General features: G+C 40.6%; 7 protein-coding genes across 16 annotated transcripts; 2 read left to right on the forward strand and 5 right to left on the reverse strand.

Annotated features, from left to right (window-relative positions):
• Window positions 1-19,455: 19,455 nt before the first annotated feature.
• Window positions 19,456-21,361, reverse strand: LOC117412784 (neurogenin-1-like). The gene is made up of 2 exons (XM_058996594.1): window positions 21,146-21,361; window positions 19,456-21,019 (listed from the first exon to the last, which is right to left on the reverse strand). The coding sequence occupies exon 2, from the start codon at window positions 21,007-21,009 to the stop codon at window positions 20,347-20,349; it is 663 nt and encodes a 220-aa protein (XP_058852577.1). The 5' UTR covers window positions 21,010-21,019; window positions 21,146-21,361; the 3' UTR covers window positions 19,456-20,346.
• A 9,341-nt stretch (window positions 21,362-30,702) lies between these two features.
• LOC117431181 (polyadenylate-binding protein-interacting protein 2) lies at window positions 30,703-35,026 on the reverse strand. Of its 2 annotated transcripts, none has more exons than XM_034051878.3 (4): window positions 34,750-35,026; window positions 32,913-33,059; window positions 32,619-32,798; window positions 30,703-32,286 (listed from the first exon to the last, which is right to left on the reverse strand). In XM_034051878.3, the coding sequence occupies exons 2-4, from the start codon at window positions 33,048-33,050 to the stop codon at window positions 32,230-32,232; spliced, it is 375 nt and encodes a 124-aa protein (XP_033907769.1). In that variant the 5' UTR covers window positions 33,051-33,059; window positions 34,750-35,026; the 3' UTR covers window positions 30,703-32,229. The 2 variants fall into 2 exon arrangements, with proteins under 2 accessions (XP_033907769.1, XP_033907768.1); XM_034051877.3 differs by having other exon boundaries at window positions 34,723-35,016.
• Window positions 35,027-36,058: 1,032 nt separating this feature from the next.
• On the reverse strand, window positions 36,059-49,151 carry LOC131699483 (matrin-3-like). Of its 3 annotated transcripts, none has more exons than XM_058996385.1 (21): window positions 49,026-49,151; window positions 46,576-47,400; window positions 46,005-46,066; window positions 45,602-45,640; window positions 45,012-45,115; window positions 44,708-44,757; window positions 44,040-44,156; window positions 43,456-43,581; window positions 42,824-42,979; window positions 42,495-42,619; window positions 41,422-42,094; window positions 41,039-41,159; window positions 40,764-40,786; window positions 40,209-40,331; window positions 39,625-39,732; window positions 39,342-39,473; window positions 38,967-39,094; window positions 38,533-38,842; window positions 37,948-38,269; window positions 37,640-37,755; window positions 36,059-37,404 (listed from the first exon to the last, which is right to left on the reverse strand). In XM_058996385.1, the coding sequence occupies exons 2-21, from the start codon at window positions 47,191-47,193 to the stop codon at window positions 37,357-37,359; spliced, it is 3,501 nt and encodes a 1,166-aa protein (XP_058852368.1). In that variant the 5' UTR covers window positions 47,194-47,400; window positions 49,026-49,151; the 3' UTR covers window positions 36,059-37,356. The 3 variants fall into 3 exon arrangements, with proteins under 3 accessions (XP_058852368.1, XP_058852366.1, XP_058852367.1); XM_058996383.1 differs by having other exon boundaries at window positions 45,012-45,118; XM_058996384.1 differs by lacking the exon at window positions 49,026-49,151 and adding an exon at window positions 48,662-48,969 and having other exon boundaries at window positions 45,012-45,118.
• A 1,260-nt stretch (window positions 49,152-50,411) lies between these two features.
• LOC131699484 (matrin-3-like) lies at window positions 50,412-62,975 on the reverse strand. Of its 3 annotated transcripts, none has more exons than XM_058996388.1 (21): window positions 62,830-62,975; window positions 59,378-60,206; window positions 58,330-58,391; window positions 58,180-58,218; window positions 57,967-58,088; window positions 57,785-57,834; window positions 57,278-57,397; window positions 56,957-57,082; window positions 56,510-56,692; window positions 55,990-56,117; window positions 55,037-55,556; window positions 54,573-54,690; window positions 54,420-54,442; window positions 54,070-54,192; window positions 53,471-53,596; window positions 52,888-53,022; window positions 52,293-52,423; window positions 51,752-52,085; window positions 51,233-51,458; window positions 50,927-51,048; window positions 50,412-50,782 (listed from the first exon to the last, which is right to left on the reverse strand). In XM_058996388.1, the coding sequence occupies exons 2-21, from the start codon at window positions 60,098-60,100 to the stop codon at window positions 50,744-50,746; spliced, it is 3,450 nt and encodes a 1,149-aa protein (XP_058852371.1). In that variant the 5' UTR covers window positions 60,101-60,206; window positions 62,830-62,975; the 3' UTR covers window positions 50,412-50,743. The 3 variants fall into 3 exon arrangements, with proteins under 3 accessions (XP_058852371.1, XP_058852370.1, XP_058852369.1); XM_058996387.1 differs by having other exon boundaries at window positions 59,378-60,389; XM_058996386.1 differs by lacking the exon at window positions 62,830-62,975 and adding an exon at window positions 61,732-62,790.
• Window positions 62,976-65,364: 2,389 nt separating this feature from the next.
• Window positions 65,365-73,436, reverse strand: LOC117431208 (uncharacterized). 4 transcript variants are annotated; one of them, XM_058996390.1, is made up of 17 exons: window positions 73,361-73,436; window positions 71,965-72,693; window positions 71,687-71,745; window positions 71,325-71,446; window positions 71,179-71,240; window positions 70,687-70,809; window positions 70,305-70,435; window positions 69,629-70,184; window positions 69,129-69,251; window positions 68,718-68,834; window positions 68,402-68,521; window positions 68,030-68,167; window positions 67,381-67,502; window positions 66,973-67,271; window positions 66,257-66,375; window positions 66,048-66,092; window positions 65,365-65,722 (listed from the first exon to the last, which is right to left on the reverse strand). In XM_058996390.1, the coding sequence occupies exons 2-17, from the start codon at window positions 72,592-72,594 to the stop codon at window positions 65,702-65,704; spliced, it is 2,787 nt and encodes a 928-aa protein (XP_058852373.1). In that variant the 5' UTR covers window positions 72,595-72,693; window positions 73,361-73,436; the 3' UTR covers window positions 65,365-65,701. The 4 variants fall into 4 exon arrangements, with proteins under 4 accessions (XP_058852373.1, XP_058852374.1, XP_058852375.1 ...); XM_058996391.1 differs by having other exon boundaries at window positions 73,344-73,365; XM_058996392.1 differs by lacking the exon at window positions 73,361-73,436 and adding an exon at window positions 73,133-73,337 and having other exon boundaries at window positions 65,365-65,719.
• A 638-nt stretch (window positions 73,437-74,074) lies between these two features.
• On the forward strand, window positions 74,075-99,254 carry LOC117431344 (shootin-1-like). 2 transcript variants are annotated; one of them, XM_034052164.3, is made up of 17 exons: window positions 74,075-74,624; window positions 78,092-78,152; window positions 86,584-86,678; window positions 87,260-87,422; window positions 88,086-88,183; window positions 88,568-88,649; window positions 91,215-91,309; window positions 91,855-92,001; window positions 95,217-95,370; window positions 95,572-95,731; window positions 95,915-95,994; window positions 96,472-96,575; window positions 97,101-97,118; window positions 97,838-97,912; window positions 98,093-98,213; window positions 98,347-98,512; window positions 98,717-99,254. In XM_034052164.3, exons 1-17 carry the CDS (start codon window positions 74,541-74,543, stop codon window positions 98,871-98,873), a joined length of 1,860 nt encoding a protein of 619 aa, XP_033908055.2. In that variant the 5' UTR covers window positions 74,075-74,540; the 3' UTR covers window positions 98,874-99,254. The 2 variants fall into 2 exon arrangements, with proteins under 2 accessions (XP_033908055.2, XP_033908056.2); XM_034052165.3 differs by having other exon boundaries at window positions 97,841-97,912.
• A 1,862-nt stretch (window positions 99,255-101,116) lies between these two features.
• Window positions 101,117-104,987, forward strand: LOC117413126 (THO complex subunit 3). Its single transcript, XM_034908697.2, has 6 exons — window positions 101,117-101,335; window positions 101,510-101,666; window positions 102,366-102,570; window positions 103,220-103,381; window positions 103,873-103,973; window positions 104,222-104,987. Exons 1-6 carry the CDS (start codon window positions 101,156-101,158, stop codon window positions 104,383-104,385), a joined length of 969 nt encoding a protein of 322 aa, XP_034764588.2. The 5' UTR covers window positions 101,117-101,155; the 3' UTR covers window positions 104,386-104,987.
• Window positions 104,988-121,221: the final 16,234 nt, after the last annotated feature.

Consider the following 121,221-nt stretch of genomic DNA (forward strand, 5'->3'; position numbering starts at 1 on the left):
AATGTGTAGTCCATGACTGACCCAGCATCCTAGTTGAGAATGAGTTATCAATGTGCTTCTCCTGGAGATCCTCTGCACAGTCCTCAAGCTCATGGTCATGCTCTTTACCCAATTCAATAACAGTTTGTTCTCAATTAGATTGTATTGTAAAACCCTGAATGGCTTTTGTAAATTCTCCTGTGCCATCTGGGGAGTTCTTTCACACGCAGAAAAAAGGGCTTCCACGCTATACCGCGGGTGTCTAGCCTCATTCGCAGTTTCTTTACACTTGTCATTGATGTGTAATGTTCAAAAAAAGAAAAAAACAAGTCAGTCCTAAGAGGGGTCCTTGCTGTAGTTCAGAGGTCTATCAGTCAACATCTCGAAAGCTGATGTTAAAGTGTGGCTTCTATTCTTTCACAGTGTATTCAAGAAGCATTTCAGACTTTCTTCTGAGCCTTAACTAGAGACATTATTTACTTTGAGGTCTATAACAAATGTGTGGATGTTATCGGTTGATGCTTTCAAATTCAATACCTGTGTAGATATTTTCGTTAAATAGAAAAGAAAGGTGCTAGATACAGTAGATCCTATAACCTTATAATCCTCTTCACAGCTGAGCTGACCAAATGCAAAACTATCTCAAATAATTTGCAATGTACTCTGCATTACTCTCTGTCGCAAGCTTTCAGCACGAGTTGCACGTGATGATTGATGTCCCAGTTTCGAGTCTCTGTTAATCTGTCCAGCAGGTGGCACTGTTTAGTGCAGCAAAACAAAAACAAAAACAAACAAAAAAAAAAACCCACGGATTTAAGAGAGAGGCTGTATTGAAACAAACAGTTTTCGGTGAATAGAATATCCTCACTAGTAAATACAATATGAATATAAAAGCATGCACGAAGGAAGAGGAATCTGTGCTGTGAGTGGCCGCTTATACATTACCGACAGTTCCAGTTGGCTCAGTCTAATCAATCCATAATGGAGCCATACCATGAGACAAACCACACCACTGGAGAATCTCTGTACAGTATATAGTGTGTTTATTATGGACATTTAAAAAGGAAGAGCTTGAGGCTTGAGTCAAAGTCATAAGATGACCAGTAGGCTACTACTAGTACAAAAAAAGAAACCTGTTTAGAAAATTAGAAAAGTTTCATTTCTGACAAAAATGGCATTTGAAAGTCTTCTCATTGAAATGTGTCTAAGTTTCTTTCCAGCGCTGCCGATTGCTTTGTGGTCGCCTGTGACACTGTGCTCTGGAAACACTGGACTCCTGCTGTTCAATTACACATGTCAAGCACCTCCTTTGTTTTGGAGCTGCTGTTTACCTTGCATCTCTGAGTGTCAATGGAGAACAATGATTGGAAGGTAAACAGCCCATTCACTCACTGACCACCCCATCCCCTCACTATGTTGTGGGCAGGGAGGCTAGGAAGGTAAGAGATCAGGAACACAGCCTCCTATAAGGACCGCATCACCAATTCCTCTGCGTTCGGACGCATGTGAAAACAATACATTATATTTTTTCCTATGGATCAGAGTTGTCTGATGTCCATGTGCTGTTCCTATGGTCTTCCATTCAAAGTCACACGAACTTGCTGCCATTACTGGTTGCATTTCATTGTTAATCATTTACTCACACGACAGAGAGCAATGTCTGCCACATTAAGGTCTTGTGGATACTGTGTGAACAGAGGCTGAACATTACCAGTTACCAACTTTCTGAAGACTAAGTGTTCCCAGCTTACTGTTCAAAATGTGGATATTAGTGTTTGATGGTGCAGCAGGACTGTAGGGACCCCTGCTATAAATAACGACATGATCACACACAGAAAGCACCTGAACACAAACTGGCCATCTTCTGACTTTTTTGTTTCCATTTAGTTCCGCCACTGTACACCTGCAGGGATCAACAAAGGTTAAGCAAGCGCACTGGAGCCCAGCTGCGCTTGTGGGAATATGTCTGTCTGCTCAGCCAGCCCGGGTGACACCGCAACAAGGATTTCATAAACTGGGGTACATTCTGACCTTGCATATGTTCTGTGTCGGGAACAACATTATAACTCACACCAAGAAATTGACGGTGTTTAGATATTGTAAGGAAAACAATTTGGAAGCACAGTTAACAAAGTTTGCTTCACACACACACAGTTAGGCAGGATATATAAGACAGGCACTCATTAGTCCGAGTGAGACAAACTTACCTGAATCATCTCCGTGTGACAGACCATCTCCGTACCCGAGCTATCTCCCAGAGAATTAGGCAGCTAAGAATGATCTGATTTTTGTTTCAGACTAGGTGCCACATTTGTTGTGTCTAACGATAAATGCTTACACTACAGATGTGTAACTTTTGAATCCTGAAATCAGTAAATGAAAACTTACTAACATAGCCACTGGTATTGTGTGGACTCATCTGTAGATAAATGAGTTTCCTTACATACCTGTACATGCACAGGTGTAGAGATAGAAAAATTGATCTACAGGTTTAATAACTGGCATCTACAGTATTAAGGCACAGCAATCACGTCTATTATTGTCTCTCGTTTTCTGCATGCCTGTGTGCTTTATCACAGGTAATGTAATCTGCAGCGAATCAGGCGGTCTTATTATATCTGTCCGATTCAAAGCCTGCACAAAAGAAACCTCCAGGATTTAAATGGGTGGCACAAAACCTATACAATGAGGCTCAGGTAAGACGAGGCTTGCTTTTTTTTTAATATCAGTCGTTAATGAGACAGCCTAAACCAGCATCAAGGTGGCCTGGCATTGGGGTTGGGGTTGTGGGTGTGAGACAGGACGGACACAACCAGCTGCGTTGCTGAAAGACAATAGATGAAAGCACGTCGCACTGGGTGGCAGAGACACCAGGTGACTCCCAGTACCTGACAGCTTTAAACAGGGCAGTCTTTAAGGCAGGGAACCCTTCCAGTAAAGAGCAAGGGGGTTCTTTTTCTTTCCTACGCTGCCTTCTTCTTAATAGTAACCACATAATCTGCGCTTCTGAGGCAGAACAATGAGCCTGGGGTTGGGGGTGGCACCAGATCGCTCTGCCATAACAAGAGGGAGAAAATGCACGGTCTAAATCACACATATCAGGTGGCACGTGAGAAAATGTGTACGCTCGGGGGGGGGGGGGGGGGGGGGGGGGGGGGAGGTGGAAGGGCTGCTTTTCAAATCCAGGAACCACACATATTCCCCACGTCGCTCTGCATCATCATGGCCTCAGCTGGTTTAGCCACCTCCCAACCAGGGGGAGAAACACGACCAGATTGAAATAAGACCATACAGCATGGTGAAAAGGGTAGCTTACTTTCTCTAATCCCCATCAAAGCTGAAAATGCAATATTCATGGGCATCACAACATCATTGACCAGGTCTTACTCTTCCAGCATTGTGTTTGCTGTTTACTGGTGCCTTGCTGAGCATGTCTGTGGGGGCAGTGCACACACTGGATGGAACCAGCCTCTTGCGGCTACCCAGCGGTGTGTGTGTGGGTGCTGCACTGTTCAAGGATAATCATCCCATGCTCAATCTACCAGTTCCTGATCAGTTCCTATTTCCTGCTGTAGCATGCTGGCGTGTGTAGGTGATACAATGCTTGAGGATAACTAGTACATAATCCATCTTGTACTGTTTAACTCACCCGAACCTAGCTGTCAGCACACTAAGTCGCGTGCCCTGTTTAAATAGATCATGTTGATTCATTTTGCTTTGTGTTTTGTAAGTGCCAGAAAATAATGTTATGCTGACTATTACAAATCAATTAATCAATCAATCAATGGAGAGAGTGCTGACATATTTGCAAGGCAAGTTGCTCACTGGGCGCCAGCCCCTAACCTGTGCCATTAGCATCTGCATAGAGGAGATGTTTACAAGCCCTGAAGATATTGACAGGCTTGTTAATCATTTGCTCATCTCTTAATCAGATAGCCCGGCCCAAGCTAAGCCACGGTATTCATCGACAGGGCTGCGTGATGGATGCCCCCTGTACCCAACACCACTGGGGAACGATCCGTTTCTATGTGAATGAGCTCATCCGCTCCATGCATAATGAAAAAGGAAACCATTGCATTCAAAAGGGTGTTAGTCTTTCCTGAAGAAGAATAAAGTACCTTTAAAACAGAAGCAGACCTCTGTGTTGATAGCCCTGCCTGAGTCTGTGCTCTCTGTGCCTCTTCAATCAGCCTGGAATAGCTACAGTGAAAGAGCTGTACTGTGCTTCAGTACACACACCTGTGTAGTTTAATTACAGGTATACAGGCTCCCTTTCAATGCAATGTTTGATCGGGCAGTCCCTAGCGTACAATGACTAGATTTCAGAGTGTTCACTTTCTGCAGTCATTGTTACAATGATTCTAAACCATTCTAAAAGATTCTAAACTTTAGAGACAGTGATTATCCAATTTTGAATAATATCTGGCTCTGTGTGTGGTTAATTTTTGTTTTAAAAAAAATATAAGACTCCAAATAAATTCTTAAGTACTATAAGTTGGAAAGAATCTATCTGTATCTTCATAGATTGTATTGTAAAACTTAAAAGTAACTAAGTTGAGTAGAATAGCGCTTCAGCCATCTACTTGATCAGGGGTCAGAATCTTATCCCTGTCTATTGAACAGTACTTTAATTTGCTGCAATACAGTCATACGATAGAGTGCACTTTGATACTGTAGCTCCTGTGCAGTGTTGAAAGCCTGTGTGTTAGACTGTAAAATGGTCCAATAAAAGGCTTAAAAATTCTAAAGGATCAGAAAGAAAAAAAAACACCAGTGGTACCCATCAGTTTCTAAGCTTGTGACTGATCCCAAAATCTATTTCCACCTTCCATCTATCTGTGCCCCCCCCCCACCCCACGCTCCTCACCATCACAGCCTGGTAATTATTACAGACTTGCAGCCTGCCCTGGAACTAATGTGATAGAATCAAGGGAAAGACAAGGTGCACAAAGAGAGAGAGATGTTGCTTCAGGGAGCACGGCTGTCTGAGGTCTAAGCCAGGGCAGGCTGCGGGTCTCAAAGGGGTGTAATGGGATTTTCTGGGGCTCACAGTGCTCTTATTCTGAGCTGTAGCCATTCACAGTCAGCTGGCACACTTCAGCCCCTGTCTGCCCCGCCCTGCAGTGGAGGCTGCCTTCTCCTAAAGAGCCTCCCCAGGTCCTCAATGAATCAACTCAGGTGAGGCTGCTCTATAATGAAGATACATCTTTCCAGGACTTATAAAAAGGGAGTCAGTCCTCACAAACTGTGCTGCGTTTGAGTTCCTCGTATTAAACAAACTCAAAATGTGTTCAAGCTCTTCGGGTTGATAAGCAGGTGGGGAGGGCGATATTAACAAGCGGTGGGGGTGGTGACGGGAATGTTTCCCCTATTCCAGACAGCTTTTAATCAAAAAAGGAAGAGACAGGCATGAAGGCTGGAGGATTTGCATATTGAAGTCATGCATGTTGAGCACTGCGGGAGTCGTAATGCTTTCTTGTTAAATTCCTGGACAGGCCGCTCCTGGACTGGAAGTCCATCATGCAAATCGGTCACAGGCAGGAGATGCAGGACAGGGGGCTGAGTCTGCAGGGTCTCTGGAGTCTAGTAGCAATGGGCATTAATGTTTCATCCATGCAGTTCAAATAAATCTGATCCGACTGTGAGGCATATCCTTTGTATAAGAACCACTCATGGAAAACTTCCAGTACATTTCATTTCAGCCAGGGCCAGGCAGCGAAGTTCAAAGAAGGACCAACTAAGATTCACTGAAGCGTGTTTTAAACAATTGTGTTTGTCCATTTAATTTTTTTGCACAATGTTAAATGTGACATTTCTTGATTATTACATTTTGTCCATCACAACACAATTGTGTTGATTAGATCAAAATGAATGGCAACTTCTCACAACTGGTTATTCAACACTTCTTAAAATATTATCAGCAGTTCTGCCATATTTTAATGGTCCTGGCAAATCTTGCTGAGCAACCTATGTCATGTTGTAAAGAACTACAGAATTAGCCATAAAGTATTTGTTTGTGTTAGGTTTCTTTGAGTTCTTTTTGGTTTGTAAGATGGTCTTGAAAAAAAGATAGTGATTGTAATCTAATAGTGAGTTTTTACTTGGGAAATAATATTATTGTTATTATTATTATTATTATTATTATTATTATTATTATTATTATTATTATTATTAGTGCGCTCCATTGCTAGGGAAGAACAGCTTGGTATGAAATTGAAGTAAATCTTTGTGAAAAGGAAGACCTAGGTAGACCCTCCCCCCATCCCCCCTCCAATCAGAAATAGGGACAGGAGGCTCTATTTGCCTGTCATGCAGAGAATGATGGCAAGAGGATTTATTTTCTGTGAGTGAGTATTGCTAATAATGGCCATTGAAGCACCCCGGGGCTTGAAGGGATCTCAGCCCCCATTGACAGCAAAGTCAACACTAGCAGCTCTTGCAGGGCTGTGGACCCTGGCCCTGCTTTCAAGGTATTGTTATCCACTCTGGGCTGCCCTCGTTGACCTCAGTGTGTGCTGCTCGGGCTCTGAGGAAATGGAGAGGGCTCTGGTATTTTTTTATTCTGTTCAAACGAACAGAACGCCCTGTATTCCCAAAGGATGCACATACAGAGCGTTGCCAAAAGGTGAACAAGAGAAGAACTTGTAGCTCCTTTGAATGACTAAAGAGGCAGACTTATATTGATCTCTGCCTCTTTAGTCTTTCAATGTCTATATTATGTGTGTAGTACCTTTAATTGCAAAATATGTAAAGTACCTTTAATTGCTAAATATGTATTGAACCTTTAATTGTAAAATATGCATTGCAAAAAAGCACAATGTGTCACAGAAGCACTTGACGCAATTGCTTGCAATTCACTGCAGCCCACATATTATTTTATATATTTACTGTCTATTTAGTCTGCCCCTCCGTCTGCCTGCCTGTTCTACACTGCTTTATTCTCCGAGGCTATTATATTCTGATATAAAGCTCGAATGTTCTTTAATGTGCTCCTGTTTCATCTCCTCAGGCTGTCAGTTCAGATACCAGTCTACAGTACAGTCTGATGTACTGGGAAGGCAATTGTCCTACAGTAATTTATGACCGTACTCTGCCTTGCAAATTTCTCTGACAAAAGGCACATTCTACCCTCAACTTTTCAATCGGAGCCACTATATTCTCTGGTTCACTCTAAGCATCTGAGCTCCAGCACTTTCACTGGTAAGAGGGTAGAGCTTTAATCCACCCTTGCTCTAAGGCTCTCTGCTCTAATGCCATAGAGATATAAGGCCGCTATTCAACCTACTTATCCTAAGTCTTTGTGTTCTAATAGTCCATGGTATTAGGCCGCTATACAATGCGGTCCCTTTCTAAGACAACGTGGTTGTGATTAAGCATTCTACCAATTTCACCTTAATGCTTCTTAAACACTGGAACTGTCTTTGATAGAAGGCAGCCATTCACTTCAATCCAAATCTGTATGCTAAAGCACAGTGCCTGACATGAGAATGCTTTTGAACCCTATAACATTCATCTGAGATTTATATTACAGCTGAAAAACAAAGTAAGATTATGATTAACATTCAAATCCCCTGTTGATATTTAATTGAAATTGTACCAGAGTTTTACATGACCCCCAGTGTTGTGCGGTAAAATTGCATTTTAATTGCTTCGACACATTTTAATTCGGCCAGTACAAAATAAAAAAACACACACACACAACACGTTTTGACACATAGCGTGTCTTCATCAGGTTAGGTAAACCATCATGAGTAAAAGAATGTAACCAGAGCTACCAGGAGATGCAAATGGTAACGTTAGCATAACTGGGATTTTTGTTGCTCTTTCTTTGAATGGCCTCTCAATGCTATTATTTTTAGCCTCACAAACAGATGCCAATTCCTCTGCAGACTGTACATTATGCAATGCAGCTCTTTTATGAGATAGGATGAATAGCCCTTGGAAGGAAGCCTAATTAATCTAAGTACGCAGGCACTGGCCCCACTTGGATTTTGTTCACTCTTTTCTTTAACAAAAAAGGATGAACCTCCCCCTTTTCTAAAATGAGAAGGGTCAGACTGCAAAGGCATTTGTGTTAACATTAACAACCGATAGAGTGAAGAAATCAATCAACCTATCTTTTTTTTGGTTAAATATATATATATATATATATATATATATATATATAATCTCACTTCTTTTGGCCTACCCGTTTTGAAGAAGCAAAAGGAGCCTGGTGCTGGAGTTGTCAGGTGCTGGGGAGGCTGGAAGAACAATGGGAAAGAAGAAGCAGAAGGCAAGAGATGAATGCGGTGGGTAAATCAGTAATAGAGCTAAAGGGCATATGCCTGTGGGGAATTTGGTGGCTTATAAAAGAGCTTTAAGAGGCCTCCATTCATATGGGCCCAAAGAGATTTGAATTGCCCCCTTCACAATCACTTGAAAGGCTGAGCTTGGGGTGTCCCGAAACAAAGTGGAAATCGCGCTGCCTTTGAATGGCTCCAATAAGCTTTTAACTATTTTACATTATGGCGTTACCCCTCGTCCTCTCTGCCTCTTTTTATTGTTTTGCAGGCTGCGCGGCGGGCCAACTTAAATGTGTGATTTATACTTTCCGTCATGGTGACTTAAAAACAGCAGAAATCAAAGGCTTGGATTCAGTCTTTTTATAAGGTAGAGAAATGGGCAACAATGGACACTGTCCCTGGCTAACATGGCAGCTTACTGTTCAATGGAGCTGGAAGAATGCAAGATCAAATATATATTGAATTATTATAATTATATATTTTCTTTCTTTCTTTCTTTCTTTCTTTCTTTCTTTCTTTCTCTTCTGTTTATAAATACCAACATATAGTTAAGCCTTATACAATTTTACCATAGTAAAAGTATAGCAAAGTGTAATAAAGTGAATAAAGCATAGTAAAGCATGGTAAATCATAGAAGTGAGGTATGGTAAAGCATATTATTAAACATGGCAAACCAGGGTAAACTATGGTACATGCATAGTATAAGCAAGGGAAAAGCATGGTAGAACTGCAAAAATATTGTGCAAAAATACTGAGGTAAACTTTTATAAAGGAACTTACATGTACCCATGGTTTTTTATCAATCAAATCTAGGGAATAAAAATGTAGTAACTACAATGTTGGTTACCAAACTGCTATTACTGAAGTACACACTGTAACATAATGCAGCACCAATCATTTATTTTAAAACAAATCCACTGTGTTTTTTTAGCAACAGTCAGCTAACCTGACCATTTCAGTTATTCTAGGCAACGAAACCGTGCAAGCTAGGAGCATGGTTGTGTCTCAGTGAATGGCACATTTAGAAGGTCACAGGTTCAGCCCTTTCCTGGCTATAAATTAAACTGCCCCGTTTACTGACACACTGGTGTGGTGTGGAGAGGGGGGCACATCGCTCTGTCGGTTGGCCGTCCTTTGCATGACACTAAGTTTGAGGTCCCGTCCGCTTTGTGGACATTAAGAATTTCATGGCAATTGTTGGAGACTAGCAGGGGGCTTGACCTCCGGAGCCCTGATTAAGTTCTCATCAGAAAACCTCACTGCTCCATCGCGGGGACGGATTAGAGCAGCAAATGAAATATTGTCTTGTTAGTTCAGAGACAGGAATACTATATGTTTTGAGACACTTTGTAATGAGACCGAGCCCGGTTTTCAATCGCACCACTGCAAACTTCTCCCGAATAATGCTAACTTTATCAAAGTAGCTGGAACAACAAAAACAATGTGAAATACATCAATCACCAGGGAGCATTGTGCTTTCTTACTGTTAATGTGAATTTCAGTTAAAGGGACATCACATCCCTGCTGTTTCATGGCACTTTGAATTGCTTTGCCGTTGAGCAACAAACTTAAGGAGAATAACTTCCGCAAACAAATATGTAACTGTATCTACAAGAGAACTCTGTGTGCAATCAGTCAGATAATTTGCACAAACAAACAACTGACTTACTTGTTGGAATGGATGTTGATATTGGGATATTATTGGCTTGCCCAGATAAATAATAATATTTTTTGGAAATACCATGGGAGACAATTTTGCCATGAAAATAAATAACAAGACTTGTAGTGTAGTTTATATAACACACATATTCATAAGAGCTGTTACTATTATTGTTTCCTGGCAGCTCAAGCAGCACCAGTTCCACTGTGCTCCTCATTGCTGCAATGACATCCCCTTCTCTCAGTTTGGAACCAGCGAAGCCATAGGGCAGGTGCAGCAGGGATGGCATAGGTTATCTTGTACTGCTTCAAGAGAAGAAAATCACATCTGTTTATCTGGAGTGTCAGACGGGATAGGGTTTCCTTGATTTGTATCTCTGCTCTCCTAGGACTCCCTGTTCAAAATGAAAAAGTGGCATCTATTTCCAGAGGGCCGGTATGAATGCACACAGCTGCCTGGCTGCCTCTTTGATTGACGCGTTCCTGTGGCTCGGTTATGCTTCTGTGAGTATCTAAGCATCTGTACAAGTGGTGGGCTATCCCACCTCTGAGGTGAAAGGAAGGGGGTGCTTGGGCAGGGGGATAACGTACGTGATGATGGCCCATATCCAGAGAGGTAGGTTTCCTCCCCTCCACCCCCCTTCTAACCACTCAGGCCTAATTGGACACCACTTGACTTGCTTAAGGGGGCTGATCATTTCCAAAGGATACCGGCTCAGGGTTAAAGTATCAAGCGTGCATGGTTTGGATCCCAGTTCAGATGTTGGCTTATCTTGGGTCAAACAGGGATCTTAGGGTTGATTAGCACTTTTAAATGAAAATAATGAAACAAAGACTACCAAGCGAGAGATGGTTTCACTTTCTTTTATTAAAATGTTGCACAGACGTGGAATTGGCAAAAGTATTTTATTTGTGTTTGTTAGAGAGAGTCTACTGTTTTGTTTGTTGGAGGGTCCACTGAATAGCTTTTGTTTAAAAAAAAATTAGAAACACTCAAATATACTTAAGCATTTTAAATTCTGAATGGACTGTGTTTCTATTGGTATTTCTAAATGTATTACTATTAGATTTTTAATAATTAACAGTGGTTATTAATGGCTTCTGATTTATGCCGATAGACACTCACTCTGAGAGAAGGATGTTAATTGATATACCTGAACAATGCATGTCAAGCTATGACTTCTCTAGGTGCACAAACCTGTATGTGTGTGTTTGCTAGCTTTCTGTAACAAATGGAGACATGCAATTCTTCCAAATGAAAGCAAGCAGTCTGCACCGGGAGCCCTGGGGATGTGCTCTTAGCTTTCGTTACTTCCGAATCAAAGTGAGTGTTGGAGGCACAGAGATCGAAGGTGAGGCCCTGGGTTAGGTTATAGGTCAGGTAGAGTCTTCTTCTCTACCATATGGAGCACAGCCCTGTAAACAGACAGGAACGCAGTTGCAACGTAACTGCACTAGAGCTGCTAATTAATATCTCTATAAATATCATTAGAATACACAACCGTTACTTGCAGCCTGGTCAACACAAAAAAAGGTCATCAAGTACTGTTCTGACATCACAAAGTCAAAATTCAATTGTCAGAACAGTCCCTTTCCTGTCACATGACGCCCTCAACCCTTGTAAAAGTTTCCTACAGTAAAAGCTCAACAGAGTGTAGTAAAGCACAGTGAAAGCATGGACGATATGAAGCATACTAAAAAAAAAAATCATAACAAATCATAGTACACTATGGTAAATGCACAGTACAACCACACAGGAAAAGCATGGGACAACTTTGTTTTAGGTATTTTCCTGTACTTATATATGAAAATGTGAGAAAACCTAATCCGTTTACAAGTCAGAAATTAATAATCCATGTATTTGGCTGAAGAGGGACAATGGAGGACTGCTATCCTTTGAATATGCAGTTATCATGCTGGAATCTGTTCACTAGGTACTAAGACAGTAGTGGTAGTCTTCAAAGACACCTTAAAGACAACTTTAATTCTTGTATTTTCCATGCACTTCTGGAAGGCATATAACAGGGGTCTGTTTCTTGACATCTGTCACACTTTGGGTAGCTGTGCTACTGAGGCTAGCCCTAAGTAGTCTGTGATACTAATAAGCCTAATTAGCTCCAGCAGATTGAAAATAATCCCCTATTTACGCAACAAATCATTAGCAGACCAAATAACCCTCTACTGCTTTCAGGTGTCTTCTGAGAGGCTCCTGGCAAGATCAAGGTGTGAAGGCTTCATTTTGAGGTACGTGGAATGGGAGGAATGTGATAAGCTGAAAGAGGCTTGAGTGGAGGTGGGCAGGGTACGGAGCTGTCAGCAAGACCTCGCTAATCCTCATTTGGGATGTGTACACAAACATCATCTGCACACAAAGCCAGGCTTCAAGAAGCTGCCAAAGTGCCCCAAACAAGCAATCAGGAGGGTGGCAAAAAACAACAGTGATCGACAACAACATATCAACACTCAGGCTGAGCAAAGGAGCAGCAATTCACAGGAAAGCAGAAGAATGGATAGAAGCAATATTGAGCGCTGTAGAATAGGTGCCCAGGAACTGTACTATACTTCACAAAGCCTTACAGAATAGCCCGCACAGGTACTACGTTTGCAAAGGATTTTCTTGTGGCTGCCTGGGGCTGTTTTCAAGTAGTGACGCTGTCTGGCAAAATATATATATATTTGCAAGACAGTCATTTATGTCTGTTTACTGGAAACAGGGAGTTGCGATTGGGCAGCAGTGTGGAGTAGTGGTTAGGGCTCTGGACTCTTGACCAGGGGGTTGTGGGTTCAATCCCCAGTGGGGGACACTGCTGTTGTACCCTTGAGCAAGGTATTTTACCTAGATTGCTCCAGTAAAAACCCAACTGTATAAATTGGTAATTGTATGTAAAAATAATGTGATATCTTTATAATGTGAAATCTTGTAACAATTGTAAGTCACCCTGGATAAGGGCGTCTGCTAAGAAATAAATAATAATAATAATAATAATAAAAATCCTTGAGCAAATCAAGTTATGGAAGCAATGTTGTACCCATCAGGTTCTGGAGGAGGGGCTGTTCCCTCTGAGCCAGAACTCAACAACATCTCTCTGTATATAATGTCTGTTACAGAGCGGAGGCTGGAGGTGAACCGGAGAGCCTGCACACCGCTAGCGAGCATCTTAACCACTATACAAAAGAGCTAGGCTCGTCTACATTCATTAGAGTTTCAATCCATAACGGCAGTGTATCACACAACACTGCCCTTTCCATGTGCCTCAATCCTTACCCTTAAGAAAGTTCTCTAGAACAAAATGCTGGACCTCAGTGTCTCTGTCTTGGTAAAATATATTCAGTGATACATGGGTCAATGAAGTGTGTTTTAAATCTGGCAGAGTGAAGGAGACTAAGGGCTTTCTGTTTCATGTAACCTGCCTATAAAGGGTTTAGAGTGCCATTTAGGAGTTGATTTCTTTCTTTCCTGGTGTGCAGCTGATGTCTTCTATTGCAACACTGCAGAGCGGTCACATCCCCTGAAGGCTGGAGTGAGGAGTCGGTTTGTATACCTGCTGTCTCACCAGCCTTCCCCAATCAATGTTTAATGGTCTCCAGAAACCAGCAGCTCTTGTAAAAAAGACATAAACCCAGTTATTTTCCATCCTGTTTCTTTCTCCTTTTTATTTTTTTTTTACAGCTGAAGTACACATTTCATCATAATAAATAGAGGCCTACAGAGACAAAACACAGTGCGGTTATTGCAGTCAAAATGTAATTGGACACAACCAAGAGGAAGTGCACTTTGTATCATTGAACCAGTATTATTACAAAGTGATTACTGTCTGCATTCCTGTCATCGTGGGATAATACTGGAATGATGAGTTGGTACTCCAATAAGCTAGCAATCTATATGCATACATTGGATATAATGCTCTCCCTTAAGTGGCAATAACTAAATTTAAACCACAAAGTTTGCCAATACATATGAAATAAAATGTGTAGCTATGTAGAAAATGTGTGTGTGTGTGTGAGTGTGTGTGTGTGTGTGTGTGTGTGTGTGTGCGTAGATAGATGGACACAAAGGTAGACACACACACGTTTTATTTTATATGTAATAACAAACTTTGTGGTTTAAATTTAAAGTTATTGACACTTGATAGACCATTATATCCATTGTATACATATAGATTGCTATATATATATATATATATATATATATATATATATATATATATATATATATATATATTGATTGACAGAATAAACAGATAGAGACAAACTCCATACATACATAGGATATACCTAGAATACCTCATACATACATACATACGTACATACATACATACATACAAAAGAAAAATGTGGACAAAATTTGGACTTTATTCACATTGAAGTCATTTTGCTTCAATGTAAAAGTCAAGGGTTTGGGGTGTTTTAATATACAAACCCATAATCTCAGGCCACTTTCAATGGCTCAGTTCCAACCTAATGACATCTCTGGGAGCCCCTGTCTGTGCATGACAGACTTGGTGAGTGTCTGAAGAGGCTGTTTTGATGTTTTAGTTACTGTTTGACTGGGAGGCTGGGTCTCCTGGGGGGGGGCAGGGGTCTCACTCCCCAGTGGTTCGAGATGACCTTTCGTGTCCACGGCCAGAGCTGGGTTTCAGCCCTGGGGGGCGATTCCACACAAAACCGCTGTGCTCTTCAGGGCAGGTGCAAGCTACTTTATCAGAAATCCATAGAAATGGATTTGTCTAGAGCTGAGGAATAGTGTTACACATATTTAAGAGGTTGATTCTGCACACAATGCACACTCAAAACCCCCGAGTGTAAGTTATTCAGTTGCATTATTTTACTGCTATTTGATAAAGCCTACAGTAAGTATATATATATATATATATATATATATATATATATATATATATATATATATATATATATTGGCAAAAGTGCTTAAGAGAGAGCCTTACGAAACTAGATATAACTTTTTGGATCTTTATATTTAATAAATTAGCATTTAGACTTTTAATATAAACTATTTTATAAATGATTAAAATTAATATATATATATATATATATATATATATATATATATATATATATATATATATATATATATATATACAGCTCTGGAAAAAAGAGACCACTGCAAAATTATCAGTTTCTCTGGTTTTACTATTTACGGGTATGTGTTTGGGTAAAATGAACATTTTTGTTTTATTCTATAAACTACTGACAACATTTCTCCCAAATTCCAAATAAAAATATTGTCATTTAGAGCATTTATTTGCAGAAAATGACAACTGGTCAAAATAACAAAAAAGATGCAGTGTTGTCAGACCTCGAATAATGCAAAGAAAATAAGTTCATATTCATTTTTAAACAACACAATACTAATGTTTTAACTTAGGAAGAGTTCAGAAATCAATATTTGGTGGAATAACCCTGATTTTCAAGCACAGCTTTCATGCGTCTTGGCATGCTCTCCACCAGTCTTTCACATTGATGTTGGGTGACTTTATGCCACTCCTGGCGCAAAAATTCAAGCAGCTCGGCTTTGTTTGATGGCTTGTGACCATCCATCTTCCTCTTGATCATATTCCAGAGGTTTTCAATGGGGTTCAGGTCTGGAGATTGGGCTGGCCATGACAGGGTCTTGATCTGGTGGTCCTCCATCCACACCTTGATTGACCTGGCTGTGTGGCATGGAGCATTGTCCTGCTGGAAAAACCAATCCTTAGAGTTGGGGAACATTGTCAGAGCAGAAGGAAGCAAGTTTTCTTCCAGGACAACCTTGTACTTGGCTTGATTCATGCCAAAGCTGCCCGATTCCAGCCTTGCTGAAGCACCCCCAGATCATCACCGATCCTCCACCACATTTCACAGTGGGTGCGAGACACTGTGGCTTGTAGGCCTCTCCAGGTCTCCGTCTAACCATTAGACGACCAGGTGTTGGGCAAAGCTGAAAATTGGACTCATCTGGGGGTGCTTCAGCAAGGCTGGAATCAGGCAGATTTGTCTTTGTGAAGGACGCATGAATCAAGCCACAAGGTTGTCCTGGAAGAAAACTTGCTTCCAACATCAATGTGAAAGACTGGTGGAGAGCATGCCAAGATGCATGAAAGCTGTGCTTGAAAATCAGGGTTATTCCACAAAATATTGATTTCTGAACTCTTCCTAAGTTAAAACATTAGTACTGTGTTGTTTAAAAATGAATATGAACTTATTTTCTTTGCATTATTCGAGGTCTGACAACACTGCATCTTTTTTGTTATTTTGACCAGTTGTCATTTTCTGCAAATAAATGCTCTAAATGACAATATTTTTATTTGGAATTTGGGAGAAATGTTGTCAGTAGTTTATAGAATAAAACAAAAATGTTCATTTTACCCAAACACATACCCATAAATAGTAAAACCAGAGAAACTGATAATTTTGCAGTGGTCTCTTAATTTTTTCCAGAGCTGTATATGTATATATATATATATATATATATATATATATATATATATATATATATATATATATATATATATATATATATTTAAATAACTGCATTGCAAAATGTTGACGTGAAAGCAATTCGGTGAAACGATGATCCGGAGAACAGTTTGTTGTGTTTCCATCCTTTGAAACCAGAGACTCGATCTAACAGATGCTACCAAATTCCACGAATCCAACAAACTCTATAAATCACCCCATGACAAGTTTTGTCTCCATTCAAGCTAAATTAAGGACACGCGATAGTACAACAACTAATTGCCAAGCCTCCAAACAATTTGTTCTTCTCCAGTTCAGGTCCACGAAGAGAGGTCCGTGTCATTTGCTTAACAATGCAGACCCAACAAACTGTGACAATATCAGATACCGGTATTGTCTTGGCAAAGGCATTCACGAGTTAACTGCATTTTCCTCGTCCAAATGAACCTTAAAAAAAAAAAAAAAAAAGATTGCTCGAACTATCTCTCCTGTGGCAAAGCTTAGAACAACAGTAATTTTCAAAACCGAGGAAGAAGTTGCTTCTTCAGAAAATAAAGTTTATTAAAGTTCTTGTCATTTTGTTTCACTGCAAATGTCTGCAGGCTACCACAAAAACCGTAGAGCTGTCAATCACACTGAAGAAACGCCGTTAATAGGCTTCCTGACCTTTAAACCCTATTATGCTTATCAAATAGTTACCAGTAATACACTATATATTACGGAATAGTCCAAAACAGTGTGAAACGCGATTAATATTTACTGCGATTGGTTTACACGCATGCGTATAGTATTTGAAAGCGTGTTTTAAACTCAACCTCCACGATCAAATGAAATACAGCATTACAAATATCTGTTTACAGTCCATCCCGGTTTATCAAACATCGCATTAACAAACCCTTCCAGACATCACTTTCAAAGTGAAGGATCACTGCCTGGTACTCACTGACTTGGTATGGTAGAATCTGGGCTGGCATGCCCTATACCGCGATACAGTATATACCCGGCAGTGTCATGGTGCCTCTTTGGACAGATTCATACAGTGCAGCCTATGCAGTTATAGTGCAATTGCAGTACTGTTACGAATACTGTACACACACATTTGGGCTATGTGGCATTGTGTTGCTAACATATTTTACACACGTGCCAATTTTGTTGGAAGCGCTCCATCCTAAAACAGATTACTCTATACTTTTTGGATTAAACCCGACGCGGCTGTGTTCCACGGATTAGTCCGGCTGGATTTTAGGTTTTTTTTTCTTCTTCAATGAGAGTTAGCATGTGTTTCTCCTGGGGGCTTTCTGCTGTCCTCGACACGTGCAGATACAAGGGGCTCGGGTGGGCCTCACGCTGGACTCGCAAATAGAGGGTTTAACCCGAGCCCTTTAGAAATAAAATGATCCCGAGATCACAAAGCGGGCCACATCAAAACCTCTTCAAAGCCGTATCAAAGTGAAAGAGCGAATTCAGGATTAGTGCCTTCACTCGCAGCACTGAAATAACCCCACACCGGACCCGTTCCCCCGTGCGCGCTGAAAGGCGTTTCATTCATTGAACTAGAAAGGGAAACTTGGGTGACACATGAAAATGGCCCACCCGAAAATTCTGGAAAACTGCCTGTGGCAACTGAATCTACAGAAATCGGGCTGGGGTAGTCCTTTACTTTTATACGTGCAACCTGCACCCCTTAAAAACGAGTTTATTTTGAAAAATTATAAACAACGTTTCAAAGTTGTTGTTTTTTTGTTGTTATTTCTAATAGAGAAAGTAGAACAGAAAGCCGAGTTAAAATGATGTCAACATTGTAAACTATTCTATACCATGGGGCATCGATCTTTGTTTGCCCAAGTGGAATCGGGGGTTGAAATAATTCAGTCAATGTTCATTAAAGAAAAGGGGGCAATAGCCTATGTTAAAGCAATTCAGTGCAAAAGCAAACAGAATAAAACAATGGTACTAAACTATCAAAAAACAAAAAAAGGAGTTTCCTAAAACAGTTTGTGATGAACAACGCCATACTGGTGTTAAAGAACAACAAAAGCTGTGTTGAATGTTTGTTTTTTTCGTTAAGGAACAGTGAACTCAGTTTTAATTCGACACGTGTATTAATTACAGGCTATACTTCTCAGTAAATATTTGTTTAATTTCAGTAAATATCGATTTTAATTAATTCTGGTATATCGATTCGCGCTTTGGAAATTGACTTGAGATGCCGGTATTGGTTCTGGAATATGATTTTAATAGAACGAATATTCGAATATAATAGCCTATGTATCGTATTCTATTCTAAACAATACCGTTATTTGAATGTAGTGTGTGTGTGTGTGTGTGTGTGTGTGTGTGTGTGTGTGTGTGTGTGTGTGTGTGTGTGTGTGTGCGTGTGCGTGCGTGCGTGTGTGTGTGTGTGTGTTAGATTAAACCAAGCTTCGTCTAAGATAATTCTCTTTAATGCCCAGTGTTGAAAGATGTTGGGCTGTACGGTATAGAGTCTTATAGTAAACTTATATCGAAATAAAATAATTGTTTTCAGGATATTAATTGCAAAGTATGTATTATACAATTGTTTTATTTAGCTATAGAGCGTAACATTCACAAAACTTAGACGTTATGCAAACTAAACTAAAACGTGAGCTTTAATATACACAACACACAGCCTGCATGAATGCGTCAAGCCAGCAGAGATAAGGCTTAACTACAAGCCAAAAGACTGTCATTTGCTAAAGCGATGCACAGAAGCAATGTCCCGTTTTCACACTAACAAGTGCTCCCACCTGTCACCGTCACTTCTATTGATGTCTCTTTGTTCCCCACCAAATACACAGATATCAAATAAATGTGTTATTATTAGCATCATCAGTAGTAGTGATTTCAAATCAAAGCATTGACTACAAGGAATCATAATAACAAAGTGCATGCTGTCTGGCATTATTGACAGTCTATCGAAATAAATACATCTAAACAAGTTGTTTGCAATTGTGTGGTGTTTCGTCTGAAAAGTGGAAAGATTTCGTTTTAGAAGGGCCTCCTTCAAACCGCAGTAGTCAGAAGAAAAGGGAAGTACACAAAAGTTGTTTTTAAAAAAACGTTATAGTTTTATTTGTACAAAAACAAAAAAAATGATGTTTGGGTACACCAGCATTAAAATTTAAAGTAAATACATAATAGAATAAATCTCTTTATATACAATAAAAAAATGACATCTTCATATGAATGCAACACGTTGAATAAATTAACAAATAACTTGCAAAAGTTGACCAAAAAGCCTTAGGACTGAGTGCTTCTGGCAGCAGGACAGCAGTGTTCTGGAGGTCAGAATGCATAATTCATAAGACGAGATCCGTGTGCTTTCTATTGAAACCTATTCAGTCTATTGTCAGAGCGTTCAAACCGAATTTCCACGCTCGTTTTTTCTTCATTATCATTCTACAAATTGTAAAATTGACTTTTCACCTCGCCCGCAGAAGCAAATCTGTCTTTTCTCTTTTTGAATTCTAATTTTATTTTAATGGAGGTTGGGGTCAGGATTTGAAGCAGGGTGGAGAGGAGTTTTTTTTTTTTTTTAGTGATGAGTAGAGTGAGATAAAAAAAAAGAGAGAACATGGGAAAAGAAAAGGACCCCCCCGGCACCCCCTCCCGTTACAATAAACTTTTATTTTATCAAAAGATCCCATCTGCAAGTTACAAGAAAATTAATCTGCGAGATAAAAATAAGAACGGTATCTAATACAAAACAAGTTCAGTTTCAGCAAATTGTAAAACAGAACTGAGAGAATAGATAAGGCAAACAGTGAATAGAGTCTGCATAACGTGCCCCTCTTACTTACTTTTTGTCAAATGCATGAGCTGAGTAAATGTAGTGAATATATTCTGCACACCCATGTCCATGCATGCAGTAATTATAAGGAGTGTCACATTAGCTTGAGCAACATTGTCATTTTTAATAAAAAAAATACTATTATTATTATTGTCGGTACTAATTCTGGCAGTAGATGCCTGTTACGAAGTTGTGGTAGTTGTGGTAGACGCTGTCCGCCTGTACAAATCCATAGTCCTCGGATGTAGCGGGGCTGCTGGGGTTAGAGAGGCCGTAGGATGGAGATGACGAGGAAGAGCCACTGGACATCCACGAGCAGGCATCGCTGCCCGGGCTGGGGGCATCTGCAACCCGGCTCAGCCCTGCAGGGAGCATCGTGGACGCCTCGCCTGTTCTCTCCAGGTCCGCTATTCTAATGGTCTCTGACAGCGCCCAGATGTAGTTGTGTGCAAAGCGCAGGGTCTCAATCTTAGTGAGCTTGGTATCGTCCGGGAAGGCGGGGAGAACGCACCTGAGGCTGTCTAGTGCGTCGTTCAGACTGTGCATCCTGTTTCTCTCCCGGTCGTTCGCCTTCACCCGTCTGTTCTTCTTGACGGTGTGCAGGGCGCCATCGCCCTTACCGCGGCCCCTTCGTCTCTTCTTCTGCTGCTCCGGGACGGCTGTCTCCTGGCTCACCGCCGGAGAGCAAGGCTGGCCAAGGGATGAGGAAGGGGAGGCGGTGATCATGCTGCAGCGGGAGTCTTCATCGTCTGTGATGGAAAAGGACTGGTCGTAGCTAGAGCTGTCCAAGTCGGAGTAGATGCCTTCCATGGTGGAGCACATTGTGTTTAATCTATTAAAAGAAAAAAAAGCAAGATACAAAGTTAATTAAAAGGGCGATTTCAGAGCCTAGAATACATCTGCACATGAAGCAACTAAAGCTGAAGACGTTCATCTGAAGCGCATAAGCAATGCATACCTGGGAAGCAAGTCGCAAACACGTGGATGGAAATGTGTAAGTTCCTTCAAAGGAAGCAAAGTCCAAAAAACTTCAAAAGTTGAGGAAGAGGCACGCGTCTTGTCTTGATTTTTCTGAAATCAGCTCGTGTGAGCAAGTGAGCTTGGCACACGACTGGCCTCAGCCCCTTTATATACCCCGCTGAAACAATAGGCAGCCCCCACCGACCCCCCGAAACTCAACCCTTTGGCATTTTTGTAAAGGATGAATGAATAGGTTGCATCAGGTCTGCCCCGTGCCACACTGCCAGCTCATTAGCATAATGTATGCCCCGTCGTTTATTCACTCTCCGGAGCGTGCCTGTAATCACCGCTGTCCAATCGGAGATGAGGATTGCACCCCAGCCACGCGAGTGAACTGCACTGTTGCTATCTGTGCTCCCAAGACCATGCCCACTCAAGATTACTACTCAAGAGGAAAACGAAAAGATAAGCAGACAAAAGAAAAGAACAGAAGTGACTAGCCCCGGAGGCAAAGGCACACTCCACAAGATTCTGGGGCAGTCTCGTTATGTTTCTTGGCGTCCCTTCCTTGGTAACCTAGCTGGGGGTTTCAAGAACACCTATGCTTGTTTTTTTGTCATACATTTACTATGCAGATCGACTGTAACGAGCACCTTTTGTGGATTCACACACACATAGCATGCAAAAGTAGCCCTGTCATATTTAGAAAGATACATATTATTGCTATTCATGTAAAATACAGTTTCACAGAGAGAGAAAAAAGTTTGTATATATGAATCCATGAATTGGATGTCAATTGGATCTCTGGTACCGTTAGATTAGCAAACTCAGAACGTTACACGTTTCCAATGACATTTCACACCAATACTCCGACTCAGGGCGTACCTGTGTCTATTGTCGCACATTAGGCTGCTAAAGCATTTCGTTTTGCTACATTAACCCCTGAAAATGTAACAGTACCCCACTAAATACATTCACGCCTAACAATACTGATCTAATGATTCTTAAATTATTTTAAGATGCTGTTAACTGCAACCGTTTCTCTCCTGTTTTTGTGGATATTTGCGTGTTATCACTTTTAATAAATCAAAGCCTTTCTTTATTTACGAATTTAAAGAAACATTTTAACAGATTCTGAACACACGGTGGTGTTTTAGATCATAATTTAAACATTATGGTCTAAAGCATGTAAATATTGAAAATGTGTTTGTAATCTGTTGTGTAAGATTGTTGTTTACTTTTTAAACAATTGAATATCGTTTTTTCTCAGTAGCTTTCAAATAAATGGATTTATTTATTGATTGAACAGATACTATTAATAATAATAATAATAATAATAATAATAATAATAATAATAATAATAATAATAATAATAATAATAACAACAACAACAATAATAATAACAATAACAATAATAATAATAATAATAATAATAATAATAATAATAATAATAATAATAATAATAATAATAATAATAATAATAATAATAACAGGCCGATTAAATGAACATATCTTATTAATAAACTTTTTTACTGAGGTATTTTCAGTGTCTTCAAAATAGACTTCTAGTCCAAACGTTTGTCATTAAATGTTTTACGTTTATTTATTGTTTACCCAAGACGTAATAATAATGATGATAAAAATAACAATACTAATAATATTTCATTCCTATAATCTTTTTTAAAATTAAAATATGTGAGAAATATATTTGGTAAAGTAGCAACCTGTAATATTAACCTATACCAAACTAAACACATATTTTCTAAATACATATTATGTTATCTTCCTTGGAAGTTAGATAGTGCTTGCATTTTGTTTTTTAAATGAACAGTTTGTTAACTACATGAGTTATGTTGCCCAGTTCCTTTGAAATTCAAATCATGCAAGTAAAAAAAAAGTTCTTACGAACTCAAAAGCATGAGTTAGTGTAAGACTCACAATACGCAATTTCATTACGTTCATTTAAAGACATTTTTATGAGATAGCCATGCGATTCCCCATTAATTATTCCATTTCTTCCATTTCAGCACCTCTGTCTTCTTTTGAAAGCAATAAAGGGCGGAGAGGCTATTTAGAAATAGTTTGGAGAGGAACCTGTAGTTTCTTTCTCTATGTGGCATAATAGTGAGAGTGGGGGGAGAGTCATTTATAAATAATTACACAATGTTTGGAGTCTCGAGGCATGTATAATATATCAAAGCGATTAGTATGTGAATTGTTCCATTGTAAACGTCTCCCCTCTATCTTTTCAGTTCTGCTCGCCTTGTCCGCTGTCTAAACTCGCTCCGCCGAGCTTTTGTGCTTCTCGTTCTTTTCTGCTTGTTTCAGTCCAATGGCATTATTCTTATTCAAATACTCACAGCTTGAGCAAAACGCAACGCTTCTGTCGCATGTTGGGTATTCGCGCCGTGTATGGTGGGTTTTATGTATTTATATGGGCTATGTATCTCTAGAAAGTGAAATATGAGGAAGAAACATACGAAATACTCGAGGTTAAGTCAATTAGACATGCAGTTCGGCTGTAGGGCCTTCATTAGTGTCCTATGAGTTATAACACACTGGATAAGGAATAGAAGGTAATTTTTGCAGTAACACAAATACAAGTGTAATCACAATAAAGACGCAGAGGCTATAGCACATTTCAAGCCAGGCAATATACCTCTTTGGGTTGCATGTGCTCATCATTTGCCATTGTAATTTTGCAAGGCAGTCATTTTATTGAACCACCTGCCATTTACATTATCTCTCGACGTGTTTCCAAAGCGCGTTTTGCATCACTTAAGGCTGAATTCGTTAAGAGTTCAATTAGGCATTTGTTTCAGACACGCCGGATAAGCGTTTAAATATTCTAAAGGAAGGCTTTTAAAAATAAAGAGCGGATTTGGTTGAAGGAGAAGAAGATCGATTTTATGAGTGCAGCACCGGCCTGTTAGTAAAAAGATCAAAGCGCGGCCTCGTGGTTGCTGATTTTCTTATTGGTTTGGACATTAGAAACTCTTCTCACAAGGCACGCTTATTGGCCTTATAAAGTGATAAAGGTAACAATTTCACAAGATTGCCAGAGTTCAATTACAAGGGCTGTGGGTGGACCGGTGGAAATGCGTCTTGCGGTAGAAGAGTGTGTATGTTTAAGATTCCTGGGGGGGGGGGGGGGGGGGGGGGAGGGAGAACACAAGTGGATTGCTGCTCGCGTGGTCCTCTCTTGAGAGGAGTTGCCAAGGAGATCCGCTGATAGGATTAGACACAAGTGCACGAGATGTGATTGCATTTCAATACAGAAACACGTGAGAAAAATAAACAATCGACTTGCTCTGAGAAGGAACTAATCCTTGTTATACGATTTATGCAAAAAAACAAAAAACAAACTTGGTACAAGTTTTTAATATCCTATAGCTAAGTTCCATAGTAGCTAGTTTTGCCAAAGCCTTTTCTTTCTTTCTTTCACGTAGGCTATTATTGTGTATTAGCCTATTCACTTTTTGTAGGCTGTTTCATACGAATGTATGTTTACATGTTTTCTGTGTCAGGTGCTTTATAACGCTGGATGAATGACTAAGAAATAATAATAATAATAATAATAATAATAATAATAATAATAATAATAATAATAATTTTCACATGAGCTTGAGCTTTATCCAAAAAAAAAAAAAAAAATCATTTAATTTAAAATTCACTTTTGCATTCGGCAAATCAATTAATCCTACGACATTAATGCGATTACCGGCAGCAAAACATCTTTGAGTCAGACAGTCTGATCAGAGTTTTCAGATGTTAATCCCCAGAATAATCCCTTCCCTCCGTGTTGCAGCCACAAGACTGTTTTTATTCTCTTTATTTATTCTTTTAAAAAAACCCACTTCAAGCAGGGCAGAATAGGATCGTTACTCCTGAATGGTAATCAATTCCTTACCTAGTGCCTCATTGTGTTCGGTACAGCTCTCCACACTCAAAAAGCAGAACCCCCTCCTCAAAGTGAGGCTATGAGAAAGAGAAAACACACAGTTCATGCTTTCAACATATAACAGCTATGCAAAACAAGCCTGTGTCGCTGTTTAGGATTACGTGTGTCTTGGGTATCCATTTTATTATTATTATTATTATTATTATTATTATTATTATTATTATTATTATTATTATTATTATTATTATTATTTATTTCTTAGCAGACGCCCTTATCCAGGGCGACTTACAATCGTAAGCAAATACATTTCATTTATACGCTTTCACTTGTGTTTGCCTAATAAAAATAGGCCTAATTTAAAAAGAGAGATGTGCGTATTGGAGCTTAAAGTAAACAACGCCTTTTCTATATGTGCAATATTTGCTGGTCTAAAAAGTGGTTCTTTTGAAAACTTTAGAGGCACTTTAACATCGAAACAGGTGTTATGTCACTGTCTTCGGAAGATGCTACAGATGTTTGCAGCATGACTGTATGGGGCTCTGATTTCCCACAATGAAAATTGCAAAGACAATAGGTGAAAATGAACTATCAAAGCCCAGGCTTGGAGACCTGGTGCTCACAATGCCTACCAAAGCTAGACATTATCTACTTAGATCCCTTGACATTTTTTGTTTAAGATATCAATTACAGCATTTGTTTTTGTTCAATATCAAGGGCAGTTTATTCTCCCTCAAGCATTTCATGGCCAAGATGCCCCCTCTGGGAGTTGGCATAACCGGCTATTAAAATACTTGAGGTTTCTGAGATGGCATCGCTTATGGAAGAACAAATGAGCCATATGGTTTGGAGTGCAATAACTTGAATCAGTGGCAAACAATAGAGACATTGAGAAGGGGAAGGGGGTCAGAGCTTGACTCGACGAGGCTGCAAAAACTTCTCCTTTCACTCTGATGAAGCTGTTGTCTGGAGAGGTGCGTGTGGAGGGAGGGGGACTGGGATGTGATTGGTCAAACAATTGGAATCTTTAAGAGGGCAGGGGAAGACCTCCTCCCCATATGTCTACTTATTTAGCATCTGAAAGGTAGAGGTTGCAGGGGGAGGAGAGAGAGGACTTGTTTTAGGGGAACAGAAATGCATTTTTCTAGGTTCTGTTTCCAAAGGGAAGGATTTCAGGATTAGAAAAAAGTGATATACATTCCAGATTCAGTCATAGGTCTAGATTGTCAAAGCTTCTTACTCCAGATCTTATTTAGCACAGTTTTTTTTTCTTCCTGAAAGGGAAATGCACCCCACTGATATTACCATATGTAGACATTTAGCGGTATGTAAGTAGTCTTTAGAATTGTAATTGTTAGTAGAACCAATGAAGCTGAGCATTGAGAGAGAGGTAAGTAAAGAAATGCTCAATTCTTCAGGGCTACTTAAAACAGGAATTAGAATGGACTTCTTAAATTCCAGCCCGAATTCTGAATTATATTTGTGGTAGACAACGGGCCGATTGTAAAATGAATCTATTTTTGTATGGACATCCAGTATAAAACCAGTTGTATTTCAGTAGTATAATTTTACTGAATACAAGTAGGCAGTTTATATTTTTATAAGTGCCTCCAAAGTCTTGGAACAGCTTTTAAATAAATCAAACCAGAACCTTGCCATTAAAAGGTCAATAGTGAAGAAACTGTTCTTTCATTCTAAACTATAAAGCTAGCTATCTGGCTGTATTACTCATATTTGATAGAGTAATGCTAGATTGAAGATCTAATCATGGGGTCATTATTGCAATTAAAGAAAACAGCTATATAGAGCTATATCAGTGTCCACAGAACACACAGTATCTGCTGTAACAGAGGCCAGGAAATAATAATTAACAATAAAGTAAACTGCAATATAAACGTGAGCCAGAGAACAGTGATTCAGGTTCTCAGGTTTAGGGAGCTACCAGTCCAAGGAGAAATAGAAGAGAAGGGAACGACAGATTCCACTAGTTAATCAAAGGACAAAGCACTAAATGACGTGCGTGTCCGCCTCACTCTCCATTCTTAGGAATGGAAGTACTGATCAGCATTCCACCAAGGATCAGCCCATTGGGTGGCGTCGGTTAGGAAGAACGTTCTAAAACATACTGCCAAGGTACGTTCCGCTAGGAATTCCTCTGGACTTTCTTTTTTATTTTGTACAATTTGAGGAATAGCACGGATATCTTAACCAACTTCCTAAACTAACATAGGGGCAATTGTGCAAAATCAGGGTAAGAACGGAACATTTCACCACAAAGCTTTGTACTCCAGGTCAGAACAGCAGCATTAAGTAAAATAGAAATTGTAAGAACAAGAGTTCCTCCCTGGTATTAAACAACCCCCTTACACAAACTACAACACTTGAAAGAATGTGACACCACAAAGCCAGTGTGGAAACAATGACAGGGTACTCACATTAGGTATCCCTTGTAAAAGCAGGACCCCCAGTAATGAAATGGCTCTGCAACTGCATTCATATCAAGACAAAAGCAGGACTATACCAGCACTCACCAAATCTATCCAGCAGCAGCCTGGTAAAATAGCTAGAAACCTCCTGCAATAGGACCAACATCGAGCTGAACAGGACTGATGGGACATTCTTCTTATGACTGTGCACTGTGACTGCCACCAAAGCACGTGCCATAGCAGCAGCAATCATAGGAATCACCAGACAAGCGGTTCATACAACACGAATTGTTGCATTAATATTTATAATTCTTGTAATCGATGCAAAACAAGTAATCTCTGTCTTTCTAATATTCTTGGTGATAACAGTTATCTGATTGCATTAGGAAGTACAGACACACTAAGATGCCGGGGTAGGAGGGCTTATTATTAGTTTTTTTTTTTTAATGAATATACAGAGTTTGACCTATACTGATGTTGTTCTATTTGGAGCATTTCTTTGATTGAAGTGTCAAGGGATATTTGATGTCCACAGAGTAGTTTAATCTTACCTGTAGCTGGGCACCTCCAGCAGCACAATGCCTCAACCTCCATGCTGGGGCACATGTTGAGCTCAAGCCAAGAAGGGCGTGTGCCCCCTACTGAGCCATCAAGAGCACTTCCTACTGCACAGCTGGGGCTCTTTGGAGGTCTGCCATCCAAATACTGACCAGGCCAAGCCCGGCTTAGCCTGTGAGGTCTAATGAGATCAGAATCCAGGGTGGTGTGGCTACAGGCTTCAACAACAAACAAATACAAAGAAACATGTTTTCACAACACTTCCTGTGTAAAGGGGGTGTAGTTAGCAAAATCCTTCCCTAAATCGTACCTGTTGTGCTCTGCCATCCTCCGTGTAGGTCTCAAATGGGTACTTTCAACAACAACAACAAACGTTAAGAGTAAACATGTATTTAATTTTAAAACATGCAGTAGATGACACTGGGTCAAATAAATCTCCAGCTTTTCTTTCAGGCTGTCTTACACTTCCTTTGTCATTTCACATGGCAAGTTAAATTGCCCCTCCCTCTTCAACACCTGCCTTCCTGTCAGTCACCTGAACGACTAGAATGATTTGCAGCCATGTAGATGTTATGTAGATGTAACTGGATTTTGCTATGTAGATGTAACTGGATTTTGCTATGTAGATGTAACTGGATTTTGCTATGTAGATGTAACTGGATTTTGCTATGTAGATGTAACTGGATTTTGCTATGTAGATGTAACTGGATTTTGCTATGTAGATGTAACTGGATTTTGCTATGTAGATGTAACTGGATTTTGCTATGTAGATGTAACTGGATTTTGCTATGTAGATGTAACTGGATTTCGCTATGTAGATGTAACAGGATTTTGCTATGTAGATGTAACTGGATTTTGCTATGTAGATGTAACTGGATTTCGCTATGTAGATGTAACAGGATTTTGCTATGTAGATGTAACTGGATTTCGCTATGTAGATGTAACTGGATTTCGCTATGTAGATGTAACTGGATTTCGCTATGTAGATGTAACTGGATTTCGCTATGTAGATGTAACTGGATTTTGCTATGTAGATGTAACTGGATTTTGCTATGTAGATGTAACTGGATTTCGCTATGTAGATGTAACTGGATTTCGCTATGTAGATGTAACTGGATTTCGCTATGTAGATGTAACTGGATTTCGCTATGTAGATGTAACTGGATTTTGCTATGTAGATGTAACTGGATTTTGCTATGTAGATGTAACTGGATTTTGCTATGTAGATGTAACTGGATTTCGCTATGTAGATGTAACTGGATTTCGCTATGTAGATGTAACTGGATTTGGCTATGTAGATGTAACAGGATTTTGCTATGTAGATGTAATTCAGTGGGGACATCTGCATGTTTTGTTTTTTTACCCCGCCAGTATAAGGGTTAATAAGATGAGTCTCTGTTCCTCTCTCAGAATGTGACCTCCTCCCTGCCTGCTCCTCGGAAGAATTCCTTCAATACCGGGGCTGCCCTGGACAGCTGCCCGGCTCATCAGCATGCAGACCTCAGTCTGGGGGTATCTGACCTGTGGAGGCAACAATGGAGAGGCAGTCTGATCCATTGCATACTGCCACTGCTGCTTCACTGGAGTCAAAGGAACAAGCACTCTGATCCAGGCTTCAAAGAGCATGCTTTAGAAGCCCTTTCAGAGATGCTGCCCCACCACTGGCACTCTCTGCCATGAGCACGGACCCAGGAGACTGGATCATTGTATGCTTTGTTTAAACGCACCTATTGTTTTTATTAACAATAACATGACTGCTCTAATAATTCTACATGTTTGCCTAGGATTCTCCAATCATAGGCAATAGTATTCTTTAAATACGCTTAAAACATATTTATCCAGTATTACAGCGTAGCAGGGATTATATTTTTTTGTCGTATTAGCAGCGGTAATGGGGTGTAAAACCACACGTTAATGGAAGAATGTACATCGGAGTTCAATGTCGCATTCTTGCAGGTAGGCAGATTGCACGCTGGTGAACAACAGGACTAGCTAGCCTCCCAAACACTCCCTACCCACAGCGCCCTCTGGTGGACAGAAATAAAACAGCATTAATCAAGGAGTTTAAAATAAAGATATTAAATTCTTAAATGAAGCACTCGCTAGAAGAATTTAAAAATAAAACACTGCGCATTCAAATTTCTTAAAGAAAACAGTTTCTGTTGCCAACAAATTAGGACAAATTTATACTATAGTACCACGATTAAAATCCCAAGGCAGTTCTCCCAGCGGTAGTTGAAGATTGATGTTGAATCCAAATTGAGATGACCAAACCTACTTGATACCCCATCAAGAGGAATACATATCAAGACAAAAGCACTAAAGCACTTAATAGGAACACTTACTTTCTTGACATCTCACCAGCAGACACAAAGTACTTGATTGCAGTGACCAATACATGGCAAGGAACATGCCAGCTTCCTCTTGCTCACTTAGGAGATTGAGGTCTTCTGCTACCAATTTGACCTCAAAAGGGAAAAGGAATCGATTTGAAAAAGGAATTGGAATTGTAGTTCTGGAACTGACTCCAGCCCTGGTTTGTAAAACATGGCTTGAGTATGTGCAATGGCCCTGTAGCTACAGCTTCTGAACTGAGTGCAACACTTCTACAGGAAATCCAGACACAAAGTGGAACAGGAGACAACCTTGAAGTTACAGAGACACACACCAAAATCCATTCCACTAATATTTATTTATTATTTTTTTTTTAAATATTTTTGAAAAAATATATGTATTTTTTTTTTACATTTTTTTTTCTTTAATACTATTAACATTCAACATACTGTATGTGGCAGTATAAAACTACCAGGTTATGAATTTTTTTTTTCCTTTTTCTGTGCTGGAGACTTTTAATGTAGTGTTTTTGTTAAGAAAAAAAAAAAGTCAGAGGCACCATTCAAGTTAAACAGAAAATAAATCACGTCTACCTCTCAACACTGATGTATTATATTAAGAGATCTTTTTCTCTTTAGATTGACCTACTTGGTGGACGCTGCTTTAACAAGGACTATCCTGTAATTCAATTCTTTAGCAGAGGGAATAGTTTGTAGAAAGCAGTCCTTCAGATAACACACCAGTTACATGTAACAGTTGTCAAAACGGCAGTTTGGCAAAACACAGGACACAAAGTAAATATAAACTAAAACAAAAAACTTGCGTTTATCAGAGTTGCTATTATTGCTGGTTGTGTTGTTGTCTAAACCTCTTGTAAATATAGGAGTTGCTTCAAAATAAAAGTAGATTCATTCTGCAAAAGTGCATAAAATGTAAAATCTCAAGTGCAAAAAAAAAAAAAAAAAAAGCCAGTAGATACTACAGGCAGACCCCAATCTAACATTGTGCATGTAACTAAACTGATGTGTTTATATAGCAAATATATATATATTTTTCACCCCTCCCACACACACAAAAAAAAAAGCAATTAAGCATTGCTTGAATCTATAGAACAGCAAACATGCACTATGATATGAATTCATTTGTTTTGTATGTAACATATGCATGGATTAATGAATTTAAATTGGATAATAAAATAGGTTAAAAAAAATAAAAGAAAGAAACCTCTAGCATTCTGGCACTGATTTTTATATATATTTTGAAAAAAAAAAAAAAAAAAAAAAAAGGGGGAGAATGGCTCCACCTACTGACCACACAAGAATGCAGCACCTGTGTGACAACCACCCCACCACCACCCACTGCGGGGAAAACATAAATATATACAAAAATAACAAAGGGCTTGCAGGTTGGTTTTCTTTACGGAGATACCTTCATAAGCAATACAAATCTGCATGGTGTATTCACTAATAAAATAAAAGTACATACATTTAAATGAACATCTATGAAATACTTATACAAAACAAACATTATGCGTTGAAGTGAAATGTTTTACATTAAGGCAACACACTATAAAGAGCTTCATAGATTGCACAAGTACCACAGTTATTGACTGGTGCCTCTTACTCACTGGTCTCATAATACGCAAAAATCAGACATATCTGCTAATAAAAGCTTTTTTTTTTTTTTTTTTTTTTTTTTTAATAACAGTCTCAGCACTTTAAGCATGCAAGACTAACTGAAAACTTTGGCAATGCATTAAATGTAACACAGTGACAAAAGAGAAGCTTTCACAATGAATCATCTAATACTGGCTTCACAGTGTGGAGGTTGAGCTACATCCACTAAGAGAGGCCTGTTTTCTGATATTCAGTACTTGACCCCAGGAACAAACTCTTTCGCATTCGGGTTTAAGTTACTGTGGACCTAAAAGAGAAAAACAAATAAATACATCTAATTAACATCTGACAGCAAGGACAATATGGGATTTTAAAAGATTAAAAAAAAAAAAAAAGTCAGCCCAAGTATTATTGGACCTTTATTTTACCGTTACTTTTACTCTGCAAAACTGGATACAAATCCCTAACCATCCCCACCATCAACCCGTAGCTATAAATGCTGTACAAGTACACCACAGAACAGTCCAAGACGTGGTGTCAAGCGTGTCTGATCTTCACTCTGATGGGTTATATCTTGGATCAGCACAGCCTAACCTATAGTACCTGTACAAGGAGTTTACTAAGCAAAAGTGGACTGACCACAAGGCTTTCCAACACACTGCAGTCACCGATGACCAGCCCATTGAGTTGGCCCTGAAGCTGGTTGATGGTCTGTGGCAGGTCCCTTGCTGGAATGAACCACTCATGTTCTTCTTCTTCTTCCAACATTTCCTGAAAGCATCGCTCAATAAACTCCTCCTCCCACAGCTCCTCTTCAATCTGAAAAAACACAGAGCGCTCGTCAGCCACCGCAACACACGCAAGCTGCATTCTGTATCCCGCAGAACCAGCTGTTCTCCCGAATCGGTACAACTTAAAATCACACGAGCATACCTGTCTGTTAAACTCCTCTTCATTCTCCATCCACATGTACTCAGCGAAAGGGTTGTCCTCATCGTGGGACTGTCCATTGACAATCAGGTCATCACTGATGATGCTGGGTGTGGTGCTGCTACGGCTGGGGTCTTTCATTTTTGCCCTCTGAGATAAGAAAGTCAGTTTTTCAGCTGGACTGAAATACTAGGACTAAATAAATAACTATCGCATACATTTTAATGCTTAGATGACTTACTGGGTGTGTGAAGTAACTGAGTGGCTAGGAGCAAGAATATTTCCGCTCACTCGGATGACAGATTAAATCTGTTCTGTAGCGCTCGGAGCTGCTCAGTTGGAGCAGGACTCTGCATGCTGTTAAGTGGGTTCTTTCATCAAGCTGCTCAGTTACTTAACACACCCATTGTGTCAAGTATGAATTAAGTGAATCTAATACATCTGACAATTCTGAGAAAACAGTATTTCAGATTGTCAATTTTTCTGTTCTAAAAATACGGTGCAATTTGTTTAATAGTTCTTTGTCAATGGCAAAATGTACTGTATAGCTTTTAGTTAAATTACACAAAACAGTTTATGGGACCAATGCATACTCTACACTTTCACTTCTGCTGGATTAGAGCAATGTACAATAGAGTAATCACTACTGTAATTACACTAAAAGCTTTCTATTCTTTTGCAACACAGATAACCATTGCTTAATCTTCCTATTTTCACATGTCAGAAAACAAACATCTGCATTCTTGCAGTGTCCATCCTTTGTTCACACAGTATGTTCCAATCTCATACTCTAATTTACTGGGTTCTATAGTTGGTTTCAATGCCAGCAATCTGTAATTGTAAAATATTACTTTCTACTTGATATAAAAGAAAAAAAATACACTACTATAAAGAGCAGAAACTGCTTCCATGAAAAAGAAAATCCTTGGGACTGAAGATACTGCAAAATTGTTTTTTTTTTTAGATTCAAAATCAATTACAATATTTAATACTAGTGCCCTGTAATTAAAGTTTGTGTGAAAACATTGCCAACTTTAACAAACAACAAGAAACGCCAAATAAACCGTCGTTTCTCAGCTTTCAAACACATTCATTCTTAAAGCGTGTAGTTTAAATTCACCCCAAGGCAAACAGGAGGCCTTACACCACCAAGGCATGGGAGCAAAACTGGTATGCAATTGTGTTATTTATAGTCTTCGTGGTGCAAAAGGTGCTGGCACACATGCAGAATTCAGTTACACCTTGGGTTATTGTTCTGTGGCAACGGTGACACCATTCGTGTATGTAACATTGCACCTGGAATCCTACTAGTTATTATTAGTATGGATGCATTTTATTGCGAAATATATAAGGCCTAGTAGTACAAAGTTACTTTTGTTAAAGAAAAGTGCACACCACAGCACCCAGCTCCTGGCATCTACCTTATTAAACTGCGCCTGACATTATCCGTTAAATATGTTAAATAAAATTAACTAAGTAAACTAAATACAACCAAATGATGCAGGTGGGTGGATGCAGATTCCCGGATGTTTACAAGCCCAACAACACAAACAAAATACGACATTAAACACATTTCTTAGGTCGAAATACAGCCATGCACCAATACAATTACTGAATACCGACCGTGGTCAACAAAAGAAATGCTGTCTAAGCAGGGAATTTACAAACAAAAGTCATGGTTTTGCTGTCGCCAAACCTCCTCCACGCTTTCGCCGTGTCTGCCATCTTGAGGATTCCTTGTGAAGGAAGCACAAAACTGATTTTAACCCGTCAACTGGCTGGAAAGAAAGAAGAGACAGAAAACGTGTCCTACCGAGACGCGTGTGTGTGTTGGGGGTACCTAAGTCTGAGGTGTGGAAATGGCTGCGGACGCCCGAAGCTCCCTGGCTGAATGATATTTTTCTAATATGGCCGCTCCGAGTCCTCTGCTTCTTTGTTTTGGTAACACCGATGCACATACGTCAGACGCGTCTGGTACCGCCTTCCTCTTTATGAGCTCACACAACTGTTATCGCCTGTCATGTGCTGCAAATCTGATAAGATTTGTTTACAATCGTTTCTTTTTAGAATGCCGAGTTTTAATTACAGACACCATAATACATGCTGCTGTAAAAATACGTCTTATATTAGCTACACATTCATTTCCTTTTAAAAATGATATGCATGAATATAACAGATATATGTCATGTCTATTGTTCGTAATCTGTGAATAATTAATATTATACAGGTGATTATAATAAAGGGCATGCTATCTTTATAACATGTTCTCAATCACTCATTAGCACATTGTTTAATACAAACCCCTTTTCTGTTGATTTTATGGTTTTCCAGTTTATTCTCACACTAAGCTGAGGCGAGGCTCATTGTTCTCCCACCCATTCCAAGTGCAGTGAATTACAGTGTAAGACGCCACATACTGTAAAAACGTTATTCTATGATGATAAACTACGTGTTTGTGATGTCCAGTGGTGATTTGCTTAAGAATAGAAAACATGATGTGTACAGATTATTATAGACTCTAATCATTCAGTCATATTCACATAACTTGTTTAGGAGTGTGTGTATATATGTTTTCATCTTTATGACAACTAAACCTTTTCACAGCCTCCAATGAAAGGAGTGCACACAAGCCCCCAGTGGATGAACATTATAAATGCTTCTTTTTTTTACACCCATGCAAGAGCACAACTTCCCAAAACATCTTTGCCAGTGTACCTTAATCCTGAGCTTAATGGAGACCCCTGTATCCATGGCCACTACGCAGTAGATTGTGTGGTGGGTGTATGATATGTGAACAACAGACAAAGCTGAGTTTCACTAAAATTAGTTCACTAGCAATCCAAATCAGGCCAGGGCAGGAAATATTAGTATATTCACTGCCACTGTACTTTTATCAAATGGACTGCATAACTGGTAATCATGACATTGTTTTGCACATATTAATTTATACAGTACAGCAAAACAATGTTCAGTTTGACACAAGGGTCTACAGTCTTTTAGCACCAAGTACCTTTACATCCAAAACTGATCTATAGGAATAGCCAGCTCCAGTTAACTGTTGTGCTGTGTTGCATGCTGTTAGATTTTCACAGCCAGACTGTTATGGTCTAATGTGTCAAATGAAAACAAGGAAGCCACAAAACCCAAACCAAAATGAAAGTCACTTTAATACTGAAGCATGTGTAACACAAATGCGTGTCTTTAAACATGTGAACTATATTTACACTTCGTCAAACAATTACAGGGGATGTCTGGTCTGGTACACATAAGTGTGTGACTAAGGGGGGTATTTTCAATGCTGGGTAAAATGTTGAGTAAATCTCTGTTTTTACGAAGCTCTGGAACTAAAAAAGCAAATCATATTTACAGAAACAACATCACTTAAACTGAGCTCAACAGAGCATACAATGAAGTTAAAATACAAGAAGCTGAGCCAGTTTATCCTTGTGTACTCCAATCACATTTGGAAATCCCCCCTCAGTGTGTGAGGTTTGCTTAAGTACACTCTCAGAATAGTCAGTCCTTAGTGTTTAAACATCAATTCAAGTATGAGGAAACTTACTCCATTTACAACCAAAAATGAAATAAAAAGAAGTTCTCCAAAATTGAAACCTTGGTTCACTCAGATGTGAAACACTTTTGTTCAACAGTTTTTTTGTTAAAATTATTGAAATTCATTTTTCTTAAGGATGTGCATTTTATTCTGTCATTTATTGATATCACTAAATTACCAGAACATGTCATTTTCCTTGCTCCAGGTGTGAGAGGTTGATTTTATTTATACAAGGTACAGTAAAACACAGTAAAAATGTAAATGCAGCAATATTTTTTTTGCATGGGTTAAGGGTATTAGCGACAATGATACTGAACTTGAAAAGCTTTTGCAACATGTTTAGGTTCCAATTTGTCAGTTAATGAATTGAAATCAAAACATGCCTTTGTAACAAAAAAAAAATCTCCCTCTCTTTCTCTGTGTGTGTGTAGGAAGTAGACTTCTAGAATATTGATGTTTATTAAAGTTATAGTACCTAGCTTTTGTGTTTTTCATTTCCACCCAATACTCTGAACTACAATGTAAAAAAAAAAATAATAAAAAAAAAAATAAACACCTGCATAGAAACTGCACCTTCTACACTTAACAAATTGAACTGATCAGAAAACTCCCTTGGTCTGTTTCTTTCATTTCCACGATTTGCAGAGCAGGGTTTGTAACGGCACCTCCTATTCATTCTTGTTTGGCCGTAACTAGATGAGATCTCCAGGAACAGTAAAATACAACAACAAAACAGTAAGTCAGTCAGTCACAACTGGATATTAAACAAGGAGGACCTATGTACAGGACAGTAAGTTTTCCTTTTACCCATACAGCAGCTTTAATAATTCAGATGTGAATTATTTTAAAAAGACAGGCTGAACCCAAGGTCTGGTGGACTGAAACCCTTCTCCTTCAGCTTGATGATCTTTCTGCTGCTGTATTCTCTTTATTTAGCATTTCCTGGAGGAAAAAAAAGAAACTATTTTACAGCAGAATTGTGAGCCATTGTACAGACACCACCAATCATTCCTTTCAACACTATGACTGCTCAAGCACTTCATTGAACAGGTCTTCAAAAGACATCACCTTGTTCAATCATGGAAAACAACGGCAAATAGGATTGAGAAAACGAGAAAGAAAATACAGATCTTCTACAGAAAAGGGTGACCGTGTGGCAATAGCTGCAATATTTTACCTGCAGTTTCTGATAATGGGCCAGGCTGCTGCAGTGGGAGACTTTCGCTTCTTCTTCACTGGTGTAGAACAGGCTGCAGAGACCGCAATAGAAACCAGCCTTCACATGCTCCACACCTGTAATATAGCACAACACGTGTGGGGTTTGCATTCTTTACATGTGTGTTTACAATCAGCAAACCACAAGGACTGGAGCATTAAGATTCTGGGTTCCCACGCAATGACCAATAAAGTCACAGCCCTTGCTTGATGCTACAAGCTGCATTACTGTAGTGAACACTGAAAGCCTCACCCAGAATGTTCTCTTACCGATGGGATTATTCAGCTGGTATGGTCCCAGGGTGGTAGGTGTGGGCTCAGGCTTGATGCTGTGCACAGTCTTCTCATCAGTACCAGTGTGCTGCTCATTCGCAGAGTCACATGCACCTCCTTTATTAACAATCTCAGTCTCCATGGGCTCCGTTTCAACTGTCATCGGCAGGGTCTCTTCTGTGCTTTCACTCTTATCCCCTTGTTTATGAGGGGCCTGGCTGCTTACTTTGTTAGATGCAGAAGCCCCAGCTCCTAGACCCTCTGGAAGACCTGCTTCATCACTTACATCAACATCTGTTGTGAATGGAACGCCAGCCTCCTGAAACACACACATCTTCATATCAAGAACAGCTGCATTAATTTTTTTTTTTTTTTTTTGTTATAATCCATAATGAAAGGATCCAACAAAATCAGGTTGTTTTACAAAATAGGCGTTTCTGTTCTGAATATGCAAAGTGTTTGTTTCCCATTTCTCACAAGACTATAGTAACGTCGCTATAAAATAAATCGGAAGGCTATGACTACAAAGATGCTCACGGCTGCCATGCAGTCCCCCAGACAGACATATTGGCTGCTGCTTACCCCTTCACTGAGGCTGGGCTCCCCAGCTGTCTCTTTTTCTTGTTGGCTGCCTGCAGCCTCCTTATCCAACAGCACCTTGTCCTTGGTTTGTTTCTGCTCCCCCTCCCTGGTCTTCACCGGAGACTCTCCTTGCTCCCCTGTCTCCTGGCTGCGGCCCCTTTTCTGCAGGGGCCCCTCCTCCTCCTCCCTTTCTTTGGTTCTGGATTTAGAGCTGCTGGACGTCACATCCTCTCTCTTGCTCCTCTCCGGCCGCTCCCTCTTGGATCTTTTAGGAGGTTCAGGGGAAGGGGAACAGGAAGGGGCTCTCCTCCTGCAAAAATTTCAAAGCACCAGGGAAAAGAAGAAAAAAAAAAATCATACAGCTGCAGAATTTACAGGACATTAGAACATACAGAATGTATTTATCATCATAATAAAACCCTACCAGTACCTACCCTTTCATGAGTTTGTCCTTCCAGGACAGGTAAACTGACAACATTTTGCCGTTTAATGTTGGAGGGTTCTTCTTGTACTCCCGGCACATTTCCAAGGCAGAGCGAGAGGTTTCCATTTCAATAAAAGCCTGAAAGAGATATCCATTCTGTTAGATTCAGATCATACCAAGATTTACTGTGCTAAACCAAGGCGCCTAAATGAATTCTACATACATATAACTCGAAATTAGCTAAAAAATAAGCACTTTAAAATGAAATGAATAAAAACAGAAGCCCTATGTATAATCTGACAGAGCACACATACACGTGCATAAACATAATCAAGCAGCATTACATCTGCTACACTGATGTATTCCAGAAGAAGCTTTTCAGTACCTCGTTGCGGACCCAGATCAACACATAGTACTTCACTTTCCCAAACCGTCTGGCAAGCTTTAAGAGAGAGTGGATCGGAAAGTACGAGGAAGGCAGCTGGTGGAAGTAGACGACTCGTCCGCCATGAAAATTCTGAAACAAACGTTGCAATAGATTTAAGACTATAATCTGCTACAACTTGAACGCCAATTCTTAATAGAATCTTTTAAACATGTCTGCTTTATTCCTTGCTACATCACAATAGATATGTGGTTCCTTACATCCGTGTATATTTCAAACTTACCTTTAACAAAGTGATTTTAACACTGGCTCTATAAAGCATAGCTGGCTTGATTTTGTAGAAATCCACCATTTGTCTCGCTTCCTCCATTGTTGACATTTCTAAAATTGCCTATCATTGGAGGGGGAAAAAAATAAATAAATTATCCACGGTTACAGAAAATTCATTTTTAGTATTGTGTGTGTGCTTTCTCCCCAATTCAGAACGTTCCATCTCTACACCAACTGCCCACAACAGCTCATGAGAAGTAAATGTCAGTGCTCATCCCGATCCCAGTGCCACTGCCAATCCCACTGGTCCTAGGAACTGGACAGCGGATGATGCCGAGCTCCTGGTCCCTGAAGACAGGTGTGCACTCAAGCTGCTAGTAAGGACCGCTGCAGTCCCTGCCTCTCCAGCAGGATTGCCAGGGCTAATGCGGCATTCCCTGAGTAATCCCCAGGCCTAGCTCATGCTTTATAAGGGATCGCATTTGAAAATGGGGCTGTTGTGATGGTGGCAGATCAACAAAGCTATACTGCAATGGGAATTTCTTCCAGTAAATTCTCTTAGCCTTCCAGTGCTTGTACATTCATGCAAATATGTACCTCATTCCTTTGTTCCAATATTTTGTAGTACACCACTTTCCCAAATGGTTCAGCCAGACGGAGAATTTCCTTGACCAAGTTGTAACCTTTCTTAGAGAAACTAACATTGACCATCTTCAACCCCTGTGAAACAAAAAACATTTCTTCTAAATTTAACTACAACAAATAAGCATTTAACAAATGTCTTATTTTTGTACCATGCACAAGTCTGTATTTTGTGTACGAGCCTGACGTGTTTTGTTTATATATGTTCATTACAGTGTGCAACGACTTTAATTTACTGTATTGGTATATCTTTATTATAAACGAATACTCCCTGAACGTCTTTGATTGCCCAAAGATGTCATGGGATTCACTGTGTACAAACAGGCTGTTTACTGAAAGAACAGGTTGGTCTCCATCTGTAGTATAACAGCTTAATATTAAAGTTAGGATTTTTGAATACTGAAATGCATTACCTTGAACAGAGGCAACAGACCATTAGCAAGACATACCAACTGATCTGTTATATCTAGACACATTGACCTTTTCAATATAAACAGTTTTTCAACCAACCTCTTTCTCTTTTTGTGCACTACCTGCAACAGAAAAAAAAGCATGATTACTAACAAAGATACACATTCTGTCTTCTACTTCAGTGTCATAGGGAAGCTTAATGACTGTGGTTTTGGTAATGATTGAATTACACATGGCATGCATGCCATTCACATAATAAAAGGAAAATTGACATTTGTGGCAATATATATTTTGGTAGAGAAGCTAAAATGGTTAGTTTACTGTGAACCGAGGGCTTCCTTTAAAACATTAGCCTCTTAATGAGGCATGCTTACTGGAAGACGAAGCAGCCGTTTCCAAATCCAGCCTTGTCATTTCTGCCTCCTCCTCGTCTCCCACCTCATCTAAAGTAACCAAATCCTCCAAGTTATCAGGGAACTCTGGGGTTCCTTCCTCCTGCAAGACAAAAATACAGGCTAGTCAAGCGGACTTCCAATCATGCTTATTCCAAAACATTTCTAAAGAGTAGTTATGCATGGTAATAAAAACATATCCCTGTCCAACACCCTTCAGATTATTTTATACAGGACAGCTTTTCATATGGGCTTTAAATGCTCTTCTTAAAGCAACAGCCATGCCTTACAGTATAACCCGACTGCTACAAAACACACACATACACCAGAGGTTTTCTGACGCCTGCATGAACTGTGCTTCTTACCTCCTCAGGAAAACTGGCCTCCGCTGCCTTCTCGTCTGCTGGCTGACTGTCTTCCTCCCCTGAGGCCTCCCTTTGGGTCTCGGATCTCTCCAGAGATGTATCTGCCGTTTCCAATTCCCGAGTCTCCAAATCCTCTGGGGCTTTAACTGGCGGTTCTACTCCTTGGGTTCCTGGACCTTCTGGCGGTTTTTCTGCCGTTTCCTCCTCCTGAGTTTCTAAACTTTCAAAGGATTTTTCTGCCGGCTGCTCCACTTGGGTTTCTAAACTTTCCAGGCATTCCTTTTCTGCTTGCTCCCCTTGGGTTGCTGAAGTTTCCAAGGACGCCTCCACTTGCCCTTCTTCCTGGGTCTCTGAACTCTCCAGGGATTGTTCCTTTGGTTCCTCCCCTTCAGTACAGTCCAGAAATGGGTCAGGCTCCTCTGGATCTTCCTCTTCCCCAAGCTCCACCCCCTCCTCCTCCTCCGAGGCATTGCTCTCCATATCCATCACCTCTGATCCCTGGTCTCCAGGCTCCTCCTGTTCCTCCTTCCCCGAGGACCCCCCCTCCTCTTTGGCTGTGGAAGCTCTCTCCCTGGATCTGGACCGCTTGCTTCTTCCGGATGTTTCATTCGTCCGCCTGCTGCTGCCGCCGCTGCTATCCTTCCCTCTATGTGAAGCGGTGCCAGGTTTCAACCTATCATACAGAATCAGAAATCACCCCGGTTAGGTTACATGTAAACCACGCAGACACCAAGCAGTCATTTGAAGATCTGTATCAATGCACTAACGTGGTACAAAACAGACATGAAGCTAGAGTCTAGATGGTAAATACTAGGGCAGAATAAATCACTGGACAACTGTTTGAGCAGTGTGTTCTTCTTCCTCTACTGTCCTCAGCAGTGTATTAGGAACAGAACCCATTTCTGTTATTTCTAACTATGTGCATGCCAGGGACAAACTACTACTCTGAGATATATATATATATATATATATATATATATATATATATATAAATTCTTTTTTGGAGCAGGGTAAAATAGCTATTGTTGAATTGTTAAAATAATATGCAATTGCAGTATGAATAATTTCCTTACTTGAGTCTCCTGTACTTCTTGCAAGTGATTATCTTGATTTTTTTGCCATTCAGTTTTGGAGGATGTATTGTATAATACTTCACCATCATCTCTGCATCCCTAGGGTTTACCATTTCCACAAATGCCTAGGAAAAACAAAAGGAAGACAAACAGATTCACATCCCTTCCTGCACAGCATTGTGCATTAATCCACTCTATCACCAAGCCCATTTAAATGCATAAACTACATTTACAATGGTTTCTTTGGTCACAAAACAGTTACATGTATAGTCTGGAATAACTTAGCATGCAAACTTTAAATCAAACAGTTCCTAAAAATGCTATCCTACCTCGTGCTTTAAAATTAGAGAGTTCCACACAGGACCAAACCGCTTAGCCAATTCTATCAGCTCGGAGTCTTTAAAATCAGGAGGCAGGTTACAGATATAGACCACTGCATAGCCAGAGTCCTGGCTTTGCGTTGGGGCTCGGATGCGCCCATGTGTCTGAAAGAGGGGTAAATCTATGAAAATCCTACTAAACAAAAACAAACAGCCACTCAAAAGAAACATGTAAACCACTGGTAATTATATTAATTAATAACTACATAACAAGAAGCAAGCTAGATGGATTAGCTTATTAGATTTCCAGCAGTAACTGGTTGTAAATAGAAAACTTCACTTATAGATTTAGTTTGTGCATCATAACTCTAAACACTGAATCCTAACACATACAGTAGTACAACACACTTTACTGTATCATGGATTTCATAAATAACCAGGTTATTGTGTGTGGGTCTACAAACACGACATTTGCATATCTAAATAAAGCTCCCACACACAGATACTGCGTGTTGCAATTTAAGTATTGAAACAGAATTTTTTTGTTTTACTCAGAAAACATGGATCGTCTATCCTTGCACACATACAAAAGCGCAGCAAATCAGCTACATTGTTTCTGTAAAAGTAAAAAAAAACAATACCTGAATAGTTTTAATTGCAGAAGACAAATACACTTGGATTGCGTGGCCACGGACCATGGGAGTTGTACGCTGGTAGTATTTCACCATAGAAGCTGCTTCTTCAGGTGTCAGCATTTCCAGGAAGGTCTGAAGGACATATACCATTATGCTTATTTTAATCATGTTGAAAGTATTTCTTAATGATCATGTCATTTACACACGTCACACTGCAAGCTGTTAGCAGTAGTTCTTTCAGGAGAGCAGCACAGCAACAATTCAATTTCCAATTCCTTTTTAAAATCAATTCCCAATTCCAAATCCCTTGTTATCAATTCCAACACATTGCTGATAAATTACAATTGGCGGTTATTCTGTTAAAATTAGCTTCTCATAGTGGCAACAAATTACTTACATTGAAGTCACTGTTAGTCAATTAAATAGGTTTCAAATGAAAGCAGTTGAACAGTCACAACAATTATTACGTCTTTAAAATATCAATTCCTTTGAAGGAATTGATGGTTTCCTGCCTTAAACTGTGGTGATCAAGCATACCTTCAATTAGGCGCCTCCTTGTAAATGCTAATATTGAATACAGCGTTGCGTACCTTGTTCACTACCACCAGGTGATTAGCTACAGTTCCAAAAGGCTCCGCCAGCTCCAGCAGATCCTCCAGGTAACACGTGCCATTCAGATACTTTGCAACCACCACTTTTCCTCCTCCCTGTTAGTGGAAGATTCATTATTTTATACCTGAAGTGCAAAAATACAAACTGCATGTAGCCTCTTTATCCTAGCTAAATTAGGAGTTAAACTAGTAAGTTAATCGTCAGTGAGCAACACCATGATTGCACCTTCAGTTTTCTGTAAACACTGCAAGGCAGTCATCAGCAAACAGCTCTGAAATTCCCCGTTTCAATTTTCACCGCTGCAAATTAAATCTCCACAGCCCTGAGACCAGGTTTGTTAAGAGCAAACTAAATTTGGCCATGGAACGCATTATTTGTGTTACATGAGACATACCAAATATGAGATCAATATCTGGGATCCCGAAATAGCGCGGGCAATTTCAAATGAACAAAAGTTTCAAGGAAGTTAAGGGAGGGGGGTGTCTTTTAAAAAAACATAAGTGAAATCTAAGGGTTACCTATCCCCAAAACCACTAGTAAATGAAAAGCAATCAAAGTCAAGATGGGTCAAGCAAACCATCTTAAATGTGCCCTATTGGCAATCTCAATTCTCCTCATATTTCAGCTGATAACGAGTCACACTTACTTGTGCTTTCATGGAATACCGTCTCTTATCTTGGCTTGAAATCTCTCCACCTTGAAAACAAATTGGGGAGAAAATACAATTTGCGATTCCAAATTAAAAATAAATAAATAAAATAGACGAATATGCTACGATTCGGTGAAATCAAATCAGCATAATTAACGAGCAAACAGTCAAGTCAGTAGCTATGCTTTAATGTACGAGTTGCCTACTTCAATACTGATTGACTATTGTCTTGAAACAACAGTCAAGTTTATTTCCAAAACAAAATGCACTGGGTTTTGAACTGCAATAAATCAACTATTACCCTTGCTCCAATCAGAGCTTACTCCTCTCCGCTGATGCCCAACTGGACTGGTATCAATGAACCCATCTTCTCCATTGGTAGCTTCCTCCTCAAGAGGATCCTGCCTGCTGGAAAGAACAAGCAGTGCATCCCTATTCTAGCACAGTGTTTTTCACTCGAAACAGTAGCAAAATCCATCAATGCACCTCATTTCCCAGGAGCGCCAGACCATAAATATCCAGACAAACATACATTGAACTACATTACAAATTGTGTTCCTCAGATGTAGCAAATGCAAATTTCATATGTTATTACACTGACACAACCTGTTTCATACCATTACTATAGACCACAGAAAGGGAAGGCAGAGTTGAACAGCCAGTGCACCATGGGATTTCATTGGAATAAGGAACTGCTAAAAAGGAGTCGGCAACTAGGATTCTACAGGCTCAGGCAATGCAGGTGATTTCTGAAGCAGAGGAAAACTTTTGGAACAACAGAATTCAGAATGATTGCAACTCACAAAAAAGGAAAGGGGAAGGTGAAAACATAATAAAATAAAAAGGCGAAGTAGCTAATATTCTTGCTTTCACACATGGCAAGCTACTCACTCTCTGCTCGGCATACTCTTGGGAATCCATTCTGGATACCTGCAAATCAAAATAAACAGTTAAAGTAATGTAGCAAATGTGTTTCTTTAAAAAAATAATAATAAATAAACCTTGGGATAGCTCACACACACACACCACACTAATAAAATGCCAGGAAGGAATAAATATAAAAGTTGCCTGTACAGGGCACTGGTCACTAGTCATTGTTCACTCTTTGAATAAATGAATGCCAATATGCAGGATGGAAAGGGTTAAGCTTGGGTTGGAATAGGTGGAAATGCCACTAGGAAGCAGAATCAAGCCATCACAAGGTTTTTTATTCAATCCTATTTCAATGAAACCGTACTAACAACTTAGCAAATGAATTTGGCACAAACACAAAATATAAATAAATCATTCTTACTGGTCCAGGAGGAGCTGCTGACTATGTGCATGTAGTGACCCGTCGATATGACGACTCCAGGACTGAAAAAAGGAAACACCGCACATAAAACACATTCGTTTCAAACACTGCTGGGGAGCAGGCCCAGGGTGATGGAACGACAATATAGGAAGCACTGGCCTGTGTTTCTTCTGCTAGCTTACATAAAATACCACCTTGAAGCAGAGGCTCTAAAATCCTACCATACAGATAGGATTGGTTCCTCCAAAGCCTATTAAAAAAATAAAAATAACTGATTCTACCTCTACGATTGTGGAAACTTATTAAACCTTCTAGCTTAAAATAAATCATTTAATCAAACTAATGTAACATAGAAGTTTTAAAAATATATTTATATAAAAAAAACCCTGTTCATTCACTTGCCTTACTAGCATGCACATAGAAGTCGTAAAGGGTGCACACGATGTGACCATGGAGTTTGGATGAAATCATTGAACATCCTCTTTCTTTAACCGATAAAAGCCAGGACAGTTTGCTGGAAAGGATTTATGTTAAACAGAGCGTGGACATTAAAAACCTGAAAGATACTGACCTTGACCGAATGCACATCAAAGTCACAAAGGGTGCACACATGTGGAAAGATCTTGGGCAGAATTCCATGGTAATCCTCAATCTTGCTGAGAGACGGGGACCCTGTCCTCCTCTCCATAAATGATCTTTCAGGCACAGGAGCGGGGCCCCTCCTGTCGTATTCTGACTCATAGTGACCACGGGACGGTTCAGGATACCGGTCACTGCCGCCTCCCTTCCCCTCATCGTAGTCAAGCCTCTCGTAGCTGCGAGAGGAACCCTTTCTTAGCTGCCCATATTTCCCGACGCCGGAAGGTTTACTGGCAGCTCTGTTCGGTTGTTCTCGTGAAGAGGAGCGATCCTCCCTAGAGCGCTTTGATGCGGTGCCCCCTTCCTCGGCTCTCTTCGCCTTCAACTGCATGATAATCTTCGGCAGCGTCTCCACGGTGAGCTGATCCTCAGGAATGTGCGTCAGCGAATCCAAGTCTTCTGGCGAGAGGCCGAGGGTGGTGAAAAGGTTCATGGCCTTGTCTACATTTCGGCGACTTTGTGAACCACAGGCATCCTGGCCTTGCATGCTTGCGTCTGAACTTGTTCCAAGATCAAAGCTGTCCACCTTGTCGCTGCTCTGGTCCGTCATACCAGGGCTGCCAGAGCGGATCAAAGGCTGTGCAGTGGCAAGGATACGGGATCCTGCTGGAAATCCCTCCACAAACCAGCTTTTTAATACAGAAGTCTGTATTATCCCCCCAGCGACAAAGACAGTTAGCTGGGTGTCAATGAAGAGTTTAAAAGAGAATGAACGCAGCGATGGCAGTTTCCTCTTCTGAGATTCTAGCAAAGTGTTCTGTAAAAATACAATTGGTACAAATTATAAACACCACACAACTTGTTTTGTTTGGTCAAGTAAAGTCAGCATGAGATTACTTTTCAGTTTTTCATCAAACTGACGGTCATAATTGCTGTGTTGGATCACAATAAGCAGCAGATGTTTATACTGTAGAATACTACAAATGCTTACATAACAGGTGTTCCTCTTATGCAACCAGGAACTGATAGAAAAATGTCTGATAATTACTGGTTGGGAGTCTTAAGTTTTAATGCAACCTCACAGTGCCCAGGAAGTGGGTCTAGCTAAATACAGCTTGTGCAAAGTTCAGAACAGAGAAAGAAAGAGCCCACCAAGAGCATTTGAATCTCTCCAAACCATGCTCACTGACTAACAGTTGAGTATTGATAAAGTTCTGCTTTTTTATTTATTTATTTTTTTTTTACCTATCTTTATAGTAGTGGAATTGCATTAGTTTGAATGAAGTGCAGTTAAAAGTAGGCTTTAATACTTGCGTCACACACCAGTTTTCTACAGACACTGCTTATTCAAACTTTATAATGTCAACAGCCACATAGCTCGAATTCGCAGGGGCTGAAAAATCTGTCCCCTCACATTCCACTAATCTTTAGTGTTTGTTGTGCAGAAAGGGGCATGAAGAAATCAAAAAAGCTTAAAATTAGGCCCGCCTCAAAAAAAAAAACACAAAAAAAGATAAACTATCATTTTAAGCACGAGAAGGGTAATAAACTACGCAAACAAAGAGAAAGAATGTGCAAAAGTAGTTTAACCCGTTTAGTCTTATCTTAGTAGCGACTTTTAAGTACTGACGGATCTTTCAAGTTCCATTTACCAAATGTATAAATATATTTTTTGTTCTGTTGTCACGTACGTACACACAATAGAGTTTATTTTTGAATTCTATAACTTAATTTCGCATTCTTCACCTCGAAAAAAATAATTCACGAATGAAATCATTAAACATTCAAGGAATGTGGTGGTTTTATTTAGTTTTGCATTATTCAGATTTATTTCCGAATTTACCAGTTTGTTTATCGACATAGCTGTATCAACTAGGACGGGGCAGGTTTACCAAAAGCTTAACCGGAGCTAAGGAATCGACAAAAACGAGTCTACCGGGATGAAAAATAAAAACAGACGATAGACTGTGGTCGTGTGGGGCTTTAGTGTGCTTTCCTGAGCAATGCAAATCAACAATTTCAATTTGTAACCAACCCTCGCCTCTCGTAACAAAAACAGTGCGCACTTGCACACTAACCTGGACAGGGGAGTCGGCCTGCACAGCCTATCTTCAGATATGTAATGCCGTGCCGGGGCAGTAAATTAATTGCACGAATAGACTTTAGAACATAAAAAAGACAAGCTGCAAACATTCTAGAACCCGTCTTCTTAATAAATATTGCACCGCTTACAAAACGTAAAAAAAACCGAGAGCTCAAACAACAGAAGTAATCTGCAAGAAAACAAAACACATTCAAATATAGTACAGAAAGCGAAACACAACAGGATGCAAGGTCCCGTTTCTGGAACCTGACCGACTGACAGAATTCAAAAGAATAATTCAAGCTACAGCAATGTTGTACATAATAACAATAACATCATTTTTAAATCTATTACCGTACCACGCTTTTTGTTTAATATGTTCTTTCGTAGCGACCGTGACACCGCTTCCTGCGGATCCAGGCGTCCTCCTAGACCACAATCCACTTCGGCAACTTCCGCACCAGTGTTTATTAAAATAAAAAAAATAACAGTGACAGAACCAAAGGTGTTGTTAGTGGCATAATAGATTATTGATTGTGTTGGACTTTTTATTTGGAAAATGACTCAACACAACGGTAACACTTATATTTGCGTATTTGTGAACATATTCCTTGGCGCTTAATTAGTTAAACGTTGTTTTTTGCATGATACCTCATTGTTACTGTTAAATATTACTTGCATTGTCTCTGGGATCATATATCTATATATATATATATATATATATATATATATATATATACACCTACCCATAGAGATTGTATAAGCCTACAAAAGCGAGGTGTCAAAGTAATGTCATGGCAATACTTCAAGATTAATATTTGTTGCATTATTAATATACACCCATCATGAGTGGTGGGGCTGCAATCTTACCCCCAATGTAGCCATTACCTGTGTGCAAATAATCATTGCTTTGCAAAAACACTGAGTTCAATCCTGTGTGTATGTACATTGGAACCTCCCAGCCTGTCGGGAATGAGAACAGGTATGCACCCAACCCATATTCCCTGAGGAGCTGAATTATCTTTACAATGCACTCCAGCCATACCACATGCACATAGATTACAATAACTTCTACAACAATAATCCAGTGTGCTCAATGGCACTAGAAGTGTTCTGGGTGGGGATGGGTTCACTACAGTGGCCCATTCACACAATGTAAACTGCATCTAGATTCTGTGTACAGGATATCCTTTCAGTAATTAATTCAGCAGCGTCTGCTGGCTCATGCCATGTTATTGTCTGAATGCACATGACCCTCCAGGTGACATGACCCAGGAAGTGCAAGGCAGTCTGAAAGCATGGCTTGCAAACAGAGTTATTTAACTTCGTGAAGCAGGGATGGAAGTAAGACTCCAGTTACATAGCAGTTTGATAAATTCCTGATTCTACTATGTTTAGTAAGACACACCTGAGCTTGTTACCTAGACACTGTGGCTAATCAAGCTTGTAATAAAAACTGAAATGGGTGAATCTGCTATATAGGATTTTATTTCCAACCCTGGTGAAGTACCAGATATGTTTTTAAATACTAAAAAAAAAAAAAAAAAAGTGCGCTAAATCATGCATTTCTTCCAAATATTTATATCTGAATGTATGGAACTAGTTCACTTTAAATAAAAGCTACACTAGTATGCATTCACTGGAAATAATGGGTTTCCACTGACATTACCAGGATAAAATAAGAACCAAGTATAGGTTTAATAATCTTTATATAGAATTATATAAATAAAACTCAGTTAGACACATTTTAAAAATACAGACTCGATTTTATTGTTTCAGGACTCAAACACATGTCAGTCAATATCCAGCTACTGCATACATAATCTAAACCAAAAAAAAAAAGCAGCGATGGCTTCAACTTGATAAGATCTCAAACACAGACTATCCCGTAATGTTGAGTCTGTTGGAATGTACACTAACTGAAAACACAACACTAAAACAAATAAAAACAAAGAAATGTATAGGGTCAAAGCTATCTACTGTATAACAGACTTTCATAAAGAGTTTGTTTCTCTTTTACGATAAGGATAAACTGAAGATCAAATGAACACAACAGCAGAAAACTTCCAACTTGACTTCATATGCTCGTCTTAGTTTTCTCTTTATCCAACACGTTCTGTAAAACATACAAAAAAAGAAATGATTAAATAAATAAAATAAAAAAATCAACCAAGATCATGTAAACTTAGTTGGGAATGTTTTATCTAAAAATGGTCTATGGAATCGTTTCCTACATAAATAAACCAAACAGAAGTTGTACCTTCAGTTTCTGATAATGGGCCAGGCTGCTGCAGTGAGTGTTCTTTGCTGTAGATTCACTGGTGTAGAACAGACTGCAGAGTTTGCAATAGTAACCAACCTTGGGGACCACATATTCCACACCTACAAATAGAGCCGATAACATTGTAAAAGTATTATGAAAAACTGGCAAAGGGTGAAACTGCCAAAGTCATCCTGGCACAGTGTGACCATGGCTGTCCGTATCTTGCCAAGAATAAGGACACAACTGCAGAAGTGAATTAAGCAGGGCGATCTGGCCGAAGCCTCACCCAGAACGTTCTCTTACCGACGGGATTATTCGGCTGGTATGGTCCCAGGGTGGTAGGTGTGGGCTCAGGCTTGATGCTGTGCACAGTCTTCTCATCAGTACCAGTGTGCTGCTCATTCGCAGAGTCACATGCACCTCCTTTATGAACAATCTCAGTCTCCATGGGCTCCGTTTTAAGTGTCTTCGGGAGGGTCTCTTCTGTGTGCTCACCCTTATTGGTTTCTGCTGGTTTATCTACAGCCTCCTGAAATACGAAACACGGTTACTAACTTAGGGCAAAGAGAGATATGCAATATTATAGACCAATGTTTATGTATATTCTACTCTATAGTTGAGATTCCACTCTGCCTTAATTTAGTGGCGGTAGAGGGTATTATTTTACTTCAGAAATATTCCTCTACTGTAATACAATGTTATTTCATAAATTTCCTTCAGCTAACTGCAATTACATATCAGAATTCCTAAAAGATTACAATTGTCAGATAACATTCAAAGCTATTAAAAAGGTATTGTAACACAATGTTCCTGGCTGCTTACTCTTTCATCTAGACTGGGATTTGCTTCTGTATCCTCTTTTGTTGGTGGTATAACTTTCTCTGCTGGCTCCTCCAAGCTCTCCAGGGTTTCATGGGTCTCTATGGTGTCTGAAACTTCCTTCGCTTCAGAGACAGCACTTTCATTAAGATCTGAAACCTCTTGCTGGATTTCTTTCTGCTGTTCCTCGCGGACTCTCTTCTGTGGTGGCCCCTCCTCCTGCTCTTCTTTGGTTTTGGATTTAGAACTGCTGGAGGTTTCATCCTCACTCTTGCTCTGCTCTGCTCGTTCCCTCTTGGATCTCTTAGGAGACTCTTCAGGGACAGGGGGTCTCTTTCTGCAAAATTCATAATTTAAATGTATGTAGCACAGTGATAAGGACTCAAACATGACTAAGCCAGCAGCAAGACAGTCAGTCAAATTAGTTAACCCTTTGTGGTCAGCATATACAAGTCAGGGATATGTAGTACAAACTTACATTAAGAGCTGTCCTGACTAAAAGAATGCTATCTTTATTGGAATTTGTACTCAAACAGCAACATACCCTTGAGTGACTTTCTTGTACTTCCAGGACAGACGAACTAGCAACCTTTTACCATGAAACAAGGGGGGATTTTTCATGTACTGCCGGCACATTTCCTCTGCTTCATTAGGGTTTTCCATTTCAATAAAAGCCTGAAAAACAATTGTTTAACAAATGAGAACAGAGTTGCAACATTCTCTTCCGATGGAGATTACATTAACCAAGTCACACTGTTGGACCAATTCCGCCACAAAAGGTTAATTAAGATAAACCTGAATAAAGGAATAAAATAAGACATTGAAAGCAACATTGATATACTAAAACTTCTGTGTTAGCAGTATATCCTGCAGGATGCGGCATGTTAGCTAAAACTAAAACTTTACCACATACACAAAAGGCAATGTAGAGGACAAAGACAATTACATAGCAGTGTAGGCAACACTCACACAATACATAATATATGTAAAGTTTATTAGAAGGACAAAAAATTGACAGGATCTCCAGTTCTCTGAAGAATGGACAACTCAATTTATTGTGAAATATATATTTTCATTTAATATATGAAAATTACTATCCATTTGTGATTTTTACAAAAAATTGAGAACACCATCAGTACCTCATTGCGGACCCGTTGTATGTTGTAGCACTTCACTTTCCCAAAAGGCTCTGCGAGCTTTAAGAGAGCCTCATCCGAGTGCCTTGAAGGCAGGTTGCACACGGAGACAACTCGTCCTTTTTCAGATGTATTAGTCTAGCATTGAAAAAAAAAAAAGTAAAGGCAGAATTCAGTTCATAAGTGCGATGACACCAGTCATAATTCAAATCCAATTAAAGTATTGCAAGATGGTTTTTAAACAACTTCCTCTCATAGGGAGAAACAAACTCAAAAAAGTTTCACGCTACACTTACCTACAATGGACCTAAACTAATCCCTCTAGCCAGAAAGACTAAAAAGATCCAGTGTATTAATGTATAACTGAATGCATACCATTTTTAAAAAGCCAATATTTTAGCAGGTAACCTAACCATTGATAATTAGTGTAGTATTTACATTTTTTTTTAAAGAATAAAATAATGAATAGAATAAGGAAACCTAGTAACTTTTGCCATCTTGCTAGGGCCTAAAGAAGATTCAAACCTTAAATGGTGAATTCCTGGTTAAGTATTAAAATAAACACCACATATAATTTCAGACATACCTTAATTGTTTTATATGTTACAGACAGACGGACTTTCACATCGACGCCACACACCACACCTGTATTGGCAGTGTAGAATTCAGCCATAGCAATAGCTTCTTCAGTGGTTGACAGCTCCAAAAATGCCTTAAATTTACATGACAAAGAATGTGAAATCAGGAAAGGTATGAAAAGATTATAGAAAAACACCAACAATTTTATTAAGGCAACAAATGCCAAATGCTCAGCTCAGTTATTGCAAATATACATTTTCTGCTGCTGTAGATTATAAAACATAGAAATACAAGAAACTGAACGCAATACACTTTATGAAAACCAATGTGCAGTATCAGCTGAATACATGTACATTTTATCTAGACCAAGGCTCTCTAAAGCTCTTTTGAAGTACCCATTATGGGTGTTCTGCAGGGGCAATCTGAAGTCTTACAAGTACTGTACAGTCAAAATGCAGCATACTTGTCTTGTGTTTTAATCATGCAACATGTCTGATGAGCAGAAAACTACTACAGCAGAGTTTGTGTAGTTTATTGAGATTACCAATTGTGTGATCTGAATACCTCCTACCCGCCCACCAAGGCTGGATCTGTTGAAAGACTCACCTCATTCCTTTGGTTTAATATCAGCTTGTTCACCACTTTACCAAACGGTTCAGCCAGCCGTAGAATCTCCTTCTCGAAATTGTAACCTCTCCTAAAGGCAGAAACAGTAACCACCTTTCCACCCTGCAAGAAGACCACCATTTACTTACCAAAAAAAAGAATGCATTTTATAATTCTATTTAGCCGAAATTGTGGATTATTTAAGTTGGGTTCAAACTAACGTATGCAACATTATAGCTACATCCATAACTTAATCATAAGGTAAAAAAAGAAATAAATCAAGTAGAAAAATGTTTAGGCTAGTGCTACTTTAATTAGTTTTAAATTCCACATACAAATTTTTTACCAACCTGTTTACGCCACCGTTGACCATCTGCAATAGAAACAAAATCGTTGAATAAATTAATTAAAAGAATCATACTTAAAGTATACAGTAGTATAAAAATAAAACTTGGTTATCAAAGTTAACGCCTCTTAAGATGCAGTGAAATTGAAAGTCTTACTGGAAGATGTTGCATCTGATTCCGATTCCAGTCCTAACATTTCTTCCTCATCTCCCACCTCATCTAAAGTTACAAAATCCTCCATACTATCAGGGAAATCTGGCTCGAGGGACTCTTGCTGCAAGTAAAATATGTAAATTAAACAAACTGGACAATATACTAGTAAGTGCCTAAGTTAGACCTACTTCCTTTAACCAGATTTACTTGAACACAGTTGGTAAGTTTGCACTGGATCATTGGTTTCACAAAGGACTCTACCTGTACAACAACCTCCAGGATTAGTTTGCGAGATACGTAGCAGGAACAGATGCAAAGCATTATTTTAGTATACAGAGCTCACTTTGACAGTGGAGAAATTACGCTGACAAATGTTAATACAAAATGTTATATTGCTATTATAAATGCAAAAATAAACAGATATACACCAGTAGTTTCATGACCTGTCGTTGCACAGTGCTCCTTACCTCTTCACAGAAACTGGTCTCTGCTGGCTCCGATTCATCCAAGGATTTCTCGACTGGCTCATCCTTTTGGCTCTCTGAACTTTTCAAGGACTGCTCTGCTGGTTCCTCACACATGGTCTCCTCTCTTTCTAGGGGTTTATTTTCCATGTCCTCTGTTTCTAGGGATTTATTTTCCATGTCCCCTCTTTCTAGGGATTTATCATCTGGTCCTTTTTCTTGAATTTGTGAGCTAACTGTGCTTTTATCTGCTGGTTCCTCCGCTTGGGTTTCTGGATTTTCCAGAGATTTTTGCACGCATTCTTCTTTGGGGGTCTCTAAACCCTCGAGTGATTGGTGGAGCTCTTCAGGGTCTTCCTCGTCCCCCAGGTTCATCCTCTCCCCTTCCTCTACCTCTGCTGCATTGCTCTCCTTCACCACCTCCGGCTCACCTTCCACACTGGATGAAACGGTCTTGGATTTCAAACTAGTTATTTTCTTTTCCAACTCCTTCTTGCCGATATTTTTCCCCTTTGGCGTGTTCCTATCATACAAAATAATGCATCACCGCAATCAGTCTAAACAGTGTAATACTAGCAATGGTCTTTTCTTTTTGGGGGGGGGGGGGGCATTCTTGTGTGGCGTAATATAAAGGGAATGGAATATCTGATTAAATGGTTTGTAGAGACAAAGTAAAATGAATAAAAGAAAAGTAAGAACTGCATCATTGATATGGCCAGAGGTTGAAACATCGTGGCTATGAAACTGATTATTTTTACTGACACCGTACTGGAACTAGAAAACTGAAAGAATGGATAGTATTTGATACACTGCTGTTCTATCACAATAACTCATTGCACATTGTCATGTATAACTGAAGTCATTAAACAAGAGATTAAGATTAACTGTCAGACCATTGGTGGTAAAAACAATAAATAAACCTAATCTTCCAAAATGTTGGCTACTTTAGTGCTTACTTTGTCAGCCTCCTGTACTTCCTGCAGATGTTAAGTCTGACTTTGTAGCCCTTAATCTTGAGTTGGTTTACTGTGTAGTACTTCACCATCATCTCTGCATCTGCAGGGTTCACCATTTCAACAAACGCCTTGGAAAAAGAAAAGCAGCTTTAATGCAAATTCCACTATTTTTATAAAAAAAATGTTCCAGGTTACACTGTTGGAATAACATAAAAGCAAACAATTTACAAAATCAAAATGGTTGTAAATTACAATGTAGTAGAGGGAAGATGTCACGCTCTCTCAAGTTCTATATAAACAAACGTTAACTATGGAGCTGGAGGACTGTGGGGCTAATAATTTAAATAGTAATTAGAAGCAGACAAGCAGCTATAGCAATAACACAATGGCTGGTATTACCACTGGTGCTTCAAGAAGTCAAAACGTTCTTTGATTTAGACTGATGGGATTTATTTAGCACTTCAAGAGAACAAACACTGTTCATCAGCAGGACTCCCCTCTTACATCAGTGATTGCATACCTGTTTTGTTAAAACTAGAGAGTTCTTCACTGCACCAAAGCGCTTAGCCAATTCCAACAACTCTGACTCCAAGTCTTTTGCAACAGGCAGGTTAGCAAAATAGATCACGGCATATCCAGAGTCAGTGGCCTGTGGTGGTGTTCGGGGCTGGGTCTGTGTTTGGGTTCGTGTCGGTCCATTATTCTGAAAACATGCAATAATAATAATAATAATAATAATAATAATAATAATAATAATAATAATAATAATAATAATAATAATAATAATAATAATAATAATAATAATAATAATAATAATAAACAGAAAGTCAAACATTTAAAAGAGACCTAATTGTGTTAATATTAGAATAAAGTTATGTAAACATATGCAAAATGCCTGCTTGGATTATGAATAAAATTCAATACACCCTTGTGGAAAAACAAACCTAAATTCTTCACAATTACACACCTGAATAGTCTTAATTGCAGTAGACAAATACACCTGCAGCGCTTGGCCCCGGATGACAGCTTGTGTGCGCTGGTAGTATTTCACCATAGCAGCTGCTTCTTCATGAGTACGCATTTCCAGGAAGGCCTGAAGAGAATTGTTTTGTTACGTAAAGGAACGATAGTACTGGCAGTAAATCTTTAAATACATATGTATTTATTAAAAAAAAAAAAAAAAAAAATTATATACCATTGACTGTTTTACGACTACCAACCAAAACCACACCTGCAAGAACAGGAATAGCTAGGACTTCGCTCCTTGGAAATATTAGGCATGTCTTACCTTTTTCAGCAATACCAGGTGGTTATTTACAGTGCCAAAAGGTTCAGCCAGCTTAACCAAATCCTTTTGGTAACATTTCCCTTTGGCAAACTGTATTACCACCACTTTGCTGTCAGTAATCTGGAAGTGAAAGAATATTCATTACGGACACAAAAACACAAAACCACAGTGCTAAACAAAAAGCCTACAAAAATCCTGATTAATTGATCAATGAATGCATTCGACACAAAATGGAACTTCTAGCATGCCACACATCCACCAAATAAAAGCGTCAGAACTGAAGGGTCAGTGAATAAACACATTCCCTGTTTCAGTGCAATCCATGTTTCTTCCTGGAAGCAGGGCTGGGGTCAACGCCTGTTTTAAAAGCATTGGAATTGGAATTGAGAAACAGTAATTGACCACAACCCTGCCTGTAAAGATGTACTTTTTACCCTGAAGTACAGTCAATTCAGAGCAATACAAAAGTTAAAACTTATGGATTTTTTTCAGATAAGGAACCCTTACCCGTGCTTTCATGGGATCAACTTTCTGGCCTTGCTTTGAAATTCCTCCTCCTTAAAACCAACATAATTGAAAATTAAATCAGGATTGTAATGACTTCAATAACAACAACAAAGTTACTGTTTTAATATATATAGGATGCAACTGAAATTCCAATTCAAATACTGCAATAACTCATCCATTACCCATGCCCCAAGTAGAGCCGACTCCTCTCTTTGGAAGCCCAATGGGAAGAGAAACCAATGGGACTGGTCCCAGTATCCCAGCTGCTGGATTGGAAGTCCCCAACCCCAGAGGAGTTTGCCTACTGCAAACAACAAGTAGTACATGACATTATACAACCAAGAACTTGCAACAGAGAAACAGTAATGTCACAGACATACAACTGAACTACTCACATTCTGTTTGGCAGAACCTTTGGGATCCATTCTGGATACCTGCAAATAAAAACAATGTTAGCAAAAAAAAAAAAAAAAAAAAAAAAAAAAGGCAAAGCCCACAGAAATTAAATTCAACTCTTATGACACAAACATATATACAATTCTTACAGGTCCAGAAGTATCTGTCGATTCTCTGTGTGGCGCTCTCCATCATTATGCTGAATCCAATGCTACACAAAATAAAACACAAAAAAAGTCAAATGTTTTTAAACACTAGCTCTTTCAAGAGCTTCAATGCACACATATTGTTGCAGTATGCACTGATCTATTTCTTCCACTTGCCTCTGCAGAATATAATACTATAACACCATCTCTATTTTACATCTCTGCTTCCAAAATATGTAGCGTGACAAACGTTCGTCATTTGCTTAATGTTAAAAGCACTCGGTTTTCTTAAGTTAAACAAAATAGTTTAACTGTCTATATGTTCAATAACTCCTTACTTGTGTGCATTGAATAGAAATGTATTTAAAAAAAAATAAACTACAAGCTACTGTAAACATTTCGCTTACCGACCATGAAGACAATCCTTCTACTTAAGACAGACATTAATGATAATGTGCACAGCAGAGTTAAGACCTTAAACAGTGATTCTAATCTGGATCATAGAAAAGTCAAATTAGTTCACACGACCAGACGTAACTGATGCAAAGTCTTTTCAATGTCATAGATGGTGGGTTTTGGCCCAGAAGTAGTGATGCTGCAGATTATTCCACCACAGAAAGAGAAAGGTAAGCATGGATGCTGTGGTACCTTTTGAACTCAAGATGTGAATGCAGATGAAAACGTACAGAAGCAGTTGCCTTATTAGACCTATGCCCTCCTGGACAAGTTGGTACTGGGAAAACACAGAACCCTAAACTTGTCAATCTGGGCGCAGAACATGTTTATTCAGATGTATTATAGTGTTGAATTAGAAGAACTGGAGAAGGTATGGAAGAAAATCAGATAAGGACTAATTTGTTGAAATCCTCCTAAGGCCAGAACAGCAAGATGACAGGCCATAACTCTGCTTCTAGTAGTCACGATGTGACCATAGAGTTTGGATGAAATCATTGAACAGCCTCTTTCTTTAACCAATAAAAGCCAGGACAGTTTGCTGGAAAGGATTTATGTTAAACAGAGCATGGACATTAAAAACCTGAAAGATACTGACCTTGATAGAATGCACATCAAAGTCGCAAAGGGTGCACACATGTGGAAAGGTACTGGGCAGAATTCCATGGTAATCCTCAATCTTGCTGAGAGACGGGAACCCTGTCCTCCTCTCCATAAATGACCTTTCAGGCACAGGAGCGGGGCCCCTCCGATCATATTCTGACTCATAGTGACCACGGGACGGTTCAGGATACCGGTCACTGCCTCCCATTCTCTCCTCATAGTCTAGCCTCTCGTAACTTCTAGAGGGACCCTCTCTCTGCTGCCCGTAATTATAGTTAAATACACGAGGAACGGCATTAGATTCTTTTTTACTATCTGGCCTACTACACGCAGCCTCATCCCAGTCATCCCTGACAGGTCTATATGGTTGTTCCCGTGGGGGAGAGAGATTGTCTCTAGGCCGACTGGGGAGACCTCTTTCTTCAGCTCTCTGCGATTTCAGCTGCATGATAAGCCGAGGCAGCGTCTCCACATTGAGTTTTTCATCAGGAACGTTTGACAGTACTTCAAATTCTTCAGCCGAGAGACCAAGACTGGCAAAAAGGCTCCTGGCTTTGTCTAAGGGACTGCGACCCTGCGAGGCATAAGCATCCTGGCCTTTACTTTGATCATCAAAAGAGGCAGCCATGCCATGGGAGGAACCAGTAGAGGGAGAGTAGTGACTGCGAGAGCCTTGCATGTTTAAGCCGGAACCGGTTCCAAAATCAAAGTGTTCCATCCTGGCACCGCTTTGGCTTGCTCTTCCAGGACCGACAGAGGAATTTAAAGCCTGTGCAGCAGCGAGGAGTCCGTATCCTGCTGCAACGCCTTTTGGATCTCGTGAGCTATCCCGGGACATTGCAAAAGATACAAACTTGGATTACAACTCAGTTAAAAAAGGTAAAAGCTTAGAACAAAGACTACTGTGTCTTATCGAAGAGACTGGGTGACATGTCAAGCGAGAATGTAAAAGGAGAATGAATGCTGCGATTGCAGATTTCCTCTTCTGGAGATGATATCAGACTGCTCTGTAGAAACACAAAATCAGTAAAAATTAAAACGCCAAATTAGCATCTCTTCAGGAGACACACATATACTGAAAGAATTGTTTAAATGATCCTCTAAAAGAGGGTTGGTAAAGGCTCACAGGTGGATCACCGATTTTCTTCTAACTGTACAGTTCTATTAAAAAATATCTATTATGTGAAAGATTAAAAACAGGCATTACTGTTGCTAGAAACCGACTTTTCAGCTTTAACAAATAACCCAATGGGTAATTTTGCTGACACTGCAAAGAACTGTGAAGCAGTAGGAGACAACAACAATAATGTTGGGGAAAATATTACATTGTTTGTTGTATGCGGTCTTAAGCACAATGTCCATACCAGACAAAGACGTGCAGATGTAAATTGCTTAGCCAAAAATAATTAACTGGCCATACCCAGTTACACACTCAAACTGGAGTACCACCTTGTAAATTCCAAGGGTTAACCATGCCATAGGGAGCATAACGGTTTTAGCATGAGGGCTACTGTACAATGAAGTGATCTAAAAGCCAAAGAGGCCATGTGAAGTCTCTAAGAATTGAAGCTGTAATACTACGTCTCAAAGCATCCTACTAAAAGCAGAAGAGTTGTTGACATAGGAATACACAGAATGCCACAACACTAAGCCAGCGCCAACAGAATTAAGATGGTCAATAATACCACAATGGGGATCAAATTAAGCTGAAGCATCCCTTAGAAAATGGATGAAGGTGGGTCCCACTGCAGTATCTGGTATTCGTTACGATTATGAAGACAGAATTAGTCTCATCGCTGATTAACACTAACACAGAAATTCAGTTTAGCGTTACAGGGCTTTTTGGTGTTATAAGCCATTGGCGTCTGTAACGCAAAAAATGCTGCATCTCCCTTATAGAACGTGTGCGTAATGACGTCATACTGAAAATTAAAAAATATAATAAATAAAATGCATATCACATGTTTCAAACTTAAGTGCAATAAAGACGGGAACAATCTGATCCAATACAAATGCCTGCAAGTCCAGAACTGCTAAAAAGAACAGAAAATGGAATAGGGCAACCCCAGTGTCATGCAGCAGAAATGAAGGTGGCCATTTGCATTCAAGAAAACGATAAGAAGCATAAAACAAACAAAAAAAACACATAACAATTAATAATGAAGGGCTGAAATGCAGAAAAAAGGCCAATAACATGAATTTAAACCGCGAATAAAAAGGTTATCGTACCAAGCTATAAATAAAAGGTTATGTTTGAGAAAGCCAATAAAACAATGTTTTCTTTCGCTAGTTGCATCTTCTTTAGCAGCCGCATCTATACCAGATATAATGGATTTGGTTAGTGCTGACCGTAAGGAGTTTGACGACATTTTTAATTGTGCAGCAACTTCCCTAAGCAGATGAGCTGCTCTCTTCAGCCAAAAAAGAAGCCACAGCAATCCAAGACGAACGAAAAACAGTAAACGCATCAGGAGTTTTGTACCAAAACTGGGTCAACTTTTGCAAGGAAAGGATAGACATATGGGCTGTAATTAGGAAGATGTAGACCTTCTCATACACCGACAGCCAGAACAATGTGCGACTGAAGTAACTGCTGAGAAAAAAAATACATTTGGGGAATTAAATGAATGCAGCTGACTTGATTGCAGTAGAAACCCTGCCCTTCACTGCTAACGAAAAAACAATGGTTAGGAAATAATAAAAATACACTGCAATGTTCTTGATAAAGACCTAAAGCACCGTTTTCATTATAGTCATCAGCTACAAATATTAACCATTAATTAAAATGAAGCAACCAATAATTAAGCTCGTACAAACTAAACTACCGTTTAGTATCGGTCTAGTTTCATAATATGTTTTTTGTTGCAGTTAAATATGTTGCATTTGATTTGGCGTTACATTTTTGGGGCCTTGTGAGCCATTGGCTCCGGCTAAGGCAAAACGTTTGTCTACAGCGCTGTCTTATACCTAGAGTTAACAAAAGTGCATCACCGATTAAAACCAAAAACAGCGGTTTACGAAGTAAATTGAGTCTGCCTGCTTAATATGATATATTGTGCAATATTACTACGTCTAAACGTTACTATTACTAACCACCCCAACCAAAAATGCATTGTTTACACACATGCCGAAGTCGTACACACACCCAGAGCGCAGAATACTTATACTTTAGGCTTTACTTTATAATGAAGAACAATAGCATAAGTAAACAAACGTGTCATTTAAACTGTGCAGTAACGAGATTAAAAAAACGTAACGCATTCAACACATCGCAATTAGAATTTAAAAAGAAAACACAACTAGTACGAACAAAATGGAGGCGACGAAAACAAAACGCAAGAGCCCCGTTTTAACCTGCGGGATTTATGTGAATACTGTAAGACCTATTCAATCTGCTGCATTTTCTATTAACAATAACTACTTTGATAATTATATTCAAATCGTTACCGTAACACGTTGTTATTACTGTTAAGGATTTTATTTCGCTTCCACCACAGCACTAGTATACAGCAGCACGCCAGTAGTCCACAATCCGCCCCCTTTCGTTAGACCCAAGAAGCAATTTACGCATAACGGAAATGGTTGGTGTGTGGAACTTTCTGGGAAGAGAACATGTGTTTGTTAATTTAAATGCCCTAATTGTAGCGTTTATTGAGAGATTACACTCTCATGCTGATCGAGAGCCATTAGTGAACAAGCCCAAAAAGCAACGCTCAGGCATCGGTCGGCATGTGAAACAGCTGTCCGCAGAGGTTCAAGAAGCTAGGAAAGAGGGAAGAAAGCCCTATTCAAGGGTCCATATACAGACGTGCTCAAATTTGTTGGTACCCTTACAGCTCATTGAAATAATGCTTCATTCCTCCTGAAAAGTGATGACATTAAAAGCTATTTTATCATGTATACTTGCATGCCTTTGGTATGTCATAGAATAAAGCAAAGAAGCTGTGAAAAGAGATGAATTATTGCTTATTCTACAAAGATATTCTAAAATGGCCTGGACACATTTGTTGGTACCCCTTAGAAAGGATAATACATAATTGGATTATAGTGATATTTCAAACTAATTAGTTTCTTTAATTAGTATCACACATGTCTCCAATCTTGTAATCAGTCATTCAGCCTATTTAAATGGAGAAAAGTAGTCACTGTGCTGTTTGGTATCATTGTGTGCACCACACTGAACATGGACCAGAGAAAGCAAAGGAGAGAGTTATCTGAGGAGATCAGAAAGAAAATAATAGACAAGCATGGTAAAGGTAAAGGCTACAAGACCATCTCCAAGCAGCTTGATGTTCCTGTGACAACAGTTGCAAATATTATTAAGAAGTTTAAGGTCCATGGAACTGTAGCCAACCTCCCTGGGCGTGGCCGCAAGAGTAAAATCGACCCCAGAGTGAACAGAAGGATAGTGCGAATGGTAGAAAAAGAACCAAGGATAACTGCCAAAGAGATACAAGCTGAACTCACGTCAGTTTCTGATCGCACCATCCGTCTCTTTTTGAGCGAAAGTGGGCTCCATGGAAGAAGACCCTGGAGGACTCCACTTTTGAAAGAAACATAAAAAAGCCAGACTGGAATTTGCTAAAATGCATATTGACAAGCCACAATCCTTCTGGGAGAATGTCCTTTGGACAGATGAGTCAAAACTGGAGCTTTTTGGCAAGTCACATCAGCTCTATGTTCACAGACGAAAAAATGAAGCTTTCAAAGAAAAGAACACCATACCAACAGTGAAACATGGAGGAGGCTCGGTTATGTTTTGGGGCTGCTTTGCTGCACCTGGCACAGGGTGCCTTGAATCTGTGCAGGGCACAATGAAATCTCAAGACTATCAAGGCATTCTGGAGCGAAAAGTACTGCCCAGTGTCAGAAAGCTCTGTCTCAGTCGCAGGTCATGGGTCCTCCAACAGGATAATGACCCAAAACACACAGCTAAAAGCACCCAAGAATGGATAAGAACAAAACATTGGACTATTCTGAAGTGGCCTTCTATGAGTCCTGATCTGAATCCTATCGAACATCTATGGAAAGAGCTGAAACTTGCAGTCTGGAGAAGGCACCCATCAAACCTGAGACAGCTGGAGCAGTTTGCTCAGGAAGAGTGGGCCAAACTACCTGTTAACAGGTGCAGAAGTCTCATTGAGAGCTACAGAAAACGTTTGATTGCAGTGATTGCCTCTAAAGGTTGTGCAACAAAATATTAGGTTAGCGGTCCCATCATTTTTGTCCATGCCATTTTCATTTGTTTTATTATTTACAATATTATGTTGAATAAAAAATCAAAAGCAAAGTCTGATTTCTATTAAATATGGAATAAACAATGGTGGATGCCAATTACTTTTGTCAGTTTCAAGTTATTTCAGAGAAAATTGTGCATTCTTTGTTTTTTGTGCAGGGGTACCAACAAATTTGAGCACGTCTGTAAATATCTACACCGACAGGCAGATGGTCACAGTAGATAAACAAGAAATAATACGTTTGAAAAAGTAAATGAATGCAGAAATACACTTTGAGTGGTGTGCTACTGTCTTTTTGTGTTCGTTTGTTTATTTTAACAATTCAATGTACAATTGGTTTTTATGTTTGACTAGATAAAAAAAAAAAATGTAACTGTTGTAAATAGATTGTTAAAAATCTTCCATTCTCATTCATCCACTAAAGGCATTTGCCCTACTGTGATGTTAAGAGCCCTTCACTGTTAACCCATGAAACAAAGCCACGAATTTTTGGTTCAGAAAAGGGAGCGACCCCAGTTATTTCAAGTGAAGGAGTTAGACAGGCAACAGCCCAACAAGTTCCAATACATCCTTACAGGTACTGTTATAACGTACATGAATGTGATTCTGGCTTTATAAATATTTACATTTTATTATTATTATTCAAAGGGAAAAGCTAACTATTATTGTTACAAAATCATAATTTGTGTTATTTCCCATCATTTTGTATTTTATTAGGATTCTAGAACATAGGTATATTCCAAGATCAGTGTGAAAATACTGATTTTATTGAATGTACAGTGAAGGTTTATTTGTCTAGATCACACTCATATGAAGGACACAACAGAATTTTAAACACCAGGCTGTGGTCTCAAGCATCACTTCTGGGTTGTGAGGGAAGAACAACTTCAGGGAAGGTTATTGCAAAACAAATGGCATTATCTATCAATGGTTAACCATTTGCTTATCATTTTACAAAATAATCCCAAGGTAAATATATATACAATGATTTAAACAGAGCTCAGGTGAACAGCCAGAAATGCAGAACTTTGACAGTCTTTTCTGTGGTTCTTTCGATTCACAGACCTCCAACAGTGTTCATTCTATTCCGTTTCAGACACCTGCTGGAAAACAATAAAAAAAATAAATCAGAATATTAGCCTTTATGATCAAACATGACACAAACTGAATCAGTAGATTTATTTTATACACACACACACACACACACCTGACAACATGAAAAAAAAAGGAAATCTTATTTTATAAAAATTATAACTACATCTCAGAAAGATAAGACAAAACAAAGCACCCCATTTGTTGCTGCTAAGGGCAAGCAAAACCTCAGACTCCAATGTCAATCCAACAAATGTGTAACTGCAAAACGTGTCCAAGAAGGTCATGGTGTAAGAGCCACCAATTACTGCACACAGAGAATGAAAACAAACTTACCATTGACTCCACTGTTAGCTGTTGGTCCAGTTCTGCGATCGAGGTCTGAAAAAAAAAAAAAAAAAAGATTAAATGAACCATTTTTTTAAAAAATGTTTTATTATGTATGTATGTATTTAAAAAATAAATGAACCTTATAGTCCTTTTAGTCTCTGAAGGATTATCAGATTGTTTTATCAAATGTTCTTGACAATTGTGCTAAACTTTACCTTTACTTTCTCATAATGTTCCAGGCTGCTGCAGTGGGCAGTCTTCTCGTTTTCACTGCTGGAGAACACGCTGCACAGTTTGCAGAAGTAACCCGTCCTCGGGACCATATACTCCAAGCCTGTAATTACAGCAGCAATATAACAATGCAAACTGTTAAACAATTCTGATAATCCACACGTTAATGGAGTCTTATGTCAGTCCAGCGTAATCACAGATGGTCAGGGGGGATTAATCAAGGCTTTTCTTTTTGTGTAAGAAAAAAATAACTTTGTCACTGAGTCAATTTACTTGAATAATGCTTGTTTCATATTTTCCTTTTACTCCTTGAAAACATTTCATTTCACATTACAGGTTTCTTAAAACTGGGCAATTTAACACCAACAAAGAGTTATTTAGAAAGTGGAAATCTAGTCCTTGCATACTGCTTGAGTTCCCCATATTGTTTGTGTGTGTGTGTTGGATTGCCATTGGAACTATTGTAGACACCTTTTATTTTTATCTGTGCCCATGCAAAGGTTGGCAGTGTGCTAAAACCACACTTTCTGTCCATCTGTATCCACCCTATCTCACAAACCAAGTAGGTCTTGGAGGTCCAACCTGCAATCTTTCGTAAGGCACAGTACTGATGCTATCACGCTGCCTGTTAGGTAATGGCTGGTTTTACCAGAATACATGACTTAGTTTATATTTTAATCTACGGCAGAACAGCTCTTACCAACAGGGTTGTCGGGAGTGTATGGTCCCAGAGTGTTTGTGGTCTTGTTGTTACCAGCCTGTGGCCTATCAGTTGAGTCTCCTGCCCCTCCATTATGGACAGTTTCAGTCTTCTCAGACTCTGGCGGTACAGTCTTCTCAGACTCTGGCGGTACAGTCTTCTCAGACTCTGGCGGTACAGTCTTCTCAGACTCTGGCGGTACAGTCTTCTCAGACTCTGGCGGTACAGTCTTCTCAGACTCTGGCGGTACAGTCTGCACCTGTGTAGCATTTTCTGTGTCAGCATTTTCGCCATTGCATCTTGAAGAACAAAATAAAACAATAAATAAGACAGACACATAGAAATCCTTCTTCAGAAATGAACGAGGAGCCACAGTTAAGAGGATAGAGCAACAGTGCCTTCACTTACCCAAAGGTGTAATTCTTTAAGAGGCTCACTTCGATCTTTTTAAAGTGAATCTTCAAGGGGCGTTTTTTATAGAATGTCACCATGATCTCTGCCTCAGCCCGGTCTACCATTTCCACAAAAGCCTAGTTGGGGAATTCACATTACTACATAAAATATATATTAAGTACAATCTAGCATAAGACAATTGTATAGAAATAGCTAGACGTGAATGTAACTCTTCAGGGCACTCCTTCAGTACACAAAGCAGGAAAAAAACAACAAAAAACACTGTGATTAAACCTAAAAGTAGTATATTTCACTAGCTTTTCTACCACTGCCAACTTCTTTTTAAAATCTTCCCAGTTGTAAAATCCCATTTGCACTGTAGATTTGTGCAGCCAATTCCAATTCCTTTATAAAACCAATTCCCAATTCCAGTTCCCACTCACTATCCTTTTTAATCAATTCCAAACCATCATTGATCAAACTTGCAAAATCACAATTGCACAATCACAATCTAAAATATCAATTCCAATTCCTTCGAAGGGAATTGATTTTAAAAAGGAACTGGAATTGAAAAAACAGAAATTGGCCCCAAACCTGATAACAATGTTGTGTCTGCCGTTAAGGAATACTGTGTTACAAACAATGTGTTAGAAATGTTTCTCACCTTTTTAATTTTATTTGCGATGGTGATTTTCAGCACAGCCCCAAAGCGCTCGGCCAATTCCTGCAAATCTACCCTGGAGGTTTTTCTAGAAATATTACTGAAACACAGCACTGAGGTAACAGGTTCAAAGAGTGGTCTCTGGGGGGGAAAAATAAACATATTGTATGTGCACAAATTGCAGACTAGACATGGCTTTTTACCATCAGAAATACACCCATTTAAAATCTACACTCCATACCTTTTTTTGTTTTAATACAATTATTTGTAATGACAGAACAACATGAATTACAGACAGGCAGATGCAAAACAGAAGCAGCCTCCGTTCACAATTGAAATATTACTCAACACATTATTGCAGATATTTAGACTTACCTTTACAGAGGTCATTTTATCTGACAAACAAATCCTCAATTCACGGGCAGGATCATTTGTAGCCTGGTAGTACCGCACCATAACCCTTGCTTGTTCATATGTAAGCATTTCCAGGAAGCCCTGCAGTATAGAAAAGTCATGCCAAAAATGATTGCACTTACGAGACTTTATCACACTTAAATCAGCCCTTTAGAATCTTTTTCATTTTTTTTTTTTTTAAATCCACCTGATTATAGGATATAAATTAATCTTGAGGTGTTCCAATACATGTGCACACTACTGTATATATTTTGTATTATTATTCAGCATATCTTACAGAGGACTGGTAAACCAGGTAGGCGACCACAGTGCCGAAAGGCTCAGCCATCTCCAGCAAATCCTCCACGGAGCACGACCATTTCCTGAAGCGTATGTCCACCACTTTGCTGCTTCCCTGGTAATGAAAGAACATTCATTATTAATGATTTATAAAAAAAACAAAAAACAAAAAAAAACATTGAACAAATCCCACTTCCTGATCTTGGCTGCATCACATGGTCTTCAGCCCCCAGCACACACGTTCCTGGCCCCTCCCATATAGGGGAATCCTTTCAAATACTGCAGTAAAGGCAGCAAGTACAGAATTGAAGCGTACTCAAATCTCGCGCCATTTTTACAGGCATCAGTACTGCAAACGCTGTGCAGAAATGCATAGCCGCAGAAGAAGTCAGTGTTGCTGGCTGCTTACTTCTACCTCGACACCAGGCCCTGTAGAAAATCTGCCTTTCTGCGACGGCCATGGCTTTCGGATCTTTGATCTATCGAGGCATTGGTCCTTCCCCTGCCCTGCAGCCTTCGCTTTCTCCTTCTCCTGCAAGAAACACAAATATTTCAGGGTTAAACAGCATTGGGTTTTATTGTAAAATGCTTTCGGTTTCTAGGGAATAAATTAAGACTCTCGTTTGGTAGGATATTCCAACTATTTCCGTGAGCCTTAAATTGAAGTATTTCATTAAACTTATAATATAGAACTCAATGTCTAGGAGGACTGAAATGTTACCCCCTCCAGCTTTCCAGGTTGCCATGGCAAATGAAAATATGTTCTGGTTGGGTTTGTAACATTAAAAGGACTTGATTTGATTTTAACATTATATGATGCGTTAATAATCTAAAAAGGATGGGGCATTTAAAAGCATACACCACCTCCTCCTCCGCGCCACAGCATATCCGGTGTTCCTGGTTGCTTACCCCTTCAGGCCCAGCTGATGACTCCTCCTTTTGTGCAGACTGGCTGCAACTCTTGTCTTGCCCCTCTGAGGGGGTCTCTGAACTCTCCAGGGGTTTATCTACAGGCTCCTCCCCTTGTGTCGACTGGCTGCCTTTATTCTCTAGCGCTACCTCTTGGGTTTGTAAACTTTCCAGGGATTTATTGAATGGCCCCTCCCCTTGCCCCAGTTTTCTGCCACTCCTCTCTTGCTCCTCCCCTTCTGTGTCTGAACTGTCCATGGATTTATCTGCTGGCCCCTCCCCTTGTGCCAGCCGCAAGGCTGTGTTGTCTTGCTCCTCCCCTTCACTTTGTGAACTGTCCATGGATTTATCTGAGGATTCCTCCCTTTGCCGACTCTCCCTCCTCTCTTGTCTCTCCAGGGATTTCTCTTTTGACTCCTCCCTTCTTGTCCGGTCATATCTGGACGTCCTTCGTGTTCTAGAGGACTCCCTGTCCCCAGATACTGAGCGTCCAGTCCTGCTCCCACTCCCTGGAGCTTCACCTGAAGTGCTGGGTGACTTGACTTCTTCCCGCATCCTGTCATAAGCCAATGAAGAAGACTTTGTTTTTATTTGTTATATCAGCATTTTACCCTCATATTCTCATACCACCAATAAGCTTCATGATGTTCTTAGTTTCATCATACCCCTCTCTTACCAATGTGCAAGCTTCTTGTGCTTCAGGAATATGGACACACCGATCCGGTCTCCGTTGACTTTGGCAGCATGGGTCCTATAGTACCGCACCATCTTCTCTGCAGCTTCAGGATGCTTCATTTCCAAAAAAGCCTGCAAGAAGTCCAAGTTGTTAATTCATCTCTCTCACTCATGGCGATTTTATCTGCCTTAATAATTACCAAAGCCGTGTTAAGCCTGATGTTTCTTTTTTGCAGTCAAGCAGACAAGCACTAGGCTACTGACAATGATATGTATAATGAGAAAGCTTGTTAGAAATGTATTTACCCAGCATGTTCGGCACATTATCATTATTATTATTATCAATCGACATCATTATTATTTTGGTTTTCTGCATTACCTACCTCTTTATTGCTTCTGAGTATTTTGTAGCACTGCACAGGCCCAAAAGATTTTGCCAAGTCAAACAGGTCTTCATTTGTGTAATTTTCAGATGGCAGGTTCACCAGATGAATTACTCTATGTTGCTTTAAAAGAAAATACAGAACAATATATACATTACGTAAATATACATGTAATACTCAGAACCTTTTGTCCAATAAGAAAAAAACAATCAAACAAACATTGAAACCAATTCAAACACCTTTAAAATAAAAATAAATAAATTGAGGAGACAGAGGGGGGACGGGGACTGGGGAAAGCACACCTGAAGCAGCGGCAAGGTTCCTGCTTTGAAATTTGGGAATGTTGAATTATTCTTTGAATATTGTAACTCTGCACAGCCATGTGTAATGCAACACTGTTCTACGATGAAGAACTATGGCCAGCTTTACAGTGCAGAGCGATAGCAGTGCCAATAGTACTGAAGTCCCTTTTAGGTACAATATTACACTGACCTTTTCTTTCAAGGGATGACTTCTCTCGCCTCTTCTTGATTTCATTCCGCCAGAAACTGAAACTAAAAATAGGAAGAATTGATTGAAACCTGTTTCAGCATATACAGCTTAGTGTACATCTGGGTTCTGAGGAGTAATAAGCCCACCGTTTCCCACTCTCCTATCAGGACGCATTCTTCTCCTTGAGATATCAATTGGAAGCAGTGGAGGAGGCGCCACGTATCCAGGTGCGGGATAGCTGGTGTCCCATCCCGGACGGACTGGCCTGCTGGAAACAACAAGCAGTACATTTCTCATTAAAAAAATAATACATCCTCAAATTCATATACATTCTATAACTTGGGCTTCAGAATGTCTTCAAGTTTCCTCTCAAACTGATTAGCATGTTATGGTATTGACAGACAAATGCTTTGGCTATGATATATATAGGGATGATATATTTCAAGCAAATTTGTTTCATTATTTTATCTGAACTACTTTGTACACATATGTAGACCTATATGCTTACCGGTCAAAATCGGTAGGGCGACTCTTTGAATAAGGTGATCTATGCTGCCAATTCCAGGACTGCAAGCAAAGGAACATGTATATATAAAAAATGAGAATTTTCAGAGTCTATAAAATGAAACCACTGAATGAATGTGCAACTTTGAATGTACAAATTGGTGTTTTATGTGTCAATAAACCCCCACACAATCTGAATTTTAAACCCTTGGTTATTCTCCCTTTAAATAATGCAGTTGACAGGGGAGTAAAAGAACAGAACAGAACAGACAGTGACCTCACCTGCACATCCGAGAAGTACCTTTCAGGTCTAGGAGCGGGACCATCCCAGTCGTATTCTGAGGGATAGTAAGTACGATACCCTGCAGTGTGTAGAAAGTCAGTGCTGCCTCCCATTCTCCCAGAACTATAAGCAAAAGCATCCGTCCTCCTGCGCTTCACCTCCCTGTCGGCTCTGTAAGGTTGTTCTCGTGGGGGGGAGCGGAAGTCTCTGGGGTGGTTAGACACACTGCTTCCTTCCGCTCTCTGTGCCTTGAGCTGCAGGATACTCTGCTGCAGGTTCTCCACACTAAGCTGATCCTCAGACATGCACGCTAGTGCATCCAAGTCTTCGCGAGGGAGACCAAGACTGGCAAAAACGTTTGTGGCTTTGTCCAAGTATCCGCTCTGCAAGGAATTCGAATTCGGGCCTCTTGTTACATCCAAGGATGGTGCCATGCTATGGGACGCTCCAGCAGAGACCAAGTCCAGATTCTGGGTGCCCTGTATGCTTAAGCCAGAATTCATGCCATGATTTAGGTTTGCTGTCCCTGCACCATTTTCACTGGGGTTGCAATATGAACTCAAAGCAAATGCACTGGAACCAAAACCATCCATGTGCGCACCCTCAAAAGAGCCATTGTTGTCCGACATATTGTGGGACCAGTTCCAATTAAGTTGAGGATGAGGGACTCGGCATGAGACCAGCGACCTCTCGAAGATGAAGAATCAACCGGGTGATCTATGACAGCTCTGCAAAATATTATTTAACATGATTTATTGATAATTCATTTGAATAATGCATGGCTTATTACAGCATATAAACAACAATTTCTAACATAAACATGTCTCAATACACTAGTCACAGTAGATCAGTTTGATGATTCGTTTGTGATCGCTGCAGTCTACATGCAGTACAGTAAAGCAGGAGTTTCCCAAACGTTCTTACCCGAGGCCCACTATAAGCACTTATTAGGAAAAATGACGAATTAACAACATTTTTAAACCTGTAACACTGCAAATAAACGTAATATAAATGGTTGTTTTTTATTTGAATCTTAACTTTTCTTCATGAGTATGTCATTGCAGGTAAAACATACAATGTTAATAGATTTGTAACCCAAGTCCAATGCGACTAAGCACACGTCAATGTTCTCATATTTACTATGTACAGAGCAATAACAGTACAGACCCTGCACACACAACACGACCGAAGAAATGGCGACTGTAGAAAACAACGTCGTTTTGTTTTGTTTATTAAGTAGGACTGAAGACACCATGTAATGTCAATAATGCGTGTCTATCCAAACAAAAGCTACACACAAAAATACATAAATATGTAACTCGAGATGTACATATTTTTTTTTTCATTCAGTATTTGACCAAACCCACAAACCGCTTACTTCCTAATAATGTATACCTTCATCAGGAGGCTTCTTTTGATGACGTAAGTCGTGGAAAACACGTGACCCAGACTCTATATTAGGGTCTATTTTGTGCCCTCTACTGGATTTGCATTGTATCACACTTAAAGGACCTGGGGTTTGTCTGGGTCAAATTAGATATGCAAGTATTTCTTTATTAAATCCTAATATATATATATTTACTGGAAAAATATAATTCCAGTTTTTCACAGTGAAAGGAACGTACGAGTAAGGAGTTGTACACAAATATACACCAAATAACTCATTTACTCGTACATTCCTTTCATTGTGAAAAACTGGAATTATATTTTTTCCCGTAAATCAATTTAAATAAATACGTTTGTATCGAATTTGATTCAGACAAATGCCACTTTTAACAACCCGAACACTGAGATTGTAAGTGTTTCACTGCAGTACCCCTTTTTCACAGATCAAAATAGAGTCACAAAAGCTATTTTTTTAAATGTATTTAGTTCTCATCAAAAAGTATATATTAAATTATCAAAGCAGATTATCAAATATATTTAGTACAAAGCTACCTTAGCTCGATTTGTAGAAAGGGAAAACTCCCTCAATTAACATGCTAGGAATAGACAACTGAGACGTTTTAACGGCAGTTTAAAGACAACGACAATGCTAATGGCAGTTTGGAGTTTATAGCTTTGCGATTCTGTAAACGTCAGTATGGCGCAGGTGGCTCTGATCTGGCCCAGCCCAGGTGGTGCACCCGCCCCGGGCTGCTGTATGCACTGTCCGCTCGTGTTCTGCAGGGGATCCGTGTGTGCATGTTCAATGGCTGGGAGGAGCTTTCTGTGTTAGAACCTGATGGCGTGAAAGAAACCCAGAAAGACCTTTTATTCTACCCAGTGATCCCGACCGGCCGGCAGCGGCAGAAGTCGGAGCAGCAGCATCAGTAAAGATACAGGAGGGGAGCACCGCCTGTGCTTTTCGAAGAGGCTGGAGTACCGCAGATGCAGGGCGCATGCCCACTACAAGCCTTTTTTTATGCAGGCAGAACGTGTCAGACCTGCCCGAGACATTCTAAAGCTCTTCTGAAACGAGGCATTGTGATTATACGCTGCAGATCCGTTTTTTTTTTTTTTTTAACATTATCTCTTATTGCAACGGGCGTCCTTTTATCTCTCCTTTTATTTTCTCTCGTTTTTCGGCTTCACGATGCTGCCCAGTCCCTCTGCACCGTCAGCGGGGAAGGAAAGCGAAGGGGATGGAGAGAAAGAAGCCACGAAAGTGACAACTGAGGTGAGCGATTTTATACAATTAGATCTATCTAACTATCTATCTGTCTATGCTCAGTTTATTGCAAATGAATATGCCTTACACACTGTTTAGAGAAATAGATTGAGTTGTATTGAAAGAGGCGATGATGGGAGGGGTGGTGGGGCAATAATGCCACTGGGCAAGGGTTGCAAGTGGTATAGAACCAGGATGGTGGAGGGGAATATGTATTCAAATAAAACACTACAAGGCCCTCTTCTGTTTCATTCTTTCTCTTTCTATCTCTTCCCCTCTAGCCCTCTCTCCATGTCCCTGTGTCTGGGCTACATGCCTCCCCTCTCACCCTCTCTCCATGTCCCTGTGACTGGGCTACATGCCTCCCCCACCCGCCCTCTCTCCATGTCCCTGTGTCTGGGCTACATGCCTCCGGCACTGTGCAGTGTTGCAATTAGAAACTACAGACAGGGGTCCCCTGTAAGACTAGCTCATTAAAATGGTTAAAAAACAGCCACCCAAATTAGAGATCATTAAATAAGACGACAGCATTGATTATTCCTACTGCTCCCTTTTATTGTACATTTGAAATGCAGCAGTTCCTTTGAGACACTGCAGGTTGGCTCACCGTCGGCTCGGAGCAGCCCTGAAGGAATGCATTCTGGCTTTATATTCCATAGTGTCTGCAGAGTGTAGTTCTGTTGTACTGAATCTCGTTCAGATTGTAATGTACTGACTCAGCTTTGAAACAACAATTACACACACAGTGCGGCTGCACTATCCTTGACCATATCTGCAAACGGAAAGGTTAAGCACAGAACAGCATTAAGACTGGCTGAAGACACAAGACTGACCCAGATACAGAGAGAGACTGGGAATTTGTAATGTTTGTAAGAACATTACACCAAATGAATGCACTCTGTTTCCAGAGTCCACATCATTCATTAGAAAGATCCTCATACTTGGCTTCTAAGGTCAGATAAATTGGTGGAGCTTTGGCATGATATTAGTCACAAAAATCAATAAGTGCAAGGCCAGAGGTGTGCTGTCATGGGAAATATTTTTATGGTAAAAACAGGGCAGGTCGTTATCTCTGTCAGTCTTCCAAAACACAAACTCCAATGGATTGAGTGTCCTCTGATTTTTTAGTTTGAAACGTTAACCTCTGATTGCATTGCAGACTGTTCTGTAAATCCCTGTGCTGCTGTTCTCCTCATATATGATCATTGAAAACAATTCAAATGATTATTTAGTTCATTGCATCCTTGTTGCTTTCAGGAAGTGGGCCAGTTATCCAGACAATGAATTAGCCAGCCTGCTTGCTGCACCCCCCCATCAGTGTACATCGTGTTGTACTTTCACTTTGCTGCTGTTCCAAGATTTCAGAAGAATAGATAGATGTCGGCGGCAAGATGGAGCTGAAATACATGAAATGTTGTATTGTGCAGAAATGCATTTCATTTCTGGAAAAGAAGCCTTTAATCTAATCGAAGCCTCAGATTCCCTGCTCCCTGACCTGTGAAGCAGTCAAAGCCTCATGCAAACCAATTACAGTGAATTCCTGCAGATTGTCTTCTGCTGTTTTGTTATCATAGCCCCGTATTCTCTTCCTTCTGAGTGGTTTATTGCAGCCCTGCAACCCTTTATCTCTGCCATCATCTTTTTCCCATGCAGGTCCTATGAAGGCTCTGTAACTAATGAACCAGCATTAATCTGTAGGAAAATGTGCTGCAGGAAGCCTTTTTCAGAATGACGTCATAGATATTGCTTTAGGACAGATAACTGCATTCAGTAAACACACTTCAGATTACTGCTGTTAATGTCACCCTCTACAAAGTATCGCCACAATATAGCATCCAGAACACTGCAATGTGTACGTTTACTGTTTGTATTGAAATATCACACTGAACACGATAGCTGAAGCAGTTCCTTGTTCTATGCCTGCTGTTAAGCAGCTTGTTTCATTGTAACCTTGTTGTTGCTGCCCTGCTCTGAGTGAGGTGCTGCCTTTCACAAATATAAATACATCTATAAAACACATACCACATCTCTCTCTGTTAAGGGCATATGAAAATCCTGAATAGGTTTACTTATATTGACATGAGTCGAAGTGAACAGTGTTGGGTTACATTGTACGAGTGTTGATAAACTCACATGCAGACACTTACAGTCGTGTAACTCTTATATACTGCTGGATTGTAAATAATTCAGGGTAAAAAGAATCTGGAAATGTTTGTTTTCTGTTCATGACCAAACTTTACTTAGTCTGTTGTCATTTTCATTGAAAAAGAGTTGATTAGGAGAAGAAACAGGAAGAAAACAAATTGTATATGCCAATAATTGTATATGTAACACATAACAAAATAAATAGCAATATACATAATTAATAGATAATAATACATAATCATTTTGATAAAACATATCTGATTTAAAGAAAAACAAGACAAAGGTCAAATAGTGACTATCCACAACGATTCTCTTTTGTATCAGGTATGGGCACTGGGAAGTCAATCCAGAGATAGCTGTATAGCTTCTGTAGAGCCATTCAGTGACCATTCACGGAAATCCAAACCACCCTTCCCTTTAAACAAATAGTGTGCAATCGGTTCTGGCATCTCCCAGCCTGAATGCAAATGAAACAAAAACAGAAAAAGAAAGATTTGTTGTGAGATACCCTAATGACCTGACACCCTGGCTGAGGCACTCGCTATGCTGGCAGTAAAGCCCTGTGCCTAATGAAGTAAAGATGTGTGCGCTGAAGAAGCAGACCTCGCTTAGTACAGCGGGTGTTACAGGGCAGTGACTGATGACTTATTTTATGTGTTTTCAAGGCAGGACTAACTACGTCTGTCTTTTTCATTAGTATTGCTCTTGGAATACCGTCTAAATTGAGATTACCTCTTCATATTCTTATGATGAAGGGGCACCGGATGTCAGTATGGATGGAGTCTATTCGGTTGATCTTCATTTAGATAGATGCAAGTTTGTTCAGTTGATCTAAATGGTTACAGATGCCAGTAGGTTGCTGTTTAAATCATTAAAAGAAGGATGAGTTGTGAAAACCAGCAGATTAGGGACTGCCACTGTTTAGATGGACTGAATAGACCTCTTGAATTTTGAGTTTTATCAGGAATTTACATCTTTGGATTTGTTCCCAACTCACTTACATAATCAGATCTCTAACTGATAACCAATTTACAATTAGAAAACTGATCAGACGATTAACAATGCAGAGGCAATGTATAATAATCGCACGTTGTTTGTCCTTGTATGGAAGCCTCACAGCTGCCTACAGCAGTATTTGTCTGTGTCTTGTAAAGTGACCAAACCCCTATACGAATGATCAGTTGTTGCTGCCATCCTAAATTTATGAGAACAGTTTCCTGTAAACGGTTTAATTTATGAAGGCAGCTGAACTCCCTGAGACATCGGTGCATTGATTATTTAAGCAAGCCTTGGTTACCCAGCCTCTCTGACGTCTGTCTCGTATTTTTCAGTGCAAGCGGCTTGCCAAGGAGCGAGATGAGGCAGAGAGGCAGCTGAAGCACATTAAACGAGGTGAGTGTATCCGGTATAGGCAATGCGCCCATCAGGAGCTGAGAGAAAAGAGCAGAGCCCCAAAACACACCAGCAATGCGAAACTTCTTCACATATAGATTGTGGTTAGCTCACACGCAGCATGTGCACAAATGGAAAGTAAATAACTCTCGGTACTGACACTAAACCACACTGTGAATGAAGCCTGCGTATTGTCTTAACACATTATTATTATTAGTTTATTTAGCAGACGCCTTTATCCAAGGCGACTTACAGAGACTAGGGTGTGTGAACTATGCATCAGCTGCAGAGTCACTTACAATTACGTCTCACCCGAAAGACGGAGCACAAGGAGGTTAAGTGACTTGCTCAGGGTCACACAATGAGTCAGTGGCTGAGGTGGGATTTGAACTGGGGACCTCCTGGTTACAAGCCCTTTTCTTTAACCACTGGACCACACAGCTTCCTCATTGTCCTCATTTGAGGACAGGTTATTTTGTGATTACTTTGTGATTTTTTGGAGCATAACTTACATTGTTATGATGTTTTACTCTAATTTTGTTAACCGCAAAAGTGACATCTAAATGTAATGTATACAATTACATAAATACAGCTTGTGTAGTTGGTACTTAATGGGTTAAGGTTTCTACAGTAAATCGTCCCTTTGTTAAGAATGGCCTCTGATTTGGGCTAACATGAGAACTAATTGTGAAACTACTGTTTGGACAGCAATAGCATATCCATGTAGAGAGTGAGGGCTGTATTCTGCTCAGAATATGCTGCTCTGTTTGAACAGTGTTGAAGATACGCCCGATATCTCCCCTGCATGAGCACTACAAGATTATCTCCAAGATAAGCTTTCTTCACCTTTGCATTGTATACCAGGTACAGAACTGTCGAATCGTGAAGTAACAAGGGTTGCTTTAAATCTTTTCAGCTGGATATATTAGGATGAATAATTTTAATAATTGTGTTTCCCTGTAATATAAGGCCATATGGCTTTTTTTTCTAAATGGTAGATATGCATACACTAACCTATAATGTAGAAAGAATGATAAAGCTTTTTGTTTAAAAAAATAGTCTTCGGTTATAGACTTTGTAAATAATATGCTTTGTAGTGAAGTGCTCACAAACCCTATACAGAAGACTACTTACTGTACCTTGAAATTCCATTAAAACTGGTGCAGGCTGCTGGTCCAAGATCTGCTGGGAAGAAACATGGACTGTGGCAAACGTTTTTACTGAGCCCTGTGATGTTATTTTACTGAATTATTAAAACCCCGGCTATGAATTATTCAGGGTCAGAAAATGAATGTGAGCTGCTGTGTAACAGGCTGCTCGTTACCTCGTTGTGTTGTTCCTCTCTGTGAGGGGGATTCTCAATGGAGATCTAAATGTAGATACGTTTCCTCTCCCCAGTACACCCATGTTTGCCTCGTATGAAATCCAGTCGATGGCCTTGAAAGAACACCCCAGGGGCTGTTGAAAAGTGAGCTTACAAAACGGGATCTTTTACTGTTATATGTTGAACTATGGTGACACTTTAAAATAATAGCTGCAAATTCATAATGGATCCTGGCTGGATGGGGGAGGGCATTCTGTATTGTGTGTATTTTTCAGGAGGAATACATAGAAAATACCTATGAGTAATAAAGTCTAGGAACATTTACACAGGTAATGTACAGGTTGCTTGATATAATTTTTATAAGAGATAGAGAAATTCACCTTGAGTCTAAAATAATTTATGCTTTAATGGTAACATTGTTTGCCAAAGTTTCTAATGGGATTCAAGCTTGGGTATACCGAATCAGCTAGGCTTACAAGAATGCTCATTAAAACCATAAGCCAGGCATTGTGTCTGTTTTGTTAGTTGAGAAAGAGGGTAGATTTGTGCATGGTGCTGCTGCTGTGTTAGGATCAGGGCTGTTTGTTTGCAGAGCATTGAAGAGGAAACTCTCTGCTGAAGCATCTATCTCACTCTGCTCTACCTCGTCTCCTCACACATACAGGCACTCTAGAACCGAAAAGAGAAAATACTCGGGGATAGCAAAAGAGTCACATGGGTGTTGGGATTTAGGTCAGACTGTAGTTGGTTAAAGTAAAGCATCCATCTAAAAGCATGTATAAAAGTTTTATTAACAAGGCACAGCAGTTTATTACAATATTGTGTCACACCACTGCTAGTGAAAAGCTCCATGCAATGCAATTATCAGCTTGGATTCATAGAACAAGCCACTTCAGAAAGCACATTGGAAACTGGGGTGGAGATTATGTTAAAAAAAACAAAAAAACATAAAACAGCATTTTACTGTTTCATCAGCAAAAGAGATTATTGGCTTTTTAATAAATGTCTTGACAATTATTCAAATACTCTTTTCCTGGGAGCAGAGTAACCCCCAGCAAGACCTCGAGCGTCCGGATCTGAGATTAAGACTAATGCTAGAGTAATGGCTTTGTGGTGGCAGCTATTGCATCTTGTCACTTGCTTAAAAGATGCTGGGTGTAAAATCAATACTGTGCACATTAAATGCAAATAGAATAGCAGCTTTTTTTCTGAAGCACTGGAGGTTTTTTTTTTTATGGATATCCGAATGCCACTTAAGAAATCATTGTTTTCAGGCGTTGGACATCTGAAACAAGCGTATTTTATGGGTTTTATAAAATTCTGTTTTCTTTATATTCACACAGACACACACACACCTCAAGCTGCCTTAAAGGCACGCCCTCTCTTTGGTCTCCATTCCTCAGCATTCTTGGCCTTTGTCAAAGACTGTGGAAATGGGTGCCATTAATTGCAGATGGTGGTGATTTCGTAAGGTGGGCACCACGTAGATAATGGACTGATTCTGGAAAACCTCTTATCAACCCAGGCTGGGATCAAATCCAGAGGAAATCTTCCTATCCCATTGCAACCCCCCCTTCCTTCCCCTCTCCTCCCCCCCCCCTCTGCTCCCCTCCCCCTCCCCTCCCCTCTCCTCCCCTCTCCTCTCTTCCCCTTCCCCTCTCCTCTGCTCCCCTCCCCTCCCCCTCCTCCCCCTCCCCAGCTTTAAAGCTCTCATCCAAGAAAGCACCTTTATTTATCTGTGATTCAAGGCTACCAGAATTCTATTGTATACCAAACCCAGAATGTCTTTTTGTATTGTCAAGGTTTTTTTTTTTTTTTTTAAATCATGCAATTGGAAGATTATTGAAGTTCATGTGCCTATTGTAGTTTGTATGCATAAAGCAAAAAAAAAAAAAAAAAAAAGGAATTCCTTGTTATTTCTCTATAAAACATTAAAAGATAATGTAAAATAATAAAAACAGCGCCTGTATACAGTAAAGTATAGAGCATGTCAGCATGGCCCAACTGTGAAGTAACTGAATTTGTGAAATATGGAATGGGGAAATAAGGCAGCACTGTATTTACTAAGGTGCTGATGTTTTATGAAGGTGGCTAGCGTGTCTTTAATGTGGAGGACCTTGTGTGTTAACTGCAGAGCAGCCGCCCCCCGCCCCCAGGCAGTGTGCTCTGTTTTATTTCTGTAGAGCAATCAGACTGGACTTGATGCGTGTGTCACAACTTCAGCAATATTAAAAAAGAAACATCCTTAGCAAAAGGCCCAAATCAATCAATTAGCTTCATCGACAGCTGTTAAAAGACACTAGCGGCACCATCATTAAAATCGCCATGCTGTATTTTATTATGAATGTCATTCCCTTGCCAGGAAAAAAAAAATAATACAAGTGATTAACATGTGGATGAAGAGCATTATGGGAAGCATTTCGTTAATGTGTAAATCCATCATTCCTCCAATTGACAGTGATTAAGAATAAAACAGATTAACACGGAATCACAGGTTATTGAAGATGCTGTTAATATTCCACCTGGGTGGTAAACTGAATTGGTAAAAGACCCTGAGGCAGCACAGCAGGGTGAAAGCCCTGCCAGAGCACAGGTGTGTGTTGTGTGGGGAGCATTGAGTGGCAGGGAGGAACTTCATATCCTCCCTGCAAACACACCTGGGAATGTGGTTTGAGCTGTCAATTGAATAAATGTTTAAATGATTAATTAAGGCTGCAGCCTGGTGTATGTATAGAGTGATCACGGGTGTTGGTATAGATTTGTGTTGGTGAAGCCATATGTGACTGGGTGCGCGTTGCCAAGGAGACTCAGAGACCAGGAAGCTGTAGTTAAGCGCTCTTGCGTGCATTTATTTACAATACACAAATACAATTCAAAACAACAAACCGCACACTGTCCTTCACCAACACAAATCTATACTTACACCCGTGATCACTCTATCTATACATCAGGCTGGCACATTCCCAGGTGTGTTTGCAGGGAGAATTTGAACTCCCTCCCTGCCACCCAATGCTCCCCACACAACACACACCCGTGCTCTGGCAGAGCTTTCACCCTGCCTGCTGCCACAGCCTATATGCTTTCCAGTGCCGTATCGTTAATATACGTCCTGCAGTAATGCACAAATAATGACGAAACATTCTGAGGCATTCTCACGCAGTAAAATGCCAGCTGATTCCCCCATGTTATGGAGAGTGTGATGTAATGTATGCTTTGATACATGCAGCATAATGGCACAGACCCAGAACAGATCCCAGAGTTACTATACCTTGATCTGCATTTGAAAGAAAGCTGTCATCTTTTGCAATCAAGATAAAAAAAACAGCTTGCTTGTCTCTATCAGTTATTATGTTTGCAATTTTAACCAGCCATTTTTAACACTGCAGATAATAACTAGAAAGCTGAAGCCTATCCTAGCATGACAGCTTACAATAAAGGATGTTATCGAATGACAAAGGGGTCTATTCAGTTCATATGCCACTACAGTTTACATATGAAATCAGGACAAAACCTGAGGTGAAAAAGTACAGTGACTGTAATAGACTCACTCATGCTGTTTTCCCTGTCTTTTTATGATTTAATGGAGCCCCTCTGCATCGGGAGCGCTACTGGGCTATCGAAACACCCCCTTATATACTGTATACTGCACAGTCTCCTGTAAGCTTGCAATTAACATTTACAAGAGCCAGACCCTCCAGGAAAATCAAATCAGTTCCCCAGCTGCAGCAGCTGGTAGTGCCTTGCTTAACAATCTACACTACAGCCCACTTTTCATATGGAATCTGTAACTGTGATCAGCAAGGCATTTTATAAGGGGACTTAGACTTAAAATACTGGGTTGCAAATTCATGTCAATCTCACAGGAAATTAACTGGAGCAAACTCTGAATATCTTATTTTTAGTTATTTTTGGATACATTTTCTAGTTATACAAAGAATGTCAAAATGACTACAGATTCTCAACAAATTCAAATGCAGCAAAGAGAAATAGCTATTCCATTCGAAGAAATGTGTCATTATTTTACTGAAAACCGTATTTCAAAAGACCTGATTGCCTAACATAGAGCTAGACAGGCCTCAAAGCCAGCACTGTTCCTGTACAGATTGATTTATTTTTTCTCTCCTGCCAGGCAGCCTCTTGTGTTAACAATTTTACCTGGATGAAAAAAAAAAAAAGAAATTCTAGAATGTTGAGTCAGCGTTTCATTTCGGCTGCTGCGTTCAGCATTCTGACAAAATGATGAAGTGCAATAAGATGAGCTGAAAGTACAAGCGCACCACAGGGTGGGAAAGGGATGTGCAATCCCTGGAACGGAGACAGCTCCGTTTACACTCCCTTCCCCCACCTGAGTGGAGCGACTGTGAATTCTGAGAGCACCGGTAGACGCTTTAATATGAGACCTCATTCATTATAATGTGCAGCCGGTGAAGCTCCTCCCCTCCTCTCTTCAGCAGATTCCATATGATCCACTGTAACCAAGGAGCAGTGCTCTGCAGATAGGTACAACAGCTCCTCTGTCTGTCTTCTGAGATTCACACACGTTTTTTGAAAGACCCTGTTACATGTATGGGGGAATTGACAAACCCCCATAGTAGATTAAATTAAACACATATATACTAGCCGACAGAAACCCTGTGCTGGTCATGCTGGCAGTGCAGCTGAGCTGAAATGCGTATCCACTAATGCTGCAGGGATCCCCTAGCTCTCTGCAGCTTATACTGCACTGACATGCTGCTGTGAGACTGCGGCAGGAAAGCAACCAGAGCAGTGCAAGAAATCACTTTTCAATGAAAACAGTTCAATACACCACTGTCAGGACAGCGGCCCTGTAAATTATTGAGAATGCTGTTTCTACTAAAACACTTCCCTGGGGAAGCACTCTTTATGATGTGGCCATCATGAATAATTCAGGAGCTGTAATAATAAACCTGAGCCATATACCAGCCCTGTTTTAATTACTGCTGCATTATGCATATACACACAGCGCTAGCCGGTGTTAAAATTATAATGTGCTTGTTTTTTTATAGCCACAGTACACACCTCCTTAAATCTCCACTGTACCTCAGATGATCCTGAGCCCAGACAGCCTTCTCCTATAGAAGGATCCTTGTGGCACTGCATTGCTGTCGAGATACCACACAACCCTTTACTGCCTCACATCACTGTACCTCACACTACCACGTCCCCTAAACTGTCACCTCTCTCTGTCGGATGTAATCCACAGGGTAACGTTTTATCTTGTAAAGGCAAACTGCACTCCTTTTACATTAGAATCAGAGATATCTTGAGACCTCTAGTGTATTCCGAGAATTGCATATGTCCGTGTAAAATAATAAATACATACGTAAAAAAGGCTTCCAAATAATCTGTCAGAGTTAGAACCTTAATATCCATTTAGAATTGCTTGAGCCGCGGACTGTAGCGAGAGGAACAGCACTGCTGTTTTCGCAGTGGCAGATGGCATTGACCCAAGCACAAGGTAGACCCAGGCTACAATGATATTGGAATATTGGGGTGCACATGTCCAGCTGGGAGCCCCAGGCAGATGAGCAAAGGGCATGGCGTGTGGCTGCAGAGGCTAATAGACAACAACGCCAAGGAGAAATAAACAGATTCTTGTCGTATTGAATTATTTGCTTTTGCAGCATTATCCTGAGGCTTCCCTTTGTTATGTCGTTTGGGTCTGAATTATGTATCCAATCAAAGAACAAAGGGGTTTCATTTGAGGCTTTTGACATTTAAAGGCTGCGTTCTGGCAGCAGTGATATAGCCTATTGGCTTCCTTCTGGCTGTGTCGTTCTTTTATGCCTCTGTCATGTCATGTCACAGGCAGGGAAGGCTGTTGTAATGTAGCAGAGTGGACAGTGTTCTATGAAACAGGATGCCCACACACTGTAAGCTACATTCAGCTGATCGGGCTACAGCAGCCGGGTGTATTAAATAGCCTGTGTGATTAACAGTATAAACGCTCATTGAACCGTAACCCATTGTTAACAGTAAATAGATGCTAAGTGTATTAGCTGCTGTGGATGCAGTTCATAATACGTGGAACTCAAGAAGCCTATTCCATTGTAAAATCTAGTCTTTGTCATTGTATTTTGGCCGCTTCTGTTATTTCTCAGTGCAAGTAATCATGCTAATCTGTCTTTCACAAAATACCAATCAGATGCGAGAGTCTGCAGTGTAAAGTGGGATAGATATCATTCACCTTGCATCGCATTTCCTCTAACAGTATGTGTTTCTGCTTATTCAGCATTGGGTCAAGCCTTATTAAAGACTCTTATTCACAACCCAAGACCTGTAATCTCTCAGTAAGTTGACACACATGTGCCTTTGCCAAAGAGTCAGAAAGGCTCGTATCCAGTATATTGCATTGCCAAAGTCTTGCAATAGTCCACAATGGGACGGCGGCACTGTGTTCTGGGAGTGGGAGGCATTTAGTGAAGTGTCTGTCTCGTGGTTAGCCATGTGGAAAACTAATATATGAGTAAAGCAGAGAACGATGGAGCCCAAAGGTCCTATTTCTCAGTTGTTCACTGATTTGAGACCATTCACTTCAATGCCTGCTTCAGTGATAGTAAATGACAATACGGGCAGCAGCAGCAGCAGCAGGTCCCCACTGTCCTGGATAAATAATGTTCAGCTCTTGTGCATAAATACGCAGCAAAAACATGCAGTGAATTGCTGTACACAAGCCAGCATGTCTTAAAATAATGCTCTTCTGCTGGTTCTCTCACCCGTATGTCAGTGAGCGTCAACACGGAATTCAGAATGTTGTTAATCCCTCTTTCTGGCTCCGCTGTATTGCTTTGTAATCGTTTTCTTACCTCTTATTAGCACCCGCAACATTATCACTGGTCCCCTTAGTGTGAGGCTGAAGATCGTTTTTCATCTTGAAATTGGAGATGCTCCTTATACCTCGCTATACGTTTTGAAATTGAAGCTACTGTTTCCTGCTGCTACCTGTGTTACAACCGCACACCTCGCTGGACCATTGGAGTGCGGCTCTAACACTTAAGGTACCAGGAAGCAGCTTGTTCAATGTTATATATATGTGAAGTGTTTCACTTTAAGGCACATGTGGTTTGTTTTCTGTCTGTTTTTCAGTTTCCCAAATGGTTATTGAAGAAGTGAGTGTGCTGCAGACTCAACTGGAGATCGAAAAGTCATGCAGGGAGAACGCAGAAGCCTTGGCTACAAAGGTAACAGATCACTTTTTTTAAACGTGTGTCTGCAGTGAGGAAGCTTGAATAAACAAGCAGCTCAGCCTGTGAATAGCATGCCATAGAGTCTCGGATTTTATATACAGCAATATACTGTATTATTAAAAGCAATGGGCCAGATTCACAATCTTTTTACTCCAAATGTTAATAAACATATTTTGCAATCCTAAAACAATCCTAAAGATATTGATGCTCATCTTGCAAATGCATTGTGTGCATTATCATAACTGGGATCTGCATTTGCATAGTTCTGCTACGATGTAAAATAGGTGATTTTCCTCTGTGGTTTTTGAGCATGGAATCAACTGTAACTTTCTGAGCTTGCTTGACAATGCATAGTGGGTTTCAGATACAAGCTTCCAAAGTTTTGAAACGTTTCTGACAGTATGCAGTATGCTCACTTGTTTTGTTTAGGTGTTTTACTATTAAAATGAATTTGCAAATCGTGTTACAGTGCCTCAGTTACGCTTACCGAACACCTATGAACCTGGCTAAGTGTGTGGGGAGAATAAGCAAAGTGGCATGGATAATGCAAGCATGTCCTGTTGCTGTTGTTTCAGCTGAACTGTGAGAACAGGAAGCTGAAGTACTTGAGCCTGTCTTCCCGGCCCTGCCTGGACGAGCTGCTGCCCAGTATCTCAGACTGCATCGCACTAGAGGAGGAGGCTGAGCCCCAGGACCCCAGCCCAGACCCCTACACCCAGTACCAGCAGCAGGTCAAAGGTGAGCAGCCTGCCTGGCAGCACACAGGCCCCATCCTTGTTAGCTGGATTTAACTTACACTGCTGAACAGGCTGCACCGAGGAAGTCCATCAGTGTTGCAGTGGACTTCATTGAGCTGCTTTGATTTACATTGAGGCAACCCACAAAATCGATTCTGTGTCTGGAGTACATAACCAGGACTGCCACACAGCACCAGTGTATGGGTCTCATTAACATACAGTTAGCATGATGACGCAAGCATTTAACATTTCTTGCTTGTACAGGCGTTGGACATCCATTTACTAAAGTGTTTTAAAATATGAAGATCGTTTTGAAGCAGACATTCCACCCCCATTTTCCTTCTCCTTGGTGTGAGTGTGTCGGGCAGTGCTGTGTGATATACTGCAGTTACAGATTCTCTTCTCTGTCTGTGACATGAGATGAGGTGATGAACTCGGACGAGCCCGGCTCTTTTGCATTGTGGTTAAGATGCTTGCTTGCGGTGTGCATGCTCGCGCCCGGCCTCCAACCCTGTTACATTAGCATAGACACGGGATCTATAATCCCGTACCCCTGCAGAAATGTGTAGACCCCTGCAGACTCCACTGGAATACACTGCATGGGATGTGTACTGTGATGCACTGTACTGCAGTGCACTGCACTGAGAGTTCTCCCGTGTTTTAGATCTACAGGAGACGGTCAGCGCGCTGTTGGAGGAGAAGAAACAGTTAACCTGCCAGCTGCAGGAACAGCAGAGTCATATAGAAGAGCTGAGTGCGCGAGTAAGTGCTGAGTACACTCTTCTAATCGGAGCGGGGAGGGAGCTGCATGAAGTCATTCACAGTCTGCAGAGCAGGAAGCTGCATTGGGTCTGCAGTTAACAGCAGAATAAACTGGACAAGCTCGATTCTGCACTGCTGATTTTAATATGCTACGCCTGCTGTCCTTTAACTCATTAGGTGCCCCTCAGTACAATGGTTTAAAAACTAGTTTGCAGTAATATTAGCCACTACTTTAACAGTACCATTTCTGCTTTCCCCCAGAGGATGAAAAGATTGGTTACGGCCTGATAACATGCTTCCTTTTGGTAACATTATCATGTTGGGTGTACAGGTTGTAACATAGACTGAAAGGGTGATATAAATATGGCACTCTGTTTTTTTCAGATAGAAAAGCAACAGGCAGACATGAAGGAACTACATGAAACCATTGAGACCCAGAGCAAAACAATAAAGCGATTCAACAGAGGTGAGTGTCATGACTCTCCCCATACAGGGAGGCTCTTCTACTCACTGTACAGGGCACAGAGCAGAGGGAGGCTCTTATACTCACTGTACAGGACACAGAGCAGAGGGAGGCTCTTATACTCACTGTACAGGACACAGAGCAGAGGGAGGCTCTTATACTCACTGTACAGGGCACAGAGCAGAGGGAGGCTCTTCTACTCACTGTACAGGACACAGAGCAGAGGGAGGCTCTTATACTCACTGTACAGGACACAGAGCAGAGGGAGGCTCTTATACTCACTGTACAGGACACAGAGCAGAGGGAGGCTATTATACTCATTGTACAGGACACAGAGCAGAGGGAGATTGAAAAGTACATGATTGAAAAGTAAAGTGAGTGCATAATATAGTAGAAACTATCTATCCGAGGTTCTGGTGCTATATTTGAATGAATTGGCAGTAAGGGAAGGCATTGTTATATAGACAGATAGGGTGCTGTAGTATTGGCATGGTGCAATCTGAGTCACTGTCAAAATCACTTCTGCTCCCACAATGAAGATACTAAAGGGTTGTGACTTGTTACAACAAAGGTGAATATCTGAAATAGAATCTGTGTGCAAGAGCGCTTTGAACCACGCTGGCAAACACCTGCTTGTTAAGGGAGTGAGAATGATGTCCTTCCAGCATCACCGTCTGTGTAGGGAGCTGACACATTCCGATTTGGAAGCACATTTTCCTCACCTTAAATAATATTTTCATTGTCCGTTTATGGCAGCGCCCCAGATGAATGGAAAATTCGCTTTCATTCAGCTTTGCCATTGATTGGTACTCTGTTGTAAAGGTGATGGAAGAACAGCTTTTCTTTTTGACATCAACACACATTGACGTCAGCACACCCCTAATGCAAACTAGACCAGTATACCGTCTGATTCAAAGGAAAGCACCTTCCCTAATCATGCCTACCTAGCTGCTGAGCAGATCTGATGCCCAGCTGGTGTATCTACAGGAAACACCTCTCCATATTGAAGCTAAAAGCATGATTGTTATTTCTCTGAAAACTGAAAGGACACACTGTTATAAATAAAACTTTTGGCACCTACAGTGTCACTGCCTTCAGCAGGATTTCATGTGGGCGGTTCCATATGCTGCTCCAACTGGACAGAACACCCACACGATCTTCAATGCAGGCATTAATTCAATGCCCATTCTCCACACGCATGGAATGACCTCCCTGACCACGCCAGCACCCCAGAGAGTGAGTGGCTCTCAGATCAGTGTGTGACCCTGGCTTCTAATGTGGTAGCTGCCAATCATTTTCAACGGTGTGGGTAACGGCTGTTTTGCATTTGGTAATAGTTCATCACCTGCTGATAAAGAGAATGTATAAAAGCACAGGACTTCTCTCTATTTTGACATGCCCTTGAGATCGAAAGGTTATAGGTCTTTGGGGGAGTGTCTTGTTAAATACATTGGAACTCAATAAGTGACTCAATAAAACTATCACCAGATTTAAACAAACTCTTCCTTGGGGATCTGGGAGATCTGCTGTCCAGCTCTCAGCCTCACACACACACACACACACACACACACACACACACACACACACAGACCCTCCCTTACACACACACACACACATACACATACACAGATCCTCCTACACACACACAGAGACCCTCCCTCACACACACACACACACACACACACACACACACACACACACAGACCCTACCTCACACACACACACACACACAGACCCTACCTCATGCAGACACAAAGCTGTGGTGACACTGCGGAATGATGTAATCCCCAGTAGGCCTCTGCAGTCTGGCTTGCAGAGACAGCCCAGCCACACAGCTGTGTCCAGCTAACCTGATTGGATTTGACATGCTGTTGAAGCAGCCCTGCAGCATCCCCACTGCACCTTTCTGACAGGCAGTCTGCATGGCAACACAAGATGAACATTATCCTGCCCCAGTGACGACACTGTCTACATTTGACTTTCTTAGTTTCCTTTTTCTTGCTTTGATTGAAACAGGGAATTTAAACTTGAATCAAGAAGTATGATCTGCCACTGGGGCAACATATAAAGGTTTGATGTAGTTCACTCATTTTTTTTAATGGATTCCTACTGTATATTTTATTCAGCGTTAGCTCCTGGGGATGTCACTTTGTTTTTGGAAGTGCAACTGTTTACAACCTTCAAATAATTTTTGCCTCAAGTTCCTCTTGAACATTGTTCCATTCTGAGAAACCCAAAGATCCACTCAGACCTCAAGATCATGCTGGATTATACACAGTATCAGTTTTCAGCTCTTACAGGTCTTTTGGCTAAACAGTTGAGCCATTCTTCAAAATGACCCCAGTGCACTGCATAATAGACCACCCAGAGTTATGTACTGGGTTCTAAGGATGTAATCCAATCTGAATAATGTATTGACCATGATATTGAGTTGGAGCTGTGTTCGTAAGGTATTGCAGATGTGTGCAGACGAGATGACCTAGTGTACCTGCGTGTTAGCTTGCAGCAGCCTTAATGAAACCATGTAGTGTACGCCAAGACTAACTGCAGCATTGCTTCTGCACACAGTTTCAATGATGGCAACACAAGAGTACGGGAATCTGAGAGAGCAGCTGGACCTGGAGCTGAGCCTGAGGGAGAAAGCAGAGTCCTATGCACACGAGGTACACTGGAAACCACGCTGGGCTCTGTGTGTGTGTCAGTGAATTGTGTGGGGGTGTGATTACATGTTCTGTTCTTCTGCTATAACCACTGAGTTATTCAAACCCACTACCTTCCACACTGCAGCCCAACCCTAACCACTGAGCTCCTCATACCCACTACCTTCCACACTGCAGCCCAACACTAACCACAGAGCATCTTAAATTCTAGCCACAGTGCTATGTGTTTATAGCAGCTAATGTTCAGTATTGAAGGCAGTGGATGTTAGCCTTTTTCTGAAGCCCTTAGATACTGATACTAAAAGCCAAAGCAGCTTAGAATTTGCTAATTAGTCGACTATATTTTACTTTTGAACCCATAACCACGATCCACTCACAGCTGGCCTGAGACCACCAGAGCGCCTTTCCCTTAGCCCCTCGGTGGGCTGTGTGTTTCGCACATGCCAGCCCTGCTTTTCACAGCCTGAGAGCCGGCGTTCTGGCTCTGGGAAGGGCTCCAGCAATCCGGCCTCTGCTGTGCTGACTGGGAGGATGGTGTTTGTTCACAGATGCTGATCAAACAGAAAGAAGCCAACCGGCAGAGCATGATCCTGCTGCAGCAGACGGACCCCAGCGTGCAGCTCCTCAAGGCCCTGGAGGACGTTGCCAACGTGACCAAGACTCTGGAGCAGGAGCGGCTGCAGCGCCAGCGGCAGGTACAGGGAGCCAGGCAGCCTGGCGCTGGGGAGACCCTTGTTAAAGAGGGCTGTGCTATATCATTGCAAAAGTATAGGCTAAAGTATGGTTACTAAGGGTGCAATAATTAATCGGGATATTACATGATAAATCGTATCATACTTCGGTATCATTTGTATCGTGATACAAGAACAGCAGCACAACGCAGCTTATTGTAAATCACCAAAGCATTCTTGAATGAAGAATTAGTGTGTTTTACAGTTGGTGTAGATGCATACTCTCCCTATCTCATTTAATGTCTTTTAACAAAATGGTCCATCATTAAATGACCATTTGATCTTCTTATGCATCACAATCAGGACAGTCACATGTATTGTGACGCCTATCATATCGCGACCTGCATATTGTGATCCGTATCATATCGTGAGATTGGTGTTTCGCTACTCCCCTAATAGTTACGTGTAATGAAAGCATGGGCAAGCAAGGGCAATCACAGGTAAGGATACCTTTTTATATAGTGTGGGGGGCACAGATGATGATCTAGTAGCATGGCACATCATTTAGATATCACAGACACAGCCATGACACACATACAGACTGGTACAGCTTTCTTTATGTAGGAGCATCAATAATCTAGCATGCGGTTGCCTAACCACTATTTTGGGACAGTGCCTGACGGATGATATCCAATGACACTAAACAGCCTAAGATCAAAGCTGGGACCCGTAGAGAGCTCCCTGTGACTTCAATAAGAAGCCTGAAGCCCACCTCCACTGCCAGTGCAGCTGCTTTTGAAGTAGTTCTCTGATAAATTGAACTGCTTGGGGATCATCCGACAAGCAGACAATAGGGTGTGATAATTCAGTCTCAGGTTTCGGATTCCTTGCTAGTCGGTCGGGGTCCCGCAATGGGCTGTTTTAGCTCCCTTGTTGTTCTTGCAGTTTATTAGTGACATCCCTGGAGGGTGTGTACAGAAAGTGTGATGTATCTATCTAGACCGCAATTTATAAAGAGGGTTTCAACTTAACACGGCTTAATGGAGATCTTGAAAGTGGCTTTGATCGCGTTCGCAGGTGGCATATCCAAAATAAACCAGCACAGTGCTCTTTCATTGTAACGTTGCAGCCGGGAGCCACAGTTAAGAGGCTGTGCTACAGTGCCTTGCGAAAGTATTCGGCCCCCTTGAACTTTGCGACCTTTTGCCACATTTCAGGCTTCAAACATAAAGATATGAAACTGTAATTTTTTGTGAAGAATCAACAACAAGTGGGACACAATCATGAAGTGGAACGAAATTTATTGGATATTTCAAACTTTTTTAACAAATAAAAAACTGAAAAATTGGGCGTGCAAAATTATTCAGCCCCTTTACTTTCAGTGCAGCAAACTCTCTCCAGAAGTTCAGTGAGGATCTCTGAATGATCCAATGATGACCTAAATGACTAATGATGATAAATAGAATCCACCTGTGTGTAATCAAGTCTCTGTATAAATGCACCTGCACTGTGATAGTCTCAGAGGTCCGTTTAAAGCGCAGAGAGCATCATGAAGAACAAGGAACACACCAGGCAGGTCCGAGATACTGTTGTGGAGAAGTTTAAAGCCGGATTTGGATACAAAAAGATTTCCCAAGCTTTAAACATCCCAAGGAGCACTGTGCAAGCGATAATATTGAAATGGAAGGAGTATCAGACCACTGCAAATCTACCAAGACCTGGCCGTCCCTCTAAACTTTCAGCTCATACAAGGAGAAGACTGATCAGAGATGCAGCCAAGAGGCCCATGATCACTCTGGATGAACTGCAGAGATCTACAGCTGAGGTGGGAGACTCTGTCCATAGGACAACAATCAGTCGTATACTGCACAAATCTGGCCTTTATGGAAGAGTGGCAAGAAGAAAGCCATTTCTTAAAGATATCCATAAAAAGTGTCATTTACAGTTTGCCACAAGCCACCTGGGAGACACACCAAACATGTGGAAGAAGGTGCTCTGGTCAGATGAAACCAAAATCGAACTTTTTGGCAACAATGCAAAACGTTATGTTTGGCGTAAAAGCAACACAGCTCATCACCCTGAACACACCATCCCCACTGTCAAACATGGTGGTGGCAGCATCATGGTTTGGGCCTGCTTTTCTTCAGCAGGGACAGGGGAGATGGTTAAAATTGATGGGAAGATGGATGGAGCCAAATACAGGACCATTCTGGAAGAAAACCTGATGGAGTCTGCAAAAGACCTGAGACTGGGACGGAGATTTGTCTTCCAACAAGACAATGATCCAAAACATAAAGCAAAATCTACAATGGAATGGTTCACAAATAAACATATCCAGGTGTTAGAATGGCCAAGTCAAAGTCCAGACCTGAATCCAATCGAGAATCTGTGGAAAGAACTGAAAACTGCTGTTCACAAATGCTCTCCATCCAACCTCACTGAGCTTGAGCTGTTTTGCAAGGAGGAATGGGCAAAAATTTCAGTCTCTCGATGTGCAAAACTGATAGAGACATACCCCAAGCGACTTACAGCTGTAATCGCAGCAAAAGGTGGCGCTACAAAGTATTAACTTAAGGGGGCTGAATAATTTTGCACGCCCAATTTTTCAGTTTTTTATTTGTTAAAAAGTTTGAAATATCCAATAAATTTCGTTCCACTTCATGATTGTGTCCCACTTGTTGTTGATTCTTCACAAAAAATTACAGTTTCATATCTTTATGTTTGAAGCCTGAAATGTGGCAAAAGGTCACAAAGTTCAAGGGGGCCGAATACTTTCGCAAGGCACTGTATTTGTGAGCAGAGATCCAGGTGCAGAGTAGTTCCTCCTGTTTTGACTGAGCAGTGTGTGATCATCTGGTGACTGGAACTCACACACCCCTCTAATCTTCTCATCACAGAGCTGACAAACTGGAAGGGCTGTTTGAGGAGGTGTAAGAACCCAGCAAGGCAGGATCATTCACAGTAATTAAAGATGCAGTGCTAGCGCTCTGTACAAGGATGGTACAAATGACAGGGAACTTAAGCAACCGATAAAACCATGCCTTTTTATTTAAACAGATCGATTGAGAACAAGTTCTGCAACGCAATGGCAATTTGGCCAAAGCAGGCATGGAGTGTGTTTTAATCTGAATAGTGCTTGAAGATGCCTGCTGAATTGAATGCTGTCCCAACACCTGCAGGGTTGTGTAGTACCCCATATACCCCAACATAATTTCTTACCTGGTGATTTTTCCACCTAGGTGAAGGACCTGGAGGCACAGCTGCAGGAGTCTGCCCTCCGGAGGCAGCTGGGGGAAGTGCAGAAGCACTTGGAGCTGATGGAGGAGGAGAAGCGAGAGCTGGAGGTCCGTGTGCTGAGGGCTGAGGAGAGGAGCAGCAGCATGGAACACCAGGGTGGGTGGCAGGTGACACCACAGCACCACCTTGTGGTAGATCAGGGTTATGCAACAAGAAGAATCAAATGCTTTTGAAGTATCAATGAAACTAATTCTAGAATTGATTTACCATATGTTCTGTGTGATAAATGTGTTGTGTCATGGAATTCTGTTGCAGGTTTGTACAATACTAATGCAATGGTGTATCCCCCTCAAATAGTGCAAGAACTGCAGGAGAAGCAGAAGAGCTGGGATTCAGCACCAGGGCCAGCTCCCGGCACAGCCCCCCCTCCAGCCCCACCTCCCCAGCCTCCTCCCCCACCTCCTCCTCCTCCTCCTCCACCGCCTCCCCCTCCTCCCTCACGATCCAACCCACTCAGGTAAGCCAGGACTGTGAGTGTTTCATGTCATATTCTAAATACAAGAAAAACATTATTCCATTGTGATGACCAGTTCTTTTAATCGATAGTAGACCCTGATAATTGGCTGTGGTTCTGAGTTTAGAATCACATTATTGGTAAGGTCAGTAACTGAGGGCTGTTGATTGTGTTTTCACTGTACAGCTCGCTCATTGCAATCATGCGGAAATCTTCAAAGAGCTCCAAAGGATCTCCGAAGAGTGAGCCAGCCCCAGGGGCCCCAGGTGAGGGACTGCACACTTTTAAACACAGGGACACAAAGCCACTTTTTCAGGGACCATGGCTTGAGACCGGGAGACCTAGTTTGAGGCAACTTTGCTGTTTCAAACCCCAAGTCTCCCAGGGTGTGCCTTGCAGTGGCCTGAAACCTAGTCTCCTGAAACCAAGTTCCAAGCTACAAAGTGGCTTTGTGTGCCCTCAGCTTTACAGGGGCTCAGTATCATGGGAAAGTCCCATGCTTTTAGATTTAGTTGTTCATGAAAGAAGAGTGATAATGGCACTGCCTGCACCCCAGCAAAGCCATTCAGTGAGAGACACACTCATGTCTAGTTGAAGCTCATTTCATTTGTGACTGAAGAAGAAGCTGCGTTTGAATGCAGGTCAGTCCATTCTGACAAGCTTCAGACTGTTGGTATCCCTGCTCCGAGTGGTGTAAAGCCAGACTGAGCCGGACTCGTTTCCTCTTGTGTTTTTATTTGAAGCGAGCGTTGGAGCGGACGATGTGAAGGTGAAGGCTGTAAATGAGATGATGGAGAGGATTAAACACGGGGTCGTGCTGAGACCTGTGAAGGGTCAGGCTACCAAGGTAAGGTAGCAGATATACCCACACCAGGGATATGGTACAGCAGTACAATGGAAGGGTGCCACTGGAAGAATGACGTTTCAGTTTATTCACTATAGAAAAATATAAATAGCCGAAAAATATTCTTAAAAAAAATAAAGTACAGAGAATTCAAAAACAGCAAACAGCTCTATATCCAAGGACTCCGTCACTAGAAATACTTTATAAAGAAGAAATGACCTAAAATGTTAAATATAGTGGCCATTAATACTTGATCAAGCCTTTATTTTTCAAATATGTTTTATTACTATTTGAATGTGCTGAAATCATACATTTGTCACAGTATGCAGTTAACTACTTTACCTACATTCTGTCCTGTATTCAAAACGAAGCGTTAATGAAAATTCTACCAATGTTTTTCTTTGCTTTTCTGTGAAATCTGTTCCTGCCAATGACGATACACACATGCCTCTTTGGAAAAAGCCGAGCAGGGCTGTCCTTTGAATAATAATGTTTTTTTCTTCCTTCTTTCCTGTGATCCACTTAAAGAGAAGATTTGGTTCAAAGGTGAGTCAAGAGCTATTAGTAAAGATTTGACAGGCGCAGTTTCATTTCACTGACACAGAGTACAAGAAAGTGACCATGAAAGAATCTCTTTCCAGGACAGTGGCCCTGCAGAGTCTCTGGTGTAAAAGCACGCTGTGAATTGGGAGCTTATAGCTGGCTAATTGTCACAGTGTGCTGTTTTAATATGTATGTATGGGTCATTATTATTACTATGGTCTCGTTCGAGAGCACTGTGACAAGGGCCTTGTTTAGTGTTCCCCAGGAGACGCTCAGCAATGCACTGTGGGATTGCCTGCCATTAGAGCAGCTTTTAAACAACCACAGATTTAATGGGCTGTGGTGCTTATAGAAAACTTAATTAGGGATAACACTTTCAAATGAAGGCCGCAAATTCATAATGAATTCCGAGTGAACACCACAGGAATAACACCTGAATATCTTCTGCACTTCCTCTGAGCTCTGAAAGTAATTCATTTTGAATTCAGTCCTGTTCATTCTTGTGGATTTGATTACCCGTATTCATTCCATGTTTCTTTGTAACAGATGATCTTGGATCACATGTTACAGACTGCTGCTTTTCTGGCTTGTGTGTTTAAAGCATACTCACAATGCTTTCCATTGAAACAGGCTCACTTTGCATGGCTCTAGTGTGCAACCAGGAATGACAGGTCTTTGTAAATGCGCTGCTCTCTGAAGATGTGTAACGCTTTGTATCTCAGCAGCAGCCACCACAGATGCCAGCCCCTGACGAAACAGCCCAAGAGAGTGCGATGGAGGAACTGAAAGGAATTCTGGTACCGCATCTCTTTTTTGTCATTCTGATAAAGCTTTAGAGGAAATATGTACAGATTTCTTACATGCTCTTTATGGATCAGTTTCTTAAATGATGTAAAAGATCAAACAACGAAACATGGAGATGCTGCACATTTCAAAGAGGATGTTTTGCTTGAAAGCCGTCTCCCTTGCTTTGACAGGAAACGGTGAAGAAGAGTCCGAGCAGAGGTTTTCCTGAAGTGGCTCCGACTAAGAAGGACAGTGAACTGGAAGTGATTCTGCGAAGGAGGAGGAAGCAGAACTGTGATCCGAGCTCTGGAGGTAAACCTCCCAGCCCCTACTCGTTCTATACTCATCTTACTGTATATAACCCTGACTCCATTACTTCCAGCTTGTGGTGATGAGATCCCAGGCTAGTCTTCAGGATGTTGAAATGGATATTTATCTCTTTCAGATGTCAAAGGTGGGGAGATGAGTAAGGTTTCATCTTCGGAGAGCTTGAATGCCAGAAACAGCTTGGACTCCAGCAAAGAGACTGTGCAGTCCTGCCATGGGGGAAGCACGCGCAGCTCTCTGTCTGAGAAGGGCTCCGACGGGGGAACAAACGACTGCTGTGACAGGTAACACTAATGCACACAGTGCATTTCTCAAGACGCTTCATTGAGACCTCTCAGTGCTTTATACTATGAGTTCAACATAGCTTACCACGATTGGGCATGTTTTTAAATATGCTTTTAATATCATCTGCAGTGCCTACCTTTTTTCATACTTGTCCATCTGTCAGTGTGTGTGTGTGTGTGATTGCTGCTGTTCTTCTTTTCCAGCTGTGAGGATGGAGAAAGGACACACTCTGCTGGGAAGTGTGTTCAGTCCAACGGGATCAGCATGGATCTACCTAGCCATGGCAAGCACAGCACCAAAACTCCAGGCTTCCCGGTCAGCTCTGACCCTGTGAACACAAGCACGGACGCAGAGTGCTAAACTTGGCATCACACACAGCGCCCCCCCCGGGCCTGCGGCAGAACAGCTGCACAATTTGCACACAGTTTAAAACTTGATTTTTGTAACTTTAGGTACCCGATTGTAAAGTTTCATGTGGAGTTTGGAATGCACATGCTGTCTGCCGGTGTGGGTTTGTGTCACACAGTTGTCTTATTCAATAGATCAACTGTACCTTCTTTCTTATGTTCGTTCACTCACTGGATGAAAAAATATTTCAGGTGACCTTAAAGCCTTCCTAGTTAATAAAAGAATAATCCCAAACCGCAAGGGTTATGAGTTATTAGTTTTAAAATAATGTTGTTTTTTTCAGTTCTGAATGCTGTATTATTTTCCAAAACATATTAAAAGCACTGCTTAATATTCAGAGAGTTTCCTTTAGATACCCATATCAACAGAAAGGTGATTTAAGGTGATGGACTTGTGTAGTATTTGCAATACTACCCCAGTACCACTGCAGTGGTTGTCTCTGATTCAGTTCTGAGACCCCTATGTGGATGAATGAAGCTATATTAGTGTGTTTTTTTTAAGTTGCTATTGACTGCTTATTTCTGATTCAGTCATGACTTCAATGAATGACTCATTTAGCGATTGCCTTCATCAGTAATTCAGATTACATATAATGCACATGCTACAAGAATTCAGCGTGAATAAGGAAACAGTAGTATTATAGAACATTACCTTTCATAGTTATCTAGCTGTATACCATCTTAACTCCAGCTTTGTGTTGCCATCTGATGACATCATGTGCAATGCTGCGTGATAGTGTTTTGTGTGTGTGTGAGCCGGGTTTACTGGCCCCTGGCTAAGGTTTCAGTTTAAGGCAGGGGTGGGGGTGGTGGTGGTGGGGGGGGGGGGGGTCCATTCTGAGGCTTCTATTTTAACCACTTAACGGCTGACTTTCATTCATTGCAGGCTGTATTTTTTTTAAGCAAGTAATAAAGTTTTGTCCATTTCACTACGCAGAGGTGGTTTTCTTTATTCCCTTGTTTATACTGCCCTCTTGTGGCACATTTCAAGCTATGTATTCCATTGGTCTGTTTATTCATGCATTAGTTTTAAATCAGAGCATTTTAACACTGCAAGATTAATTTAACTGTGCATGTTACATTATTGAGGAAGACACTGAAAGGTCTGAATTGGTATAAATGTCATAAAAAGTTTAAGACATTTTTAAACGATCAATATAGCAAAATTATAAGGTAATCTTAATTTCAATATTGCATTCTGTTTAGGTCCTTACAAAACAACCTGCAGTAACTGCAGTATCAATACAGTAAACTGCAGTATATTGGGACCCAGAGCGTCTCCAATGTAATACATGAACTGCAAAAGGGATTCATGTTACACTGTGATCTCTGTTACACTGTGATCTCTGTCTGAACCAAACAAGTTGAAAACTAGTAATTTCCTGGAGTCAGGAAGCACAGCCAATGGTTAAATAAGGATTCTCCAAACAATCCCGTTATTGGAGTAACACAGCTAGCACCCAGAATGACTGCGCACGTCTAAAGGTAAGGAGACTGTAAAAGAACAATAAGGATGTGCTATTTAGTCTGGGTTCTCGATGCTGTGCAGCACTGCACAGTATCACGCTGATATTTCTCCATGCATATCAAACTGTAAAGCATCAGTTAATATGGTAAAACACAGACAGGTTGGTAAAGCATGGCCAGCTTGCCAATAAGCATGGGCAGGCTTGCCAATACTGTATGTGAAAGTCACAGCTGCTAGACAGTGCTTGACCAGGACTACCAGAGAGCCTTTGATAATCCCTTGCCTTGGTTTCAATGGCCTTTTGTTACAGACGGAAAGTCGACCTACACATCATGTAACCCCGATCAAGCAATCTCTTGCATTATACATCGTTATTTACTATATTTATGAATTGCTATTCTACTTTTTTGTCGTCATTGAGGAATTCTATACTGTCGTTTGTGTACATGTTCGATACGCAGACTATTACAGATTGAGTGTCATTATGTACTCTGTCAATAAAGTTTTTTGAGACTCTCTGGTCAGGCTATACCATTAGTATTTTTACGGAGAAGCATGTATATATTAGAAATCTTCGACAACACACCATTTCTAAGAAACAAATACCATTTTGTGTGTAATTATAAAAAAAGGTAACTATTTGAATATTGTCTCACGTAGCCTCTGATCAGTGACGTTGCGGGGAGTTGGTCCACAGCCACCCCCCCCCCCCCCCCCCCTCATAATGGATTGTGCTCAGCGATCTCTTTCCGCTCGACTCCAGCAACATGGCTTCCCAGTACTACCAGGAGATGCAGGATAGCTTCAGAAACAACAATAAGAGCCGAGAATTCGCGGCTCACTCCGCCAAGGTGCACTCGGTCGCTTGGAGCTGCGACGGCAGGAGATTGGCTTCGGGCTCCTTTGATAAAACTGCCAGTGTGTTCGTGTTAGAGAAAGACCGGCTGGTAAGAGCGGGCTGCTGGGGAGTCGGGATGCCAATGTTTTGCTTTTCTGGGTTGTTTACCTCCTGAGACCTGCTATCCATCGATTAGCTTCGGTTTTAGGATAGAGCGGATCTTTTATAATAGAGATTTACGCATGTGTGCGGAGAGATGATGTGTTTCATGGTCGCGTTTTAGGTGAAGGAGAACAACTATAGAGGCCACGGGGACAGCGTGGATCAACTTTGCTGGCATCCGACTAGTCCAGACATCTTCGTCACAGCCTCGGGAGACAAAACTATCCGCATCTGGGACGTGCGGACTACAAAATGCATTGCAACAGTCAACACCAAAGGTGATGAGCAATTTATACATATATAAACACGCAGTAAGTCGTGTGCAAAGTTATTAGAACACCCCATTGCTTCAGTAGTTTATTGGACTGTACAAAAGAAAGTCTGCGGATACAACTTCAAGAACGTATGTTTAGAAAGTACATCGACACAATGCCAAAAAAGATGCCAGGCTGGTATTGATGCAAAAGGTGGCCCTAGTGATTATTACTATTAAACACTTTGAGACATAGCAGTGTTTTTAGTTTTGAATTTGTTTCATGTAAGATGACTTTTCAAAAGTTAATAACTAATTTCTCTAGTAAATTCATACATTTGTTTGTGTGCAAAGCAAAATAAATGACAAATCTTGAGGTGTTCTAATATTGGACTACGTAAGTTTACCTTAAATCCAAGGTCAGAGCTCATTGCAGCCTGGGAAAGCAGGCGTGTGATCCCTTGTTAAGGCCCTTTACAGCATTTCATCCACCAGTTGAGGATGGAAATAGGTCTATTGCATAGCAGTTTCATCCAGTCCAGGTTTTAGTATGAGCTTGATTAGCTCTAGTGTAACAAGCTCAGCTGTGTCTGATTAAACCTCTAGTAAAACCAGGAGTGGATCAAACTCCTATGCAATAGGAGTCTTCTTCCCATCACTGATGTGAGGTGGTTATCAGGCTATGGACAGTGATGGAGTGATGACTGAATGCTTGCGTTCCAAGGGGAGAATATCAATATCTGCTGGAGCCCGGACGGACAGACCATCGCTGTTGGGAACAAAGATGACGTGGTGACCTTCATTGATGCCAAGAGCCACCGGTCCCGTGCAGAGGAGCAGTTCAAATTCGAGGTGAACGAGATCTCCTGGAACAATGACAATGACATGTTCTACCTGACCAATGGTAACGGCTGCATCAACATCCTCAGGTGAGGGTCGGAGTGTGTGCGTGTGCATGGATACTGTGTTTCGTCAGGTGTGAGTTTTTGTCTGTGTGTACCTGTGTAAATGCATTAACTTATTATTTGTTTATTTAGCAGACGCCTTTATCCAAGGCGACTTACAGAGACTAGGGTGTGTGAACTTTGCATCAGCTGCAGAGTCACTTACAACTACGTCTAGCCCGAAAGACGGAGCACAAGGAGGTTAAGTGACTTGCTCATGGTCACACAATGAGTCAGTGGCTGAGGTGGGATTTGAACCGAGGACCTCCTGGTTACAAGCCCTTATCTTTGACCACCAGACCACACAGCCTCCTTAGCATTTTTTACAATACTAAATAGCCAAGTGTTAAACTTACCGTGTTTGTGTAGCATGTGGTAGCAGATCTCTGTTTTACCATTGTAGTTAGATTATTGAAAACTATACACCGTTACAACCTTTATAACCAACCAGACACTTTTGTTGCAGTAAATTGTGTTGCAGTACACTTCTGCTTTTGGTTTCGGTAGTTTTTCAAATTGCACTAGTCTGATTTGGGGGGGGAGAAATATAATTCCTCGCAATGTCATGAGCATTAGGAATTTCCAGGGATTACAAACTGTTTTTTGTTAATGTGTTTGTTTTCTCCTGCTGCAGCTACCCTGAACTGAAGCCCATTCAGTCCATTAATGCCCATCCTTCCAACTGTATCTGTATCAAGTTTGACCCAACTGGGAAGTACTTTGCTACAGGCAGCGCAGACGCCCTGGTCAGCCTGTGGAATGTGGAAGAGCTGGTCTGTGTTCGCTGCTTCTCCAGGTGAGGCTGGGACAGTGGCTGCATTTCAAATACACAAGCATTTACAGAGCAGGCAGGTAAGTATGACTCCCATTGCATAGCAGTTTGATCCATTCCTGGTTCTATTACGAGTTTAATAAGAGAAACCTGAGCTTGTTACCTGTGCACTGGCTAATCAGGCTCGTAGAAAAACCTAGAATGGGTGAAACCGCTATGCAGTAGGAGTCTTATTTCCATCCCTGCTGAGGCATGTGCTTATAATAAGAATGCAAATGTTAGCTAGTGGAATTACAATATTGATATTCATGGCAATAATGCATTATAACTGATTCTGCAGTATAAAGGGACACCTGTAACGAGGGAGCACTGTAAGATTACTCACTGATCCAAATTATAACTTGAATACTGTAATACTACTTGGACACAAAATGCTCTGTGATGTTTGTTAGGTCTTTGATGTTTAGGAGTTTCTTTCTGCCTTTAAATAAATTGATATGCTTTTATTTGTTTAGGCTGGACTGGCCTGTAAGGACCCTGAGCTTCAGTCATGATGGTAAGATGCTGGCCTCGGCATCAGAGGACCACTTCATAGACATTGCGGAGGTGGAAACAGGTAAGAGATTGCAGCAGGCTGTGTCTTCTAACTAATGAGACACAATAGATAACCCACGATATGACAGGAAAAGTGGAATTAAAGTCCCAGCTTTGTAACCGATTGTTTGGTTAATATTGGAGTGTGTTCATTGCTTCAGTTTTCTTCCCTGATGGATGATGAAGTAGCCCAGCAGTGAAATGCCCAGTTGTGTATAGCTAAGTATTTGAGACGTGAGTATGCCTTTGCTCACTGGTTTGGCTTTGCAGGTGAGAAGCTATGGGAAGTGCAGTGCGAGTCTCCGACTTTCACAGTGGCCTGGCATCCCAAGAAACCTCTGCTTGCATATGCCTGTGATGACAAGGACGGGAAATACGACAGCAACCGTGAGGCAGGCACCGTCAAGCTCTTCGGCCTGCCCAATGACTCGTAACCTGGGCCTTCTGGATTTGTATTGAACAGCGGTGAACTTTTGTGCTCGTCAAAGGAGACAGAATGGAAAAGCCTCTGGTAACCGAACACAGTGCATTTAAAATGTGTTGCCTGTGTTGTGACTCTCCTTGGAACCTTGTTGAAGTGTTTTTGCTTAATTTTTTGAGCTGCAAAAACAGAAATTTAGAAGCTGACAACACTGGCTAATTGAAAATGCAATGAGCCAGAGAGCCTAATGATGAAACACTCGGGTCCCCAGTTTTTTGGGAGACATTAAAAATGCATTTAGCAAAGGATTGCAAACACTTAAGAAAACTGGGTGGAAGATCGCAATAGGAACCTTGATAAAGCTTTAGGGTTTCCCAGACTGTATGTACAAGCTCATCACAGCTGTTGTCTTCTGTTCTCCAAACAAATGTCATTGAAATCTTCCTCTATATCTATTACAGAAATCTATAAAATGTGATACCTGGCTGTGTCCAGCAGATGGCCCCATTCTGCTTTAAATGTAGAACCTAGAAAAAGGGGAATTGTCACCTGGATCCATGCTTGGTCCACTTTTTTTTTTCTGTACTGTAAAATAATGTTTTTTTGTACAATATTTTGTGTACTTAAGGTATATATTGATATACCAATAATAAAAGTGATAATGGGGCAAAAAAAAACAATTGAAAAACAAATCAAAGCAATGTCTAATGGAGGGATTTCTCAGGTTTATCAAAAAAAACGTCTTCTTGTGTTCATTTGAAATGCTACAGGAGATCACTAGGGTATTGACCTATGCACTTTGGATGGGTTAACATCAGTGCCTGTATGATTTGAGCAACAGAAGCAAAACTCTCTGTGTGTGCAGAAGGTTCACTTTCAGCAGAGACCTCAGTTACACACGTGCTGCACGTAGGTCACAAAAGTAGGGTGCAGCGGAGACAGGGAGAGTGTGAGTGTGTGCGGGGTGGGTGTTTCTGGTCTGTTAATTACCTGAGTGACACAGCCTCTAGAGTGCAGCTCTCCGCTGGGGCAGCGTTTGTTAGCCAAGCAGAGCAGGCGTCCTTGTTTGTCTTGCTCGTCCGCGACAGATTAGTGCTGCTTTTGCTGGTTAAACAGGAAGATGGGGACCCTTGCGGCTCGGCAGTGACAGCTGTCTGAGCTCCAGGAGCACATCGCTGCACAGCTTCCTGCACTATCTAGGGGTTTGCACGCCTCCCTTATACCTTATTTACTTCACATCATTCAGTTTTATATGTAGTTCTTATTTTATATGTTTTTATTTTAGTTTTTAGAATACTGGATCCAAAAAGAAAGCAAGTGAAGTCATTTTAACAACACAATTATAGTGTTTTTTTTTTTTTTTTAGTTTTTATATATATATATATATATATATATATATATATATATATATATATATATATATATATACTTGTGATTGTATCTATTTAGGCAGATACTGCAGTAAGCCCCAAACCTACTTTCTTATCTCCACAATGGGATCAATTAGTGTGAATGTGCACAAATCTGAAGACTGAATCCCCAAACATACCTCCAGTATCGTATGCTAAAAGACACCTGATGATCTTGACTAGTGGGGATTACGAGGAGTAGCAAAGCAAGGTAACTCTCTAACCATGCTGCCTGATGTGAATGTTCCATGCTATGGCAAAAATAGTAGAAAAAAAAGGATCAAATAGTTTTTTTAAAACATAATACGTACATTTAATCATAAACCGCTTGTTTGCACTGATAGCGAGTCCACATTCTGCTCTAGAGCTTGTGTTATTCTGATTAGAATTCACTGGTGTCTGTATGAAAGTATTGACCGCTCTGCCTATATCCATATGGGCTGTCCAGTACATGTACACCCGGGCAATTTATACATTAAATGCGTACAGTGTTTTCAGATCTGCAACATCCTCAGAAAAACCAGCAGTGCACCACTCCACGTGACCCATCCTCTGCTCTGTAATTAAAAACACGCGTTGCTAATATGACACGCAGGCGCTCCAAATGGCTGGGAGCAGGCGGGCATGTATTCACTCTCTTACTTTACCAAAAAAAAAAAAAGTCTTAATACATCCTAATGATTGAATGCGCTTCTTATCCAGTTTATATTCCTCAGCGTCGGGCAGCAGCGCCTCTGTTAAATGTGGTTTGTGCTCGTTGAGACTCGATAAGGGCAGAAAAGTAATTGTTGGACTGGGCTGCTGTATGAGATTAGCACTGGATTTGTGTGTTGAGTGTTTGTGGAGTGGGGCTACATATCAGATTAAACAAAATGACTTTCAGAAAATGACATGACTTTCAGACAGCTGCAAGGCAGGCACACGGAAGCTAGCTCTTTTCTTAAAGGTATACAGCTCCAATCGAATCCTGCAATGTGAATTATTTTCACTTCTGACTTGAACCGTAATTCATTCTCTTGACCTCTTTTATCTGAATATGGCCCGTGCTGCCCTCTCCTTAGTTTCTTAGACCTTGCACTGCTTTTTTCTTTCTCTGATTTATGGTTCTTCTCACAGAGTTGATCATGGGTTTGCCACAGCTGAGGGTGACTTGAAAATGCCAGTGATCTGATTGGTTAGTAATGTTCCCTAGGTGTGTGAACATACAGAATACTGGAAAATCTTAGAAGGCTCTGTGTCTGAAGGTTTGTAGTTGAGTACAGGTTTTACACAATTAGATATAGGGCTGTAGAGCAGCCAATTCAAGTACAACCTATGCAGGTGGAGAATACTGCAACCCAGTATATCTGAACTGCTAACCTGCCTTTGCAAAGGGGTCAGCATTGATATCATGCCAATGGGCTTGCTAGAGGCGCCTTTAAAGAAATGCACAGTATCAAAAGAAAAAAAGAAAGAAAATAGTAATGAGCTTCACCCCTCCATGTTACGCAGTCAAGATTAATTAGCTTCTGAATCCGTAAAAGGCAACTTCCAGATAATTGCTGCGTTGCATTGGCAAAGGGTTCTTTAATTGATTTCAGCATTTCTTTCATGAGCGCCTTTGATTTCCAGGCACTGTCGCTTAGGCGGGTGTCAAACTCTTTTATTCCTCTTCCCCACGCAGAGCCTGAGAAGGAGTAACGAGATGAGACAACAATTTGCAGCCAAGAGAAATTATTTGTTTGAACAAATTGCTCTGTCTTGCATTTTAAATATTCTGCTAAGCCTTAAAGCTATGTATCCTTCACATAGATGAGCATGCTCACATTACACGTGCATGAATATAGAAACAGAGAGGTGCATGTGTCTGAGTACAGAATGGTCCAAGGGGTACGAATGAAACCAAACTCAGGCCAGAGTTTAAGAGCAGTACTAGTAAATCAGCCACAGAGAAGGTTCACATATTATAGGCCATCCAAGCAGGGAAGACACACACACACGCATTTCTCCAGAAATATACAGTGTTTCCAGATTTCTTAAATCTAGTGAGCTTTCTGTTTAATTTGAGCCCACCACCATGTCACAACCTGCCACCCAGCACTCCTCTCTACTAAACCATGCAGTTCGCCAGTCCTTCGCTGAAGACTGTGATACTTCCCACAACCACAACTTTAGCAAACAGGACCACACTGGTCTTTTGGAAAGCAGTTTTGAGCTTGGAGTCTCAGTTTACTCTCCGTTCCCTGCTTGTTGTTGCGTCAGTGTTGTCATGTTTATCGTGCCTAACCTGTTCGACAGCCTTGGTGTGGCTGTGCATTAACCAGCTTGATCAGCCAAGTTGTGGGACTAATTAAAAGATCTTCCCCGTTGCCTCCTCCAGGGGAGGCCAGCAGCTTAATCAGATTCTAAAGGAGCGGCTTCAAAGCGCCTGGATCAAAAGGCATCGGCTATAAAGTATTCATGCTTAATCACATGCTGAGCAGCCTCCTAGCCTAGCACACAAGGAGCCTGGAGACCCTTGTTCCAAATTCCAGGGTAAAGTTTACACTGTTACATGCTTGCCAGCAGTGAATGCACCGAGCTATGTAAGGATCGTTTCACCCCTTTATTTAACTTAAGAAGTTATAGGAAAGCCACATGTGCTCAGGGTTCTTAGACTGCTGGATTGACTTATTTCATTTGACAATGAATGGCAATGCCTGCACAGAGCTGCCCACAAACCATGCTGTAGTGCTGGTAGATGATGCAGGTTAACCCAGGTTATCCCAAAACACACTGGGGTGGGTAATGGCTTAACATAAATATTTAATTCACTATAGAAAATCTGCTAATTTTTTATATTTTCATTAAGTAAAAAGTAATTCTGTGTATTTTCTTTGGACCTGTCAAATGGTCACTTGCGTTATATTTACATTATGAAACAAATCCAGCTAATTGTGTTACTTATTGCACGCCTTGGGTAAAGACCAAACATTTTGTTGGTCTTCCTATAAACACTGACTTTCAAGAAAATGCATTTTACAATAAATGTAGAGTTTGGTGCCTAAATGTAACTTTGGCTGTATTCAGATTAAATTAATTGTTTAAGATAGCATATATGTATATATAACACGAATGGGTAAGGCTGTATTTTTTGTCATGTTCATCACACGATTTGCATGCAATATGTGGTTCCGTGTGAAATTTCTAATTCCTGAAAAAATAATGTAAATTTACATACTTTATCACTTAAAAAGAAATACAACAAAAGTTTTGCCTTATTGACGAACTACCTAAAAAAATCAAAATATTCTATAATTTAGCATTTACTGTTTTTTCAGGTAAACATTTAAATATTAATAACCATTTGTTGTCTAGAGAAAGTTACCAAACATGACTGCTTTAATACCAATTATGTTTTAGACCGTGAAATACTGTGAAAATAAGCAATTTTTTTTATAGTGAAGAAAATCCAGCTCTGCCAATGGATAGATGGTTTGGATGCGGTTCAGTTCCGGGATGCAGGCGCAGTAAGAAGAGCAAACCAGACCCTGGTCCTCTCAAGGCAGCACTCAGAGTTATTATTATTATTATTATTATTATTATTATTATTATTATTATTAAGCAAGGAAGATGAAAGGCTTCACTATACCAAACAGATACTGAAGTACAAAAGCCATGGAGATAACAAGCTTGGGATGAACGTAAAAGACGCATGCTTGATGTCGAACCTAGTTACATGAACTGATTAATTCCTTGATCGTCTTGTAATTCAGAGACATTTTGGATTGTGATATCAATTCCAATGGAAAGGTCAATTCCGCTGCCGCTGCTATTGTGTTTTCAATCAGAGATTGATTCAGCTGTACAGGAATCCAATGTCTGCGTGTGTGTTTAAAATCCTGTTAAAATGAAATGTCGCTATTTCATTTTAATGTTAGTCCACGCCTGCACACGCTCGCACACCCCTCTGGACTACTGTGCATGTTCCAGGTCTTATTGCAATGCTTTAATAAACTAGGTGTGCTTGGTCCGCTTGACGGTGTGTTTCCCTGAATCTTTTCGTTTGTCAAATAGATCATGTCTCTTCGACAGGCAAGCTTCAGAATTGAGGCTGCATTCCGCAATGTGCAGCAAGAAAATTAAATGATTTTAAGCAAACAATAAACTGAGCAATTGTTTTTTAAAAATCCTATTTCCACCTGCACAGTTAATGCACAGAGTAATGTGTTCTATTGCAGATCTGTATTTGAAAATAAAGCAGCGATGCAAATAATTCTGTGACTGAAAATCACGATGGTCCAAATGCAGCATGATCATAGCCACATAGAAAACCAAGGATAACGTGTGACAGCCTTCAAGTCAATTTGTAGCCCCCTCTGGCAGAACTACAAACCCGTGACTGATGAGGCCTCGTGACAGCTCCTGCTTCTAACTCTGCCGTACACACAGTAGCTAGGATTCTTGACATTGAGTTCATTCAAGTATCTCTCAAGGCAAACCCAATGAAATTCTAGAATGTCAATGAAATCAATTGATTTGCTCCTGGAGATCGACACGTTTATCTGCCAGCCCCCCCTGCTGTTCTGACACGCTCCGAGATTATTTATTTTTGAAAAATGTTGACAAGGACGAAGCCAGATGCGTCAGTAACTGTCAGTCAATCTGTCGAGTCTGTCGTTCGGAGTTACTCCTCCAAACATGGGACGCCCTGTTTGATCAGTGGCAAGTGACCTTTAAAAAAGGGCCAGCGTGTCTTGAAATTATACAGAATCTCAAGGATGAATGACTGAATGCGTTATTCAGTCTGGTGGGGTATTCCACGAGCATCGTTTGCAGGACTGCAGTGCTCTGTGAACGTTCATTGTGTACCCTCGATTTATACAGGAATAATGGTTCCTTTGTTTCAGGGCAGCATTAACTGCTACAGGTGGAACATTAGAAGTCCAGTCATGTATGTTTGAATAATCCCCGCCTTGTATTTAACAGACTTGTGAGTTAGTACTGTATCCACCTGGGGTTTATGGAAGAACATCCTCGCACTAAGGGATTAAGAGCACCGGTACCTGAAAGTGAAGTGTGTGTGTGTGTGTGTGTTTTTTTTAAACGTTCAAACAGCTTACTGTTGTCAGTTAGAAGCTAGCGGAGCACAGATACAGTATACGTACCAGTGGGGTTGATTCCACGAATAATGAAAAAGGGATTTTCTGTCTCTGGGTGCATTGTGGCAGGAATGAAGCTCAGTAACAGGGCTCCCAGGTGTTTTAAAAGGGTCTCTCTGCTGCTTGCAGTGGTGGAAGATTTCCGTATTTTAAAAAGCTGCTTAGCTGCAATCTGACAGAGAAGGGATCTTCTGTAATGTCGGGCCTTTCAAACTAAATAATGAAGGACATGGCTGAAACAAAGCCATCCTCTGAAATCAACTGGATTAGCCCATCCCTGACCTGTTTTACATTTTATAGACCAAAAAGACACCATGAAGGCTCACACTGACAATTCCGTCATTGAATCTCATAATCCAGATACAAAAAAGCCATTATTTTGATGATCTGAGCATTTAGATGCTTTGCTGTTTATAGCAATTAAAAAGACCCTATTGCCTTTTATACAATCGGATAACAGAGCGCTGATATAATTGTATTTGCATAATACTGTCCCAGGACTGAAACTCTAAACCAGCATTACATTAACTAGAACTGCAGTTCCCAGAGCTACAGATAGGAGGAGCCCTTGTTATTGTTTCTACACAAAAGTTTGCTTCCTACGCGGTGCTAAGTTATGAAAGTAGGGTAACTGGTTCTTTTTTTCTTTCGTGCTGAAATGCCAGGGAACATTCAGCACCCGTACAGCAAATTACACGCTGTCACTTTGACGCCATGACAACTTAATAAGCACTGTGTCACTTCCAGAATAACGTCCCTCAAAACATGCACGGTATGGTTATTATATGACATACTTTAAGGAACAATGGAGGAAAGCATTTTTAATGGATTTATTAAGGCAGTACAGTGTAATGATAAGAGAAACCGAGGTAGTAGATTAGATGCCTATTAACTGTAATTTCAGGAGTGTGACCGTATTTTGAAACACTTTCTTTTACCTTTATCGGCAGACACAGTGGTCTGACTTTGAAGAGTGGAATTACAGGTAATAACACTTATGTCAAACTGACATGGTGAAGCAGCTAACGCATACAACTCTCCTACTAGAGAGAGGAGACCGACTTCCCTTGTGGTATACACCATATAGACACTTGGGGCTGAGTTAGCTGGTCGATGCTGAATATCCTGCTGGGGAAAGATAAGAAACCGCATAAGCACAATGGAAACTTGGGGCTGAGTTAGTTACTCTCGCCCGAGAGAGTGAGTGTACGTAGATGAGCATCCCAGGAGTTTAAGCTCCAGCGAAGCGCCTGCTTCCGTACCTCTGCTGCAAGCTCCCAGATACAGTCCATCATGCTTGCAAAAAAGGAAATCCATTCCTAGCACTAGATCTATCGTTACCCAGCAGCCCCTGTCAAATAGTCACATACTTCCTGGCTAGAAAGGGTTGATGAGGCATATTCCTTTTGTCTGCCTGGCAATCGCAGTGCAGGGGCCACAGATCTTCAGAACCACCTTCATGCTTCGGGTACAGCGGGCTGCCTCTTGGCTTTATGAGTGCCAGCAGAGCTCAGCGGTGGGAGCTGTCAAGGCAATAACGTGGGTAGCAGAAAGGGTATGTAAATGTGTGCCTGTTTCTCCTTCAAGCGATTGGGCATGCCAGTTAGAGTGTGAAATCACCAGCTTGGAGTCATTACAGCCTGCCAAGGTCTCAGTCTGCCCGTGGCACGCTGCCTGCTGGAAATGTGGTGCTGCGGGAATGGATTTACACAGAGAGAAGCTACGAGTTAAGGGTACATAGAGGTTTGGACCTACAGGCATATAGGTGTGAAGAAGTCTGTTACACCACATCACAAACCTATCCACATAGCCGTGGCCCCCATGGTTCTCTTAAGGAACAAAATGTTTCGATTTGCTTTGTATATCATTTACCCCCGCAGCCTCGATACAGCTCTGAAGCGTATGATTTCAGCTCAGCTTTACGTTATTTCTGAGAATAATGAATAATTATGACACGTGCAGTATGAGCTGCTTCCCACTGAGCACAGACACCCGTGTTCTTCCCCGTCCTCTCCACTCTGCACTAGCTCAATGTGTCAGGACTGGCAACGCCTCATGTCGCAGCATGTTGTGCTGTTCGCATGAAGAGTTTCAGCGGGCTCTGTAATTATAATGGGTTGAGCAGTGTGTGTCACGTGTATGTGCTCAATCCCAGGTTTAATTTAGCTCCGATCATGGCAGCCTCTCATATATCACATATAAGGTGGTCTTTTTGTATTTAGAATTGAATGTAATTATCTCTGGCACTTGAATCCCCTGATTAGAATAATATGCCTCGTCTCTTTGAACCACTGAAGCAAATGCAGAGCCAAGGTGATAGAGCTCTCTGCAGTCGTGCTCAATCTTGAACTTGCTATAAGGCTGCTTATGCCATTATTATTGTTATTATTATTATTATTATTATTATTATTATTATTATTATTATTATTATTATTATTATTATTATTATTATTATAGCTTCTATAAGTTAGCCTATTATGACAGTGGTTGACTGTGTCATTAATGCTGCTATGTAAATCTTGCTGGGTTTTCTTTTTCAGTACAAACCCTGTGCTGGAGCAGAGCTACTGCATGTAAATCAGATCCTGTAAAAAGCCCTGTCCATCTGCACCACACATTGTTAAGCTGTTAAACTGTCAAAGCTCCAGTCCGACATGCTGTGAGTTCTGTCACTGATTGAGATAAGCTCATGAGTGAGCTCCGAGTCGTATCTCACTATGTATCATAAATCTGTTGAGGTACCCTAACCTCTATGTGATAATGGGGTTAAATTTTCCATAGCACTGTATGCTCTGTTCAAACCATTATCAAATATACTGCAGTTACAGGCTATGCAAAAAAAAAAAAAAACCTTTAGACATTATTGTTAAAAACAAATATAGTGATTCTGCACCGAATGGTTCAATTTATGACCGTAGCAGAGTAATAGTAGGGAATTATGTTATTGGCCCAATGGAGTCTGGGATTGGTATTTAAATTGAAACCATATGCTACTGTCGGTACATACAATACAGTACTGCATCCAGGTAAAGTTCCGACTCCAATGTGTGCATCCTGTGACAAGATAATATTGCACTGGCTTCAATTATTAATGCAACCCCTGGGAAGAATTTAAAAACAGAAGGCAACAGCGTTCCTCCACGTTGGGTTGCATCCTGTAAGAATCAATGACATCGTTTTCTAGCATACTGAGGCCAAGATATCAGATCACCAAACTACAAGGCATATGGATGCAACAGCGACTTTGGCAGTAGGCAAGAGTCATACTGATTGGCTGCAAAGCATGTCAATTATGAGGAGAGGGAGCCGGTTGGTTATGGTAGTCCACCCCTTAACTCCTGTATTCAAGCATGTTCTGTATTCAAGCATGATTTCCATTCTCTCTTACTTGCTTCACCCGAGATTGTTGCCCAAAAGACACTGATGAGAACTGACCTCAGGAACTGCAAGCTGTGCAAAATCCACCTGCTTCCTTTTTAATACAGTATTACTACAAAAAAAACAAATTGCATGTTTTATTAAGTCTCTGTTAGTTCTACTATACTTATACCTGGTATACCTGACAGAGGCACTGAGGCTGGTGATGATTCACTAGGTGGACAACAGAAACATCCCCAAACCATTCCCCAGCACTAAACGTGAGTGACAGGTATCTCTGGAAAGAAATGACCAGACATACTCCGCAGCAGCAGCTATCATTAGTGCCAATACTGTACATGATAACAGGGCCTCTAATGTTGTAAATAAAGTCAATAACACATTACACATACAGCACAACAGACCTTCCTTCACATATCGACTAATATGCAAGCTCTTCTGCAGTATTTTTTTTAAAGCTGTAATAAATCAGGTTGATTGCTGGATAGTGCTAAAAGAAAATTATTGCCAGTCCTAACTGGTAATCAGATTTGGTTATAAAAAAAAGCAAATTAATAATGAATAAAATAAATGCAAATAAATCAATTTCTGATGTCAGATTCATTATTACTTTTTATCATCACCAGCAGCAGCCAGCAGTATCTTCAGCTGTCATTGCTGCCGTGGGTGGCTCTGTAATGCCTGCCTGCTTATTCAAATAAACAGATGCAACATAATAAATGTGATGCAAATTCAGTGTGTTCCTTTAAGGAACGCAGCAGTGAAAAAGTGGCAAAAAGTACCAACTGTTTCATTCATTTGAGTGTCAGCTCCCAACAATGAATAGTAATGATATAGCACGTGCATCCCTTTAATTTCCCCAGTAGAGACAGAACCTCTCCAGTAGAGAGAGCCGCATTGCCACGCCCCACACTCCAGCTAGTTGGCCAATCGCTTTCTATTAGTACAATAAGTTTCTAACTGGTTGTAAGTTGGCGATTGAGTTTTAAAACAGTGAATTAACTTGCTGAGTATATGAGTAAATAGGACAGGAGCATGCAGCTGTGCTTCATTTTCAATATGGCAGCACAATGGCATTGCGCCATGGTCAGGGCTAGGCATTCTCCTCCCCAGAGCCCCAAGAGTAAGGAGAAGATTTGATGTGATGTAAGTGCTGTGTCGTAGACAAAAGGGCAAGAGAAACGTTTTGCATGAAATTAATGCTGCCATCCCCTGGGTGTGGGTCCGGTGATGTGAAACCTGCTGAGAGACTTTGACACCCCATTAAAAGAAATTCAGAAACTGGAGCTTGAGTGAGAAAGACAAATTATTGAAGGCAGGAGTGTGTGCATGTGAGGGGGAGGGTGGGGGGGAACCAAGACAAACAAATTAGCCATGCTTTAATGCCTACACTGCGCTTCAACAGAAAACAAAAACAAACAATGCAAGTTTGACAGAAGGTAATGACAAGAAACCGTTCTCTAAAGTGAGGCTGATGTACCATCAAAACAATTCTAAACCGACTTGGCAGATAGTAGACGCTGGGGTCGTGCAAGGAGATTAATAATAAATTGCTTAAACAGAAGAAGTAATGATAATAAAAATAAATAGAAATCAAATAAATGGCTGTCTGCAGAGTAATGTTCTGATGGGTGAAGGTTAGGGCTTGTTTGAAGAGAGATGGCAACTGTACTGTATTGCTTTCAAACTACTGAAATGTTTTTTTCAAGAAACTCCTAATTAGACGGCGTCAATATTAGATTGGAAGGACAAGTATTAAAAATTTCAGAATTCAGAACTTAGCAGCCATTAAAGTCTAAATGCACTTTGCAGAAATAGATCAAACATCTCTCTCTTTCACTCTTTCTCCTTCATCTCTATCTGGTTTCCCCATTCTCATCATCTTTCTATTTTTTCCCCTCTTTCAGTCGCCGTCTTTCTTTTACTCCCCCCCTCTCTCTCTCTCTCCCCCCCTCTCTCTCTCTCTCCCCCCCTGTTTAAGGGCAGAGTTGCAGTCAGCAGGATGTAAAGGCCTGGATATTTTACAAGCAGCGCAAACAGAAGCGGCATGAACCATAAAAAATGCTTTTCAGACATAAATAAAAGCACACCTTTAATCCCCCCCGACAGCATTGTGGGGATGGCATTCAGTTCAGTAATACAGCAACGCGTCTGTTTCAAAACCTGTGCTCAGAATGTTAAAATATTAACCATTCATTCCTGGGGTGTTACATTTCGATTAGCAAATTATACCTATGATTTCATTAAGAAAATATTTGTTCGGGGAGGCTGGTGTTTACAACATTACCACTAGGAGGAGCAGATTCAGAACAGCACAAAGGGACGTGCCCTGTCCAGTCAGAACTAGTGCATGAGACAGAGCAAATAACTGCTCAAACTTTATACATATAAATGGTTTTGTGTTTAAAACGAACATTTGGAAAAAAAAATAACACATCTCTAGCAATTATATCTATTGAAAAGCTCACACCACGTCTCATAAAAAAAAAAAAAATCAATATTACACTGATCTTCAAAAAGTGTTGCAATGATTGAGAGATTCAATATGGTTTTCATTGCATGACACATACTGTGTCGACATGCTTTGTGTTGGATTGGGGCGTTATCTGGAATCCTACTCCCATGGTCTACGATTCTATTTAGATTGCATTCCATTATCTCCGGTTCCTTTGAAGCACGTGTCTGTTTCTGTAAAGGATGGCTCCCATTCTATTGTGTGTGTATCACCTCCAGTCCAGGAGAGCGTGTCCGCTGTTGAATTAAAGATACTTCACTTTCAATGTAGGATACCTGTGATTCATTGTGCACAGCAAGCAGGCCCTTGAGAGTGAATCATAACCATTCCCATCAGCCAGGATACGCGTCCTATCTGTGAGAGAGATACAAACCGCATGTGCATTTGAGGAAATGCTGGAGATTAGCCTTCATCATAATCCACATAGTTTTGCATGCTATTCAAGGGAATATTATTGATTAGTGAGGGTGTCAATACTGATGGGCAGTGGAGGGAGAAGGGTTATTGTTAATAAGTAATGGAGTTTCTTTGTAATGACCCCCATCCTGATCCCATTCTACAAAATGAAATTAAACAGCCTCTCAAACCGCCACTCTTCTCTCAAACACTGATGCTGTATTGGGTCCACCTCGACCAACCCCCATTGGGAGTGAATATTTTACTCTTGCAGAGAGATGGAGGTCACAGTTTGACAGGTCATTCCATGTCACGCAGTATGACTGAGTCAAGACTTGAAGCTCACTATGAGTAAATTCCATCGCAGCTCCAGTTTATATCCATATGTTTAGTGAAGTGAATACTTGGGTTTTGCAATCCATTGGGTTTTCTTATGGGAAGTCTATCAACACTATTATTTTCAAAACTTGGATTTTGATTACATTTTATGCACAAATGTCATTAATTTTTTTTTTAATCCAATGCTTTATTATTGTATTTTTATGTGACAATCAGACCCTAGGTGTTCAAAAATATAAGATACAGATGTAATTTATTTTTTAAATCCAAAAAGCTCCCACATTACTTTAGACAGTATCATACCATTTTTTTTTTTATAAAAGAATGGTGCTCAATTATTGATATATACCCACAAATTTAAAATGTACTCTTAGGCTAGTAATAGATATTTCATTTCATTACTGGTGATAGCTTTATAATATAAATAAAACATCTATTCAAATTCAATGCAGTCCTGCTACTTTATAAATTGCTTGTTGAAATAATGTGTTGCTCAAATGATAAGCAGCAATGTACTCAGGGTAAACTAGTGCCCTTTCATACAGTGCAGTTAAATGACTTCAAGTTTTATAGGAGATATTTTCAGAATATTAAATCTGAATTTCCTAAGATCAGAATGTGTTCCTGTTTACAAGCTGTATTGATTAATCCAGTAACAATTGCTGTTGCTGCTGGTGACTTACAATTGTTTCAAGATATCACATTATTTCTTACATGCAATTATCCATTTATACAGTTGGGCTTTTACTGGAGCAATCTAGGTAAAGTACCTTTCTCAAGGGTACAGCAGCAGTGTCCCCTACCAGGGATTGAACCCACAACCCTCTGGTCAAGAGCCCAAAGTCCTAACCACTACTCCACACTGCTGCCCCAAAAGATTACAACATAGAAAAAAATCATTAATGTTGTAATCTATTGCAGATTTCCTTGGTTATTTGCATTTCTCTCATCATCTTTACATTCTTCTGAGTGACAGTATTCATGTTCTTATACTTTATTAATCTAAAGAGTGTCCTCTGATAACTTGTTCTACTGTTTCTCTTTATGTCAGTGCTTTGGAAAACAAAACCAGTCTATGCTAAGCTCTTCACAGCAGGACTTAACTTGCTGAAACGGGACTTCATTCTTTTAGATTGGCAGTTAGGTCATGGTGATGGGTTGTATACATTATTCATATTTTTGGTAGGGTTAATATTGCCTACCTGGCACCTGAATTGGCACACAACGGTCACAACAGAAAGCTGTTGATATTTATTTTTTTTAGAATAACCTTATCCTAAAAATGGATTCAAATACTTGGAGTTAGTTCTGGGTGATGTCAAAGACCAGGAGATCCCAGGTTCATATTCAAGCTGTTCAAAGGCGTGCCGTCACCCATACTGATCCTGATACCTGGAAGGTGCTCTATTAAATTGGATTCTCACATTGAAGTGTGAGCTCTGCACATTTTATATTGTGCGAACTACAGATGTGAAATCACACTGCAAGTTCACAGCCATTCGCAGAACATGAACTCCCTTCACCAGATGAAGGTGAAATCTTGGCAGAACAAAAATGTGTGTCTAACACAAACGGGACATTATGGACCTCTCATAGGCACCGCTGCTGGATGACCTTTCGCTCTTCAGTAAAGACATATGACTTCTGACTAAGTGGTGAAGGGCAACTAAAAAATAAAAACATTTTAAAAGGGGAAACAAGACAGGCTGCCCGAAAGGTCTAGAAAATACAGCCTTTGTCATACTTGAAACCTGTGCCTAGCTGTGTGCAAGGCACAGGCATCAGGCCGGCAAACCTACAATTTTGCAGATTATGACAGCTCTAGTGGGCTATGTCTAATGGCTGTTTGAACTGAAAGTGCCCTGCTGAGCCATTAAAAAAGACCCAGTAATGACTTATGGGAGTCCTGTGCAGTCACATTCTCTGCTTCACTGACTCTTATATTGCTGTAACCCACACTGCACTGACAGTGTTGCTGTGTAATCTGGATTTTTGGAGAGGTCATATTTTGGGCTGCGGGGCTCCAAGAAGCTCAGTGACACAGGCTCTGTCTCTGGGGACCTTGCTCACACCCACGTGGCATTGTGGTTCCACAGTGGATGTGCTCAGGTGTGGTAAAAAAAAAAAAAAAAAGCTAAAGGCGTGCTGGGTTGGATTAGCAGGGGGATAGAATATAAAAAAGGTCACTGGTTACACGGCTGGCCAACACAACACAGCAGGTTGAAGACACAAGGAAAGGTTAGGCTTATTCTCACTGGAAAGGAGGAGCCCTCATGGATGTTTTCAGATTACCAATCAATGAGGTTAGTTTGTGGGGCTGATACCCTGTTTGAATAGAACAAACCACACTTTGCTGCTGTTTATTCTTTCCCTTTATGTGCAAAATAAACGCCTGCAATTGAACCTGCAGCTGCTCTTTGTGCTATGTGCCATCACACAGAATGATAGGCTGGGCTGAGTGCTGGCGAATGAAGCTATAGAAAAATATATCTGGAAGCAAGACCATGTCTATTAACAACTGTGCCCCCTCTCCCTCGCGTTTTTCATTTTTTTATTGCAAACAGAATCTTCCACGGTAGAGGTAACCTCAGAACAGACACGTAAAAGAAAGTTCAGAAATGAATGTGCCATGTGGTTTAAGAGAGCTACTGTATATCATAGGAAACAACCATATCTGTCCTTCTGTTTTACTACCATTGCTGAAACTACTCCAAATAAAGAAGAGGCTATAATGGGAAAGGATAGTGTTCCCTGCAGTGGCACTGGTTTTGTTACCAAGCGCACACAAACCAGCTTCCACGCACGTGCTGCCAGCCCCTCGAGGGCCACTAGGTCCCATAAGCCTGAGTGAGGTGCACACCATCCCGCTGATTAGTGTTCTTGGAGATGCAGATTCAACAAAAGCTTGACTGAGCATCCAGGAACCAAACACTGTACTCCTGTACTTCAGAGTACTGCAATCTGCCAAGTGTTTAATCTGTAGTATTGTGTAGTTAATCATACCCTGATGTAACTATCACTGTTATCTGCTGTATTATTGAATTGTATTTTGTCACACTTGTACTTGCTTGAACCAAAGTCATTGTATTTATCTTGCTCTTATTGAATTATTACTTGTACTGTAACACTTGAAATGTATTTGCTTACGATTGTAAGTCACCCTGGATAAGGGTGTCTGCTAAGAAATAAATAATAATAATAATAAACACAAAAGACAGCCTAATGGGTGATTAACTGAAACAGGCAGCTCTGGTGAATGCTACTGCAGGCTTGCTCTGCTTCATTGAAATGGGAGCACGTGCTGTAGAGCAAGCAATGAGGAGACGAATGAAACCAATTATAGCGCAGCTCTGCCAGCAGATTAGATACCTCAGCAGTGCTGATGATATGAATAATATTTCTGTAAGGTGCTATGTTAAGGGACATTGGAGGAATGGTACCACATTGGTAACAGTTTTATATTTGTTTTGATACCAATCGCTGCTGTTTTACTATGTGTATCGGAAACTTTTTTAGAAGCTGATCTTTAAATCTATGTGCCTCACAGATGTTCCTGTAACCAATGTGTGAGACCTGGAGGCTGTTAGCATTGTGGCTTCCTCTTCCTTTCAGCTGGCGGAAGGACCGTGTCTAGAGAAATTATCGGAGCATTAGGGCAGGCAGCCTGATCGCTCATCTTGGGATCTGTCACA

The sequence above is a fragment of the Acipenser ruthenus genome, chromosome 22, assembly GCF_902713425.1.
Source record: "Acipenser ruthenus chromosome 22, fAciRut3.2 maternal haplotype, whole genome shotgun sequence".
In the NCBI taxonomy this organism is placed as follows: Eukaryota; Metazoa; Chordata; class Actinopteri; order Acipenseriformes; family Acipenseridae; genus Acipenser; species Acipenser ruthenus.

Excerpts from the sequence above, each read along its gene's own strand:
- LOC117412784 (XM_058996594.1), bottom strand. The coding sequence starts at position 21,009 with ATGTGCTCCACCATGGAAGGCATCTACTCCGACTTGGACAGCTCTAGC.
- LOC117431344 (XM_034052164.3), top strand. The coding sequence starts at position 74,541 with ATGCTGCCCAGTCCCTCTGCACCGTCAGCGGGGAAGGAAAGCGAAGGG. Across the intron at positions 95,732-95,914 it reads TCACGATCCAACCCACTCAG|CTCGCTCATTGCAATCATGC; the intron begins GTAAGCCAGGAC and ends TTCACTGTACAG. Across the intron at positions 98,214-98,346 it reads CTGTGATCCGAGCTCTGGAG|ATGTCAAAGGTGGGGAGATG; the intron begins GTAAACCTCCCA and ends TATCTCTTTCAG.
- LOC117431181 (XM_034051878.3), bottom strand. The coding sequence starts at position 33,050 with ATGAAAGACCCCAGCCGTAGCAGCACCACACCCAGCATCATCAGTGAT. Across the intron at positions 32,799-32,912 it reads AAGAGGAGTTTAACAGACAG|ATTGAAGAGGAGCTGTGGGA; the intron begins GTATGCTCGTGT and ends GTGTTTTTTCAG. Across the intron at positions 32,287-32,618 it reads GTGTGTTGGAAAGCCTTGTG|GTCCACAGTAACTTAAACCC; the intron begins GTCAGTCCACTT and ends TTTCTCTTTTAG.
- LOC117431208 (XM_058996390.1), bottom strand. The coding sequence starts at position 72,594 with ATGTCGGACAACAATGGCTCTTTTGAGGGTGCGCACATGGATGGTTTT. Across the intron at positions 70,810-71,178 it reads GTCATCCCTTGAAAGAAAAG|CAACATAGAGTAATTCATCT; the intron begins GTCAGTGTAATA and ends TTTCTTTTAAAG. Across the intron at positions 69,252-69,628 it reads CATCAGCTGGGCCTGAAGGG|GAGAAGGAGAAAGCGAAGGC; the intron begins GTAAGCAACCAG and ends TGTTTCTTGCAG.
- LOC117413126 (XM_034908697.2), top strand. The coding sequence starts at position 101,156 with ATGGCTTCCCAGTACTACCAGGAGATGCAGGATAGCTTCAGAAACAAC. Across the intron at positions 102,571-103,219 it reads GGCTGCATCAACATCCTCAG|CTACCCTGAACTGAAGCCCA; the intron begins GTGAGGGTCGGA and ends CTCCTGCTGCAG. Across the intron at positions 103,382-103,872 it reads TGTGTTCGCTGCTTCTCCAG|GCTGGACTGGCCTGTAAGGA; the intron begins GTGAGGCTGGGA and ends TTATTTGTTTAG.
- LOC131699483 (XM_058996383.1), bottom strand. The coding sequence starts at position 47,193 with ATGACGGACCAGAGCAGCGACAAGGTGGACAGCTTTGATCTTGGAACA. Across the intron at positions 42,980-43,455 it reads CTGCAATTAAAACTATTCAG|ACACATGGGCGCATCCGAGC; the intron begins GTATTGTTTTTT and ends CCCCTCTTTCAG. Across the intron at positions 41,160-41,421 it reads AGGCCAGTTTTCCTGAGGAG|GAGGAAGGAACCCCAGAGTT; the intron begins GTAAGAAGCACA and ends TTTGTCTTGCAG.
- LOC131699484 (XM_058996386.1), bottom strand. The coding sequence starts at position 61,850 with ATGCGTTTACTGTTTTTCGTTCGTCTTGGATTGCTGTGGCTTCTTTTT. Across the intron at positions 58,219-58,329 it reads CGACAGATACTTCTGGACCT|GTATCCAGAATGGATCCCAA; the intron begins GTAAGAATTGTA and ends TTTTATTTGCAG. Across the intron at positions 54,193-54,419 it reads GTCAACGGTGGCGTAAACAG|GGTGGAAAGGTGGTTACTGT; the intron begins GTTGGTAAAAAA and ends GTCTTCTTGCAG.